The 116,749-nt window shown below is 47.2% G+C and overlaps 2 protein-coding genes across 5 annotated transcripts; one reads left to right on the top strand and one right to left on the bottom strand.

Moving 5' to 3' along the window:
* Window positions 1-26,257: 26,257 nt before the first annotated feature.
* On the bottom strand, window positions 26,258-65,882 carry RBPJL (recombination signal binding protein for immunoglobulin kappa J region like). 4 transcript variants are annotated; one of them, XM_075118797.1, is made up of 12 exons: window positions 65,396-65,882; window positions 55,272-55,386; window positions 44,500-44,625; window positions 41,852-41,922; window positions 39,003-39,118; window positions 34,907-35,081; window positions 33,739-33,876; window positions 32,138-32,247; window positions 30,723-30,863; window positions 29,891-30,046; window positions 29,335-29,438; window positions 26,258-28,616 (listed from the first exon to the last, which is right to left on the bottom strand). In XM_075118797.1, the coding sequence occupies exons 1-12, from the start codon at window positions 65,415-65,417 to the stop codon at window positions 28,343-28,345; spliced, it is 1,548 nt and encodes a 515-aa protein (XP_074974898.1). In that variant the 5' UTR covers window positions 65,418-65,882; the 3' UTR covers window positions 26,258-28,342. The 4 variants fall into 4 exon arrangements, with proteins under 4 accessions (XP_074974898.1, XP_074974896.1, XP_074974895.1 ...); XM_075118795.1 differs by lacking the exon at window positions 55,272-55,386; XM_075118794.1 differs by lacking the exons at window positions 55,272-55,386; window positions 65,396-65,882 and adding an exon at window positions 45,177-45,720.
* Window positions 55,011-83,830, top strand: MATN4 (matrilin 4). Its single transcript, XM_048820418.2, has 11 exons — window positions 55,011-55,354; window positions 70,404-70,521; window positions 72,359-72,928; window positions 74,924-75,046; window positions 75,453-75,575; window positions 76,265-76,387; window positions 77,017-77,139; window positions 78,173-78,586; window positions 79,084-79,236; window positions 81,373-81,477; window positions 82,216-83,830. Exons 2-11 carry the CDS (start codon window positions 70,446-70,448, stop codon window positions 82,272-82,274), a joined length of 1,869 nt encoding a protein of 622 aa, XP_048676375.1. The 5' UTR covers window positions 55,011-55,354; window positions 70,404-70,445; the 3' UTR covers window positions 82,275-83,830.
* Window positions 83,831-116,749: the final 32,919 nt, after the last annotated feature.

Raw genomic sequence — 116,749 nt, 5'->3', positions numbered from 1 at the left:
AAAAATTGCAAATACCACTTGGCTTCATGAAATCTAATAAAGGGCTGGCTGTCTGCCCCTTATCCAGACTCCAGAGTGGGAAAATGGGCTAAGTACTGGATGTTTATGGTCATCTGTATTTTAATAGCACCAAATTAGATTCCATTTCTCTCTAAGGGTTTAGTAACAATGTCATCACCCTCGTATCTGGGCACTTGCCGCAATCAATACTCAGTCCCATTTATCAGCCACAGATCCCAAAACACGTAACAAAGATGCGTCACTGTCATTATCCTCATTTTACAGATGGGGACACGGAAGCACGAAGAGCGGAAGTGACTCTCACAAGCTCACACAGCAAGTTGAGGTGGAGGTGGGAAAAGAGCAGATTTGGAAAGGCAGTCCCCTCAAAAGGGAACCACCATAAAGTCTTTGCTAGGTGTCAGCTTGGACACCAACAGGGTTAGTAATCATACTGCCTTTCTGGATGTTGTGCATTTGGAGCTTGATGCAGGGAAAGCTGCGGTTGATTTTAATAGTGCAGGATGAGGGCTATGATCGCTGACTGTTTTTGGAGCAAGTGTGTTAAGTCCAAGCCCAGTTAGGAAAATGGAGACTTTTATTGAGAGAGCGACACATTCCACCACAAGTGGGGAAGACGGAGCATTCCTTCTAGTCCAGAACTCCAACCACACAACAGACTAGCATGAACGACCAGGTCTGCAGTGGCCGTGAGGCAGAGCACCTCCTAGCAGAACCCCTGCTACACAATCCTCACCTTAGCACGTGGAGGATAGTGCCTGGCTGGTATTACCAGACTCAGAGACTTCCTAGATTATGATCAGGACTGGGTGGACACATGGCGCCCAGCCAGTGCATGGAGCTGCACACCCTGCACGTCCCCAGGCAGGTGCTTCAGGAGATGAGGGCAGCCTTGCCTCCTGCTTCTCTTAATTGCCTCAAGCAGGTCCTGCAGGAGGGTACTCCCTGCCCACTATGCACCCGGCTGTCCCTCTGGAACTTATTATTGGGCCCCTGTCCTGTGAGCCTCCCCAGCTGCCCCCAACATGCTACAATACCCAGCTGGTCTGCCTCTGAACCGCACACAGAGAACATCTGTACAGGCTCACGCTTCATGCCATACACTTTCTTACATCTGCCCCAACACCAAGTGGTGAGACCTGTTGCCGTCTAAGCAGAGTGAGGAACCCTGGGGGGGCCAGCCTGTACTCCACTTTGGTTCTATGGCCCATGGGGAAAATTAGTTGGCTGCTCTTCTATGGGGCCGTGAGCATAGCCACATACCTGGAGCAGCTCACAAACTCCCCTGACAGCGGTTCCTTTTGTGGTGAGAGGGAGACCCTGGCCCACCTCTATGTAAGTGTGTCAGACTGCAGCCCCTCTTCTAGCTCCTCCTATGGAGGTTCTGGATCTACTTCTTCCTTCACCTCCTCCTTTATGCACACCCCATCCATGGCCCCACAAAGTCACAAGACCACCTTGTCAAGGAGGAGGAAGTGGGGTGGTGGTGAGGATGGTGTTCTGTGAGCGTGGAGCCTATTTCTGGTCCCTTATCCCCTCACATCTCCAGGCAGAGTTCCACTGGGCAGTGTCCATTGACTCCCCAGATGCCTTTGAGGAGCATTGGGCACTGTCGGGGGTTCTCTGATTACTGTCCCCCCTCTGGATCCCTCATTTTCAACCCTTAACCTCATTCTCTTTCCTGTTTTTTCATTTGTTGTCCCACTAATCAATTGTAGCCTGGGCTTAGTGGTTCCTCCCCCTACATTTAGTTTTGGAGAGGCCTAGACCTACTTGCCTCAGTGCTGCAAATAGAACAAAGGGCTAGCGTGACAACACACTCCACCAATGAAACGCAAGCTAGAAGCGTTACATCATCACAGGAGACTCTCACTGGCCAATCATACCTTTAGGGCACAGTTATGTAGCAATGTAAATGGACCAGCCACCTCCTGAGTGCCTATTTATGGCTTGAGGTGGCTCTGCAGGCTCCCTGCCTCAATTTCCCTCTTCTTTAGCTCAGTGCCCCAAAAATCAAATTGCCCAAACAAACTCTTTTGTGGCTCAGCCACACCCGTCTTTGGTGCTGTATTTATTAAAATAACACAATCAATCACAAAATAAAGTTCTCAAAATCCCCATACACCCAGTCTGTCTTGCTAGGAGTCTGCCTGAAGCCCTCTCCCCAAAGACTCAGGGTCCCTGCTGGAGCTGCCTCACTCCCAGCAGTCCCTATAGTCTTCCCCCTTCACTCTGACTGTCTCTCTCCCCAACTATCACCAGGTCTGTAGCTTCCTGCTGATCTTTATAGGGGAACCAGCTCATCCATGGGCAGCTTGTTCTACTAATGGTATGGCTGGGAGCTAATTGGATGGGGTTGGTTGGCTCTAGGCCTCCAGCCCTTAAAGGAGCAGGGCCTACCATTACAAGCAAGTCCTGATTCACTTCTCTGTGGTTGTTTCATCCCACATGCTGTCTGCTTGTTCAGGAAATCTCCTACAATCTCACTTGACCTAAGCTGAGGGTATAATTGAGGTGGCTAAGGCAGGGTATGTGACATGACAGAGAGAGAACTTCAGCCAATTTCAGTGGCATTGAACAGTCCGGTAAACGGAGGAATTTGGCAGCAAACAGTAGCCAATTGACACCGAGTGGACTCACTAGCCTGTTCCGGCTGCCCCATGGGGTTTCTTCAGCTCAGCAGCCATCAGAGGGCAGTAGGGATGGATACAAAGTGAGAGGTGATTTTCTCTGTCCAGGAACACAGGCATGCTTTGGGGTTAATGGGATAGTTGGAGTATGCTCATGGCTGTTAGTGAGGGCTCCTAGTCCAGGCAGCCCATTGCTGCCAGGCAGACAGAAATGAGGCACCCCCAGGTCCTAGGAAAGTACCAGTGTGAATGAAAGCAAGTAGGCTGAGGCTGGCTGGGCTGGGATCCTCTGTGCACAGAGCCCCAGCCGGCCTGCTACCACCAATGTTTGCTCACTGCTGCTCTGTGTGGTTATTGAGCAAAGAGCAGCTAGAGAGACTGATGGTCCTGACAGCTATGGCTCCCTGAGTCCAGGGCAAGAGACGTACAACTCAGGAGGGCTTTAAATGCACCCAGACATCTCCTGGAGGCTGGTCAGAGGCTGCCTTATGCAACATGGGGCCCCAGAGCAGCCTTGCAGGTGCAGTGAGGTATCTCAATTGTCCAAGAATCTGAGATGTGGGCAGACTTGGTGCCAACGAGGTAAATCCAGCATTCCTAGGGCAGAGTTAGTTCTTTTCCCTCTGCACTGGGTCACTTTGGGGCAATAGCAGCTGAAAAAAGTGACTGCTGAATGGCTTCATGATCTCCTGCACATCTGGCAAGATAACCACATTGAGCAACACAGGGAGGGGATCAGGCTAGGCTAACCTGCGGGGTTGGGGTGGGGCACTGGGTAGTGCCAACAGCATGAACTCTATATGCCCTCCCATTACAGCCACATGCAGGTGGTTAGAGAAGGAGGGTGCCTGGGTATACCCAGGCTGCTCCAATGCCCCAGGAGATAACATTCACCAGGAAGGAGGCTCTGGATTCAACAGAACCTTTCCCAAAGCACTTGGGGTTTGACCCATCATTTCTGGAGCCTGCTGAGGGTCTTTCCAACCACCAGGGCTCCTCCTTCCTTGCATACGTGTGTCCCACCCTGTAGGGGGGATTGGATTGGATGGGGGAAGTGACCACACTGGGTTGATGGAGGGACAGTTGGGACCCAGTCATTGCTTTCTAAATCCTGAACCAGTTTGTTAAACACATGAGAGATGAAATTGCTTGCCTAATTTACAGATATAAATAATTACAGTGACTGTGCATGGAAATTAGGCCTACATTTGCCATACCCAATTGTTTATCTAAGCTGTTTAAAAATTTGCCTCCCTGGTATAGTGAACTCTGAGAAAAAACATCAGTGTTTCTCTTCTTGCTGATACAGACTAACATGGCTACCTCTCTGAAACTTGAATTCTGAAACAAAGTTAAACAATATTGCCAACAAACTGCACATGCTGCTCCCCAGCACTGTTCCCCCTATCCTGGGTCCCCTTCCAGGACCCCCCTTTCCTCCACCTCCCATTAGCACACCATTGACTCTGCAGCCTGCAAACTGTTTAGGAAGAGTCCTTGTTTGGTTTGTGATCCTGTTTTTATGTATGAATGAATAGTACCTAGGGCTGGAGCTCCAGATACTTGTGCCTGGCCAGTTTTTCACTAGTCTGCCTCAATGGACATAGAGGACCATAACTAGCCAATTCAGACCAGACCAATGACCCAGTCTAGCCTCCTTCGCTGCCTTCAGCAGGGATGTCATGCTTTGGAAACAGCTGTAAAAGCCCAGGGCCAATGAGGGGGAAGGGGAAGGGGAATTCCTACCTGGCACTAGCCAGCCATCAACTTAAGACCTCCAGCATGAGGACTGAGAGCCCTTGTTGGAGCAGAGCCTGTGCAATAGTCTGCCATGTACCCTTTACAGACATTGGACAGGAGTCTGGAGCAAGGTGTTGCTGTTCTCTTGTGATCTCACCCTGGCTATTCCGGTCACAGCGTCCATGAGACCTCGTGTCATTTATCCCCTGCCCCTTGGATGGTAGACTCTGTTCTGCTGGATCTTGGGGAAATGGGGATGTTTGGCGCTTCCAAGGGAATGTTAAAAAAGGATTTCTGTAAAAGCTTTCTGGGTATCCAGGAAGGACCTGCTGGATCTCGTGGCTCAAGAGCTGGGGAGGGAGCAGCAGGAATATGCCCTACAGTCAGAGCAGTGTGGATTTCTGGCTTTGGGACAATAGCCAATAATACCAGAGCCTGGTGGCGTGAGCCATCTGGTGTAATTTTAGTCCTGGCTGGTGTCTGACCTACTCTATGTTTAATGCTCGTTATGTTTGATTCTGGTCAGCACGCACATATGCATAGGCTGTTCTGGGAGTCCTTTGAGCAAGTAATTGAAATTCCTAAGCAACCAAATTCAGCTTGGGTTTGGCCAATGGACTCTTTTGCATCCCTGCTGGCCCAGGCAGCATATATATAGTCCTGACAGAAAAACAGTAAAGTTAGCAGATATTTTATGGGCTCTGCTGTTACCCAATGCTACTGCAGTGCAAACAGGGTCAGGGGAGAGTAGCTGAGATGAGGAGACCTTGAACAAATGCCCAGCCAAGCTGAGCAGGACATTCCATTTAAGGTGAGTTAGGGCCTGCTGTGAGTCAGGGGAGGCTTTTCAGGAAAGTGGTGCATTTTTTCTCCTAATTCGCCCCACACCTGGCTTGCAGAGTAGAGTCATCTCACACCCTCATGTCTCCAACACATAATCCCCGGGGCTCCAGCATAGAACTGTCTAATACATTAGCATGGAGGATCATTCCCAGAAGAGGACCGCTTGGACACACGCCTTGGTAGATCTGCCAGACTGGAGCCCAGGGTTCAGAGTCAGTGATTACTAGGGCTATTAGCTATTAGCACTAGAAAGTGGTCAAACACCCTGAAACTGCCTGCCTCCTTTAAATCAATCAAAGTTCCCTTTTCCAAGACCTAGTTTACGGTGGCTTGCATGACTGTTAGGCTGAACCTGAGGACGCATGGTAAGCATCTCCAGGTCCATTATGGGGGTTCATCTATCCCTGTCACTGTGTGTGAGTTCCTGTTCCGACTCCTGCCTGCTGCCGTGTCTTACTTGGGCTGTGGTTGGACATGGAGATTTCCATCCCAGTGTTTGGGAGAAGCCTGAAGGCTTGACTGCCCTTGTCAAGTGCCCTTTTCAGTCCCCAGCAGTGAGCTGTGCCCGTGTGATCCCTGCCACCCAAGCAACTGCTTTGATTTGATAGTAGGTCTTTGGGAGGGCTCTCAGCCAAAGCACAACTTCAGGCAGCTGCCCCAGGCTCCTCTTGCCAATGCATAAGCAATTAGAGTAAAGCTGGGAAACCAGATCAAGGACAGGAGACCAGCCCCATGGCTGGGCCTGTCTGTGCCAAGCTGCAGATGAGGAGAGGCCCTTGCCACCGTACAGTTAAGCTTCTGTTGCACTTCCCTCATCAACCTCCCATAATACTTCTTCCCCATCACTATGCAAACACTCCCCTCTCTTCAGGGCCAGCTCCAGCTTTTTTGCCACCCCAAGTGGCAAAGAAAAAAAAAAAAGCAGGACCTGCTGCCGAATTGCCGCCGAAGAGGGAGAAAGGGAGTGAAGGACTCGCTGCTGAATTGCCACCGAAGACGTGGTCATGCTGCCCCAATCACGGACAGATTGCCGCCCCTTTCTATTGGCCACCCCAGGCACCTGCTTCCTTCGCTGGTGCCTAGAGCTAGCCTTGCCTCTCTCCCAGCCCCACTCCTTCATCCTTTTCACGGCTTGGAGCTCAGTTGCAAAAGTTGCCTCCAGTTTGAAGTTTCTCAGAAGTTTCTGTATGTTGGGATTAAAAATACTCTGTCCATTTCTGGTGTCCACAATTCAAGAAGGATGTTGAAAAACAGAGGAGAGCCATGAGAACAATTAAACAATTGGAAAACTTGCCTTATAGCGACAGACTCAAGGTGCTAAATCCATGTAGCTTAACGAAGAAACGGTTAAGGGGTTACTTGATCACAATCTATAAATGCCTACACGGGGAAGAGAAATGTGATAATAGAGGCCTCTTCAATTGAGCATGCAAAGATATAACAAGATCTAGTGGTTGGAAGTTGAATCTAGACAAATTCAGACTCTAAATAAGGTACCAGTTTTTAACAGTGAGGGTAATTAACCACTGGAACAATATACCAAGGGTCATGGTGGATTCTCCATCACTGGCAATTTTAAAATCGAGATTGGAGGTTTTCCTAAAAGATCTGCACTAGTTTAAAGAGGAATTAACTCAGGTAAGTTCTATGGCCTGTATTATACAGGTGGTCAGACTAAACGATCACAGTGGTCTGTTCTGGCCTTAAAATCTATGAAAAAACCCCAGCCTCATTTAAACAAACTAACCCCATTTGGACTGGAGAACAAGCTCCCCAGGTTGGATTTTTAAGGGTTCTTCTTGCACTTGGATAACACTGAGAGTTTCCCCACTGATGTGCAGAAATCACTTTGCCTAAAGAACAAGGAATGAAGGGGCAGCACGGTCCTTGTGTGGGCACAGCACAGGGAGTCTGGAATGTGACCAGCATGTGCGCTTGGACTGCACAGTGATAACCTGGACTGTGCCGGGGTGTTTCTGGACTCAGGGAGGTCCCAGGCTGTGTTTGGGGATTTCTGGCCTGCAGCAAAGTTTGGGATCCGTCCAGGGGGTTCTGGAATGCACTGGGGCATGAGGACTGTTTCTGGTTTCTGTTCAGGCTTCTGGACAGAATGTCAGTTCATGCAATAAATTCTCCTCTGCCACTACCTGGTCCCCAAACTACATGCCGCTCTCTCCAGATGCACTTTAATCACTGCATTCTAATTTAAGGTTTCACGTGCCAGTAATACATTTTAACGTTTTTAGAAGGTCTCTTTCTATAAGTCTATAATATATAACTAAACTGTTGTATGTCAAGTAAATAAAGTTTTTAAAATGTTTCAGAAGCTTCATTTAAAATTAAATTAAAATGCAGAATTTATCAGTTTAGTGTGATCCTTGCCCTTGCTTTTGCTTGCTGAGTTTTCCAATGTCTGGCACGTATTTGGATACTTTAAGCTGCACACAGGCTTCTGAGTGATCAGTTATTAACCGGCTCCGAGAGGGCCAGAGGACAGATTTCATGTGTGAAAATACCTGTTCACACAGGTATGTGGATCCAAATGCTGAACGCATTGCAAACGCAATTTTCTTCAAACAGTTAAATTTCATTGGCAGTGACGTCCAGCAGGTCAGAATAGAGGCCCCAGGATCTCTCTCGGTAGCTTCAAGTGCACCCCGCAGATCTCCAAACTTTGATGCTCAAAATTCTGAGCTTTTTAAGTGAATGAGAGGCATTTAGAAATCTTCAACACCCATCCACTGAAAGAAAGTTGCTTTTGTTGAACTTTTGAGGTTTAATTAGAAAAGAAAGCATTGGGCCAAATTGCTGGAAATCTTGACATCTGTCAGAAAATTCTGATTCCAGTTCTTGCATGTACATTCTAATCTCAATGTCAAATGCAATGTGCTGTTCCACATGACACGATAGTGATGTAAGCAGCAAATCAGGACTTAAAATATCCCAGCACAGTGGCGCTGGAACCATTTTTAAGATGGGGGTGCTGAGCTGTGCCTCCTCTTGCCCCCGTCTGCACCCCTTGCTGCCTCAGGATGGGGTCAGTGGGCCACAGCTGGAGGCAGCTGCAGAGCCCCGGGCCGGTGGCTGGGACCCCAGGCCAGCAGCAGAGTCCCCTGGACTGGTGGCCAGGACCCGGGGCTGGCAGCAGGCTAAGCGGGGCCGGCGGATGGAACCCCGACTGGCAGGGGGCGGTGGCTGGGACCCCAGGCCAGCAGCGGAGCCCCCAGGACCAGTGACCAGGACCTGGGCAGTGTGAGTGCCACTGAAAATCAGCTCACCTGCTGCCTTTGGCATGCGTGCCATAGGTTGCCTACCCCTGGTCTACAGAATCAAATCAGTACACAGATTATCTAAAAAACGGTAAATGACCTCACTCAAAACCCTGCTAAAGGGAAGGTCAGAGTAACAATGGCTGCCGAGCTCTCAGCAAGACAGACATGATGAACTGTGTTGTGACACACCAACACATGATGGCATAAGGACAAAAAACCGCCCTTGGGCTGGGAAGAGCTGGCTCAGGGTCACATTTGGGAAGGCTGATTCTCAGACTAGCGGGGTGGCAGTTTGCTCATCACAAGCTCCAGGACGCACCCCAAGCCCCACCCCAACTTCCACCTGATCCTGTCATCTGGCCACAGGAACAAACCCAACAGCATACGTGTGCAATGCACGGGCTGTGATAACTCTGGTTATGAGGAGACACTGCTGTACATGTTCTTGTGCGCTAGATGGCAGCAGCTGTTTACACAAATAAACTGGAGGCTGAGCATTGCCGGAACTCAGCCACTAAAAGGAATCTTTTGACAGGTTTTGGAGTAGCAGCCGTGTTAGTCTGTATCCGCAAAAAGAACAGGAAGACTTGTGGCACTTTACAGACTAACACCTTTATTTGAGCAATACATTTGTTAGTCTCTAAGGTGCCACAAGTCCTCCCGTTCTTTTTAAAAGGAATCTGTGACCCAGGCACATGGGCTGGTACAACAGTAGTGCTGGGCTGAGGGGATTTCTCACTGACCATGTGTACTGGAGACAAAAGAAAGTAGTGTGGTGCAGCTGCGTTGTCCTCCATGATGGAATGGGGGGTGCTGCCCAGTAGCAGGATTCCCCCCCCACAATTCAACTAAATGGGGGCATTTTAGTATTTGTGGTAAAGGGGTGCTGGATCTTCAGAAGTAGGGGTGAGCTGGGGATGGATGGTACCTGCAGCTCACTTGGTAGGTTGGCTACAAACAAACACTATGCATTTTAATATGGCTCAATGTAAATGTATACATGTAGGAGCAAAGAATGTCGTCCATACTGACAGTGTGGGGAATTCTATTCGGGGAAGCCATGACTCTGAAAAGGACTGGGGTAGGGTTGGGGGTCATGTGGATAATCAGCTGAATATGAGCTCCTGGTGCGATGCTGTGGCCAAAAGGGCCAGAGAAATCGTTAGATGCATAAACAGGGGAGTCTCAGGTAGGAGTAGAGAGGTTATTTTACTTTTGTATTTGGCACTGGTGTGACCACTGCTGGAATCCTGGGTCCAGTTCTGGTGTCCACCATACAAAGATGTTGATAAATTGGAGAGGGTTCAGAGAAGAGCCACGAGACTGATTAAAAGATTAGAAAACCTGCCCAGTAATGATAGACTCAAGGAACTCAATCTATTTAGCTTAACAAAGAGAAGGTTAAGGGGTGATTTGATTACAGTCTATAAGTACCTACATGGGGAACAAATATTTAATAATGGGCTCTTCATTCTGGCAGAGAAAGGTCTAACATGATCCAATGGCTGGAAGTTGAAGCTAGACAAATTCAGGCTGGAAATAAGACATACATTTTTAACAGTGAGAGTAATTAAACATTGGAACAATTTACCAGGGTCGTGGTGGATTCTCCATCCCTGACAATTTTTAAATCAAGATCAGATATTTTTCTAAAAGCTCTGCTCTGGGAATTATTTTGTGGGAAGTTCTATGGCCTGTGTTATAGAGGGGGTCAGACTAGATGATCCCAATGGCCCCTTCTGGCCTTGAAATCTCTAAACCCTGGAAGTTTAGAGGTTGCCAACTAAGGAGGTTGCAGCTGGCTACTCAGAGCTCAGCCTTCTTGCAGTACATTGTTACCTGCAGCCTGAAAATCCATGAAGGCCAAAGTCACAGCCCAAGCCCACAGGCAGTGGGCTCTACAGTTTTTGCCGCCCCAAGCAGTGAAAAAACTGCCGCCACGGATGGCAAAGGGGAGAAGCTGCTGCTGATTTGCTGCTGTGGCTGGCGAAACAGAGAAGCTGCTGCTGAACTGCTGCCACGGAAACACTGCCGCCCCTTGCTAACTGCCGCCCCAAGCACCTGCTTGGAACGCTGGTGCCTGGAGCCAGCCCTGCCCACAGGCCAATGGCTGAGCCCATGATACAGGATTTGGGAATTTCAGAGGCCAGAACCTCCTCCCACATGTACTGTTTGAAATCAAATTAACTTTAAAAACCATCTAGTTCCTTATAATGTTCTTACTAAATCTAAGGACTTGTCTCAGGAGCCAGCATTTTCACTCTAAAAGAAAAGGAGTACTTGTGGCACCTTAGAGACTAACCAATTTACTTGAGCATAAGCTTTCTTGAGCTACAGCTCACTTCATCGGATGCATACTGTGGAAAGTGTAGAAGATCTTTTTATATACACAAAGCATAAAAAATACCTCCCCCCACCCCACTCTCCTGCTGGTAATAGCTTATCTAAAGTGATCACTCTCCTTACAATGTGTATAATAATCAAGGTGTGACATTTCCAGCACAAATCCAGGGTTTAACAAGAACGTCGGGGGGGGGGGGGTAGGAAAAAACAAGGGGAAATAGGTTACCTTGCATAATGACTTAGCCACTCCCAGTCTCTATTCAAGTGTAAGATAATTGTATCCAATTTGCAAATGAATTCCAATTCAACAGTCTCTTGCTGGAGTCTGGTTTTGAAGTTTTTTTGTTGTAATATCGCAACTTTCATGTCTGTAATCGCGTGACCAGAGAGATCGAAGTGTTCTCCGACTGGTTTATGAATGTTATAATTCTTGACATCTGATTTGTGTCTATTTATTCTTTTATGTAGAGACTGTCCAGTTTGACCAATGTACATGGCAGAGGGGCACTGCTGGCACATGATGGCATATATCATATTGGTGGATGTGCAGGTGAACGAGCCTCTGATAATGTGGCTGAAAGCTTATGCTTATGCTCAAGTAAATTGGTTAGTCTCTAAGGTGCCACAAGTACTCCTTTTCTTTTTGCGAATACAGACTAACACGGCTGTTACTCTGAAACCTGTCATTATGCAAGACACTGCATTTAGCCGTATGGAGTGGAGATCTATCAACTGCATGAAAAAACTTGTACAGATACAGACAGACATCATCTTCCTTTCCAAATGCAAACAGATGGACATCGTACCAAAAGGACTGAAGGTAAAAAATCCATTACAATCTACATATCACACAGACTATGCTGACAGCTTGTGCCACACACTCTCAAAGAAACTGCGGAACCATCTGATCAACATTCTCTACAGCAAACAGGGAAAGATAAAGAATGAGCTCTCAAAAATGGATACTCTCATAAAAAAACAACCTTCCACACAAACTTCCTCGTGGCTGGAGTTTACTAAAACTAGACAAGCCATTTACAACACATACTTTGCTTCTCTACAAAAGAAAAAGGACACTAAACTTTCTAAACTACTACATGCCACAAGGGGCCACAGCAATGGTTCCCTCAACCCACCCAGCAATATTGTTAACCTATCCAACTATACTCTCAGCCCAGCAGAAGAATCTGTCCTATCTTGGGGCCTCTCCTTCTGCCCCTCCACCCCCACAAACATGATACAGTTCTGTGGTGACCTAGAATCCTATTTTCGACGTCTCCGACTCAAGGAATATTTCCAACACACCTCTGAACAACATACTAATCCACAGAGACCTTCCTACCAACACTACAAAAAGAAGAATTCTAGGTGGACTCCTCCTGAAGGTCGAGACAGCAGACTGGACTTCTACATAGAGTGCTTCCGCCGACGTGCATGGGCTGAAATTGTGCAAAAGCAGCATCACTTGCCCCACAGCCTCAGCCGTGCAGAACACAATGCCATCCACAGCCTCAGAAACAACTCTGACATCATAATCAAAAAGGCTGACAAAGGAGGTGCTGTTGTCATCATGAATAGGTCGGATATGAACAAGATGCTGCTCGGCAGCTCTCCAACACCACTTTCTACAAGCCATTACCCTTTGATCCCACTGAGAGTTACCAAAAGAAACTACAGCATTTGCTCAAGAAACTCCCTGAAAAAGAACAAGATCAAATCTGCACAGACACACCCCTGGAACCCCGACCTGGGATATTCTATCTAGTACCCAAGATCCATAAATCTGGAAATCCTGGGCGCCCCATCATCTCAGGCATTGGCACCCTGACAGCAGGATTGTCTGGCTATGTAGACTCCCTCCTCAGGCCCTACGCTACCAGCACTCCCAGCTACCTTCGAGACACCACTGACTTCCTGAGGAAACTACAATCCATCGGTGATCTTCCTGATAACACCATCCTGGCCACTATGGATGTAGAAGCCCTCTACACCAACATTCCACACAAAGATGGACTACAAGCCATCAAGAACACTATCCCCGATAATGTCACGGCTAACCTGATGGCTGAATTTTGTGACTTTGACCTTACCCATAACTATTTTACATTTGGGGACAACGTATACCTTCAAATCAGCGGCACTGCTATGGGTACCTGCATGGCCCCACAGTATGCCAACATTTTTATGGCTGACTTAGAACAATGCTTCCTCAGCTCTCGTCCCCTAATGCCCCTACTCTGCTTGCACTACATTGGTGACATCTTCATCATCTAGACCCATGGAAAAGAAGTCCTTTAGGAATTCCACCATGATTTCAACAATTTCCATCCCATCATCAACCTCAGCCTGGACCAGTCCACACAAGAGATCCACTTCCTGGACACTACAGTGCTAATAAGCAATGGTCACATAAACACCACCCTATACCAGAAACCTACTGATCACTATGCCTACCTACATGCCTCCAGCTTTCATCCAGACCACACCACACGATCCATTGTCTACAGCCAAGCTCTACGATACAACCGCATTTGCTCCAACCCCTCAGACAGAGACAAACACCTACAAGATCTCTATCAAGCGTTCTTACAACTATAGTACCCACCTGCTGAAGTGAAGAAACAGATTGACAGAGCCAGAAGTTACCTACTACAGGACAGGCCCAACAAAGAAAATAACAGAATGCCACTAGCCATCACCTTCAGCCCCCAACTAAAACCTCTCCAATGCGTCATCAAGGATCTACAACCTATCCTGAAGAATGACCCATCACTCTCACAGATCTTGGGAGACAGGCCAGTCCTTGCTTACAGACAGCCCCCCCAATCTGAAGCAAATACTCACCAGCAACCACACACCACACAACAGAACCACTAACCCAGGAACCTATCCTTGCAACAAAGCCCGTTGCCAACTGTGTCCACATATCTATTCAGGGGACACCATCATAGGGCCTAATCACATCAGCCACACTATCAAAGGCTCATTCACCTGCACATCTACCAATGTGATATATGCCATCATATGCCAGCAATGCCCCCTGCCATGTACATTGGCCAAACTGGACAGTCTCTACGTAAAAGAATAAATGGACACAAATCAGACGTCAAGAATTATAACATTCAAAAAACAGTCGGAGAACACTTCAATCTCTCTGGTCACTCGATTACAGACCTAAAAGTGGCAATTCTTCAACAAAAAAACTTCAAAAACAGACTCCAAGGAGAGACTGCTGAATTGGAATGAATTTGCAAACTGGATACAATTAACTTACGCTTGAATAGAGACTGGGAGTGGCTAAGTCATTATGCAAGGTAACCTATTTCCCCTTGTTTTTTCCTACCCCCCCCCCGATGTTCTTGTTAAACCCTGGATTTGTGCCCCCTGGATTATCATACACATTGTAAGGAGAGTGATCACTTTAGATAAGCTATTACCAGCAGGAGAGTGGGGTGGGGGGAGGTATTTTTTCATGCTTTGTGTGTATAAAAAGATCTTCTACACTTTCCACAGTATGCATCCGATGAAGTGAGCTGTAGCTCACGAAAGCTTATGCTTAAGTAAATTGGTTAGTCTCTAAGGTGCCACAAGTACTCCTTTTCTTTTTGCGAATACAGACTAACACAGCTGTTACTCTGAAACCTGTCATTTTCACTCTCTTACCCCAGTGTAAACTCTACTGGCTTCAATGGACTCGCTCCTGATTTACAGCCTGTGTAAGGCAGAGCAGAATCAGGCCCCAAATAAGAAAAGGAGATAAAAGGTGACCGAGAAGCATTGAGCTCCCTGGGCCGAGTTTGGTGCTAATGTCACAATGTGTCTGATATGTGAATCCCCCAGGGTCAGGAAGCCTCTCAGGTACCTGCACTGCTGGGAAGAGCAGCTGCCAGCATCCCACACCTCCTCCTGTTTATTCTTTTACCTCAAACCCTCAGGGCTTCCTTTTTAGAGGCAGGTGAGGCACATTAGCCGATTTGCTGAGGCTATGTCTACACTACAAGCACTGCAGTTACCTGCTGTGGACTCTTGCTACAGCCACCGAAGGATTTTTTTCCATTGCTTTTAGAAATCCACCCCCTTGAGAGGTGGTACCTAGCTCAACAGAAAAATTCTTCCATTGTCCTAGCCATGTCTATAGCAGGGCTGAGGTTGGCTTAACTACGTCTCTCATAGCTAGGTTGACCTAAGTTTTAGATGTAGACTAGGCCTGAGTTGGATGATTGTGGGCAGGATACCCCGTAGAATCCATGTGAAAACCCAATGCTCTCTTTGGTCTACGTTTGCCCAAGGGATGTTGAGGCTTGGGGATCCCAGCGAACTGACTGCCCAGACATACAATGAGATTTAACAAGACTTCACTAAAGACAATGGGGAAAAGTCTAGTGACTGTCAGCTGCTAGATTTGTAAGTTCAGGGTGGACAGGACTTGCACTACTCAAGCCAGGGTAGATGCTGCTGTCCCTCACCAAAGGCTCTTACGTAAATTAAGTGTCATGGGATAAGAGGGAAGAACCTTTCATGGATTGAGAACAGCTTAAAAGACAGGGAACAAAGGGTAGGAATAAATGGTAAATTTTCAGAATGGAGAGGGGTAACTAGTGGTGTTCCCCAAGGGTCAGTCCGAGGACTAATCCTGTTCAACTTATTCATAAATGATCTGGAGAAAGGGGTAAACAGTGAGGTGGCAAAGTTTGCAGATGATACTAAACTGCTCAAGATAGTTAAGACCAAAGCAGACTGTGAAGAACTTCAGAAAGATCTCACAAAACTAAGTGATTGGGCAATAAAATGGCAAATGAAATTTAATGTGGATAAATGTAAATTAATGCACATTGGAAAAAATAACCCCAATTATACATACAATATGATGGGGGCTAATTTAGCTACAACTAATCAGGAAAGAGACCTTGGACTCATCGTGGATAGTTCTCTAAAGACATCCACGCATTGTGTGGCGGCAGTCAAAAAAACAAACAGGATGTTTGGAATAATTAAAAAAGGGATAGAGAATAAGACAGAGAATATCTTATTGTCCTTATATAAATCCATGGTACGCCCACATCTTGAATACTGCGTACAGATATGGACTCCTCATCTCAAAAAAGATATACTGGCATTAGAAAAGGTTCAGAGAAGGGCAACTAAAATGATTAGGGGTTTGGAATGGGTCCCATATGAGGAGAGATTAAAGAGGCTAGGACTTTTCAGCTTGGAAAAGAGGAGACTAAGGGGGGATATGATAGCGGTATATAAAATCATGAGTGGTGTGGAGAAAGCGAATAAGGAATCATAGAATCATAGAATCATAGAATATCAGGGTTGGAAGGGACCCCAGAAGGTCATCTAGTCCAACCCCCTGCTCGAAGCAGGACCAATTCCCAGTTAAATCATCCCAGCCAGGGCTTTGTCAAGCCTGACCTTAAAAACCTCTAAGGAAGGAGATTCTACCACCTCCCTAGGTAACGCATTCCAGTGTTTCACCACCCTCTTAGTGAAAAAGTTTTTCCTAACATCCAATCTAAACCTCCCCCACTGCAACTTGAGACCATTACTCCTCGTTTTGTCATCTGATACCATTGAGAACAGTCTAGAGCCATCCTCTTTGGAACCCCCTTTCAGGTAGTTGAAAGCAGCTATCAAATCCCCCCTCATTCTTCTCTTCTGCAGACTAAACAATCCCAGCTCCCTCAGCCTCTCCTCATAAGTCATGTGTTCTAGACCGCTAATCATTTTTGTTGCCCTTCGCTGGACTCTCTCCAATTTATCCACATCCTTCTTGTAGTGTGGGGCCCAAAACTGGACACAGTACTCCAGATGAGGCCTCACCAATGTTGAATAGAGGGGAATGATCACGTCCCTCGATCTGCTCGCTATGCCCCTACTTATACATCCCAAAATGCCATTGGCCTTCTTGGCAACAAGGGCACACTGCTGACTCATATCCAGCTTCTCATCCACTGTCACCCCTAGGTCCTTTTCCGCAGAACTGCTGCCTAGCCATTCGGCCCCTAGTCTGTAGCGGTGCATTGGATTCTTCCGTCCTAAGTGCAGGACCCTGCACTTATCCTTATTGAACCTCATCAGATTTCTTTTGGCCCAATCCTCCAATTTGTCAAGGTCCTTCTGTATCCTATCCCTCCCCTCCAGCGTATCTACACTCCTCCCAGTTTAGTATCATCCACAAATTTGCTGAGAGTGCAATCTACACCATCTTCCAGATCATTTATGAAGATATTGAACAAAACCAGCCCCAGGACCGACCCCTGGGGCACTCCACTTGACACCGACTGCCAACTAGACATGGAGCCATTGATCACTACCCGTTGAGCCCGACAATCTAGCCAGCTTTCTACCCACCTTATAGTGCATTCATCCAGCCCATACTTCCTTAACTTGCTGACAAGAATACTGTGGGAGACCATGTCAAAAGCTTTGCTAAAGTCAAGAAACAATACATCCACTGCTTTCCCTTCATCCACAGAACCAGTAATCTCATCATAAAAGGCGATTAGATTAGTCAGGCATGACCTTCCCTTGGTGAATCCATGCTGGCTGTTCCTGATCACTTTCCTCTCATGCAAGTGCTTCAGGATTGATTCTTTGAGGACCTGCTCCATGATTTTTCCAGGGACTGAGGTGAGGCTGACTGGCCTGTAGTTCCCAGGATCCTCCTTCTTCCCTTTTTTAAAGATTGGCACTACATTAGCCTTTTTCCAGTCATCCGGGACTTCCCCCGTTCGCCACGAGTTTTCAAAGATAATGGCCAGGAAAAGTTATTTACTTGTTCCCATAACATAGGAACTAGGGGCCACCAAATGAAATGAATGGGCAGCAGGTTTAAAACAAATAAAAGGAAGTTCTTCACTCAGCACACAGTCAACCTGTGGAACTCCTTGCCTGAGGAGGTTGTGAAGGCTAGGACTATAACAGCGTTTAAAAGAGAACTGGATAAATTCATGGAGGTTAAGTCCATTAATGGCTATTGGCCAGGATGGGTAAGGAATGGTGTCCCTAGCCTCTGTTTGTCAGAGGGTGGAGATGGATGGCAGGAGAGAGATCACTAGATCATTACCTGTTAGGTTCACTCCCTCTGGAGCATCTGCCATTGGCCACTGTCAGCAGACAGGATACTGGGCTGGATGGACCTTTGGTCTGACCCAGTATGGCCATTCTTATGTTCTTATTTTCTTTTGCCCATCAACACCATTCCTGGCTCATCAGGAGGAAGCAAGGTGTGTGGGGAAGTCCTGGTGCTACCTGTCCAGGTTGTTAGGACAAACTCAGCTCCCCCAGATGGCCAGTGTTGCCTTAGTGATGGCCTAACAGCCTGGCCATTTTCCTTTGTGTAAAATCCTCATCACTGGGACAGCCAGGTGGCAGCATTTGCTGACTCTCATGATTTTATCACAAGTCTCGTGGTAGCTGATTATTTTGAAGCTCCAGCTCATGGAGTCACGTGATTAGGTGAGACTCTCAGCTTTTATTTTTAATAAAACTGAGTTTTTAGCCTTCGCTGTTGTGGACAAAAGCTTAAAAAATACATCCTGGGTGTGACACAGTGGCTCAGGCACACCAAGATGAATACCAGGAGCCCCAGCAGGTTTCTTAGTTTTAAAAAATTCCTCATGATTATTAAGCTGATCCCATGATTTTTGAAGAATGAGGTGTGATTCTTTATGAATGTGGGGGGCTGGCAATACTGGGGGCAGCATGTGCAAGACAGGCCATGGGCATCTGAAGTGCAGGCCTGAGAGGAGGAGTTTGCTTTGAGCTTTCAACGCCTGCCATGGGATTAGCCCTCCAGCGCTGCAGAACGTACAGTGCTGGCTTCAGCTTCAGAGGCAGGAGTCCTGAGAGCTGCAGAGAGGTGGGCTGAGAACTAGGGAAGCCAGATGGGCACACTCTGTGCTCATGCTGCCTAACACTTGCAGCTTTATGTTACATTCCAGCAGGAAACTGGGGGCTGCTGATTTACAGTTTGGGAGTGAGACTTTATGACTCGAGGGCAGGCATCCATCAGAACCCGTCTGTGTTCATCAGCGAGTATGCTAATAAACAGTGTACAGGGCCTTGCCAGCGCCTCCGCTGAGAGGCCGAACACACAGTCCCCCCAGTGGCAGGGAAGGAGCCGCCCCTTTAAGAGTGGTGGACTTCTGTTTACAAATGGCTTGCAGGGCTTGGTGGGAAAGGCAGAGGGCAAAAACGCACCCAGGCTGTTGGCTGGTTTAAGGGAGGATGAAATCGATCCTGCCTCGATGCAGAAGGACAGGCTAGGCAACCCACTCTAGGTTCCTTCCAACCCAAAGGAGCTGCTGAGTTTTCCATTTTGCCATGTGATTCAAATTACTGCAGCTGTTTGCTTAATCCATTGGGGTTTAAGAATGTGCCGCTTTTCTGACGGCTCCAGCGAAGTGCTTTGCAGTAAACAAAACTAAACAAAACTCTCTATTGTTCAAACCCCTTGATGTCTAGTAAAAAGTGTCACTTCTTCCCCACAGAACACAAAATACTGCTAAATATAGTGGCGGGCTCTTTCCATTCACAAAATCTGAATGGCACCCCATTCTGTAGGGAAGCTTCAAAGGGAAGGGGGAAGTGGCTCCAGCAGATTGTTTATTCCATCTCTCCCACTGATAGAACCAGAGAATTAAGACATCAACTTAAAAGAATCTCCCGTCCTTTCATGCAATTCCAGCTCTTCTCATAGCAGATCTGGGTAGGAAATAGTTTCAGGAGGGGATTACAGGAAGAATCCTTAAAGCAGGGACTTTGTCACATGGTCATCGATTTAAGGGGTTGTCTTGGGCCTGATGCCTGTTTACACTAAGGCCCCTTTTCACCACTCTGGTGCTCTGTAAAGCACCCTTCAAGTGGGTATAAATACAACTCTAATATCAGTAAAGCTCCGCTGGTTTACACCAGCTGAGAATCTGGTGCTGATATCCCCTGAAGAATAGGTCCAGTGCCCATATGGAAAAGCCCTACATAATTTATAGGGGATTACAGCAATAGGGTTCTGGAAATGTAACCGGGTTCTACCTCAGTTACATTAAACACCTAGAGAAATTAAGGGGAATCCCATTCTCTTTCTACAGACGTTTTCTCTCTACATCAGTGATACTCAGACCTCAGTGGTTCAGGAGCCAAATTAGCAATCAACATTACCCAAAAGAGCCACAGTCGTGTGAATTTATTGTTTCATTTACTCTAGTACTATTCATATTTAAACAGTATGGCAGGGGAAATACTTAGTATTTGAATAATAAGTATTATTATTTTATCAACCACAATTGTAGTGACAGAACTCTTAATGCTTATTCAGAATCATGTGTTATCCAAACTTCAAATGATGATCCTTACCTGTGTGGCTGTCACTGTGGCACTCTTATAAAACCAGCGCTGTGAAGTTGGGCTCTATGCTGGAGACAGCAGTTCAAAGGCACTCTTTCGTGTGTTGGAGACTGATTAATTGGTTAATAACACAGTAAAAGCATCCCAATTGGTTAATAACTTAGATTGGTTAATAATTAAATCACACAGTGTCTTAATATCATGTGCTGCAAAGAGCCGCAGGAGACACATTAAAGAGCCACTTGCAGCTCCCCAGCTTCAGTCTGAGTATCACTGGTCTAAATCATCCTGTACAATTCCTCAGCAAGGGTATTATTATCTCTTAAAGTCTATAGGATGGTTCCAAAAAATCTACAGAAAAGTATAGTTTTCTATGATACTGACCAAGGCTCTTCCACCAGGCTGTCCCACCATTGGAAGTGCAGGCTAAGGTGCCTGCTTGTCCCTGCCAATGGGCCTGAGCTCTGCCCTGGAAGGAACCTTTCTTTGGGTGAGAGGGGTGTTCTGGCTCCACGATGCTCTGCTGGTGGCTAGGCAAGTAGTTCTGGTGCGGTCTAGTAGCTGGAGCACTGGATTAGGATTCAGGAGACCTAAGGATTTATCCCTGGTTCTACTATTAAGTTGCTTTGTGACTGTGGGCAAGTCATTTCACTGCTTTGTGCCTCAGTTTCCCTATCTGTAAAATATAGGTAACGATCCTGCCATTCCTTTATACATAGTTTTGTCTTCTGATAAAACGTGCTGTATAAATGCTAGGTATTATTATTACTCTGGAATCTCCACAAGCTAGTTCCAATTATTTTGCAATGCCAGCGGAGCCTGGAAATCCTGGAGAACTAAGCTCCTTTGTGTTATCATTTTGTTTCCATCTGTTTTCTTCTTTAAAAAAGAAGAAGAAGAAAAGAAACTAGGAAACTGCACACGCAAACGATGTTAACAGAAAGTTAAAGTTACATAGTTAAACACTCGAAAGTTAGGAAATGCTAAACTCTCTGCCTCCTTCTGCATGGCTGTCATAATGTAGCCCTTAATGAGGAAAAGCACTTACTATTTCTAAAACAATGCAATGGAATATCACACCAATTTCCCCAATTACCTGAAAAGAAGATTTGTAGCATTTATTTTTGTCATTCTTTTCTATTTATGCTAATTTCAGTGACAGAGTAACCCAGTACATCTTCATCAAATTCTCTCTAGGTCTGTATTGGAATAATTTTGTCAGCATCCATGTACTACATATTTTATTTTCAACCAGAAACAAACCTGCAGTTAACGTATCTGTGCAGTTAGGAGGCCAAGAGTAGGGCTGCCAGGAAGGTTTCACTATTACTCTGTTGTCTACTTACTCTGGGGTATGTTGTGCAATACCTAGGTCTTTTCATCACTAGATCTCAAAGCACTTTACAAAGGAGTTTCATTACCCCCATTTTACAGATGGGGAAACTGAGGCAGGGAGCAATGACGTGACTTGCCCATGATCACCCACAAAGTTGGGGCAGAGCTGGGAATAGGATCTAGGTCCCCTGACTACCCAATCTAGTGCTCTATGCACTATGCCACACTGCTCCATAGCTAATAAGGTTTAAAGTATATTTTTCATAAGAATTCCAGAGAGTTACTTTGTCTGGCTTATCATGTACTGTTTGGTGCAGCACAAGCAAGGCTAACATAAGAATATACGAATGGCCCTACTGAGTCAAACCAATGGTCCATCTAGCCCAGTATCCTGTCTTCAGACAGCGACCAGTGCCAGATGCTTCAGAGAGAATGAACAGAACAGGGCAGTTAGCTAGAGTGATCCACTCACTTTTGCCCAGTCCCAGCATCTGGTAGTCAGCAACTTAGGGACACCCGGGTTAACGTGATAGAAAAAAACCCTATGCTACACTGTATTTGAGAGCTAATATGTGATCATGGAATTAAGGAGTGTTCTGTAACGCAAGTGGACAAGGTACAGTTAGATTGAACAGGAAACCTTAATGTTGGCATTTCCTGGCTTCTCTCTGCTGAATTGTGCAATCTTTAATGTTCCTGTAACATCGTTTATTATTGGAATATATATATATATATATTTTCAAATGTCGTAAATATTTCTTTAGCTCTCTTTGGCATTAGAGTTTATCTCTGAAACTTCTCTTTTAACTCGGTACTCCCTGAAATCCTGGGAAACTTTGCTGCTACTGCCTCTCTCTCCAAAAACCTTTCCCATATCGTTTGTGGATGCCCATGCCATGCCACCGGGTGCAGACACTGCGGAAAAGATTCTCAGCTGGTATAAATGGTTGTAGCACCATTAGAGGGTGCTAAGGAAGGGCAATTCACACCATTCACACATTGGTGCTATGCAAGCTACACCAGTTGAGGATCTGCCCCTGTATTATTGCATTAAAAACACAGGTTATATGTATTTCCTTCGGCAGCTAGCCCTGGGATGTATTTTTAGCCTCTGTGCATTGCTCTGCCCTGCCTGTAAAAATCAATTCCTGCAGCGTTGCCAGCGCAGACCTGGTCTCCATAAAGTAGAAATAGATTCGACCCCAAGTCCGTTCAGCACGGCTGTTGGCCTCACCTGCCTGCGACTGGAGCCAGCAGAGCCAATCAAATGTATTTTTCTTCTCACCACTCTTGCTGGAATGATCTAGGGCTACACATTGTGCCATTCATGCCTAATGCCCCGGGGACCGTGAAGCTGCCAGAGCTGCCTGGAGTTCCACTGTGCAATATATCTGCCCCTGAGTCAACAGAGAGCTCTGTTGAAGCGATGGCGAGTTGCCGTCTTGAAAACAGAATGGCTCTTTTTTTCTTTATGTGCTAAAATTAGAATTAACTGACGAGCTGAGCGGAATACAGGAAACTATACCATGGGGAGCAGGCTTTTGACTCATGCCCATGAGTCACGTGGCTGGGACCACAGACGCTGCTCTCTGCTGATCCCTCTGCTGGACACTAGAGGTGGGGGGCCAGCAGGGGTGGAAAGGCAGAACAATGTCGCTAAGTGGGGGGTTTAATAGCCTTCTGCCCTTCCTTAGCCACCTTCCCCCTTCTCCAGGTGCTTTGCAAACTGTAATGAATTCCACATGAGCCAGTAGGCAAGTCAGAATCACTGATTTCAGGATTCTAAGGAAAGGAAGGAATGAGAGCTGCAGAATAAGGACAATGAACTTCAAACAAGCAGAGAACTGGTGGTAAGGTCCCATCTTATTAAAGTCACAACTGCAAACTAGCCTGATGTGAAGAAGAATAAGAAGAGATCATTGGGATAGCTGACAGTTGTGCCTCTAACATTCTCTCCTTAAGAAACTGCCAGCTCTTCTGAACTCCTTTATCCATTAGATTTTCTTCCCAGTGGACCTTATCTACCAGTTCTCCGGAACAAAAGCAGAAAGGCTAAGGCACACAGTGAGTTACACCTAGCAGGGGACATAAAAGGCAGTAAGAAAAGGGTTTTTAAATACATTAGGAACCAGAGAAAGATGAAGAAAAGTTACATCTTCGGCTCAGTAGGGAAGGAGAGCTAATAACTGATGACATCAAGAAGGCAGAGGTGTTTAGTGCTTATTTTGCTTCAGTCTTCACTAAAAAGGCTAACGATGACCAGATACTCAAAACAATTAATATTAATAACAAGGAGGAAGGAAGGCAAGCCAAAACAGGGAAAGAACAGGTTTAAGAATATTGAGATAAGGTAAATGTATTCAAGCTGGCAGGGCCTGATGAAAATCATTGTTGGGTACTTAAGGAACAGGCTGATACAATCTCGGAACCGTTAGCAATTATCTTTGAGAACTCATGTGGGTCCCAGAGGACTGGAGAAAAGCTAATTTTAAAAATGGGAACAAAGAGGACCTGGGGAATTATAGATCAGTCAGCCTAGCTTCCAAACCTGGAAAGATACAGGAACAAATTATTCAGTGATCAGTTTGTAAGCACCTAGATGATAATAGGATTTTAAGGAATAGCTAGCATGGATTTCTCAAGAACAAATTATATCAAACCAATTTAACTTCCTTCTTTGACAGGGTCACTGGCCTAGTGTGTGTGTGTGTGTAGAGAGAATGGAAGCAGCAGATGTTGGTATAACTTGATTTTAGCAAGGCTTTTGACAAAGTCCCACATGACATTCTCACAAGCAAACTAGGGAAATATGGTCTAGATTAAATTATTATAGGGTGGGTACACAACAAGTTGAAAGACTGTATTCAAAGAGTAGTTTTCAATGATTCATCAGAGGAGATATTTAGTGGGGTCCTGCAGGGATCAATCCTGGGTCCAATGCTGTTCAATATTTTCATTAATGACTTGGATAATGGAGTGGAGAGTATGTTTGTTTATAAATGTTGCAGATGACACTAAGTAGCACTTTAGAGGACAGGATTGGAATTCATATCAACCTTGACAAATTAGAGAATTGGTCTGAAATCAACAAGATGAAATTCAATAACAACAAGTGCAAAGTACTACACGTAGGTAATAAAAATCAAATGCACAACTACAAAATGGGGAATAACCGGCCATACTGTACTACTGCTCCTGAAAAGCATCTGCGGGTTAGAGTGGATCACAAATTGAATATGAGTCAACTCTCTGATGCAGTTGTGAAAAAGGCAAATATCAATCTGGGATGTGTTAACAGGAGCGTCGTATGTCAGACACGGGAGGTAATTGTTAGGCTCTGATGAGGCCTCAGCTGGAGCACTGTGTCCAGTTCTGGGCACCACACTTCAGGTAAGATGTGGACAAACTGGAGAGAGGGTTCAGAGAAGAGCAATAAAAATGATAAAACATTTAGAAAACCCGACCTATGAGGAAAGTTTAAAAAAACTGGGCATGTTTAGTCTTGAGAAAAGAAGACTTGGCGGGGGGGGTGTGTGTGACAAAAGTCTTCAAATACGTTAAGGGTTGTTATAAAGAGGATGGTGATCAATTCTTCTCCACGTCCAGAGAATAAAGGACAAGAAGTAAGGGGCTGAATCTGTAGCTCAGGAGATTTAGGTGGGATATTCAGAAAAACTTTCTAACTCTAAGGGCAGTTAAGCTCTGGAACAGGCTTCCAAGGGAGGTTGTGGAATCCCCATCCCTGGAGGTTTTTAAGAACAGGATGAACCAACACCTATCAGGGATCGTCTAGGTTTACTTGGTCCTGCCTCCGTGCAGGGGGCTGGACTTGTCCCCTGAATGTCCCTCCCAGCCCTACATTTCTACAGTTCCATGACTAACCCCTTTTTACCAGTGGGGAAACTGAGGCCCAGAGAGGTTGCAACTTGCCCATGGTCATGCAATGAGCTGTGAATAGAACCCAGCTATCCTGCCTCTCAGCCCTTGCTCTGACCTCTAGGCAACACTAGTCCTGAAGCCCCTAAGGGACAGATTTTTGAAGGAATTTAGGCACCTAAAGATGCAGGTAGGCACCTAGTAGGATTTTCAAGAGCACTGAAGCATCGAACTCCCATTGATTTCAATGGGACTCCCATTAGGTGCCTACCTCCCTCTTTAGACACCTAAATGCATTTAAAAAGCTGGCCCTAAATGATTCTTGCTGCTGATCCAACCTCTCCCATGCTTGTTGTCTCATCAGAGCCATTTCTAGGCACAGGAGGAGGTGGGAGAATGAGATGTTGTCAAGGTTCCTCCCCCACTCTGAACGCTAGGGTACAGATGTGGGGACCTGCATGAAAAACCTCCTAAGCTTCTCTTTACCAGCTTAGGTCAAAACTTCCCCAAGGTACAAAATATTCCACCCTTTGTCCTTGGATTGGCCGCTACCACCACCAAACAAATACTAGTTACTGGGGAAGAGCTGTTTGGACACGTCTTTCCCCCCAAAATACTTCCCTAAAACCTTGCACCCCACTTTCTGGACAAGGTTTGGTAAAAAGCCTCACCAATTTGCCTAGGTGACTACAGACCCAGACCCTTGGATCTTAAGAACAATGAACAATCCTCCCAACACTTGCACCCCCCCTTTCCTGGGAAATGTTGGATAAAAAGCCTCACCAATTTGCATAGGTGACCACAGACCCAAACCCTTGGATCTGAGAACAATGAAAAAGCATTCAGTTTTCTTACAAGAAGACTTTTAATAGAAATAGAAGTAAATAGAAATAAAGAAATCCCCCCTGTAAAATCAGGATGGTAGATACCTTACAGGGTAATTAGATTCAAAACACAGAGAACCCCTCTAGGCAAAACCTTAAGTTACAAAAAAGATACACAGACAGAAATAGTTATTCTATTCAGCACAATTCTTTTCTCAGCCATTTAAAGAAATCATAATCTAACACATACTTAGCTAGATTACTTACTAAAAGTTCTAAGACTCCATTCCTGGTCTATCCCCGGCAGAAACCAGCATATAGACAGACACACAGACCCTTTGTTTCTCTCCCTCCTCCCAGCTTTTGAAAGCATCTTGTCTCCTCATGGGTCATTTTGGTCAGGTGCCAGCAAGGTTACCTTTAGCTTCTTAACCCTTTACAGGTGAGAGGAGCTTTCCCCTGGCCAGGAGGGATTTCAAAGGGGTTTACCCTTCCCTTTATATTTATGACAGATGTACTGGGGATAGTGATGGGGATGGGACAAAGAGCTTGCCTCATCCCTCTGCCCCAGCAGGTTAGTTTGAGCCAGTTCCAGCAGAGGGGTGCAGAGCAGCTGGATTTGGGGTTCTCTCACCCCATGGCACACTGCATGGATGCCATGATCACAGACCTGCCCAGAGGTGGGGCAAAAACTGTGCCAGGCCAAGCAAGTCTTTCAGTGAATATGACTATAGCGTATATAAAAAGGGCAAAGGCTCCTGTGTGTTTGCTGCATGGTGCCTGGATGAGCTCTGTTTGCGGTACGTTTGCTGCGTGAGGCAAGGATGAGCTACAGAGGACCGAACCAAAGCCTGGAGCGGGGCTGGGGCTCCCATGGAGTTAGCAGGGGTTATGCAGGTCTGGACAAGAGCAGGATTTGGTCCAGTGTCTTGAAAACAATGAGCTGCCCCTTAGACAGGCATGGAACATGGACCTTGAGAAACATGAAAATCCATCTCCCAAACCACTGGAAATAAAGTAACCTGAGCAGCATAATCCTAAACACACCAGCCACAAGCCTGCACATGCCCACAAGACACAGGCGTAAACAGACGGATCCTCCAGGAGCAGCGACGCAATTAGAAAGAAAGAGCCGTCTGTTGCAAAGCCCGCCCAGGATTCTGAAGTTCGCTTGGCAGCAGCCTGTTTCTTCCAGGCCTCCTGGTATACCTTCAAGGGTTCAGGTGTAGGTTAAAAGCCAGTGTGGCTTTGGCAATTAAGTCATTTCTAAATCAGCCTGAACTGCCAAAACAGCATGTTTCAAAATATACTATCGGCCTTTTGATGGCGTGGTGATCTGAAGACTCTAAATAGAACTTTAAAGCCCACTTGTGTGTAGCACTCAGAGCTCCAGTTCCATGAAACATGGATTCTTCTTAAGGCAACTTTAACTCAGCAACTTGCTACCGAGCCATAGACTGCAGTGTGCGTGAGATGACAGGGCTAGTAATGGCCCAGAAAGCTCAGACTGTGCTACTTTTGACTGAAGTTTCTCTTTGTTTAAAGCCAAAATTTTCTTTTAAAGAAACAACCCCATTAGGGGCCGCAAATAAAAGCACATTTGGGCTCAGATTCTCAGCTGCCATAAATCAATATCGCTCCACTGAAATCAGTGGCCCCAATGCAGGAATTACTGGGTGAAAAGCTCTTTGAGGTCAGACTAGGTGATCACAATGGAACTTGCTGGCCTTAAGGTCTATGACTCCATGAAATCAATGGCACCACTTGACACCAGCTAAAGAGCCAAACCATGACATCTGCAAAACGTCTAGTAAAAAGATCATTTGAACCAGTTAAATGCTCCTTGATGCATGGATTTATTGTTCATTTGTTAATAAATTTCACAAAGGGGTGATGCTTCCTTTTGAAACAATTCTCAACAAATCTAAAAAGAATAGACTGGGTATTTTATGCACAGATAGAGCACTTGGGAGGGGGCTAACCCCACGTCTTACAGACCACAGGGATGTTTGTACCAATCTCTCAGTGTTAATGTCAGTTTCAGGGATGCTGGCAGACCTTGTTCCAAGCCCTGTTTCTATGAAGATCCTCCACCATTCCAGGCTTGCTAGCTCTGCATGAAGAGGTGAAAATTGGTCCGAGTGAATTCCTGATGGATGCTGTTGAGTAAGGAATCAGAGTCCTGTGTCAGCTCTGGAAGGACCTGTAGGGCAGGGAGGAAGCTCTGCTCTGGGGTGTAAGTAAATGTGAACGAGCTGGAGTAGATCAGCCCATCGTTCCTTATGAGCGAGAGTGGGACGGTGATGGGGTATCTCAGCCATCGCCAGTCGCTGCCAAATGCCGAGACATCAGGGACCACACACACTAAGGACTTGGGGGTCCTGGGAACAGAGCGCAAAAAAAAGAAACCACATATATTACTGTAGCCTTTCCAGAGAGGAGCCTCTGACCTGTCCTACTCACAACCCTAATGCAGCCTTTCTCCCATAGTGCCTTTGAATAGAGCAAATTCTATTTTGCCACCTCGTGGCAGGCATTTAGTGTTAGGATTAATGGCAGCTCCTCATTTGTCCAGTCTCCTTCCTTCTCTCTTTTGTCACTTTCTCCCTTTCCCCTCTGTTCTGGTGGGGTTCCTGTTCCAGGGTTTGGCCCTTTGGGCCCAGACTCTCACGCTCTTTTATTTTTGCCTCATGCCCATGCTGCAGATGGAGCAGACACATACCTCCTGAAGTGGCCTCATGGAGGACCCATTCTCCCAGCCAGAGATCCCTTGCTGTAAATGCTGGCGTACTAGTCAATGTCCATCAAGCGCAATCCCGAGCTGGCGCAGGCATGGATCAGATGCCCTAGGAAGCCTTTTCCATCTCTAATTACGATGCTTGTGTACGTGTGTGTTATTTCCAGACACGTCTTACTTTGTCTTGTGGGAAACCCAGCACAAAACTCCTACGTAGAGCAAAGCTCTTTGGGACCATAATAATGACAAAAAAAGCCTGCCAGATGTAGCCTTTAGGGATGGTGCCATTTATGCCACACACCACCACCATCACCTCCGCCTGTGTCTAAACATCAGCTCACCAGACTGGTTCACTGCTTTACCTGTACATAGTCTCAGCTTCCACATCTCCAAACCAGACCTTCAGATTTGCATGGAAATACTCGCCCTGCACCTCCAGCATCGCTACGTCCCCGCCGCCAGTCAGCTGTCACAACCAGAGCACAGGAGAGGGGGTTATATACCTTGCACCATGATGTACTGCTGCCCCAATAAGTTTCTGCAGGCGGCGACGTTCCAAGCTGGAGAGCTTGCTGTCCTCCCTGCAGAAGAGTGGGCAGTGCACACTGCCCTACCCCAGGGGAGGAGAGCTGGGCCCTGAGCTGTGGGTGGGCACAAGCAGAGGGAGTTGAGGAGACAATAGAACCAGTTATTGAGCAGAAGGGAAAAGATCAAAACTTATCGATTCCTCAAATCATCTGTGAAAAGTCTGCCCCTTCATTTGCACAGAGGGCAGAGTGTGGCAAGAGGCCTGGGGGTGCGGGGGAGGTGATTCAGAGGCACATGCAGAGCTAGGAGACAGGATTTGCAGCCTTAGCTTCGCTAAGCTAGGTTAATAAAAGCTGCGCACAGGATGACAAGATGGAAAGCCCTCCATACCTCCAGCATGGTTATAAGTGGGACTGGGCTCACGGGATCCTGAATGCAGGCCAGGCGGTCACTGAACGTGTACTCCACAGTCTCCGTTCCAATTATTGTCCAGCAGGAGCCATCGTTCAGCAGCTCACGGTTCGCTTCCTTTGGGCACGGAGATGCCTGTGTGGAATTTTACTGTCATGGAGGCCATGCGCCACGGTGGTGAGAGCCAGGGACTGAGACCCAGGACTCCTGGGTTCTATTCCTGACTCTGCCATGGTCTGCTCCACCTTTCTGTGCTGCTGTCTCAGCATCAAAGGGGATTAATAATATCTCTCGATCTTTGTAAAGGGGTCTGAGAGCCCTGAATGGAAGGTGCTGGACCACCACATTGCTATTGTTATTATTAGCCAGCCGCCGTGGCTCTGTGTTCAGGGATAGGGAGATGAACTCTGTGCTGACCCGAAGAAGAGGTCAAGATCAGTGACTTCACCCTGAAATGCTTCTGGCATAACAAAATCACATGGAAGCTTGGCTATGTGATGCTGTGGGAGGTGGCCAAAGAGGCAGGGCCAAGTGGATAGGAAGAGAGGTCTGTGTTGCTGTGGGGTGACAGGTAAAATTAGAGCAAGGCCCAGCATAGGCAGATCAGATTGGAGGGGTCTCCATGCATGGGTTCTCTCCCTGTTCTCACATCGCATAAAGGACTGAATTTTATTTGGGGATTGCACGGAGGTGGGCTTTAAGGTAAGGACCCCCCAAGTGATGGACTCAACAGCAAGTAACAGGAGGGAGGAGCTGGAGGGAGTTTGCTCTCGCTAGCAGCTGGACAGTTTCCCAGTTCGTGCTGCATTACCTGGAACTGGATCACTTTCTCAGTTGAGAGACACAGGTACATCCGGTTGCTGCCCTGGAACTGGAAAGCGCACTTGTGGAGCTGGGAGATGGGCTCATCCACATCCAGCATGGCGTACTGCTTGGTGACTTTCCGAATGATCTGTGGGGAGGGACACACAGGCGGGCTGACCGGCTGCGAAGGGGAGCAGCTCAGTGGCTGCTCAGTGAACCGTCACCTCCAGAAAGTTCAGCATTTTTATCCTTCAAAGATTTTCTCAGCCCCAAACCTCCTCTGGGGCTGGTTGTGGGAATTCCCTGCTCCCTCCCCTATTGTCTGACATGGAACAAAATCAGCCCCCATCATTCTAGCCTGTCTCCTGCCACTGCCCTCCCATTTGCTACACCCGCACGGCTTGCAGAGCTGGATCATTTCCCAGCAGGCAGTGCTCCATCCTCATGACCTGAGGCACCAGGCCATATTGCATGCTGGGATCTGTTGTCTCCACAGGCCACACTTTGTTAATAAAGGTCAGGATGGCTGCAACCTGCTCCGTGTTATGCCACTGCTGCCAGCTGCTGGCTGAGCAAAGTTGAGGCATGGAGCCAGGGTTGCCAATTTGCTAATTGCAGGAAACTGAACACCCTTGCCCCGCCCCTTCTCCAAGGCCCCGCCCCCTGTTCACTTCATCCCCCCTCCCTCTGTTGCTTGCTCTCCCCCACCCTCACTCACTCGCTCATCTTCACCAGGTTGGGGCACGGGGTTGGGTGCGGGAGGGTGTGAGGACTCCAGCTGGGGGTGCGGGCTCTGGGGTGGGGGCAGGGATGAGGGGTTTGGGGTGCAGGAGCTGGCTCCAGGCTGGGGCCAAGGGGTGCAGAGTACAGGAGGGGGCTCAGGACTGGGGTAGGGGTGCGGGAGGGGCTGTGGGGTACGGACTCTGGGAGGAAGTTTGGGTGTGGGAGGGGGTTCCAAGCTGGAGCAGGGGCTTGGGGCACAGGAGGGGGTTTGGAGTACAGGCTCCAGGTGGCGCTGACCTCTGGTGGCTCCCAGGAAGCAATGACATGCCCCTCCAGCTCCAGGGCGGCAGCGGGGGGGTGGGTGGTCAGGGGGCTCCGTGTGCTGCCCCCACCTGTAGGTACCACCCCCGCAGCTCCCATTAGCTCCAATGGGAGCTGCGGAGCCAGCCTAGGAGCCGGAGGGACATGCTGGCTGCTTCCCGGGAGCTGCGCAGAGGCAGCCATGGAGCCTGCCCACCCTGCTGGCACTGTGGTCAACTGGACTTTTAGTGGCCAGGTCAGCTGTGCTGACCGGAGCTGCCAGGGTCCCTGTTCGACCAGCGTTCTGGTCAAAAACCGGACGCCTGGCAACCCTACATGGAGCTGAAGCCGGAAGCATTCCCCATCCTATCCAGTGTCTGAGTTTCCTGGGAGCCTTACCAGGGGAGGCAGGGTAATGCCGGTGGCTGTGCAGATGAGCTGGACTACAGAGCCGTAGCGAATGTACCCTTCCCGCAGTGGGAACTCACCCCGGATGCAGTGCTCATCAGCTTCCCATGGAAAGGAAAAGAGATGGAGAGTTACCAACCTGGAGCGAGAAGGAGGGAGCAGCTCCCTCTCTGGCTGTAGCTGCAGGACCAGGGAGAGGAAAACTCTCTCTCATCACGAAGCCTGGCAGCAGGATGGATAAGGGGCTCCCTGGAGACTCTCCAGGCAACTGGTACCTTTCTTAGTATGAAGCTCACTCCAATTTGTGCATCTTGAAGACGCAGGGTAAATGCAGCCTGCAGAGGGCAGTGCTCCCCGCAGGCAGTTCTCCACTGTGACTGGAGTAGGCAGGCCGGCACAATGGGAGCTGTAATCTCTGCAGGTGACACCTCCAGATTCACAACGGGGAGGGAGGCAGCCGAGATCCCTCACATTTCATACAAAGCGGGCCTGGCCATCAAGCTCCAGGCACATGCCAACGTGGACCTTGGACAGGCACAGCCTGAGCTGCCCTTGCTCAAGACCAGTAGGCTTTTAGGGCCTGATCCAAAACCTACTGCAGTTAATGGAAGTCTTTCCACTGACTTCAAAGGTCACTGGATCAGGCCCTTAGTGAGGAAAGGGCGTTGGGAGTCAGGGATGAGTTTAAACTGCTCCCAGCCCTTTCCCCTGCTGTCTCCTTCCTGGAGAATGACATACCAGCGCAGGAGAAGGGAATCGGATTGTTACTGAGTCTGGGCAACACACTGGGACTCCAGGAGGCAGACATGGTGGCAAAGGGAAGTTAAGGCAGCTTGGAGACCCCAGGAACTGAGGGTTGGGGGGAATGGGGGACAGGAGGGGCATTCACAGGGAGGATAATTTCACACTGCCTGGGAGTACTGATAGCAGGTATCAAAGAAAACAATGTGGTCAAAAGAGGTTCCATCTTCTATCTATTCTTGGGACCTATATAGCCCCATCCTTGTAGTATCGGAACGGGTGCTGCTTTTTAATGTAGCTATTCTCACAACACCCCTGGGAGGCAGGGCAGGGCTAGTACCGATGGGGGCTGAGGTCCAGACCCTCAACATACGTAGGCTTCTAACTTCCATTGACATCTGAGCATCTGGGCCTAAATGACTTACTGAAGATCATGTAGGAAGCCAGAACTGGAGTAGAGAATTGAATCCAGGTGTCTGAAATCCTGGACTAGCCATCTAATCAATGGACCATCCTTCTAGCCCCCTCAGAGCTCTGTCTGCAGGCAGGGAGGAGCAATGTGCTGCAAAGAGACACAGGCCTCCTGCTGGAAGCTGGCCTCAGGGGTTCCTGACATTTTTGAGAAAGATACTTCTGGTGACCTGTGATTATGACTCGTTAGAATCAATAAGCACCATCGGTCAGATTGGATTTGACTGCCCTGTTTGTCTTTCACTATTGCTATGCTTGGGTGGCCAAATCTACCCCTGCTGTTAATGGACGCTGCTCATGTGACTTCACCAGGGGTGTACCAGCAGTGAATTTGGCCCCGTGTGGACTGCTGGAGTTGGCGGAACATGTAAGGTCCTCACCCAGGTGCAGTGTGAATGCTGCCCATTGCCTTGCGCTAGCGATGAAGGTGCCACCCTCTACGGATAGATAACGGGTGCTGACTGTCTGGGAGCGGAGGCGGTTAAAGAGGGAAACCTTGGACCCAGATGAGATGCACACTGCAAAAGACAGACAGATGCCAGCATTAGCACTGATGGAAACTCACTGTAATCAGTATCAGCTTGCCCGAATACCGGAGCATGGCTGAGCATTTGATAGCTGCCCAGGCCAGTTATTGCTTTGCGTAGAGTCAGGATAAAGAATGCAGTGAACCATCATGTTACAAAATCTTGTTCTTCTAATAGTCTTTGTCCACGTGGATCCCACGGGTGGTGTGCATACACCTGCAGGTGCGTGAGTGGGATCCAGGCAGACAAAACACCTCGAAGAACCTGTGACTGTGAGGTAAGTAACTGTTCTTCTGCGCTGCCAACACTTCATAATATCTTCAAAATCAGTGACTGAAAAGACCTATTAAGTCCTATCTTGTGCAGTCTGGGGTTGCTTTCCCCTGCTCTACAGGTCATTAGCTAATGCTCCCATGTGTTCTCATTGCCATATCAGCATGTTGGCTGAAAGCACTTCTCTGCCTCTCTGACTCCCCAGTGCTGTCACACTGGGGCTGGGGCTAGGCTGGTGTACACAGCATAATGAACACTAGCCCTTTCTGGCTGGCTTTCCCTTTATCTGAGTACCAGCTGAGATTGCCTTTTATAAAGGGTGGGTGATGCCTTTGTCTGTATATGGAGATCTTTGAACAGAAACCCTGACAAAGGTTCTGCATTAGATCTTTACACAGCATGGTAGGATATATTTTTGAGAAAGTGGACATAAATATGCCCTGGTCCATTCTTCCTTCTGTTGACTTCGTCGGGCTTTGGATCAGGCAGCCTATAGCACATAAGCCTGTCACGCGTAAGGACTTGGCTTGTATTCAATCCGCCATCTGTGATAGTTTCTTGTTTGCTTTATATCAGTGCCCCATTCTGATAAAACATCTGAAAAACCTGTTCAGGTATTAGCTACTCAGACAGCTGAAATGGGGCATGCTACTGAAGCAACGGAGAACAGAGAGTATCCCAGAGATTGCTGTTAAAAACCCTTCAGCGCTCAGCTCCCATTGATGAGGCTGGCTCCCCTGCTACTTACAGTCTGTGTTCTTCAGGGACTGCTTCTTCTGCGAGGGTTTGGAAATCACTTTGATCAGCTTGCTATGGAAAGTGCCAATCTCCTGCCCATTGCTGAAGAAGAGCTTCAGAACCAGCCGGAAATGCTTCCTCTTCTCCGTGTCTGAGATGTAGAGCGCTTTGGCACAGCTGAACTCCTGTAAGTAACAAGGGGCTATTGTCATAGGCTGGAGATCGTGTCTGGAGTCTTTGGGTGCATCTTCACTGAAGAACTCCAGTGAGGGGACATACCGATATCTGCCTACCTAGATACCTAGAGAGATACCTGCTCACTTGTTCATTTCCTTTGCAGCTGGGGGGCTTTATCTGCTGTGAAAGTGAGAGAGGCTGGCCAACAGCACTGGCTAATGGTCGCTTAGTTCAGGCAAAATCCCCTGATAAACTCACCTCTGCTCATATACCGTTGTCCCCTGGCAGGAGACTTGACTGAGCAGAAAGTGATAAGCATTGCAGGGTACGGTTAAAGGGACAAATGGCCATGGAGACTGGGGAACTCCTAACTATCACAATGATGGCAGTGTTTATTATTTGTATTGCAGGAGGAACTAGGAGCCTCAATCAGGGACCAGGACCCCATTGTGCACCAACTCTGTACAAAGACAGACCAAAAACACAATCCCTGCCCCTAGATGCTTTCAGTCTGTGTAAAGATGCTTATGGTGCTTTCCAGACAACAAACAAAAGACACAGGTCAAAGGAACTTGCCTTTTAGTTTAGATTGTATAGAAGAGTAAATAAAAAGAAGCCAGGAGCCCCAAGAGGCTGGGACCATGGCCCCATCAGCCCTTCTACCATATCAAGTTTTGCCTAATTAGTTGGTCAGGTATTTTAGGCAAAAGAACTTTAAAACTAGTGCATGTGTGAAAAAGGAAAAAAAAATCACTGCCAAATTTTGCATGAAAATTTTCGCTCTTTTGTTACAAACTAATTTTGTTTCCTGGAACTTTTTGCTTTTACTTGAAATGTTGATGGTGAGACATTTTGGGTCCACAAAATGTCATAGGAAAATCCAGAAATCAACTTCCTCATGAAACGTCCCACTGAAGCAGAAGTGCTGGAAAGTGGAAGTGGCTATTTTTGAAACTATTCCTGCATGGGAGAAGAGACTGAGAGCTGACAGAAACTTTTCCATGTGTGTTTGTTTCTATCTACCCACCTATCGGAGATGGTTAGCATAGGCCCTGATCCTGAAAACTCTTACTCACATGCTGAACTTTACACACAATTGGTCCCGCTTGGCTCAATGTAAATGAGCATGGCCAGGTTAGTAGGGTGGGACCTTAGACTGTAAGCTCTTTGGGGCAAGAACTATATCTTCATATGTGTTTACAATGCACCCAGTCCAAGGAGGCCCTGATCCTGGCTGGGGCCTCTGGGTACTATAATAAGGAGTACTGCGGAAAGGGAGCTGGGGGTCATAGTGAACGACAAGCTAAATATGAGTCAACAGTGTAATGCTGTTCCAAAAAAAGTGAACATCATTCTGGGATGTATAAACAGAAGTGTTGTAAGCAAGACACGAGAAGTAATTCTTCCACTCTATTCTACGCTGTGTGACAAAATTCCTGCTCTACCTTGGTGAGTCTTGCGCTTATTGGCGGATTTGCTCGCCTTGGAGCTTCACGGCAGCCCTCAGCTTGGCCGTTTTTCTGAACCCACAGTCCAAGTCGACGACTCCTGTGTCTGACCAGGAGCTGGGAGGTTTGGGGGGAATCCGGTCCCGCCCTCTACTCCGGGTTCCAGCCCAGGGCCCTGTGGAATGCAGCTGTCTAGAGTGCCTCCTGGAACAGCTCTGCGACAGCTACAACTCCCTCGGCTACTTCCCCATGGCCTCCTCCCAACACCTTCTTTATCCTCACCATCGGACCTTCCTCTTGGTGTCTGATAATGCTTGTACACCTCAGTCCTCCCACAGTCCGCATTCTCACTCTCAGCTCCTAGTGCCTCTTGCTCCCAGCTCCTCACACACACACCACAAACTGAAGTGAGCTCCTTTTTAAAACCCAGGTGCCCTGATTAGCCTGCCTTAATTGATTCTAGCAGCTTCTTGATTGGCTGCAGGTGTTCTAATCAGCCTGTCTTAATGGTCTCCAGAAGGTTCCTGATTGTTCTGGAACTTTCCCTTTTACCTTACTCAGAGAAAGGGGACCTACTTAGCCTGGGGCTAATATATCTGCCTTCTATTACTCTCCTGTAGACATCTGGCCTGACCCTGTCACAGCTGATTAGGCCTCAACTGGAGTATTGTGTCCAGTTCTGGGTGCCACATGTCAGGAAAGATGTGGGCAAATTGGAAAAAGTCCAGAGAAGAGCAACAAAAAGGATTAAAGGTCTAGAAAACATGACCTATGAGGGAAGATTGAAAAAATTGGGTTTGTTTAGTCTGGAAAAGAGAATACTGAGAGGGGATATGAGAACAGTTTTCAAGTATATAAAAGGTTGTTACAAGGAAGAGGGAGAAAAATTGTTCTCCTTAACCTCTGAGGATAGGACAAGAAGCAATGGGCTTAAATTGCAGCAAGGGTGGTTTAGGTTGGACATTAGGAAAAACTTCCTAACTGTCAGGGTGGTTAAGCACTGGAATAAATTGCTTAGGGAGGTTGTGGAATCTCCACCATTGAAGATTTTTAAGAGCAGGTTAGACAAACACCTGTCAGGGATGGTCTAGATAATACTTAGTCCTGCCAAGAGTGCAGGGGACTGGACTAGATGATCTCTCGAGGTCCCTTCCAGTCCTACAGTTCTATGATAAACAGCAATACAGAGAGGGAGAGAGCAACAACAAGGCTCCCTTTCACTTGCAACACTAGGCAAAGGTGTAAGACAGTCATTTAATCCAGCAACTCAACCTGCACCGGATTCCTGCCCAACCTGAGCATGATGACATGTGCAGAACAGAATCCCGGCACCATCAGTGCACAGCATGGTGCTACCAACTGGCTCCTATTAGTCACGTGGCTGAACATACAGCTCTCCAAACTACGATGCCTGGGCCTCGTAGAAGGGGTATCTTCAGTAATGCTCTCCCTCTAACTAGTTTCAGTGTCCACCTTATAACAACAAAGACTTCAGTTGAAAGGATGCCCTTCATGCTGGTGTGGGGATGGGAGAGCCGCAGGGGGCTGCAGGAGCCAGATGGCTGTTCGTCTCTGTCCTTCCTTAAGTGCTTTGGGTTTTCAGAAAGGAAACTGCCCACCTTGCACTGTGCTGTGTGTATTAACGATGATTCTTAAGCACCACCACATGAAGGGCCCAGAAGACAAGACCCCCTTCACCAGAGCCACCATCACCTTGCTCTCTACACCCAAGAAAATGCACTGCAGGATAAAGCAGCTCCCACTAGGACATAATGGGGTCCATTCAGAGGAGCTATAGGTTCATTTAAAGGGGGAAATGATTAGAGATGTTATTTCAGGTGGAGCGAAGAGCTGAGGAATGGCAGAGGCTTTATTTACACTGGGGCTAGAGAATTCCAAATGGAAATTAATGTTCACATGTGATTTACCCAACATAACACAAGAAATCTCCCTAGGTTTACAGTTTCCCAGTCACCTTGGCGCTTCAGCTGCACTGATATGCCTAGCTGTAGATGTGAGGGAAGCACTGCAAACACAAAGGTCCTTTTTGTTATATTTCTGGCCAACCCCAGACCCCACATTCTTCAGAGCCCCAAGATAATACTTGATAGATTTCTTTCCCTATAGGAAGATGCCAAGTTATAGCTCCAGCCCATGACGTTTGTGACAGGTTGGTGTTTTCGTTAGCAGTTTATCTGTAAAAGAAAGACCACGCTCTCATTTTGTGATGAGTGGCATTGCCATTTGTCAGGAGAATACTATGGGCTGGGGAAACTGCGTAATCCCTGGCCATCCTCCAGCCACAAGGGCCAGGAAGTTGAAAAGATGGTGACAAAGAAAGATCGGTTTCCTGGCAAGCCGTGAGTGAAGAGCACTCAGAATGCTGCAGGGAGATGCCAGGTCACATGTGACTAGGGGGCGGGGGAGCCTAGAGAGGTGTTGTGTGAGTGCGTGTCGGGGGAGTCACTTTACTCAGCTTACCTTGGAGTCTGGCTGCTCCTCAAAGTTGAGTTTCTGGGTCTCCATGTGGCTGCTGCCCATGCTGTCCAGGCCCATGTACCCGCACACCCTGAAACCAGCCTCTCCCAAATCCCTCGCTGGAAAAGAGAAGGAGAAACATTTCCCAGACACAGAAACCTGGACACTGGGTGAAACCAATGGAGCTGGGACCGTGGAGCTGGAGCGAGAGGGTTGGGGCTGCTGCTGCTGCTCAGACTGCTGGTGGCAATGGAGAAAGTGGGAGGGCTGAGCTGTTGTTGTCCCCCATGCCCTCGCTAAAGAGAGAAAGAGGGGTACTGACCCCCCTGAGAGGGCATAAGCAGGGGAACCTCCCCAGAAGCATCTTTGGGACACTTGGACACTTCTGGTCTCCAGCCGCCCTGATATAAGATGCTGCTTTCCTGCATCTCACCCTCCCTACCCTGCACCCCTAGACACCTTCGACAACAGGCTCGGCAACTTATCCCGACTGCCCTGCTTCACCATCTCCCCCCGCCCCCAATCCTGGTCTCCATCCCCCTTCTGTTCCTCCTGGCTCTGATCTTCCTGCTTCCCTTCTCCCACATCCCTGTCTCTCCACCCCTCCAACATCTTACCTTCCCGTATCCTCCCCCACCTGGGCTGCACATTCCCCTCCCCAGAGCACATTCCAGAAGCCCCTTGTTCTGCTAAGTATGTAGGATGTCTTCACCTGTGCACAAACACAACACCCAGCGGGGACGGAGGGGGGCACGTGTCAAGAGATGGAGAGCTATATCAAGCTGCGATTGTAACGACCTTAAATACCCAGGACAGGACATTTGTCACCCTTGTCCTCTCCACTGCTATCCCCAATCCAGCGTTTGCTGCTTCCACTTGTAGGTCTTTGTCTGTCATTTAGGTTGTAAGCTCTTTGGGACAAGGACCTGGGGTGAAAGCCTTACTCCACTGAAATCAATGGCAAAACTCCCCTTGACTTCAGTGGGGCCAGGATTTCACTGTGTCTTTATTTATTCACCTGCACGGTACCTTGCATGCTTTGGGGCACTCAGTGAGTGAATAATGAAAATAACGGGGCAGAGCTGCATGGGGGCAACGGGAAACATTTTCCTTTTCTGGGGACCCACGGAAGTGAAATTTTCTGCATGTTTTACCAGCACTGAGAACCTTTTCACCCCATTCCGCTGGCCACCAAGTGCAGCATTTCCTACCCTTACGGGCACCCACGCCACTCAGATGCTAATTATGTCGGTACTGTTTTTGCAGTCATTGTTTCACAGTGATCATAACTAACGACTGAAGCAATGAAGCCCCCTGCACTATCTGAAATGAGTGTGCCCACTGCCATCCCGACATGACCCTGCACACAGCACCCCTTTCAGCAGAGCCAGGTTTTGCCAGGCCACCACTCTGAGCCCCTGCTGTGTCAATGAATCTGGAGGCTGTCAAACCCTCTCTGTGGTCAGGACACATTTCCTGCAGCTGGCAGCCTGACCTAGAGCACTGCTGCAGGCATTGTGGTGTTTTCTCAGGCTCTCGGCTGCCTGGCGGGCCCCTTGAATCCCTCACAATGATTAATTCCCTGGTCTGTGGCTCTTAGGGTGTGTCTACCCTGCCGTCGGAGGTGTGATGGCAGCTCATGTAGCATATCCCTGGTGTGGACTGTACAAGCCCCCCTGGAACCCTGGCTACGTACTCGCGTTGCTAGCACGTGCTGGGTTCTGTGTTACCCTCACTTCACTGCTATTTTAGCCTTGCTAGCTAGATTAAAGTTAGCCCAGGTATGCCTATGAGCTGCAGTCACTCCTCCCCCTGCAGTATAGATATACCCTTCATTTTGGTTGGATACCTTAGGCCAAACTCAGTCCTGACAAATGGGGGAACCTCGCTTCTAGATTTCTGTGGGAGCGACACGGGCTCAGAACCTCTCAGGTTCTGGTCCAGAGCTAGGAACTGGCTGTGGTGTTTAAGGGGATGGTTGACTAGAAGGTTTTGTGTAGGGCTCAAGTCAAGGGCTCAATAACTCCATCCACACAGAGAGCTAGGAAACTACTCCCTGGCAAAGGCCTTGATTCACCAGCATTTACGAAGGGTAAAGTCCTTGGCCCAAATACAGAAGTTCTTACTCAGTTGACACTCCCATTGCCTTTTTAAAAAAAACAAAAAAACAAAAAACAACCTTTTGTTATTTTGGCTGAAAACCTGAATATTTTTGATGAAAAATTCCATTTTATAGAAAAGCCATTTTTCACGGATAAAAGATTTTCATGAAAAATTTTAGACAATCTCCTGGTCCCAACCTCCTTTGCCTCCCTGCATAATCCCCTTCCCCTCAGGTCCTGATCCTCACGTCTTGTCCCCATTCTCCTCAGCAGATCACATGTGGTGCCTTCAGACGCTCCTTAGAGGAAGTGCCTCTGATCTTTGGCATTTTTAATGGACTCTTTTCAGATTCTCTCCAGTGGATCAGTCCTGCGGATGGAACATGCACTGCTTCTTCCCATCAGCTCAAGCCTAGTTCCATCTCTTCCTTTGCTGCTTTTCATCACCCCCACTCCACCCTTTCCTGTGAACTTGAGCTAATAGAGCTGAACAAATACATAATTTGATGAATTTAACCTTGTGATCTGTTTGAGTACATGAACTACGTATTCATTTGTCATGGGTAGTCGCTCTGTTAAAGCTCAAGAACTCAAACACTAACAGGTCAAATATACACACAAACTGAAAACCACTTGCATGTCTGAATGAATATTTGCAGACAGCTTTTCCCACTGTGCTCAGTTCTGCTTATCGGAAGTGGATGAGTGGCAGGACTTCTTCAGGCATATGTGGCTTTCTTCTGCTCTTACCTTTCATCTGTTCCTGCTTCAGTTTCCATCCTGGTCCAGTCAGATAAACACAAGGTGGGGGGCAGAAAAACCTGACAAAACAAAATAGCATCTTTGTTAAGTGAACAGTACCGTAAGGAACTTCACCAAGAAGGGTTGTTTCTTTGTACGATTGTGAATCCAGAGTCTTCTTCATTGCTTAACCAAGTGAGAGATGCTTAGACATGACCTGCTTCGGGGTCACTAATGCCAGCATATACCTGGAGCAGGTCTAGGGTACAGATCAAGTACTCTGAATTGCTATCTCTGTAGTGACCGTTGGATGGAGCCCAGTACTGCAGGGTATTAGTCTGGCAAGCAGCTTAGATTGAAAACACTGGTAAGACAGTTATAAAAATTGGAAGAGCTACATCAGCTAGGGCAAAAATCTTAACAGTTAGCTCATCTGTTGTTTTGCCACCCAGGGCGTGTTTTCACAGGAGATGCACCCACAAAAATGTGGATGCCTGCGTCACAACTGTATTTGCACGTATAGATATGTGCAAAGTGCGCAGTCATGCCATCTGCATGACCAATGGTGGGTCTTTGCAGGCACCGAATCATAGAATCGTAGGGCTGGAAGGTGCCTCAAGAGGTGACGTATCCATTTCCCGGCGCCGAGGCAGGATGACGTATACCTAGACCATCCTGGACAGGTATTGGGGCCACGATGGGAGGGAGCTCAGTGCACTCGTTATTCCTGTCTCTCTTTGGCCTAAATAGTCTGCCATGTTGCGAACATCTTCCCATCTGTTCTCGTGCGAGCCCCGCCCCGGGTTCCTCAGGCAGAGGATGGATGCGGTTGCACAATTAAACCTGTTTCTGGCTATAAGACTCTGGTGACCTGCAGACCTATCAGGCTGTAACGGTTTTACCTGTCTCGGTGTGTGAAGACCCAGAGCATGCCCCTAACTTGAAGCACCTGAGGAGGATGTGAAGGCAGCAGCTGTTCAACCATGTAGAGTGCCATTAGCAAGGGGTCAGCGTGAGTTAGGTCATGCTGAGACAGTTCTTTTAGCTTCTCCTTGCATGACAAACCAACCACATCCAGTACCCTGCGCAGCACCGGAGAGACGAGACTGCCTCTCGCCACAATGTCCATCCCCCTGCCCCAGATGCCCGCATGTGCAGCCACATCTATCAGGTGCTCTCTTATTGGAACATGCCAGCCCTACCCAAGGGCAGATGGCTGAGAGGGCGCATAGGGAAAGCTGGTTTCAGATCTTCGCTCCTTGAGTCAAGAGAGAATTTGTCATAGAGAATTTTTCAGCTTGGAATGTGGAAGTTTGAGCAGGTTGAGAACACAGTTTGTATTCACAGCCAGCTCCGGAGACCAGTGCAAACAAATCTATAGCCAAAGTTTTGGAAACACATTTTCCTGTGTTTTATTTGGGTTTCCACTGTCTTTGCATTCATGTGAATGGTGCAGATTCATCCCATATTGATACTGTGTAAAACGTTAGCAATGAAAACACAAGTCTGGGCTGGTTCCATATTTCTGGGTCCTAATCTTCTTGGATAGGTGTTTATTTAAACAAGTTAGCTACAGTATAGGACCCTGAATTCCCATATCCAGGAAAAATAGCACTAGCTTATTTAAACTTTAACCTAGAAGCTTCGTGCCAGCTCGTAATCACTTTTTAGATTTCGCTTCTGTTTTCCTTGCCAAACCCACAAAAATCTGCTTCCCAGCATCCTTTGCACCACGCCTCAACCAGGGTGCGCCAGGGCTATGTCTTTGGTTAGCCCCAGTGACGCAGCAGCTCCACTCGCTGGCTCAGCGCCCCAAGAGGATAACAATCTCAGGGCTGTTTGAAATGGGCCTGAACCAAAATCCCAGATCCAAACACACGTAAACTCTGGCAAAGGCTGGATCCGGATCTGCATTTTGCAGCTAGCTGCAATCTCTACAGCGGATCAAACTCGGAGCTCACAGCCGCCCTCTGGGGAAGGTTGGCTCTCAACTCTACAGCCAGGGCCCACCTCTGTGAAAAGTATCTTCCGTTGATCCAGTGACCGGAGAGGGAGGGGAAAAAAGCAAAACCCCACCCTCAGTACAATTGGGTCTCTCTCAACCTCCTACAGAGAGATGACATGACTAGAGGGGAGAGAAAAGCATGAGAGTGAAGTGCAGAGGGAAGGAGAGAATGGCAAAGCGGAAAGGAAGGAAGGAATCTAACGGACCTAGACAATGACTGTTAAACAGAGTGAGGATGGGCTGCAGCAAAGATTAATTGCTGAGGGCACTCCAGCGAGCTGCGTGAGGGAGGTGAAATGGCCAGTGGTGTCCCACAGGGGTCAGTGTTCAGCCCTTCCCACCATTTCATTAATCCAGGACAGAGTGTTTCGGGGCAGGGACTGCCTTTTTGTTATCTGTCTGGGCACTGCCTAGTGCAGGGGGCCCTGAGTGGGACGCTTCGGTGCTACCATCATAATCATCATGAATGACTGTATTGTTCTGAGGCTGTGTGAAGGTTGAAAGGTGAATATAATTGGTTATGTTAGCTCACCTGCTTCATCAGACTAGATAATGAAACCCTAGGAAGTTTTAAAGGGAGTTGTAAGAGTCTGGTTTTTGGAAGGTGATATCTAAAGGCAGGGCTGTATAAGAAGCCAGGCAAATCTCCTACCTTTTTTCACTGCCGTATGATTTCTGTGCGACTTTTGCATGCAGTATAAGCACAGTCTGGTCAGCTGGGAGCTGCAGATATCTACGCACTCCGTCCCGGAGAAGGTCAAGTTGATCTGGATTGGATCTAAAAGAGAGTCCCGAGTAGTACCCTAGCAAAGGGGACACAACGCTTGGCTTCCTACCATCCCCCTACTGCTTGATACCGTCCCGGACCCAGAGCCACCCTGAGGAGTATTTAACATGGAGACAGCCAGCACAGGCACCTTACCTGGAGGTGATAGCCTTCTGTCCCCCATTCCCCTGCACCGGACCTTGACAATAGAACTACTTATAGCCAGGTGCTGCAAACCCCACTCTGCTTACTGCGCCGGTATGATATTGCATAAAACACCACCAGGAACAGTCACAGGTTTGAGACACCCCCCTCCCCTGCATCACTATCTGCAATCAAGGCGTCTGGTGCCTCTCTCTGTAAGAGCTGCTGTTTTAATAATACTTCCCAGCAGGAGCCCAGTTTAATGATGCGAACTAGGACAAGAGGAATCCCGTTAGAACGCACTGGGAATGGGAAAGTTTCAAAGCTGCTGTAAGACAAGTGCTATCATTAAAATTGTTTGGTTAGTTTACCCGCTACTTTCTCCAGCCTTCAGTAAAAGACAGACAGGGAAAGCTTACCTTAACAGCTTGGAAACATTCCCATTGCTTCCTAATGGGAAAGCGCATCCTTTCACTCCTCCTCTCAGTCCCATGTTATAAAGATAGTGACATTCTGATTGTTCATGATGTTCTTGTCTCATACACATGGCCCTTAACGGCACCGGGGCCAGCTTCTCAGATGCTCTGCATCTTGGGCAGTTGCATGCTACTGAACTGGAGCGGTGGCATTTTACACCCAGTCTCCATTCTCTGTGCACTGGTGTAAATGAATGCACATGGTGCTGGGCAATGGGAAATCAGGTAATGTTATCTATAGTGATCCCCTCCTCCTTGTAACTGACAATAGTTACAGTCTCATTTATACCGCACTGGAGTTTTCCACCATCTAACGTGCTATCTTTACATGCGTTCTGTTTAACGTGTATTTATTTTTATATCGCCCCTCAGTACATTATGAATGTTTATGGAAGGTAATAATGAACATGGCTGGGGAGCTACTATTCTTGGGATCGGGAGCTGTTATTTGGTTACTGCCAGTGATTGTTCCGTGGAAATGTCCCCATTTTGCTTCACTGCAAACTAAAAACCAAGGGCCAGATTCTCAGCTGGTGGAAATTGGCATAGCTCCATTGACTTCAGTGGAATTACCCATGCTGAGGATCTGGCCCTTAGACTTTGTTAACATGGTAGGTTATGTTTCCACTGACTGTAGGCAGATAAGCCCAGTCTAAATCACACAGGGCTTTCGCTGTGTTGTGCTGGAACCTGACCACAGGATGCTTGTTTTAAAGGGACGTCAGGCATAGAGAAGCTGGAAAGTTAAGTAGTTCACGGGCACGGTGGAGATGCACTGTACTGCTGCCTCACCTTTGCAGGAAGTGAAATTCACTCCATGCAGAGCACTAGTACAGCACCTGCAAAACGTTCCACAAAACTAGGAAAGTGTGGGTTAGGTGGGGGCATGGGCCTTGCGCTTCAGTTGGGCCTAGGAGCTACTTCCTTAATGGAAGGAAACCTGCGAGGGAGGAAGTAGAAGCTGTTTGGACAGGCCTCTTCTCATTCCCACACTTAGGGAAGACACTTCTTTGGTGCAGGGCAGTCAGTGAAGCCAGTGAAAATGTACCCATCATCTTAGGGCCACACTAGCCAAATATGGCAAGGACATCACTTAAACTGAGCTCACTTGTTTCTTGGCTCCATGTCCAGTGACACACACACACACACTCACAGGGTGTTCATACACACAGGACCAGGCACCACCTGGACATCTTTGGCTTGCTCATGATTGATAAACCTACATGAAAACTGGATGGAAATTGGTCTCCAGCCTCTGGCATGGGGCCCCCCTTCACTGCTGGGGTCATGCATGATGTTAGTTCCCTCAGAGGAATGGTGGCCTCATGATGGAGGCTCAGAACTATCAGCTGTGATTAAAAACACACATCTCCCCAGTGGCTTCCTAGTGCAAAGAGCTTCTTCTCACTGCTCAAACTTTCAAGCTGCATGGCTGTGAAAAATGGGGATGTTTGCCTTTAAAAACACAAAAGAACCTTAGATGTAAAAAGGATTAGTGGAAGCTAGAAGCTCCAAATCGCAGCCATATACACAGTGCTGTACCACTGGTGAGACAATGCCAGGTCACGGGCAGCCCTTGGTGACTTGCTCAAAGGACAAGCTGGCTATTGGAGACTTCAGGGCTGCGTCCACTATGGCACAGGGAAAATCCTGCAATATAGACTCAACTGAGTTTTCACTGAAAAAATAATCATCCCAGCTCTCAAATACACGTCACACTAGCCAGAAACTGCAAGGAGCAAAGAACATAAAATACGAACGATTTGGGAGCAACTACAAATCTGATCCTGTCCCAGGATTTCAGGCCAGCTTAAACTGATCTCCTGATGGACTCAGAATAATGTGGCACCTGGACTTCTTATAAAAAATGAAAGAGAAACAGCAGCAAACAATCTTCACCTCAGTGACAACCTGAGAAACCCTTTAAGACATTTTACCTGCCAACGCTGCACTTTTCAGTAAAGTGCAAACCTGCTGGAAAAGGGCAGCGCCCTTAACAGCTTCTAGTAACAATCCTATGCGACGGCTCCTCAAGCTTGGGCCCCCTTGTACAAAGATTCATTGTCTGGTACTATGTTGCTGATGGCTCTGTCTTCAGAGTATCCTGGAGACTAGAACAGGCAACGGCGTTGACATGGCAGACGTGTCCAGCAAAAGAACGTAACAACCTAGAGTCTTCTTTATCTGCAGCTGTCCTCCCATAATCATTGGCTGCATTTTCACTGCACAATCTTTTCCACCACTGTTTTCCCTGGTTTTTAGATGGATGCTCTTGATCCCCTGCTCTCCTTGTTTCCAGTGTCTTCTGCACAGACACTGAGCTCTCCAATGTGTGACTCAGATCCTCAGCTGGTGTAAATTGGCAGAGCTCCATTTAAGTCAATATGGGGATGCTGATTTATAGAGCTGATGATCTGGCCTTGGGTCACCTGATAACATTAGCTGCTGCTTTGTATCTGAGAAGTGAGGGGTTTATGGCTGCTGAGTCTATTCATAACTGCTGAGTATGAACTGTAACTGATTTTCACTGGCAACCAGAGGTGTTGTTTTTACTGATGAGACCGATACATGGGCTGCAATTGTTAGCGCAAAGGCAGTGGGTGCTTTATTTTGTGGTCAGTGACAGTTCTCTGCAGACAACTTCACTTCATTATTTACTGCCGGTCGCCAATTAGCTTCTTTGCCAGAGCCCCGTGCCAGTACTAATCATCAGATGTTCTTCAAAACATTTAAAGATGTTTGCTTCTGATCCAGTTGTAGAATTTTGTCCACAACTTTGCCCCTGGCTACCAATCAACACACTCCATTACATTAATATTAGTTATTTAATCCTGGCACGTAACTTAATTCAATCCTTTATATCTATTTAATGGTTTATACCCAGGCCTGGCCAAAGCTAACTGATATGGAAGCGAGCTAGCAAATTGACATAACATTGGCATCCAGTCCATGTCATCATATGCCTCATATGTAATGCTGAAAAACCATACTGCAATGTGCAGTTTGAGCTTCAATTTGCCTTTGCAAGTATTTTCCTCATTTAACCCTGCAAAAGAAAGGCCTGCCCCTGGTGAAGAACATTCTTTGCCCCTTGGGATAGAACTGCACCCAGTTTTGGCTAGGAAACATCTTGAAATGTACTGCACGCTGAGGGTCTGTGTCATTGGGCAGTGGGTCTCAATCTTTCCAGACTACTGTACCCCTTTCAGGAGTCTGATTTGTCTTGCATACCCACAAGTTTCACCTCACTTAAAAACTACTTGCTTACAAAATCAGACATAAAAATACAAAAGTGTCACAGCACACGGTTACTGACAAATTGCTGACTTTCTCCTATATAATTATAAAATAACTCATAAATGATAAAATAAATCAATTGGAATACAAATATTTTACTTACATTTCAGTGTCTAATATCTAGAGCAGTACAAACAAGTCATTGTCTGTAGGAAATTTTAGTTTGCACTAACTGCCCTAGTGCTTTTTATGTAAAACTAGGCAAATATCGAGATGAGTTGATGTACCCCCAGAAGACTTCTGCGTACCCCCAGGGATACGTGTACCTCTGGTTGAGAACCACTGTCATAGGGCATGACCACCCTGTAGTGCCTCCTGCTGGCCAAACATGGTGCTGACAGCACTTCCTGACTCCGTTTCTTTCCTCAAGGTGGGTCTCCTCAGCTTTCCATACACTGTACTGGAGACACATCTTACCTCTCTGGCTAAGTCGCAAACAAAACTTATACCATCCTAGGGTGGCACAAACATGAAATAAAAAGGTTCTTCTACCCTTCATGGGCTTCTCTTCGGCCCACCCTCTGCGCCCTGTTCCCGCCCCTTTCTTGGCTACCTTTCTGGCTCTGGGATAAAGCACTTAGACCCCAGGCTGGTTCCCCTGGAGTCCCCAGCCTCCTAAATACCCTGGCTCAGGGCCTTCCAGAGGAGTCTGACCATTCCCTGCAATTCCACTCTCAGACTGATCTCTCACTGACCTTCTGTAAGGTCCAGGCGTCCACTAAGCTATCACCTGATCCTTCTTAGTTCCACCACCTCAGGCTAGGAAGCAGTTAACTAATTATGGTTACAAGCATGACTGGTTCTCCGTTGCCCTGCACCTTGTATATTCATTTATGCCAGTGCAAATGAGTGAATAGTGGATGAAATCGTTGCTATTTCCATTTGATAGCATTGTATACTCACTTTGCACTGGTGCAAATGAAAACAAGGAGAATTAGGCCCAAAGGCTCTGATTTTTTATTTATTTATTTTTTTTCAGAGTCTCAGCCTGACCTTCAGTACTGTGGGTGCACTTGTGGGTCCCAGTTCAACTCTCAGCTGTGACAATGTGCATGGTTCATTCACAGAGAGTCTAGCCCCAGATGAAGGACTCTGCTGAGGGGTTCAGCTGGCTCTAGTGTTGGACCACCAGCACTGAAGCTCTTTAAGTTTTCTATCTATGTGGTTCTGTGTCTGCCTAATAAGCTTTGATCAGAGACCAACTTCAGAGGTACACATTCCTCCTTGATTAAGGTCAAAAAGGATTGTCTGGACATGGAGGCAAATGCTGAAGAAACAACAACAAAGGGGAGTATTATTCTCTGGAGCTATCTTGATTTAAGAGGAAGGAGCTGCTTCAGAGACAAAGGCTAGATTTGTGCAGCATAAATCAGTGGGGAAAAACATGCTGCTCTGATTTCTGTTTAGCCCTTTTTACTCTTCTGTCTCAAAACACTTAAGCAGCAGAAGAGGCAAAGCTCCCATCAGTCATCCCCTCCTCTCCAGAGCTGTAGGATTCTGTTTGCACACAATTCCCATTCACCAGCATAGGGATCAGATAGCTCCAGATTTGCACTGTGAAACAGGATCATTGCCAGAGCTTGTTGGGAGGAAGGGAATTGGGGTGAGGTCTGTAAACCCTTTGTAGAGGTGGATTCCACTTTGGGAGAGTCCCTGAAATGCCAATGGCAGGTGGAGGCAGAAAGGAAGGCTGTGACCAAGGCCAACTGCTAACTATAAAAATAACCAAGGCAATTACAGAATAGGGAACAGCTACAAAATGAGTAGGAGGCAGCAGCAGGGAGTACTGTTTAGGTGGAATTAACCACAAGGTTTTCAGTCAGACACATTGAGCTGATAGTCACTGTATGACTCCTGCTTCACAGGTTTTCATGTGAGGATATTTTTGCATAGGGATATTAATATGCATTCAGAGGGCTATTGAATGTGATGTTATTTAACATTTGCAAACAGAACCATGGGTATGTGGGTGATTGCACAGGGCTTACTGAAGTGCATAGTGGGATAATTGTCCATGTGTGGTTATTTACTGCATAGGACTGGCAAAGCAGTTACATGCCAGATAGAGACAAGCAGACTTTCTCCAACTGTGCGGATCTGATATCTAACAACAGAGTCTGAGAATCAGCGACAATGATCACTTGGGAAACTGAGGTGCTATCCCTCTGTCTTTTCTCTGCAGCCATTGCTGTCTAAACATTGGAACTAAATTGTTTCAGTGATGCACTTTTAAACAGTGTTCACCATTCTGAATGCCGTGGCGACCACCCAGAGTTCATCATCTGGTTTAAATTTACCTCATGAAAGTCAAAGGGCCTTTGCCAGAGGAGCTTAACAGACCTGCTCTGCAGTTTTCTGGCACCTACTAACTGTTATGGGTTATAGGGAATTATTCACGCTGTATGACATTTATTATATGGACTTCTTAAAATGCTTTGATTACAGTATTGTGTTATTACAGCATCACATTTACAGTGCTGCAAGGGATGGGTTCTTGGAGCTCTTTCTAAAACCCCCTTTTCTAGCTGGAAATCAAATGTCTTTGCACAGAGTGAAGTATTGTTTGGAAGCAAAATAACGTGGAGGATTTCTCCCCCAAAGACCTTTTTCTGGTTGGCTGATATTTGTAACCCCCGTGCTCCCAAATATAGGATGTACAGCACTAGGGCTAGCATGGCTTGCCCCTTGAAATAGATACCATCTCTTTCAAAATGACTCTGGAGAGGGCTAAATTGTAGTTTATTATCAGATGTGGTTTGAGCTGTGACAAGGAACTAGAGTTGTCAACATTGTATTTCAAAAATAAGGGTCTGTTTTCTTAGTATCCCTTTCTTACCCCTCCTGATATTTATTAATTATTAATAATGAACAGTACTCACCTACATTCATTTCTTGTTGCTTTTTGCAGCGCTCAGCAACTCCTGATCTTCTTGTACAGAGATGAAAAAATAAGGGACTGTTGGCAACCCTACTAGGAACTGAAGTTTATAGGTAGCAATAAACTATTGGGTAACTAACAATCTGCTCCATGAGATCATATCAATCAATACTCTGTATTGGTTCCACAATTCAAATGGGCCCTTCTTCCTTTCCTTCTCCCACCTCTCCCCACTAGATAAGGTGATACCATACATTTGCCATGCACATGCTGCCTTGAAGCTCACCTTCCATTTTATTCTTACATGCAAACGGGTTCTTGTGCTAGCTGCTATCACAGACATGACTCCTAGGTTTATATTATGCAAATAAAGATTGTTGTGTTTTAATTAAACAAAACAAAGGGACACATTCAGCTCAGACATCACTCCTGATGCCTAACCTTCCCTGCCATTAAATCACATGCCCCCTAGAGATTCAGCAAGAATTGCAATTTATTGTTTAATAAGCATTCCCTCAGGAATGCGTTTCAGCTGTGCCCCAGCCTAGCCTTCCACTTGTGGGGGCAAATCAGGTATCTGTCCTACAACTCCTATTCGTACCCACAATTGATGGTAGGTGCAGAAAAATATGGGTGCAGTTTTACAGGCACAAATTGTACTTTCTGGGTCTTAGAAATTGTTATTCTTTGTCTGTAACCATAGCAGTAATGTTTATATGTGCTGTCTGTGTACATTAACAGATTTAACACTCACTCATTTCTGCTAAGGTAATGATCCAGCTATTCTGGTCTCTCTGTAACTAAAGTAGAAGTCTATGAAGATCAAAGTATGTTCCACACATTTTAGGGCCTGATCCTTCAATCTTTAGTCATGGACATCTACTCGTGAGAAAGATTTGCAGGGCTGGGTCCTTAGATTATATTTTCACCTTCTCCCAGTTGAAGGAATTGATGGTTTTGCTTCTCTGCCTTCTGAATCCAGCTGCATTGCAGCTTGCCTGGGCGTAACTGTTACAATGAGTTATTATAGTTTCATACAGTTACGGAAACTGAACGACTCAGTAAAAAGAAACCCATTTTACATGTCCGTGTTACGCCTTTTACTGAGTGTTTGCGATAGCTGCCAACTGCATTGCTCCTTTGTATGGCATCAATGCTATATTTTGTGTGAACGGAAAAGTCATTAGAAATCACGTTGATGGGAAACCTGCAGTAACTGGGAGCCCTAACTTTTCAATACCTCTTTTAATCCAGAAGAAGCAGACCTTGATGAGTTGTGTGAGCATGTGTATTTATAAATTATATATTTTGGTTGCTTCACCCACAAATGAAATTACAGCCTTTTTTGGGGTTGAGGAATGTACTGCCCAGGTACAGCAGCACCAACATTACACAACAGTTGAGAAGAGGGAGTGAAAAAAATGTGGCCACTTGAAATTCACCAGGGAACTTAGGTCAGCCAGGGGGTTAATTACCCAAGGCAGAATGTAGCCAGTTACTTAAGTCATATACCACCTGCCCAGTGCTGAGGGGCTCATGAAAATCTACTGTAATACAATATTAACCTGTTTCCTTGAGCAGTGGAGGGAGGAACTGATCTAGTGAATTAGGCCAGATTCTCCACTGCCCTGCATCTCTGGCAGTTATTTATAGCAGTTCAAAATGTGTATAAAAGGCAGCTAAATCAGAATGGTAATGGTTTACTTCCTCCTTTGCACTGCTGTAAATGATTGCATAAGGTGCAGGGCAATGGAGAATTTGGCCCAATCTGTCTAACTGGTCAATGCCTAATTTCTCCATAGCCAGAGGTCCCAATATTGTATGTGAATTAACCTGTGCTGTGTTATGCAGAAGGTCAGGCCAGATGATTGTAATGGTCAATTCTGTCCTTAAAATCTATGAATCTATGACCTCCAAAACACTCTCAAATCCGCAAACATTGCCTACTGGGATCCCCAAGCCGCCAAGTCAATGCAATTTGTATATCTGGTCAGGCACACTCACTCATTCTCCTCTGGGACCTTCACAGTTAAAGGGTTTTGCAAACACATGCCAATGCTGGAATAGGGAAGAAAAACAAAACCACTCCCAGGCTGTTTAAGCTGAGTGCTGATAAAGACAGAAGAGGTATGAATAATTTTTCAATTATATAAAGTTTGAATACGATGGACATTTTTTATGATTGAAATTTCCACTAGCACACACCTTTGCTTGACACCCTATTCTGTACATGCACGGACATGAAAAACTCAAGACAAATTAAATGGATATATGATTATTACCTGTCAAGGAAATTCCATACAATTAACCACATCACTACATAAAGTAGTGAAACTCTATAGCTATGAAAGTCCAGTTCATGTACTGGGCAACACAGTACTCTCAGAACCTTACACTTTAACTTGTGCCAAGTTTATTCCTGTTTAGATTTGTAGGAATCATGTGTACTTCAACATGCTCTGGGCTTGAGTCCCCTCTTGTTTATACTCATGTAACTTCATTAACTTCAGTCGAGTCACTCCTGATTTACCTCAGCATGAGTAAGAAGGAAGTTAGACTCAAATCTGGGCCAGATTCTGTGATAATCTAAATTCATTCAATATAGCTATGCTGCTGTAAATCAGGAGTAACTCTTTACACCAATGGAGTTATAGCCATTTACAGTAGGTGGACCAGATTTGGACCTGACTCTCCTCTCATCCATGCTAGTGTAGATGAGGAGTAATGCCATTCAAGTCAATGAAGTAACACAACTGTATAATTGGTGTAAATGAGAGTGGGGGTCAGGCTCAATGCCTGTTGATATGGACCTGAATGCTGCGAATTTAAACAGGCACAAAAAAACTCAGCACATTAGGGTTGTGGTATTTCTACCAGCTGAGGCTTGGTGTCTATTTACAAATACAGAGAATATAAATGTGTGTCACACTACTGGATGGTTAATTGTATGCAGTATATTTTATCTTTGAAATTACCACTACAATTAAAATCCAAAGAAATCTTTTGTACATTTCCCACAGAAATAAACCAATGCTCTGAAACCAAGAAATAATTCTAAATCTGAACTACCAATGGGCTAATAATACATAACAGTAGGTGCACCACATGTGTGGGTATGTGCAGATGTGTACTGGTGTCTCTGTGTTTAGATCTGCACCTGCTCCCTCTGTGTGTGTGTGTGTGTGTGTGTGTATTCAGTGAGTGTTAGCTCCAAATCCCAGCGTGTGGCACAGTTAGACGCTGCACTCTGTAGCGTTTTGTACGAGACAAGGGGAAACAAACCCCAGCTTCTTTAGGCAGCAGCGGTGAGCGTTTTCAAGGAGCGCCCGATGGGCACCCAGTGCAGTTCCCTCTTCTCTCCAGCCTCTGTCCGTCTTTCAGGTGCCGCCGGACTCCTTGTTGTTTTTGTGGCTACAGACTAACAGGGCTACCCCCTGGTACTTGTCTCCAGCCTCTGACGCTCACTCTCCCGCTCCCAGCCTTTTCGCTGTCACGTCCATGTGGACTCTGGCTTCACCCCCAGCTCTGCGAGCGGGCAGGTGCGCGGCTGGGTCCGGGCAGCTATTTCTAGCCACGCTCTGTCTCCGACGGCGCCCGGCCACGCTGGAAAGCCGCTGATGAGCCCCGGCTCCAGCAGCCCGATGCCCGGGTGGGTGTGACCTGGCCGGCTGGCCCCCCGCCCTGTGCCAGCCCCTCTCTCCGCAGCAGCCCCGCTTGCTGCAGTGTCGAAGGGGGAGGGGTCGGCTCCTTCCCCCGGGCCCCGCGCCCGCGATGCCGGATTAAATGCGGCTGACGCTGCCCCAGCCCCTCTCAGTCCAGCACAGGCCAGCGGCTGGAGCGGGGTCCCCGGGCGCAGCACCCACCTGTACCAGCAGCACGGGGGTGTCCTCCGCCCGCCTTCCGCTCGGCTCCGCAGCCGCCCCTCCGCGCTCTCCAGCCGGCCGAGGTGAGTGAGGGGCTCCGGGGGCAGCAGGGCACCTGCAGGGCAATGCGCAGCGGTGGGCGCAGGGGTGACAGCTCCGCAACCAACCGGCTGGGCGGCGGGTCACCCCGTGGCTTTCGCTCTGTGCCCCAGCGGAGGGGGGGGGGCTCCCCACCCAGTGCCCCCCCCCCCGCCAGCCAGAGGGAAATGATCCTAAAACCCCTGCGGCTCTCCAACCCAGGGCCCCTTGAATGATCCTGAATCCCCTAGGAGCTCCCCACCCCAATGCCCCTTGCCAGCCAGAGGGGAATGATCTTGACTTCCCTAGGGACTCCCTCCCGCAGTGGCCTTTGCCAGCCAGAGGGGATCAATCCTGCTACCGGCTCCCTGTGCCCAAAGTTCCCCACACCTTTGGCCCCTTCCAGTGTGGAACCCTCCTTGCCCCCTAGGAGCTGCCCACTCCAAGTGGCCCTGCCTCCTGCTCCAGCCAGAAGGGAACAACTAGACTGTAAGTTCTTTGGGGCAGCAACTGTCTTTTCGTTCTGTGTTTGTACAGCACCTAGCACAAAGGGGGTCCTGGTCCATGTCTGGGACTCGCAGGTGCTACCACAAGGGTTCTCAATCCAGCATGTTCCCTACTACCCCACTTCCCACCTCCCTGCTTGTCAGGGTACACGAGCTGTCCATGTCTTTGCCCTGTTGGTAGGTGTTGGATGTAATGGACTGGTCTAAGAACCAGGCCGGACACAGAGAGGATGGTGTGATGATGAGTTGTTTGTATGGCACCAGCCGCATAGTGGGCACTTGTACATGGTGTTCATGGTGTCAGGGGAATGGTATGGGGGAGGGAATAGAGGTGTATGTCTTAGGAAGAAAAGTTGCTTTTAGCTCCGTCCTCTCCACTCCCCCACGTGTGCCTGCAAAATGTAGGAGCTGCTGTCTGCCTGATCAGAGACCCTAGCCGTTGCAACCTTTCTGCTCAGTCTGACACCCAGGAAAGCTGGGGAGTTTATAAAGAGTTAGTCCAAGTTAATTCTCAGGGGAGCTGAGCCCCAAAATGATGCTTGGAGGAGCAGAAGCCCTCGGGAGCCAAGACATGGCATGGTACTCAGAGGGAGTGGGAGCTCACAGGGGCTGAGACTTGGCATGCCACTGGGAGGGTGCAGGAGCCCACGGGAGCCAAGCTCAAGCAGAGGCTTATAGGAAGTTGGAGCTCCCAGGAGCAAAGACCTGACATGGTGTTCAGAGGTAGCAGGAGCTCATGGGATCTGAGATCTAACACCATGGTCAAAAGGAGCAGGAGCTCCCAAGGGACAGGTCTGGAGGCATCACCGAGAAGGGGTGAGAGGTGAGTTCCCAGGAACCAAGTCCTGGCCCCAGAGCTCAGGAGCAGAGTCCCAGCATCTCTCCTGCATTAAAAACTGCTTGAGTGAGAAGAAAGAAATGATGCAAAGATCCAAAGAATGAAGTACCCAGTCAGTGGGAATACAGTGTGAAGGAAAACCAGAGAGAAGGAAGGAAGGGTCCAATGGGACATGACCTGCACAGATTTTTCCTGTTTCCCCTGAGACCTGGGCATGCCCAGAATCAACTTTCTCCTCTGCCTCCCCACCCTATGCTCTGCACCCAGATTCAGATCTAAACTGCAGCAGTCCAGGGCCCCCTCTTTCCTTCCTGTGTGGAGTGCTCTGCGCTGGGGATGTGGTGCTGGAAATAACGGAGCATGCTCAAAAATCTGTATGTTGCAATTTAAGAATAATGTGGGGGCCCACTCTGTCTCTGAAAAACTTTTCAGCTCTTTTTATATTCATATTGGAGATTATGCTCCAGTAAGCTGTTCCCAGTTGTATGGGTGACTGATCTTACACTGTACATGTTCACCATCAGCCTGTATTAGGAAGTTTCCTGCAGATACTATCCAGAATCTGATTTGACAATGAGGTATACAAACTGATATACATGCCTTGATGTAGCATACCAAGCATTAGAATGTCTGGATTGTCTAACAAGATATGCACATAATTGTGCTCTTAATTTGTTTGCACTGTTACTGCAGTCATAATGCAAACTGGATAATTGCATAGGCAGATGATAATTATTTATATTTGCATAAGCATGCAATCATGATAATTATGCAGGAAAATTAGGCATTCAGTTGTGTGCACATTTCACACAGGCAATTATGCAGCTAACTCGTTTGGAAAATTAGACTGTTATACCTTTGTAATATCTGTACTAACATGCAATAATCTGAACTAAGCCAAATTAAGCAGATGTGGAAGATGAAGTTATTTGCTTTTTCCCATTGTGCAGGATGGAGCAAGGGCAGCATTTGTGATGGTGCAGAGAATCATTGGGGATTCATCAGGAGGCTAGCGTGCAAAGGAACACTGTAAATAAAGCGACATGGGGGAAGAGCTCCTGGGACTAAGACAGGTTTACTTGGGCCACAGCTGCCAGGAAATGTATCAGTTTAATATTGAGAATGTAGGGCCTATTTGCACTAAGGAAGCCAGTGGGACTTCTGCCTCATTTGAGCCCCAGCTGCACGTGGGCTAAAGTTGTTACACTAAAATTCCCTGCAAAAGCTTCTCCTCACCTTACAGAGGAGCCTTTGATATATTTTGTAATAATAAGAAGAATTAATAATAGGCACTGAACATGTAGTTCAGAACTACCGTTACAAATTGAGTTTCAGAAACAGGTCCGAGTGGTTTATTCTGGGATGCCATTAGATTTGCCTTTGACTTGTGCAAAAACCCAGAGCAAAATCCTGCTCGCAGATCTACGTGGTAACTCTCAACTCTGATATTCTTCTCTCAGAGCATGGCTCAGTGAAGTGAATGGATCTTCTGCATCTGGAAGGCATGCAGAAGATCTTGGTATTCTTGGTAAAATGACACTTTGTGTCTAAGCAGCCAGGCCCTTACTGCATTCAGCTGGAAATGTTATTCAAACACTTTCATAAATTCCATGAAAAGGAAGAATTAAAAAACATTTAATCAGATTAGACAGGCTGGATCTTGGGAGTTGCCTTTAAAGATGCTTTTGGAGCTAACTAGGCTGCACTTGCAGGCAGTTTGTGGTCCTAGATGGGGCTAGTGCTGTGATTGCTCCTATCGCGCTATTTCCCTGGAGGTTTGCAGCAGGGGTTGAAGGTTTTCAAGGGAAGTCTTTGCTTAAATCCTTTAAAAGTTTCCAATAGGGGCCCCTTTGTTAGATTTGTGAACAATGAGTCTCCCTTGTTAAAACCTGGAAAAAAATCATAAAATGAAATTTACAAATGTTTGAATGAACAGGGCTGAAACATATGAAGGACGAGGTGCAATGTAGTGCGTGTGTGAGTGAATGACGGCCAGATGCTAGTCTGCGTAATTAAGAGGGAAAAAATGTTTACGAAAATAATTCGGTTGTGTTTTTAGGGAAACTTGTTGGACATCTGCTGTTTCCAGAGAAACTGACTAACCCCTTTATATCAAAAGTCAAACACAAGCATCACCTGGGAATGGTACAGGGCTGAGCTGCCCATTTGACTTGTTGACAGTAATAATTAACTAATGTAATAACTTTATCTCCACCTCTGGCCCATATGGTAGCAGCTGGAACATCTGGGTTCAATCCACTTAATGTGAACTTGCCCAGATTTTAATCATAGCTGGTATAAGGATTTCATTCAGACGTCAGTTACTGAAACCCAGCGTTCACACTTCTTTGTTACCTGCTGCTGGGGCTGGAAGAATTGGCCCTCTGTAGATATTTGCAACACAAACATAGCTTTCAGTGTTATGTAACATTTTTAGCGGTTAGAAGCGTTCTTTTCCCTTTCCAGTCTTGGCAAGATAAGGTTCTAAATATAGCCCGGTTAAAACAGGGAATGGTATAGAAATGTGCATAGAATACACTACACAGGCTACATGGGTTTTTTTGTTTGTTTTTTTTGCGGGGGGGGGCAGGATAAAATTGTAGAGCATCTTGTTTCAGTTTTAACTTTAATAAGTTCACAATAAAATGACAAAATATTGTATTCCATCTCTAAATGCAGTATTGTAGGAGCAGGCAAAAATCATGCTTCTGTTCTTGGGTTTCTATTTCCCTGGGGTCTGGTGAGCCTCTTCTGTCAAGCAGAGGTGTGTGTGATGGGAGAAAATTGCTAAAATGCCCCTATAAGTAGATACATATATGGACCACTCTTTCCACAAGAAATTCAAGCACCTTATAATCTTGAATCCTTTTATCCTCATAATACCTCTCGCAAGATGGAGAAGTGCGATTACTCCAATATACAGATGGTAAACTGAGGCACAGAGATGCTAAGTGACTTGGCCAAGCTCACATGGGAAGTCTGTGGCAGAGCAGGGAATTGAATGCTGCTCTTCCTAGACTCAGGCTACTACTGGGCTGTCACTGGACTACCACAGGACTCTTTCCCCTCTTCAGTGGTGGGATTTTGGTGTGCTTGATGTGCTGTCTAAATCCATTAGTGGAGTACATTGGTCTTTCTTCACCACCCCGAATAAATGTGTAGAATCTATCTATCATATTGTAAGGCACCTCATATCTTAATATCTAAACTCCTTTCTCTTCTTTTGACTTCAGTGACCTATCTTTCAAGGGTATATTCTCTTAAACACTGTACATGATCAGTCTAAAATATCCAAGTCTGTATGTACTTCAGATTCACTATTTAAAAGCATGAGGCCATTTTTCATGTTTTTGCATTTAGAAATAAGGACTTGGAGGAGAAGACTAATTTGCACCTTCAGGAGACTGAAGGCAGGGTGAGGTGTAAGTGCTTGACTGGTGACACAGGAGCTACAGTTCATGGAAGAGTTGCTGTTCCTAACTAAGGATTTTATTTTAAAGTGGGACGTGGTGGAGCTGCAAGATTGTCCCATTGGGTTGCAGAGAAGCTGGTATCACGGGTGGGAGATAACTGGATCTTTCAGACCCAAACTTTACATACTTCCCTAGATGTTCATGTGAACTGTTTTGTTCAGGTCTGCAGGGTCTCACACCTGGGCATGTGAGGAACCTTGGTCATTTTCCAATGAGCTCCTTAGCAGAAGTCAAGATGCCATTCTGTATGGCAGAAGCATTTCACATAGATTTGCAGGTCCTGATATTTGGAAAGTCTTGGGCTCAAGAGAACCCTTTTCCCAATTGTAAACTAAGAGGAGAGGTTCAAGTTTACCATGGGTTTGCACAAACCAGATAGAGGACTTGTGGTTATATTGGAATAATTATATGAGTTTTCCTGGAGAACCCAGTTTGGTGTCAAAACTCTCTGGAGAACATGAGGAGCAGACTCAGAATATTCCTGGATCTCCAGATGCAGCAGAAAACTTTGCATGCAGCTCTGAGGAGAACTTCGTGAACACAAGCCGAGTTAGCACAAATTACAGCTGGTTCACACATGCAGATCAGACTCAAACCAGGGCTGATTTCAAATGCATCTGAGGTTCAAGTCAAATGCTTCTCAGCAGGGATCTAAATCCTGCTTTGTGGAATTGTAGAGACATCTGCTGAATGTTTCCATTATGTACCTCTGTGGCACATCTACTCTTCAGCTGGGAGTATGCTTCACAGCTTGAGTAGACAAACATGTTCTAGTTAGATGGAGCAGTAATGCAGGCTACAGGAGCCTAGTTTCTAAAGTGCACTAAGCTGTTGCACATAAATTGGTCCATATAGGTCCTGCTGGTGTGCACTCAAGGTTCCCGAGCTCGTTGTTTGAAACAGCACTACATTAAAGTGCTCTGAGTCTAAGGAGCGCTGCAAAGAGATTATTCATTACGTTATATACTACCATACTGAGCTATATACATTATTCATTACAGCAGAGGTGGGCAAACTACGGCCCGCGGGCCCGTCCTGCCCGGCCCTTGAGCTTCCCGGCAGGGGAGGCTAGTCCCCGGCCCCTCCCCTGCTGTCCCCCTGCCCCGCAGCCTGAGCGCGCCCTGCCGCCAGCGTGGGAGGGGGCTGCACGGCGGGGGCAGGGGAGAGCGGGAAGGGAGGCTCATCTGCAGCCACAGGGGAGCAGGCGGGCGGGTGGCGGGAGCACGGCAAACGCGGGCGGAGGACTCAGGAGGAGCAGCGGGCGGCCGCGCAGCCGGCCGGAGAGAAGCGGCGCTTTGAAGGGGAAACTGCCGCTTCTCTCCGGCAGCGCAGCTGCCCCTGCTTCCTCTGAGTCCTCTGCCCATATTCGCAGGGCCGCATTCTGAAAGGGGCTTTAGAGGGGGGCCTGTTGGGGGGCGGGGGTGTGGGTAGGGGGCGGGGCAGTCAGGGAGCAGGGGGCATTGGATAGGGGGTGGGGTCCCCGGGGACGGTTAGGGGCAGGGGGTCCCAGGATGGAGTGGTTAGGGGACAAGGAGTAGGGGGGGTTGGAAGGGTCGGGAGTTCTGAGGGGGGCAGTGAGGGGCAGATAGGGTTAGGGTTTGGGGGGGCACAGACTTCCCTACCTGGCCCTCCATACAGTTTTGGAACCCCGATGTGGCCCTCAGGCCAAAAAGTTTGCCCACCCCTGCATTACAGTATATACAAAGAGAAAGCCTTGAAACTCCCGATTTTTGGATATCTACATAAAGTGCAAAAATTGCTAAAAATAAACCCGAAAAATGAAATTAATAACCCTGCAAAACAGAAGCAGATTATATGAATGTTAATGTGCTATATTACATTTAACATTATATTTAGTATTATATTTCACTATATTGACATCGTCAGAATGAAGTTATTTAACATGATTGAAATGAAACATTTTGATGTTTCCAGATGGATATGTCTCAGAATTTCAGTTCTGTGCTAAGTTCAGAATTTTGTCATTTTGTTCCTAATTTGGAATGAAAACAGCTTTTGAAATGTTGGAATTTCCTGCAGGACAGAAATTCCCTTTTCCAGCCAGCTCTAGTGTTCAGTTTCTTCCTTGTCATCCTCCATGTCTGAAAGTACCAGGGGATAAAGCTGCGGATATTGCACTGCAGGGCAGGCACTTTTGTATGTACAAACAGGAAACGTCCAACCCTTTGGGTGCTGCTCATCCTCTTTACATTCCACTATAATGTCAGGAAGTACCTGGAATGTCTGGCAACAGGGCAGGTGCAGTCTCTATAGATATACCTGAAATGCCTGGCAGCACTTCTTACTATAAAAAGTCCTTTGCAGAGACTTGCCTGGTTTGGGATGGGGTGTCCAGCCAGAGGATATGGAAGAATAATCACGGACCTAGTGAGAACCATTTGCCGATCTCATCTTTGCTCCTCTCTGTTGTGCTGTGAGCGTCTGAGAGCAGACACCTGCTGTCACTACTATTCTGGCTTTCTCTTTCTGTTGGTTTACATAACATCTCCAGCTGTGTGAACTAAGCACAGCTGGTGGGGAAGGCAACATTAAACCCCCGCCTCTTTTACCATGCTACTGGAAAGGGGTCCTGCAAAGCTGTGTGTCACTGTTACACATAAGATGCGTGTGTGTGACAATTTGGGTCTTGGAGGATAAAAATGACTCCCAAAACATTAGAAAGAACTGGGATTTGCTTCCCCACTAGTGAAAAGGACTGGAATTTAATGCAACATAGAAAAGTGTCACCCCTCCATTAAACCAGGACTGGTCCATTATTATTGTATTGTGGTAGCATCTAGGGACCCCAGTCACAGACTAGGGTCCCATTACGCTAGGTGCTGTACAAACACAGAACAACAAGAAGTCACTGCCCCGAGGAGTCTACAATTCCAGCGCCTTTGTGGGAAGTTAGCATTACCAAAGGCACAGTACAATAGTGCTGTGCTAATCCTGCCTAGCAGCTCTATGCAATGCGTAACTGATCTCTCGTCATGAGAATGTTCACCCCTCAGCCAGCTGCTTAAATTGCCTCTCCCCTGCCTCCTCCCAGGATCCTCAGGAACAGAGGAGCTGCCCCTTTTCAGTTTCGCACATGGCACGTATTTGTATGTAGGGTTATTAGGCCAAAGCGGGAAGGAAATAGCTGAATAATAATGTGTGTTTCAGGAGGCAGAGCCCTAATTTCCACTAAGAAAGGGGTTAACCCCTTGCTCACACTCATGCAGGGGCTCAGGGGAAGTGATGAAGCAGGGCTGGGGAGAAATGGCTCCATCAGACTTGGGGGCTTGAAGGGAAGAGGCAGGGAACTCTATTAGAACAGCTTCTTGCAAAGCAGAAGGAGAAACTGCTTGAGAAAGGCCAGGTGTCTGCACCCAGGAAATATAGGGTTTTCCACGGGGGAAGGGTGTTGTGTGACTGTTTTGGTTTTCCCTTTCCTTTGTGCAATGAGCAAACCTGAAAGCCACTGAAGAACGAAGATGCGTGTGACTTGTTTTGGTTGGTACCTACACCAGCTTCCATGCTCAGTGTGCTGTTAGTATTGCTAAGTGTGGGCATAATGTAGCCAACCAGGGAGGAGTTTGGATACAAAGCCCACCTTGGCATAGGGTGACCAGACAGCAAATGTGAAAAATCAGGACAGGGGGTGGAGGGTAATAGGAGCCTGTCTAAGAAAAAGACCCCAAACTTGGGACTGTCCCTATAAAATGTGGACATCTGGTCACCCTACCCTGGCATGAGTCAAAAATCAGCTGAGTAGTCTGCCTGCCCCGGCTCTGCAGCCTGACTGATCTAAATACTGATCAGCTAGAGGTTGCTCTGTGGGAACCAGGAGACCTGGCTTTCAGGCTTTGCCACGGACCTGCTCTGTGACCTTGGCAAATCACCTCTGTGGCATAGTTTCCCTCTCTGTGTAATGGGGAGAATGGTACCGAGCCACCCTGCTTTCAGATCTGTGGATACAATGCTTTGTAAAAGACCCCGGTATTATTATTTCTACTAGAGCTGGGCGCAGACAGGCAGTTTTCTCGCACGGAGGATTTAGATAGGCCACAAGTTGGTTTTGTTCTGATTAGGAACGAAAACCAAATATTTCAAAATTCTTCACGAAGGGAATGGAATCCTGGCTCTGGGGCAGTCCACTTGGTGGTTTGCTACAGACTCTAGGAGGCCCTCCCCACCCCTGTGACAGTCCAAAGAGCTGGCTGCCCCAGAGCTGCGGACCCTAGACGCTTGGGCTCTCCAGCAAAACCTGCCTAGCAGCCAGGCCTCCATCAGAACCCTGCCTGGGTTCCATCAGAACGTCGGCAAAATCAGACGGTGTCTGCGGCACATTTCAGTTTCTCCAAATGGGCAAATTCTGACAAAACGCTGTTTAGTTGGAATTTTTCCAACCAGCTGTAATTATTATTCTTGTCCTGTGTCCACACCAGGTACTACTGGAGCAGCTCATGAAACTTTCTGGCAATTGTCCTTCCTTGTCCTCCACCAACTCTCCAAAAAGTCTCTTTCTCATGGATACTTTAAGAGTGACTGGCACCCAACCAAAGACCCTGGGGGATATGCCCCACTCTCCTCTGGCCCTTGATCTCAGTCTGGCCATCTTTGCTATTGCCATTTTAGCAGGCGGAACACGCCGTTCTGAGTCTGAGACTTGTTTGCTCCTGAGGTGTTGAGTAAAGCAGCAGAAATCCCAGAAATGCAGACAAGCTGTGTGAGTCACAGGAACACCATCGCAAGTCCAAGTGAAATGGCTGTGATTCCTGGGGTCTAATCCAGAATCCATTTCTCTGCCTAAGACACAGGGGTCAGAGATTTTTCTGTCTGCAAAAATGCTTCAGCCCCCTGCGACTTCCATCCCCTCTCTCATCCACCCACTCACTCTCTCATAGAGTCCAATAGGCAAAACCCTCCCAGCCTATGATAGCAACTGGAATACAGAGCTGATCTGCATCCCCAGGGCTTTCAGATCCCTGACCTATGATTATGGGTCAGAAGTGGAATATTCCAAACATTTATATTAACCTGTAGCTAGGAAACAAATCGCCAAGGAGGCCACACTGAAATCTGAAGCTGCTGTTTTCCCTGAGAGTCAGGATTTGGCAGATAATCCAGACAGACAGACAGAGGCAACCTGAGCAGAGAGCAATGCAGGAGAGTTGGCACTGTGCTCGGATGTGCCCGCGTGTGTGGAAGCAGCGACACACACATGGTGTTGAGCTGACATACCTGTTTGCCCCGGGGGATCCATCGTGAAGTGGGGGAGGCCTCCTAGCCTGTGATCGCTCTGTGAGTTGAGAGGAGTCTGTAGCCACCATCTACCCTTCTGTTGCGTACTGTCCCTGTGCTGCCCTCTTTTGCTCACGTATCAACAACCAGGTGAGGCATCCTTCTGCCCAGTGCAAAGCAGCTGATTATTTATGTCCTTGTTCCACTCTGAAAGTCAAAGAACTTCTATCTTGGCATCCTTCTTGTTTTGGAAACCTTTTTGTCTCCTTAGCCTGAGCCGAGGTCCCTATCGCCCAGTGGTGCTGGAACAGCTCCCAGCAGCCTTTACCTTGAGCAATCACACCCTGATGGTATCTCTTTTGCTTTATAGCTGAGTTGTTATCTCCAAGGTCTCCTGGTTATTTCCTAATTTTTCAGTCCTGCCCCGTATTTGCTCTTCCTTTCAGCACCTGTTTTCCAGCTGTGTGCTTCCCACACGTCTCCCGTCTCTGCCAGACAAAGAGGAGCGGCGGCAGAGGGAGACAGGGCAAAGCAGAGAAGGGGGAGAGCGTCAAACAGGCATAGCCCAGTGGGCAAATCCCAGCTCTCCCATGGGAGGGAGGAATGAAGAAATGACCGGGGTCACCCCGTGGGCTGTCATGGGGACATGGCATGTCAACAGCTAGGACAGATGCACCGTCTCTGAACAGGCACTGCTATCCTAATCACAGCATCGGGCATTATAGCCTGTGCTGGACGGCCAGTATGCTGTCATGCCTGATGTCATGACTGGGATGTGGCATGCATTATTATTACACAGACCTACCCCAGGCAGACATTAACCTCTTCCAGCCCAATGGAACTTTAAGAATTATCAAAGAATTAAGAGGATATAAAATAATCCCCAACTGTTGTTTCTTGTTAGTTTCTCTCCCTTACAGTTCATTCTACTGTCTGTGCTGGCTTTGAAGATACCCGGATACAGACAAATCCAGGCTCCAGGCCAGCCTGCCACTGGAGTAAGGCTTGGTCTCTAGAAACCTACATGGCACAGCTGCCTAGAAATATTTTGTGGTTAGCAACTGCTTTTTCCCAGAAAAATATAGTTTGGAAAAAAAATCTGTTAAAAAAGGGGTGAAACAAAACAGATTTTGTTGGGGAGCAAGTGTTTCCTGCAAACTATTTCACTTGCAGATATTTAGCTGTGTCAGAGCAAATGCCACTAAACTGGGTCAGACTGTGTCAAAGCAGGCGGGTGACTAGTGTGATATGATCATTTAATACCTTCATACTGCACATTTCAGGAATATGCTTTCCAAGCTGCAAGAAAACTTGCATTGTTCAGAAAGATTCATCACGTCATAGATTTTAAGGGCAGGAAGAATCATTATGAACTTCTAATCTCATGTCTTGCATAACACAAGACAGAGAACCTCACCAAGTAATTCCTCCATCAAGCCCATAACTACTGATTGATCTATAGCGTCTCTTTTAGATAGGTATCTAATCTTGATTTAGAGACTTCAAGTGGTGGAGAATCCACTACATCCCTAGGTACATTGTTCGAGTTGTTAAGTATGCTCACTGCTGAAAACTTGTGCCTTGTTTCTAGTCTGAATTTGTCGAGCTTCAGCTTCCAGCCATTGGATCTCATTGTGCCCTTTTCGATAGATTAAAGAGCCTGCTACTATCAGAACTTTCTTCCCTGTGTAGGTGCTTACAGACCGTGATCAAGTCAACTCGACTGTTTCTTGGTTAAACTAAACAGATTGAGACTCTTAAGTGTCTCTCTACACAGTATATTTTCCAGATCTCAAATCATTCTTGTAGTTCTTTTCTGACTTTGTCCTTTCCAGTTTTTCAACACTCTGAAGTGTAGACACCAGAGTTGGAGACAGTATTAAGGATACAGCTTTAAATCTGCTAATTGGGCCTGCTTCCTTAAAAGAGATTGATTCAGGGCTTGTATGTTACCAGTTGGTGGTTAAATGAACACTCAAGTGGTTAGTTATGACTGCAACCTTAGAGCGCTAAATAAATATTTACCGATAATTATACTTAAAATGACTTTCTAAAAAAGCAATTTTTTCAGTATCTCGACTCAGTAAATATTGCTGCCTCTCTCACAGGGAGATAGCTTGTTAACAATATTTTCCAGCCTCGGGCCATAAATCTAGCTTGGCCCTCAACAATTTGAAGAGACTGATTTCCAAGGTGTAGGAGAATAGGAACTGCCCTACAGAATGAAACCAATGGTCCACCTATTCTGATACCCTGTCTCCAACAGAGGCCAGAGCCAAATGATTTAGAGGAAGGTATAAAACAGTAAAAAGGTGTCCTCATAAACAAGAATTATGACGTAACATAAGTAGGAAGAATCTTCATAGCTGCAGGAAGTTTGTGGTTGGTTTTTGTCCTGGAGGTGTGGACTGGTCTAGGAACCATGAGGGCTCTAAAGGGAAAGACAGCTCTCTCAGTCCTACTCTTCACTGGCTGACTCTAAGAATATTTGCATGGCCAGTTATTGCAACTGGAATTATGATCCAGGTAAATCTCTGCAGAAATTAGGCATGCAAATACACACTTATTTTGCATACTTGAAAGTATTCCGGCATTCCTGAATATCTAGGCCCTAAATATTTTTGTAGTGATTTTGTTTTCTTGGTAGTTAGATGAAGAAAATAGAGTCTCACCCTTACCGTAATGAAGTTTTCTTTTAATCATAAAGCAGGGAGATCATCTCCCAGATAACAGCTTCATCGCCCGACTTACAGATTGACCGAGACCAACAACACCTTTGGCATGGTCCATGTCTTTGGAAGCCTGTCATTTCTGAAGTGCCCTAGTTCAATACCATGTTGTAGTTCGACATTCTGTGACTCCAGATGACACCAGTCTTGGAGTGTGGTCCTCTAGTGCCATGGCTGTAGCTCCAGGCAATGCCATATTTGCCTCCGCTGGCAACAAATTACAGGTCTAAATGATCTTTAAAACTTATTCTGACTGACCTTCCTCTCTCTAAAGCAATTGCATAATAGGGGTTTATCCCAATTCTGAGCAAAAGACAGAGAGACTCCTGGTTCAGCTTCAGGGACTGATGTGACTTACACAATCAATTTGTTTGTATTCCAAAGAGGTGGTTCCTTAAAACTTCTATTTTATCTCCTTAAAGTGATATTTCCTGAGACGTGCCTGTTATTTCCTTTCCCTGGCTCCGAATTGGATAACACGCAAACAAACCACGCCAGACCTGGCACCGTCCAGACCCTTTGCTGTGGTACCTTTCTCCCTCCCATTGCTTTGCTCTGGCTGCATTCCTTGCTTTGAGTTGTGCTTCAATTTGCATTTTAATGGCCATTTGCAGCACTCCTGTGGACATGTCTGGGATATGAGCTGCTCTCCCATATTGGCCTGTTTGTTTGGGAATGTGGGGTGTCCTCGCTTCCTCTTGGATGGAATGTCCTGCCCGCAGAGACCTCAGCACAAAGAGCTCCATTGTGCATTTAAAGATTCAGGGCTAGAGCAGAGTTTGAGTTTCACTGTGCAAATCCATAAAGGGCGAGTGGGAGAATCAAGTTATTCTGAGGGTATCTAGATAATTGCTCCCTATTTAGCTTTCACCCAGCATAAAGCTCTATTGTTTGGCCATTAGTATTATTCATTTATTTTACTCACACTGCACCATGATTGGTGCCTAGTCATTGATTGGTGCATTAATAAAAGCAAACAAATAAATAAAAAGAAAGGGAGTACTTGTGGCACCTTAGAGACTAACCAATTTATTTGAGCATGAGCTTTCGTGAGCTACAGCTCATGCTCAAATAAATTGGTTAGTCTCTAAGGTGCCACAAGTACTCCTTTTCTTTTTGCGAATACAGACTAACACGGCTGTTACTCTGAAACAAATAAATAAGTATCCCCAAAAGGAGACAGGCAAATGCAGTGAAGAACTCATAACTGGGAAGGGGAGAAGTGGGGGTGGATGTGACATCCTGAGGTTATGAAAAAACAAACCAAATGTCTTTCCCCATAAGAGCCCAAACACGCAGCTGCATCAGACAAATAAAATAAATATTGGAGGGTGCAACCAAGGAATTATCTCAGGAAGAAACAGCTGCAAAACACTAGAAGTTCAATAAGGTAACATCTCCCTGCAGACAGGTCTGCTGGATTCTGTGGGGAAGGATTGCAGGCACAAACTGGTGGCCATTGCTCTTCAAGGCAGGGAGTGTGATTTACTCTATGTTTCTACAGCACCTAGCACATGGGGCCCTGTCCTGGCTGGGCTGACATTTCATTCATGAGTGCTCAGTACACAGCCAGTATCCCTGAGTCCTGTCTGATGATCTATGGCAAGAGAAGGTGACTAGATAACTGCGGTCTCATTTTCCCTGCTACAGACATCCTGCTCCTCTGTTGGCTAAAGAGGGCTGTGGTGCAGCCAGTTATGAGAATGTTCGGCAATAAATCAGATCTGCCCAGTTTGTACAATAAGGCTTGTCTGAGAGCCAGCTCAGCCCACTGTTTGCAAATCAAACCGAGCTCTTTCTGTTCGGTGCGTCATCACCAACTGTAATGAAATTTAACTGCAATGATGTTGCTAAACCACAAAAGGGAAAACTCACCATTAGGGTGCTGGTTTGCCACTACTGGTGCTCTAGGCTGAGGTTTTCAAAGCTGACCAAGGGATTTGGACACCCAGTTCCCATTAAAATGAACTGGAATTGGGTGTCTGAATCACCTAGTCTTTGGAAATCTCATCCTTAAGTTTTGTCGTTGGTCTTTGGCTGGCTCTCCCTTCCCCATCTCTGTCACTGGCTTGAATTCCCACCTTCTCCCATAATTACCATTCAGAGATCTTTATGAAATGCTGATGCATCCATTTAGACTCCCCTGGGTTGGTATTTTGGATCATTCACCCTGGACCGGGACAGTGACTATTGCTGACTTTCTGGTTCCTAGGATATGTTCATATTGGCCTTATAAACATCCCAGAGTAGCATTGTAATTTCCTGTCTTCTCCTTGCAGTGAACCTTCTAACCTCCAGAGGCTGCGTGTTCTTAGAGCTGAATGATGAAGCTGCTACTTGCTGTTCCTCTCCTGCTGCTCATCTTAACGACCTTAGAAGCCAGACCAAAGCCTGCAGGTGAGCAGCTGGCCAAAGATGTGCAAATTATAAGCAAGCAGGCAAAGCCCTGGCTGATGTGCAAGGGTGTAAGCCAGAGTAATAGATAACCCCTACAGTTAGCTAGAGTCTATGGTTACCATAAATCGTTAGCTCTTGCTTCCAAATGTAGCTGATTAAACTGTCAGGTAGGGAATCCCCAATGGTGAGGGAATCCCTGGGAGGCATAAAGCCAGGGTAGCCTGCCCTGTGACACCTCCCTCTCCTCACAGCCACAGGCACTGGGAGCTGAGGGCAGGAAAGGGTGTGTCTGGACCCTGCTGTGCTCCTGCAAAGCCCAGCTGGCGGAAGGCCTCTGGAGGCTGTACCTGCCAGGCGTAGTTTCGAGCAGCCCGGGTGCAGGGGAGGGTTGAGCTTAAAGTGTGTGAGCGGCAGAATGGGGCTCGGAGGAGCTGGGGTGGAATTCAGCTGCCAGGACCAAGAAGGCCACTTCCACATAGTCAGAATCGCCATCACCAAAGCGGCTGAGCAGCCCTGCCTGCCTGAGGCTCTCCTGGCGCAGCTGCCTGCAAGATCTGTCAGGTGTGTTGTCAGAGCTGATTTGCTGCGGCGCATTAACAGGGCTTGAATCAGCCAAACATTCCCCCATTGGTGTTTGCCCAGGGCTAATCAAAAAATCAGAGACAGTTAATCCTCACTACTTTACAGGGGAAAGCAGCAGGCCCAGAGGACTCAGCTGGGGGGAGCTGAAATTTGAAGGGGGGGGGGGCGCGTGAGTTCTGTGCGACCTACAGGGACCCTAGTAGCTGCAGGTTGGTCTCCCTGTTTCTGGCTGTCTCTAGAATAGGCAGGGCTTGGGTGTTAGGAGAGGGCCTGTGAGCATCTTCTGTGTGTGTGAGTCGCCTCGTCGGTGCCAGTCCATCTGGGCTGCCCAAGCCTGCGCCCTTGTGTCGGCTCTGCCGAGCCTGTCTCATTTACATTCCTCTGCTAGCCCAAATCACAGGCCTCAGGCTGTTGGCTGCAAATGCTGGGAGGAGAGTTTGGGGCCTTGGATGGAGGGACGGAAACTTCCCTGCGAGCTCAGCCAGGAAAGCTTAGAGCTTCCTTCAGAAATGAGGGTCTGTCCCGGAGGGCTGCACTGGGGAGACCCCCAGCCATCAGGAGAGAGTGAAACACTGAGCAGAAGGATTTCAGGTGTCTCTGCCAACCATGAGCCAATATTGTGGCCCCCGCCCACCTGCCATGAGCAGTGGGTGTTGTTATTAACACCTGAATGTCCATCCTGTTCAGGATGCAGCAAGAGAGCCACTGCTGGGAATCCGTCATTCCCTGAGCTCATTCAGGGCCCCCCATGGCATTGGGGCAGTCGAGGACGCTGTGTCATCCCTGGGGTGGGGGTGGGGGGCTCAGTGAGCCAAAGGCAAGTTTTAACCTTCCTAGGGCCACAGATAATGGGACAGACGGCATGTCTTGCCCTCTTTTTAATCCCAGTCTGGCACATCCATCTCCAGCCTCTGCCGAGGTTCCCTCTCACCCAGCTCTGTGGTAATGGAGCTCAGAGGAGTTCCAGACTCGGTCTGTATTTTGATCCAGTTCTTCTGTGACTCCTGCTGTCTCCATGGAACCGTTACCCCCTCCCAGAGATAAGAGGAGCTGCACCAGGCCTCATCTTTCATCCCCTCCCCTTGTCACACCTGCTGAGGCTCTCGCTATGCAGCCTGGCCCAGTTGCGGTGACTGTAAAGTTGCCTGAAGGAGAAGGAAAAAATCGTGTTCCCTCCACCTCTGTCTCCCACTCACTTCCCCAAACACAGAAAGGCAGGGAGATCCAACCAGCTCTTTGCTTTCTCCTCCTCCAGCGGTGAAATGTAAGACCGGACCCCTGGACATTGTGTTTGTGATCGACAGCTCACGCAGCGTGCGCCCCTTCGAGTTCGAGACCATGCGGCGGTTCCTGATCGACATCATCCAGAATCTGGAGGTGGGGCCCAATGCCACACGGGTGGGGCTGATCCAGTACTCCAGCCAGGTGCAGAACATCTTCTCCCTCAAGACCTTCTTCAAGCGGGCTGACATGGAGAAGGCCATCAACAGCATTGTACCACTGGCCCAGGGCACCATGACAGGGCTAGCCATCCAGTATGCCATGAACTTGGCCTTCACCATCCAGGAAGGAGCGCGCCCGCTGCACAAGAAGATCCCCCGTGTGGCCGTCATCGTGACAGACGGGCGGCCCCAGGACCGCGTGACGGAGGTGGCAGCCCAGGCACGGGATGCTGGCATTGAGATCTACGCCGTGGGCGTCCAGCGGGCAGACATGAACTCTTTGCGGGCCATGGCCTCCCACCCACTGGAGGAGCATGTCTTCCTGGTGGAGTCTTTCGATCTCATCCAGCAGTTTGGCAAACAGTTCCAGGACAAGCTGTGTGGTGAGTGAAGGGGGCAGAACCCGAGGCACAGCCTGCTGTGGGACCAGACAGGCCCTGGGTTTAACCACCCAGATGTGGAGGGACGGATGAAACATGAGCTGGGTGGTAGTGGGGAGTGGCAGCTGCTCCTGCCTTTCGCCTCTGGAGCCTTGCTGAGATCATGGGTGCAGTGAGCCTGGGGTGTCTCCCCCACTCACAAAACCATGGCACAATTCAGAGCAGCTCTTATTCTGTGCTCAGGAGAAACCCAGTTCTGGAGGAGCAGAGAGAACTCTAAGGGTAGGGTTAAAGAACTGAGAGTTGGTGCCCAGGACTGGGGTAGCTGGAGGCACTGCAGTGTCAGGACTAAGGTGCATTGGCCATGCAGTTGAGGGGAACACGACAGGAAGAGCAGGCACTGATGCCAGGTCAGCATTGGCGGATCTGTGTGCAGGAAGCTCACAGAGCATCTGTCTGCACGACACCTGTTCGTACAAAGGCTTGAGTGAAGACCTGTGTCTTTCAGGTGTGAATATATGCACAGACCTGGACTCTGGCTGCTAGCACACCTGTGTCAGCATCCCGGACTCCTTCTGCTGACTTCAGTGGCCTTCAAACCATGTCCTAAGAGAACAAAACCAGCCATTGCTAAGTCAGCTTCAGCTGTATAAGAACTGAGCTGTTGGGGAGCAACATTTGCCAAGGGTAGCGCGCAGAAGGGGAAATGTTGCAATGCTCCTGAGAAGCTGCTACAGACAATGAGGAGATAATGCTCATGCCAGACTGCTTGACAATGACCCTTTCAGGAGCGTCTCCCTTTTTCTCACCCTTTCCCCTTATTGTTTCCAAACAGTTTATAAGTCAGCACATTTGCTTACCTAGATCTGCCCTGTGTAGTATGTCTGAGCTGCATTTGCTGAGGCTGGGGGAAAGCGGCACAAATCGAGTGATAATATGGACGTGAGATCACTGAAACACAGAGCAGGCTTCCCCCAAATTGAAGGGATGGGAGGGGTCAGAGAGCTCAGAAATGTGAGAGGCCTTTGGCAAGGTTTGGAATCTTGCTTGCCTCATGTTGTTCTGGATGGGCAGATTTCCTGCCCAGCTACCTGGTGTGTACACGCAGTGCAGTAACTCTGAACATTTGCCATATGCCACTGTCTGTGCATCTGTATTTAATAAAGCCTGGCCTGGTATCACTTCCTTGCAATCACCTTATTGGCCTTGGCCTGAAGAGGGGAGACCTGTTTCCACTGCAAGCTGCTTTGCACTGTGGCAGCTCAGAATTGTAAAGGCTGGTGCCTGCTTGCCCGTCCTGTGCCGACAGACGATACTGAGCCTTGGGGACTTTTCCCAGGAGCTTGTGTTGCAGCCAGTTGCTGTGACCTTGATTGCAACTTCTGAGGTGTCTGTTCAGTGAAAGGACAAAAGGACACAGTCAGCTTTTCTTTGGGGGAAACTTGAAGCCTCTGTGAACTAGTGTCCGGCCCCCATAGCTTGCTGTCCCATCCATGGCCAAATCTGAAGCCTTGTCCATGCACAAACATGCACTGGTTAAATTAAACTGGTGCAAATGCTCATGTCGACGCTCATTTTGAATGAAGAGTAGCATATTGCAGTTTAGTTGAAGCCGTTATCTACTCAGCTTAAACTGCTACTGCTAATAATACCCAGCTCTTACACAGCCCTACCATCAGTACATCTCAAAGCACTTCACAAAGAAGCTGACTTGCCCATGTTCATCTAGTAGGCCAGTGGCAGAATCAGGAATAGAAGCCAGACTTCTGTGTCACTGGTGCTTTATCTGCTAGGCCACACTGCCTCCCTAAACCAAAGTAAGCCTGGTTTAAGGAAGTACTTCTTCACACAAGGCACAGTCAACCTGTGGAACTCATTGCCAGGGGATGTTCTGAAGGCCAAAACTGCAGTGATAGAGGCAATATAAGAACTTAGATAGATCACCTGACGCGTGTTCTGAGTCAGTGAATCCCCAACATGGCCTACTGTCTCTTTCAGGTGTGGATATGTGCACAGAGATGGACCATGGCTGCCAGCACACCTGTGTCAGTGTCCCAGGCTCCTTCTATTGTGACTGTAACCCTGGATATAAGCTCAGCACAGATGGAAAGACATGTTCCCGTAAGAGCATATTTTATTTGATCTACATTTATAAAGGAGACTGGTATCATTATCCTTGCTTTACAAATGGGGAATCTGAGGCACGGGGTTAGAGAGACTTGCCGAAGGTCACCATGGAGACCAGGGGCAGAGCAGGGAATAGAATGCAGGTCTCCTGAGTCCCAGTCTAGTGTTCTACCCACCAGGCCACACTGCCTCCCATTTTGACTAACTTTCTGGTGTTGTGCTGGACATAGATACTAGTGCTAATTAGTTATTAGTACTTTTTGACCATAGGCCTAGGTCTGCGTTAAGAGTTAAGACAACAATAGGAACAGCCAGCACATTGGCCTTCATTCTGTTGCGAAGTGATAATTGTGTTGCTGAGATGGGAATGGGTAAGAAGGTGGTTCCTTTTTCTCTGCAGCCATTGATGCCTGCGCTGATGGGAAGCATGGCTGTGAGCACCAGTGTGTCAGCTCCCATGGGTCCTACGCCTGCCGCTGCCGGACAGGTTACGATCTCAACCAGGACAAAAAGACCTGTACCAGTATGTGACTGTCTCCTCTGTGCCTCCTCCTCTTGTTTCTCATTCTCTGTCCTTTGCCCTTCATTGCCCCAGACATTCCCCTCCTTCTCACCATGTCCTCTGTCTATGTCCCGCTGCCCTCAGACCTTGTGGAGAGCCCAGCCATCGCTCTCTCCAGCATCTGTGATCTCTTACTTCTCCCAGACCCACAGAGCTCTGTTCCCTTAGGCTCCTTCATGACAGGAGATGGGCAAAAGAGAGTCTGGAACCTGGAACAGGCCTCTAGTCCCAACAGTGCCCACCTGCTCCTAGCACCCACTGTCCACAAGGAGAGATTTAACTCAGAGTGGTGGCCCACACATGCTTTATCCAGATTGAAAGGCCAGCAGATGCCCCATTAGTGATGAGAAGGGAGCTCCATGGCTTCTGTGTGCTATCAGTAGACCCCTCTCCTGTCCCAACTGTGCTCTGAGCTAATTCACCATCCTGAGGCAGGGCCTTGGCATCGAGCCATCTGTGGGAGCCCTGTATTTCCAGAGCCTTGTAGGGCCTAAGGACAAGTGGCAGCAAGGAGCTGATAAAAGACCAGTGCAGCCTACCTCGGGGACAGGGCCAGCTGGCCAGTTAGCCCTCGAGCTCTTTGCAAGGGTCACGGGTGAGCTGTGAATGGCTGATGTCCCTCACTCCTGTGTGTCGTCTCCTCTTTCCAGTGATTAATTACTGCAACTTTGGAAACCACAGCTGCCAGCACATGTGCGTGAGCATCCCGAACGGATATTACTGCCGCTGTAACGATGGCTTCACTCTGCAGGCCGACGGCAAGGCGTGCCAGGGTGAGTGCTGCGTCAGCATCTCTGCTCCAGAGGGCACCATCACTCCAGAGAGCACAGGCAGGCCACAGTGTACTATACAGCTCCGGGTTTGGCTGCTAGCCTTAGAATCCAAGCACGTCTCACCATAATGATGTCCTTTCGGTTGATGTGCTCATTTGCATGTCAGGACCCAGAATGCCCTTCCAGCACATTAGAGGGCACACCGGGAGAATTGGGGAGGTTTTACCAGGGCGTTCCCTGAGGTCACACCAGGAGGTATAGATGTGTTGCTGGTGGCACTTCTGATTCCTTTACAGCCCTAAGAGGAATGAATTCCTGCAAACTTCGGTCCCACTTCTGAATGCCCCAAGGTGTGGGGTGCACAAACCCAAGTGCCACTGGGTTGAACAAGTGCAGACCATGCAGCTGAACAGCCCAGGATCTGCAAAGAGGGACAGACCTCACGGCAAGTTAGTGATTGCTCGTGCATCTCCCATTGGTCCATGTGGGTGTATCAGCCTCATCTCTACAGCTCCACTGAGTTCCCATCTGAGAAAGGGATGTTCTGTTCATGGCACTTCCTTGGTAATCACAAAGAAAATGACATGCCCTGTAACATGGTGTGTTTGTCCCTTTGGTTTGTGTTTTAGCCAGTGACATTTGCAATGGGATAGATCATGGCTGTGAGTTTAAATGTGTCAGCACCCCTGGCTCTTACCACTGCATTTGCCCAGAGGGACAGCAGCTCCATGCTGATGGAAAGACATGCAATAGTGAGTATCTGGGACACGGCCTGCAGGCAGTGCCCTTAATGTATGGACTTCAGTCTGTAGCAACTGGCACCTAGATCCTAGGTGCTCCCAATGAGAGCTGGGCAGCTCGAGATGTGAAATTGAATCTGGATCCAGGTGGGAATTTCAAACCACCCTAAGGTTCAGGAGTGCTTGATCTTGGGATTTTGTTCCAGATCTCTCTTGGCTACTGGCACATCCAAAACCCAAATAGAGACAGGAGTTCCAGGGGGTCCTCTGGTTAGAAAATACAGTAGGCGGCTCACCACTAAGTAAACTGCTGTGTAACAATATAGCCCTGTGACTGGCAGGGTTGGTCATGGACCAGGAGAGGACTGGGGGATGTGAGGCACAAGGGGGTGAATGTGCTAGAGAACCTAAGGCGGACCCCTGGGAGGAGAGAAGGCAGGTCCTGCTGCACTCAGTAGAGTGGCCTCTGGCTGATTAAGGAGAAGTGATGACCAGCTGTGAATGGAAGCATTAGGGTACCATCTGGTCCTCCTTGGCCAGAGGAACAGAAGAAACAGTGCAAGGTGTACGTGTGAGAGATTGGCAAGGGATGTGAAAGGGAAGCACAGGGCCCTCAGAGGGAGTTCTTGGGGGTGGGAATTTGGGGGGCTTTGAGAAGGGTGCCCAAGAATGTCTGGGGTCAGGGCGGAGGGTCGGAGTGGAATTCTCAGCCCTGTGTGCAGTGTTGTAGCTGTCTCAGGATATTAGAGAGACAAGGGGGGGCGAGGTGATATCTTTTACTGGGCCAACTTCTGTTGGTTAGAGAGACAAGCTTTCCAGCTTACCCAGACCTGAAGAAGAGCTCTGTGTCCTGCTTTCTTGCATCAGCTACAGCCAGCACATATAGCTCAGCAGTGAATGCAGGGGGAAGAATCCCTATTGAGTCCCAGAGCCCATTGACTCTGCTCCCCCGGCCCCTGGCATCTGCTCGCTGCAAGCTCCCCCTTGGTGTCCTCGGGAGGCAGGGCTGGTGCGGTCTAACCTTTCACCTCTTCCTTTGGCGCAGAGTGCAAGAGCGGCCATGTCGACCTGGTGTTGGTGATTGATGGCTCCAAGAGCGTCCGGCCTCAGAACTTTGAGCTGGTGAAGCAGTTTGTGAACCAGATTGTGGATTTCCTGGATGTGTCACCCCACGGCACGCGGGTGGGGCTGGTCCAGTATTCCAGCCGTGTGCGCACCGAGTTCCCACTCAACCAGTACAAGACGGCAGAAGACATCAAGAAGGCGGTGTTGAAGGTGGAGTATATGGAGAAGGGCACCATGACCGGCCTGGCCCTCAAGCACATGCTAGAGCACAGCTTCTCAGAGGCCGAAGGTGCCAGGCCCCTCTCCCAGAACATTCCCAGAATTGGGCTGGTCTTCACCGATGGACGCTCTCAGGATGATATCTCCGAATGGGCCAGGAAAGCAAAGGAATCAGGTGAGCGTGCAATGGGAAAGAGGTGATTCAGGGGATGCTCTTCATGCACCCAGCATTCCAGGCCAGTTTTTCACATTTGCCCCTCACTGCGCACAGCTGGTGGTCCCTGGGTGCCTGCAGCATGCAGAAGCTCATGGCCTCTCGCCGTCTGGCACATTGACTCTTCCGGTCCCTGATAAGTATAGCCTGCTGACTCTCAACAGGATAATACACTTATTAGCTTATAACTGAGGCAGAGAAAGTGAGGGGCTGGACGCCCTGACCAAGCCCTTGCATTTAGCCCCAGTTACCTGGCCCATCCATGTGGCTGCAACATTCAAAGGATGCTTCTAGAAGCACTCAGGGCCCTACGGTTACTAGCATCGTGGCAGCACTGGCCCACCTGATGTCGTTCTAGGATGGCCCTGCCTTGTGGGCATGTTCTGGGGCGATCGAGTCCAGGATGCCCGTTGAGCATGTTCAGCTTGTGCAGAACCACCCTTCACTCCGTTGCGCAGGGATCACCATGTTCGCGGTTGGGGTTGGAAAAGCCGTTGAAGAGGAGCTGAGAGAAATTGCCTCTGAGGCGGTGGAACAACATTTCTCGTACTCTGCGGATTTTAGCGCCATGGCTCATATAGTCGACAACCTCAAAGTTAACATCTGCCCAGGTAGGTGCTGGCAGGGCCTGTGGAGTGGCTTCACCCAGGCTGGGCCTAGGGTTGCCACCTTCCTAATGGCTGGTAACGGGAACCCCAAGGCCCCACCCCTTCTCCACTTCTTCCCTCGAGACTCCGCCCCTTCTTTGCCTCTTCCCCCAAGGCCCGGCCACTGTTCGCCCCCAGATCAAAAAAACTGGACATCAGGACTTGTCAAATGGCACCTGGACACACCAGCTAAAACCCCGACTGTCTGGGTAAAAACCAGACTGGTGGCAACTCTAGCTGGGCCAGGCCCTTCAGCCTCGTTTTCCTGTCTGATCTTGCAAAAAGAAAAGGAGTACTTGTGGCACCTTAGAGACTAACCAATTTATTTGAGCATGAGCTTTCGTGAGCCACAGCTCACTTCATCAGATGAAGTGAGCTGTGGCTCACGAAAGCTCATGCTCAAATAAATTGGTTAGTCTCTAAGGTGCCACAAGTACTCCTTTTCTTTTTGCGAATACAGACTAACACGGCTGTTCCTCTGAAACCTGTCTGATCTTGATTATTACTTAATATTTATATTGCAGAAAAGCTCAGACACTCCTCCTCTTCTGCCTCTAGTTGGGATAAAAAGAAACAACTCAGTTTATTCTGTACAGACCTGTCTGTAGCCAAGCAACAAAATATGTGACTGATTGACTTAGGGAGGCTTCATGGAAGTGCCTGTAGCATAGGGTGTCTCTCCTTAATGCAAAGCACTTGCAGGCAGGAATTCAGAGGCAGAATGGTGGCGTCTGTGACATTCAGGATCCAAGTCTTCCCTAGTTAGCAACAGAGCAATGTGCCCCGACCGGTGCGTTTTTATGTTTATCTGCTGCGGATGCTCTGCCCGGAAGCTTGCAGAATCTGGAGAATCTGAAAATAGGAGCCGTGTTGTCCAGGACTGTTTGACGTTACATGTTCCCTGTGATAAGCCTGTCGGGTTTTTATTAGATAAGCGGAGATACAGTGTTAGGAGAATTATCTGGGACTTAGAAATGCCTGGCTCGAGAGCTTACTGCAGAGAGTGATGTGATAAAATCACAGGGCAGAAGGGCAGTGAGGGGCTCTGCTGGGCATTTTAAAAGAAGAGTGAACTGTGATGTCAAAACCAAAGAGATCTATTCCCTCATCACTGCACATGGGTAGCCCTTGTTAACATGCTCTGTTCCCTTCATTAGCCAATGTAGCCCCCATTGATGTGCATGGGAGGTGTACGTGGGGATCAGCAAGAATAACACCCCCACGGGTTGGTGTTTTCTCCCAATATGGAATATTCCATCCAAACTGATTGGTCTGAGGAAAGCGGAAGGCTGGCTTAGTGGGTAAAGCAGAGGGCTGAGAGTCAGGACTCCTGGGTTCTGCTACATTTTCTCTCCTATTCATAGAATCCTAGAATATCAGGACTGGAAGGGACCTCAGGAGGTCATCTAGTCCAAACCCCTGCTCAAATCAGGACCTAATCCCCAACTAAATCATCCCAGCCAGGGCTTTGTTAAGCCTGACCTTAAAAACCTCTAAGGAAGGATATTCCACCACCTCCCGAGGTAACCCATTCCAGTGCTTTACCACCTTCCTAGTGGAAAAGTTTTTCCTAATATCCAACCTAAACCTCCCCCACTGCAACTTGAGACCATTACTCCTTGTTCTATCATCTGGTACCACTGAGAACAACAGTCTAGATCCATCCTCTTTGGAACCCCCTTTCAGGTAGTTGAAAGCAGCGATCAAATCCCCCCTCATTCTTCTCTTCTGCAGACTAAATAATCCCAGTTCCCTCAGCCTCTCCTCATAAGTCATGTGCTCCAGCCCCCTAATCATTTTTGTTGCCCTTCGCTGGACTCTTTCCAATTTTTCCTTCTTGTCCACCGTAACCCCCTAGGTCCTTTTCTGCAGAACTGCTGCCTAGCCACTTGGTCCCTAGTCTGAAGCAGTGCATGGTCCTGTTGCTGAGCGCCTGAATATCTTTGGGCACGTCACTTCCAAACTCCCCCATCTATAACACGGGGAAAGTAGCTGCCTATCTCCTGGAAGAGCTGTGGGTAATGCTCATCAAGGACTTTCAGAAGGTGCCATAGAAGGACAGCGGGTTCCTGATGCTGTTTAAACTCTTTTGTTTTTCAGAGGAGGGCAAAGGGGAGACTGAGATCCGGAGCCCGTGTGAGTGTGAGGCCCTTGTGCAGTTCCAGTCAAACACTGTGGCCATCCTGGAAAACCTGACAGAGAAACATATCCTTTTGGGTCACCAGAGGGGCCTGTATTGAGCGGCAGTCAGTGCAGGATCCAAATGGAGCTTGGTTTGTTCCAGCTCCTCTAAGGATTGTGTCTGCCTTGATTTTTCCTCTGTGTAATTCAGCCAGTGGAGTTTTGTGGGCTGCACTGCCTGCCGTAGCAGAGTTGGCCGATGGCGTTTATGATGTTGACCAGGCAGTGACGGCTAGCAGAGCTGAGTTCCACTTCACTTGTGCTCCCTGTTGTCCTTTAGGAAGAGCAAGGGGCTCCCAAGTGCCTTAGCAATTGAATAGTAACGAGTGCCAAATGCTTGCCCTAAATGGCAGTTGTGTCTGTGTCAATGGGATTACCAGAGCTGTATCCAGCTTCCTCCTGCTGGAGGGACAGGTTATTGCAACGCGGGGTGAGCGGAAGAGTAAAGGGGATCTTTGGGTCTGTTTGGTGCCTATAGGAAGGGGGAAAAGAGTGCAAAGCCAGGGCAGGCTCATGTTTGTGGCTGTCCAAAAGCTGTTTTGGGGAAGATTATCCCAGCTCTCTGTCCCAGGAAAGTGGTGTCTCCAGCAGACACACAGGGGACTCTCTTCATTTAGTGTGGGTGAAATATTCACGCAGTTAGTTATTAGCCCTATGTTGTTGGGCTGAAACCCTCTTCACCTGATGTTAAGCCCCCCAGCCCTCTTCTCACCAGCAGGCCACGCGGTCTCGTTTCTGCGTCAGCTTCCTTAACACAACCACTCGCTCAGATGACGGCCCGACTTGAAGACTTGGAAAACCAGATCGCCAACAAGAAATGATCCCTGCAGATGGCCAGGCACCACTTGGACTCGGGAGGCGGAACCGTACCGTAGTTACATGTCATTGTTATTCCTAGAGTATTGTAAAGGGTCGTTGTTTGTTCTTATATCGCAAAACCCTGATGGGGACTCAGAGGGTAAAAAAAACCCCTGTTCTGAAAATGAGTGCATGCAGCCTTCGAGGCTGTTCCATTCCTCTGGCCTAACGGGGTCGGGCTGAGGTGTGACGAATGGGGTCAGTTTGGAGCTTCAGAAAGGAGATGGGCATCGGGACAATCAGCATTTTCTAACACACTTGCCATTAATCGACAGTAGCTGGCCACTGGTTTCTCCAATGAGGCCCATGTGCACAGCTGAGAGCTTCCATCAGGCAGCGAGATGCTTTGCAAAGCAGGTGATTCCATCCTGAATGCTTCACGCAGCTCAGCTCTGGCTCAGCTGTAACTAGACTCTGTGTAGGTGGGGGAAGGCACTATGGCAATCTTCCAATATACTTCCAATATACAGTACTTTCTACCCCCATCCCATGTGAGATACTTCCTCAGCTGCCCTGCTAATCCTGACTGTGAAATGAGAGCACCTGCAGCAACCTCTTTGTCTCTGAAATTTTTTGCTTTAATTGCACAGGAATTTAAATGTAATATTTGATTTCAATTAGAGGGGGAGGGGGAAAAAGGCCAGGATAAATCATCAGACAGAAAAGAGGATCAAACACAACTGGGATATTCCTCATCAAACCCCCTTTCACCCTGATGTTGGCAGAATTGTTGCAGAATTTGTCGTTATCTTTTTTTATCAAATAGCAAAAAAAAAATCTATGAATATATATGTGTATATATCTTTAATTATGAAAGCAGGATAGTACTATTTTTAAACACCTTTATACATACATATATATATATAAATCCCTATCCTGACAATAAACACGCTGAAGATTTTTATGACATTTCTCTCTCCTCTTCACTGGGAACCTTGGAAAATAAAGTCTGCACAGGCATCTCTGCATCAGGTCACATTCAGTTCATGCGACTCCAGCTTTCACAAAGCCAGGACAACCTGCTCTCAGCCAACCAGTCATTGGGCCATTATTACTCCTCTACCAGGAGAAAGAACTGGCTGGTGTAAAATCTCTGCTTTAAAGGTTACACGTGATACGTTGCAGAAAGTGCCTCAAGTGATGGCAGCTCCATTTGATGGAAAATCACCATGGGATTGCGACAGTGCGATTATCCCTGACTCCTTTCTTTTTGATGCCTGTCCCCTCCTTGAAATGGACTCCTCCGTCCGTTAATATTGCATAATGGATCCAGGCCCTCAAGGACAGCTTATCACCGATGTTATATGTCACCGGAGTCAGCTGGTATAAATCAGCTACGTCAATGGAACTATGCCAGTTAACCCCCAGCGGAATATGTGGTCCACGGGCTCTTAACTCTGGGCCCAATAAATAATAATTGGGGTGCAGCCTTGCAAGCTGACCCTGTGGAAAAGTCTTGCTCCGAAGTCTGTGCAGGAATGCACCACAGATGTAACAGCATTAAAGGTTGTCTTCCTTACTAGATTGTCCTGTAGTAGTTCCTTGCGATGAGACTGGTGATCTAGTAAGTCTTTTCCATCTCCAACGGCTGTGACAGCCAGGGATTGTTGTGCTTGAAGTGTGTCATAATGAAGGCTGAATTTTATATGGGGGTCAGAGAGGAGATTGGAGAATCTGCCCCCCATTAGTCCCTATCCATTGTGATGCAATGAAAGCCGTACTTATATGTGACAAGGGGTGATCTCCCAAACCCTAGCCCCATCCCACACTTTCAGCACAGCAGCACTGTCTCCCTGTAATCTGGGGAGTGTGCTCTGCCAGTCGAACAGTGGGGTGTGGTCAGTGGAGTGCTGGGCATGAAAATGGGCCTGGACCCTCCCATTCCCGACTGAGCCTTATTTAAATGGCCACCACATACCAAGGCACTCACGGCCCCAGAGCACCTATGCTGCCGTCTGTTCTGCAGCGTGAGTGCATCAAAGCCTCCTCTTTCTTGGGGGATCTGAATCTGTTATGGAGGCTACTGTTACCTGGCACTGACTCCCATCAATAAAGAGACATTTTCCAGATCCCATCAGGCTTTGAATGTTGTCTTAGTCTCATGATCGTTTTGTTACAAGCGTCGGCCCCGTGAGCTGACACTAAATGCACAGGCGGAGCAACACAGGGTGCAAATCCCAGCACAAAGCATGACACCAACCTTCCGCCGCTTTCTCCCCAGATGTCAGATTTGGCCCTGATGTGTACGCAGCTCCAGATACTGTGCGTGTGAGCGAGGGGTCCGCTGTGCTGCCAGCATCCCTCTGTGCTGCTGACTCACTAGGGCTTGGGAAGGGGGTGTTCCTGATACAGCCGTACGTGCACTTCCAGGGGAAGGACTGAGTGGGACTGGAGTTCATGTGCCGAAGCGGCAGGGAGTTTCCATACAGCACTGGCAGTGATGGGGTGAGCTGCCCACATGCAGCCAGTCCTGCAGGGCCCCCCAGCTGGAACGAGTGGATATAAGAATCAAAGCTGGGTCACTAGTGCAGACGATAGCCAGTGCTCAGAAGGAAGGCTGTATCAGTGCAAAGTCTCCTTACTTATTAAAATAATAACCAGTGCTCTGCACTCATGGTGAGTGTTTCAGCAGCACCCAGCACTGTGCTAGTGACGTCATGGAACAAGCTGAAGGGGGGACACAGACCCTGCCCTAAAGATCTTACCCAGGCCAGGCCAGGCCAGGCGGAGTAACAAACAACAGGGAGGGCGAACTCGACACAGCAATGCCAGTGACGCCCGTTAAGCACACGTGCACGTTGCAGGGCTCCTCTCCCCCTAGCAATAATAACACTGCTGATGGACTCACCCCTGTGGGCACAGGGGAAGATGGAGTTTTCCTTGGCCATAAATGCTACTTGCAGCAGTTTGAGCTCCTCGGGAGAAATAAATGCTTACTGGTGAGTGTCACTGCTGCCCTGACTCAGAGCTAGTGCCTCTTTACTGCGGAGACATCAAAGGAACAACTTGTGGAGTAAGTCTGAGTGAGCAGGACTGGCAGCATCTAGCCCCCTCTCATCAGCAGTGGTGGATTGTAAGTAGTAAAGGGCCTGATTCGGATATGCTTACAGCGAGCGGTACCTTACTCCAGAAGCAGTGACGCACTCTGCCATCAGAGGGGTGATTGCAGCAGGAGCAGGCACACCCCCGCTAGCTTCTGTCGAGTGAGTGTGGTTAAAAGGAGCAGCGAAGACACAGCGACATGGGCTTCAGCACTGGCTGCACAAACCCGCTTAGGACCCTGAGTGTGGCCTCCTATTGCCAGCCTATGCTGAAGTCTATGCCACTGTGTCTTCCCTGCTCTTTTTAGCCATGCTAGCTAGATTAAAGCAGTAGTAGAGAGACAGCCTGGAGCATGGGGCCTTGTGCAAGGCCTGGAGCCTGAACCAAAGTCAGCAAGAGCCATGCTATGAACCAAAGTCAGGCCCTGTCATAATGCAGATGCTTGCCTACACGTTCACTGACCGGTACAGGAACTTGGCAAAAAACACAGCTAGCATTGGTAAACCACAGGCACACTTAAGTCCTAGGAACTGGCTGTTCATGTAAACACATTCCTGGGAGATGGTACAGGAACACATCAACCCCGAATCAGGACAAGGATGGAAGCAGGGCCGTCTTTAGGTATAGGTAGGATACAAGGCTGCGTAGGGCACCTGTAAATTTGGGGCAACCCTGGGTCTGAGTGTCCACCCTTCGGCCCCTTCCTATCCCTGTTCTAACCCTTCCTGCAGGCTCCCAAAGCTGGCTGCTGCAGTCTGGTGACTTTTACTCCGGAGGGGATCCGATGAAGTGAGCTGTAGCTCACGAAAGCTTATGCTCAAATAAATTGCAAAAAGAAAAGGAGTACTTGTGGCACCTTAGAGACTAACCAATTTATTTGAGCATGAGCTTTCGTGAGCCACAGCTCACTTCATCAGATGTATACCGTGGAAACTGCAGCAGACTTTATATACACACAGAGAATATGAAACAATACCTCCTCCCACCCCACTGTCCTGCTGGTAATAGCTTATCTAAAGTGATCAACAGGTGGGCCATTTCCAGCACAAATCCAGGTTTTCTCACCCTCCACCCCCCCACACAAATTCACTCTCCTGCTGGTGCTAGCCCATCCAAAGTGACAACTCTTTACATAATCAAGTTGGGCTATTTCCTGCATAGATCCAGGTTTTCTCACATCCCCCCCACCCCCATACACACACAAACTCACTCTCCTGCTGGTAATAGCTCATCTAAACTGACCACTCTCCAAGTTTAAATCCAAGTTAAACCAGAACATCTGGGGGGGGGGGGGTAGGAAAAAACAAGAGGAAACAGGCTACCTTGCATAATGACTTAGCCACTCCCAGTCTCTATTTAAGCCTAAATTAATAGTATCCAATTTGCAAATGAATTCCAATTCAGCAGTTTCTCGCTGGAGTCTGGATTTGAAGTTTTTTTGTTTTAAGATAGCGACCTTCATGTCTATGATTGCGTGACCAGAGAGATTGAAGTGTTCTCCGACTGGTTTATGAATGTTATAATTCTTGACATCTGATTTGTGTCCATTTATTCTTTTACGTAGAGACTGTCCAGTTTGACCAATGTACATGGCAGAGGGGCATTGCTGGCACATGATGGCATATATCACATTGGTGGATGTGCAGGTGAACGAGCCTCTGATAGTGTGGCTGATGTTATTAGGCCCTGTGATGGTGTCCCCTGAATAGATATGTGGGCACAATTGGCAACGGGCTTTGTTGCAAGGATAAGTTCCTGGGTTAGTGGTTCTGTTGTGTGGTATGTGGTTGTTGGTGAGTATTTGCTTCAGGTTGCGGGGCTGTCTGTAGGCAAGGACTGGCCTGTCTCCCAAGACTTGTGAGAGTGTTGGGTCATCCTTTAGGATAGGTTGTAGATCCTTAATAATGCGTTGGAGGGGTTTTAGTTGGGGGCTGAAGGTGACCGCTAGTGGCGTTCTGTTATTTTCTTTGTTAGGCCTGTCCTGTAGTAGGTAACTTCTGGGAACTCTTCTGGCTCTATCAATCTGTTTCTTTACTTCTGCAGGTGGGTATTGTAGTTGTAAGAAAGCTTGACAGAGATCTTGTAGGTGTTTGTGAGTGGGGTGGGAGGAGGTATTGTTTCATATTCTCTGTGTGTATATAAAGTCTGCTGCAGTTTCCACGGTATACATCTGATGAAGTGAGCTGTGGCTCACGAAAGCTCATGCTCAAATAAATTGGTTAGTCTCTAAGGTGCCACAAGTACTCCTTTTCTTTTTGCGAATACAGACTAACACGGCTGTTCCTCTGAAACCTCTCAAATAAATTGGTTAGTCTCTAAGGTGCCACAAGTACTCCTTTTCTTTTTGCGAATACAGACTAACACGGCTGCTACTCTTAAAAGTGAAAGAGGCTTGCAGCCTGCCAGACTGGCACAACACTGAAACTGTTAAACAGCCATTCAAGTGGTAATGAAGCCATTTAACAGGCATTTGCCAACCCCCAGGTATATACTGTCAGTTTCTGAATTTACTGACAAAAGGCAGTTGTGCATTACTGTAATATTTACACAGAACGTGTCAGTCTACAGGACCTTAACTTAAAATTTGCTTTAAAAATATTTCATTAGTGTGTTGCTGCAGATGATACAAATCACATCTCTAAAAAATCCTTGGAGAGCCCTTAAAGGGACAACACCCCTTTCCTGCCAGATAGCTGGACAGAAGAGTTTCCCTTTCTTTACTTCTGACTATTTGATGAACGAGTTTTAAGAGAAACCTCTAACAAAATCAGTACTGTAGTAAGATATAACATCCTTTGTTATGCCTAAAATCTTTGGAAACATATTTTTTGAAGTTGGTGAAGTTTCATGACCATGTCTATTGTTATGGAATTCACACAAAGTAATCTTACTGTTCCCTTTTTCTAAAAGCAGTGAACATTGTTATGAACACACTAAACCTCCGTGACTGATTAATTTAAAATAATGTCTTTGTTTCAGTGAGTTAAATATGTAGTAATCTGGAATGATTACTTTATGAAGGCTTAAGAGTACATTTAAAATATAAAATCAGCTCAGGTTTCAGAGTAACAGCCGTGTTAGTCTGTATTCGCAGAAAGAAAAGGAGTACTTGTGGCACCTTAGAGACTAACCAATTTATTTGAGCATAAGCTTTCGTGAGCTACAGCTCACTTCATCAGATGCTCAGGAATTCTGATTAAGGAAATGTAAAACAGAGAAGAGCTGCATCATGTATTCCATAACATTTAATGTTGTAGTCAGCAGGGCAGCTGACTTGCCCTTACTACAAAGTTTTTGCAAATAAATCTCTAACAAACTTCAGGGCATATCAAAAAACCCATGCCTGACATTTTTTATTCCCAAGTTTAGTGCTTTTAATTAGGTACCTTCTGCATGTCCAGTCTTCACCTTCTGGCATGCAGTGGAAAACATGCTCCATTTTCTTTAGAAAGAAATTGCAGAAGAGTGTTTTTTTCAAATGTCATTTGCTTCATTTGGGTTCAGGGATTTGGCTGGTAGGGGGTGATGGGGGGGGGAGGGAAGAGAGGAGGGAGAGAGGAGGGAGAGGGCGGGGCCTGGGCAGAGTGGGGGTGGGGCCTGGGGCAGAGCAGGGGTGGAGTATGGGCGGGGCCACAGGCAGAAGAGGTGGGCTGGGGAGCTAGCCTCCCCAAGCGGCAGCTTCACCCGCTGCCCATGACAGCAGGTAAGAGCGGGTCGGTTCCCGCACACCCAGTGAGCACTGCAGTGTCCTTAGGCAGGGGCCGTATTCACAGAGCTGAATGCACCAGTGCCACGCATTCTGCGTGAGGGAGAGTGTATGGGGGTCTCTGCAGGGAACTGTGACTCTCTGCCACCGTGAGGCAGGCCGAGCGGCTCGGTATCCTTTGCTGCCTCGTCCCTTCCCCCTGGGCTGTGAGTCCAGGCTGCTGTCGGGCACAGGGGCACCAGGGAATGGCCACAATGACCTCAGCTGGCCATGAACATGGGGCCTCACTCTGGGACCCTGCAGCCTAGGATCTCAAAGCACTTTGCAGCCATTATTGAATCTGTTCTCACAAGCCCGCTGTCTAGGCGGTCAATATCATTACCCCATTTTACAGATGAGGAAACTGAGGTGCTGACAGTGGAAATGACTTCTCAATGCCATGCAGTGGGCACTGGAGGTGTCAGGAATAGAACAAGAATCTGCTTTACCCACTAGGCTGTGCTCCAACTCATAATCCAGCCAAATGCATATTGCACTGTTCCCTTGCCCCTTCCCTAGCTCCTGTGTCATCTGCTATGTAACTGGGAAGTGTGAACTCCTGCAGCTGGCTCTTGTCACCATAACTAAGAGTTTCTGAGTTTAGGAGACACATCCATTCTGTTCCCTGCTTTAACCCCCACCGGGCTTTTGTTTTCAGAAGAAAACCACAGATATTCTATCAGCCAAACCAAAGACGCCTTGCAGGCAACAAAGCAAAATATGCATACTCAGAAGCAAATACCACCAAAGCCTATAATAAATTGGAGGGTCTTATACTATGGAAATAAGGAGTACACAGATTGTTCCTCCATTTCCTGAAGGCAAAGATGGGGCAATCTATAATCTGGAAAAGTACATAGACCAACAGTTAAGAAAGGCAATACAAGCTCTCCTATGCTCAGAAAAAAGACCCACCTTGGCGTGTAAAAATGAGGCTGGTGTTGATTTTGGGCGAATTAAAAGTCTCTTCAAAAAAATTACTTTGAGTGATCGCTAAAGCTGAAATTTGGCCTCTCAACCAAACTTCGGCCCTGTAGACTGTGATATGACTTCAGCATTACAAATTCTTAGTGCTGAGGGAACTCTCTTCCTCCCCTATGAGTGGGTAAAACAGAGTACCACCTTGAGCAAAGCTAAGGACCTTTTGTTTAAGTCTTTATGATAAGTGAACCAACAGCCCAATAGTTAAACTTTATTCCTAAATAACTAAAAGCAGAGACTTGTTCTACAAGGTGGCCTTCTAACTTCCAATCAATTTTTCGAGGGTTCTTTCCCAAAATCATGACCTCGGCCTTATTGAGACCCAGGTCTTGAGAATTACAAGAAGAAGAAAAATGTAATAGTAATTGGCAGAGGCCTCTTGGAATTTGCGATAAAACAACTATATCATTAGCGTACAATAACATTGGCATAGAGCTACCCTTAATTTGCAGTGGAGAGAAATTATCTTCCTTTAATAGCACAATCACATCATTAATATATACATTAAAAAGAAGAGGCATATGCCCCTAGAAGTAGGGGAAACGTTCATACATTCTCCTTTGACTTTAGTTTTTACCCTAACCATATTGCCCGGCTGTAGAGCACCCGAAATATACAAAAGTTTTATATTGATACCCATCCTTTTTAATTTTGCCCAAAGTTTGTCTCAATTACTAGAATCAAATGTCATCTTTAGAGCTATGAAAGCAGCATACAATCTAGTACCCTCAAACATAGTATATTTATAAATCATATAGGATAAAATAAAACAATTACGAATTGTAGATCTACCAGCCCTCAGGCCAGACTGCTCTTCATGTAATAAATTAACCTCTAAAGCCCTTATTTCAAGTTTATATAGTAAAAATCTGGAATAAATTTTCCCTGCCACTTCTAACAAAATAATAGGTCTATATGAAACAGGATATTTTTTGTCCCTGCCCGCCGCCCCTTTTTTTTTTAATAATGGGAACTATGATACTTGACTTCCAGCCAGATGGAATCCATCCAGTATGATTAATGACAGTGAATAATTTAACAAAGATTGGACACCACCGATCAAGACTCTCCTGAAAAACTTCAGCTGGGAGAAAACCTTTCCCTGGAGCTATTTTCCATTGTTGGGCTAAAATAAATGACTGCACTTCGCTGTCCCTTGCTGAAGCCCAAAGTGGTAGATCAAAGAGACGCTTTTTCATTGCATCAGCTATGGTAGAATTAGATTAAAAAACTGGTTGGGGAGAATCATTAAAGATCTGGCCAAAATGTGCTATCCAGGCTTCATCTTTAGTATGGAGTTCCTCAATTGGAATATTTCTACCAAAACCCAATCCACCGTCTTCCAAAACATGGAATAATTTCTCGTTTCAGCTGCTGCTTCGAAATCCTTCCACAAGTATTCTTGGTTTTTATGATATAATAAACCTTTGTATCTTCTTCTGGCAGCTACTAAATTCTGAAGTAAATTGGGAGAGGAATTGCATCTTACCCTCTTAACTATACATGCCAGAGGGGGCTTGCATCAAGCCAGATGCATTTATCTTTGAAAGCATTTTTTGGATAATTAAAACCAAAATCAATTTGTTTGGAGACAAGTGGTTGAAAGGACTTTACCAACAACTCATATGATTCACAAATTTGAGAGGAATTCTCTGTCTTAATAATTACATAGCTGAGAAATCTAACATCTGAGTCCTCCAATCTCCTAGATAATTTGTCACAAATGGCCGGGGTCCATTTTGGTCTTTTATAGGGTTGCCAGTTTTGGCTGGACATATTCCTGGAGATTTCATCACATGACATAATCTTTAATTAAAGACTACTCTTTAATTCCTGGAGACTCCAGGACAATCCTGAAGGGTTGGCAACCCAAGTCTTTTACAGCCACATTGTTCCAAAGAGATAATTAAGGCATCTTCACCCATTGGAAATAAAATCCTCTCTAAAAAGGGAACATCATTCATAATAATAGCGAGTTGGTGGTCACCATCTGGGAGAGAAAAGTATAGAGAAATCCATATAGAAGGGCCAATTAATTTTAGGGATAATTGTATAATCAGTAATACTACACCAGTTGATGAAATACAGGAAAGATGTCCTTCTCTATCCCCCACACTTCTTCCATTTACAGGTATCAGGTTAAGTTTATTTAATAAAGCCTTTAATTTTTGTCCAGAGATGTTAACCACTTGGTTTCTAGAGTTTCGAAGAGAAAGTTAATAAATCTCCTCAATTATTTCTTCCCCTGCTACTGACTATGTTGGAGGACTTAGTCGAGCATTAAAATCTCCCAAAATAATTAGATGAGCCATTGGGAGTTGAAGACCTACCATAACAAATTGCTTGTCCAGGAGCTCCCACAATGACTCAGAATAAAATGGGGAGGATATGGGGGGAAAATAAACATTTAATACTAAAAAGTGGAGCTCAGGGGAAAAAATTACAATATAGCCTGAAGGCCCTGCCACTTTGATTCCAAAGGATTTCAGGCATAAAGAAACCACAGTGGCAAATCCTCCTGCTATATGGCCCCTTTTGACAATTGACTGCCTCCTTGGAGAAAAGATTGAAAACCAGGAAAGATTATAAATTCAGACTCAGCTAACCATGTTTCTTGTCAAAAAATCAAAACAAAAGTTTCCAAAAATTAAAAAAAAAACTCTGTATTATTCATCTTATTTTTCTTCCCAGATAAATTCCAGGATAAAATACAAAAATTGTTCTGGCAAAAACTCTCCCTGCCTGGGGGAAAAGAAATCGGAAAATCTAGTTAAATATAAGAAATGGTCCCAATAGCTTCATTGTAAGAATTTGATTAGTCTCCAAATACTACGTTATTTTTATGAGTCGTCTGCATGGGAGATTGTGAGCATAAAGTAAGTGTGTGTGTGTGTGTCGGGGGGATCCTCTTTGAATTCTATCTCAAGGCCCCCATAAAAAATAGCACCATTTTGGGATGGGGAATGATAAAGCTGGTGGGTCTAATAGAAGAGACCAGAGGGTCAAATTCAGGAGACCCAATTAAATTAATAGCATGAAAAGTTTTAGGTATACCTGAGGAAGAGTTGATTAAACTTCTGAGATATATTCAGATACGACCAGTAATAAGAACCTGCCTCTTCTTATAGACCCAAAGATTTATATCTTATATTATTTGAGAATGTCGCATAGAATAAGGATCTCATGAGAGTGTTTTTGACTGTAGAGAAGAAGACATCTTGGAGCCTTAGCTGTTTCCTCATATTCCAAGTTCTAGGAACTGTGTGCCAATAAGATTCCATCTCCCACTTCTCATGCACATTTCGAGAATAAAGGTGCCTTTTAATCTTAACAGAGTAAGACGGTAAGTAAAAATGAACCTTATCAACCAATAACTCATTTACATCAATATCTGTAAGGGGCTGTCAGTCTGAACATATTCCCCTTGAAAAACTAAAACTCAATGCAGGGGCCAGAGGGCCAAACTTTTGGCATTTCCTGAGACTCAGCTATTTCGAAGATGTGTAAGGAAAGGGGAATTATGCTTGGAAGTATTTAAATCAAGAGACAGGGTTTCTGAAACCTCAGAAATCCTGTCTACGGTAAGCCAAGAAGAAGAGTCAATTTCTCTTCAGTTAGTCTTTGGAGCATTAATGAAGCTCTGTATATTCCTATCCTGAGTCTGAGTCAAATTATCTATAACTTTAGGTGTTTCTTTTCCAGATCAGACTTACCTGGATGGGGGAGAGGGGACATCCAGCTTGCCAGTGAAACCACTCCTCCCATAATCCACCCCACCGAATTTTAAATTCAAAGAAACGATTCTTAATACTCACTAAATCCTCCATAAGAAGTTTTAACAAAGGGAAACAATGGGAACTGAGAATCATTAAAAGAAGGAATGTCATAATCCACTAAGGCTGATGATATAGACTAGTAGATTTTGCTCCTACTATTCACAAGTTCTAAATCTGGTTTCCTTTCCTCAGACTTCAAAGAAGCAGGTAAAAAAGAACTAGTGTGTGCCAAATTCCTTGTGGTGACTAGGGGAGTGTGCTTCTTGGAGAAGAAATCAGTTCAGATTGCAGTGGATGGGGATACATAGAATGGACTCAGAGGAGCAAACAATCACCAAGTCAAAGACTTGGACCTCCCATAACTGAGGGGAGGGTGGAATAAAGTTCTCAACCTTCAAATCAGGGCCATCCCACTGTTCCCAGAAAAGTGGGAGAAAGGGCTCCTTCCCAGATCACTCCAGCTTGTTCACTCCTAAGCAATAATTGCTGTGATAGTGCAACTCCCTATAAAGGGGAGAGGGTGAGTTCCTCTCCAAATCAATCAATGCCAACCAACTCTCAACGTAAAAGTTTTATTTAAGCTTCACAAACTGCTGCCACGGAGAAGAGACTCCACACCAATCAGGCCTCAGGCCAGTGTAGATACTACCGCCCTCAGAGCTCTCCGGGAAGGAGACTCCCTACTAAAACTCTCACCTCCACAATCTTCACCTCCTCCAGTAGACCCGGGCTCCGAGGTTCACTGCATCTGAGGTTCACTACATTCTCCAAGGTCACAGAGTAGTATTGCTACACAGAGGAAGATGCCGCTTGTTCACGCAGCAGCACATCAACCACTCCCTGGCCAGGTGCGCTGGGCCCCTCAGGTGCTGCTCTCCCTGCACCCCTCCCCCCAGGCAGCTCCTCCGTCCTGGTGCTGAGCTCTCCAGTAAGGGGTGGGTTAGCTTCTGCTGTCCTGGAGCAGCTAACTCTTCAGGCATTCAGACTACCACAAGGCAACCATGTGACCAATTATCAGGCCATATGCACCCATCTATGTACACCCCTATGTATCGTACTGCCCCCCATCTCAATCAGAGTTCAGCAGAATCCCATTGTCATAGTAAGTGATCACTTCACAAATGTAGTGATCCACGCAACAACCCTGAGAGACAGGAAAGTACTACTATCACCAGGAGGAACTGAGGCACAGAGAGGCTAAAGGGCAGGGCTGGATTAACCCATAGGCTAATAAGGCTATAGCCTTAGGCCCTCCAATTTTTTAGGCCCTACTGGTCAGCCAGGGGCCGTGGCTGGGGCTGGGTGAAGGGGAGCGAGCTTACTCACACAGTCCTGCTGGAGCGCTCCTGCCAGCAGGAAAGGCAAAGCAGTCCCCCGTGGCTTGGAAGGAGCTCAGCCGGTAGCCTGCTGCGTCACCCCGTGCTACAGGAACACACTGCCAGGGATCCAGTTAACACTGGTGACCGGACACTACAAATCCAGTTACCACTGGAACCCGTGCCAGCTGTGGGTGTAGTTAGAGCAGGCATTGTCCCCCCCCAGCCATAGGCGCCAACTTTTCCTGGCCCCCTGCCCCGACTCCACCCCTGCTCTCCCTTCTCGCTACATCAGCCTTAAACAAACACCTGATCTGATGTAACAAGTATGTCACTACAGCAGCCTTGGTTGGACTGTTCTTTTGAAAGATCCTTAATGGTTCTTTTAAGATGCTGATTTTCAATGAAGTCTTTTTATTAGGGGGGGCAGAGAACACAACAGGGAATAACTCTGTTTTGTCAACTCCTATTCATTCAAAAGCTGAAAAGCTTTAGATTAAGTTTGTTTAATGTTTGTACAGTGATTTTGAAAAGCTAACATAGTACAGATGGGCTAAATCTCATGACTGGGCAACCATCTAAAGATCTGTGTCATTTCTAGCTGTTACCTTTTTCTTACAGAAAGCTTAAAACAAACAAATGCAAACCGTAGGAGGCTGGTGCACGCAGAACTCTGCTTAAGAAACCTCAGGTCAGAGCTGCTGATCACACATTCTAGAATAGATAATACTTAGTCCTGCCATGAGTGCAGGGGACCAGACTAGATGACCTCTCGAGGTCCCTTCCAGTCCTATGATTCTAGTCTATGATTCTAATTGTGGAAGAGCTTGGTGAGAGAATGGCCTGATGTGGTGAATCACTGGAGATTAACTACACGAACTGGGTATCATCCCACAAATAATATTTGGGTTCAATGTGAAAACAGTAATTCATTGTCCTCAGCCAGTACAACACTGGGAGGCAGCTTTCAGAGCAAGACAGCCTAAAATACAATGCCACCCCATGTAATTTTCCCACTACTACTTCAGTGGATTTTACACCTGAGTGGTTTTCTTTTCCATAATAAAAGCTGGCTGCTTCCCAGACTGCAGCCAGAGTGAGATAGGGAGTGTGGTGTAGAGTCTATAGCTTGTGGGAAACACCTGCAGGGCTTGGCTTTGCCCTGCGCCAAATGGAGAGCTGAGGGTAGAAGCACAAGGTTGAAAGAGGTGAGCAGGATGGGGGATGTTGCAGAGTTCATCCTCCTACAGATGAGCCCCCCAGTACCTGGGAGGAAGGAGGCCTAAGAGAAGGACAGCATAGCATCCCTCATACTACCTCTTCCTCAGAAGTATCTGAAGAATGGAGTGTAGTGAGAGTAGAATAAACTTGTTAATTTTACATAAATAAATAATATGTAAATAGGTATGTAGAGAAATGTTTGATGACTTCATAATTGTTTTTGCAACATGTAATTCATACTTAGGCCCTTCCCTCCCACTAGCCTTAGGCGACTCATAACCTTAATCCGGCCCCGCTAAAGGGCCAGGTTTTTAGAGTCTATAGGAAATAGGCACCTAAATACATTTAAAAATCTGGTCCAAAGTGATGTGTCTAAGGTCACACAGGAACTGTGAGGCAGACTAGGTCTCAAAGGCAGGTGTATATTCTAACTACTGGACCATCCTTTGTCTGCTTAGAATCATAAGCCTATAGTCAGGTACCTAAATAAGTGACCTGGTTTTTAAAAATGCTGAGCACCCCGCAGCTCCCGTTGTCTGCCACTTTTGAAAACCAGTCCACTGACTAAGGTGTGTAACTCTGGATGTACAGGAAGCCTACCTATAGGCACCCATTTTTCAAAATCCTGCCCAATACCCTGAAGACTTGATCACTAAAATAGGATAATTAAAAGACATAAATCCAAAGATGGAACTTATTTGTGTGGTGATACAGTGAAGGGCTTTTTCATTTGGAGCCTTGTTTGGGTTTCCCTGCTATGCTGACAAGGGCAACGGATGACTTTCTGATTGCTCAGGATTTGTCACTGCAGAGTGTTGCACAGATTTGAGCAACTCTGGCAGGTTGTTCGGAGACCAATTTTATGTACTGGAAAGTTTTTCCTTCCTTCTTGGTCCTGCCCAGGAAGGTGTTAACGACAGGAATGGATTGTGGTCTTGCCTGATGTGGAACTCTTGGGATCATTTGTTGCGGGAGTAACCTCAATTTAAGGTTACAGCTTTTCACATAAGACTAGAGATGGAGAAAACTAAAACAATAAAGATCCTGATGATGGAAGAAGGAACCCTGCCCATTCTTCCATGCCAGCTGGGAAATCTGACACACACACAGCTCCTTGTAACTTACTCTTGAAGTGTTTAAATGTGATTTTCCAATGCTATGATCTACTTAGTTTCTTGAAGCATAGAAACTAGAAAGGGAGAGAAATTGGGCCCCTTGGCACCTACGGAGTGCCACAAAGGAGCTGGAAAGCTGCCCTAAATGGACAGCTGAGAAATGCCCCCTGTGTAGAGGACCCACTGGCTGTCATAACAGATCTTTGGGGGTTGCTGCAGCCAGCATTCATTAGGGCATCTTTGAGGCTGCTCTAACTTGTGTCAGGGGCTGAACCTGTCCCCAGCATCCCTGGGAATCATGGGAAAGCAAGGATGGCATATAGGCACTTTTGCTTCCATGCTGAACAGAGCTCAGCTGTACCCAAGAATCAGGGCCAGTGCGTCTGCCCAGCTCAAATGCTTAAAACGATTAATGCCAACAACAGCCAAGACCTCAGCTGAAATCAGGGAGCCAGCAGAAGCTAAACAGATTAAACGAACAGCACCGTCCAAACAGGTCTGCAAGCGTGTGTTGTGCATGCAAGCACACAGAGCTAACTCTGTGAGCAAAGCCACTCAGAAGAAACCAGACACAAAATTTATCCTGCTATTTTCTCCAGGGAATTTCTAAGGGGAAAGAAAACCAGTTTTTCTTCCTTGAGTCCACAGAAGAACTAAACAATTGGGCTGTTTGACTGTGCGGATGAATGTGGGGCCTGTGAAAGGCAACAGCCCTCTGCAAGGAAGTTCAGGAACGACCTTTTACCCACTCCTAAGAACAATCCTTGTTTTCACAGGCGAAACACTGAACGGGGCATTAAACTTGAACTCCCATTCATGCAGACGGTGCCTGTTAATCCATTAAGGGTTTGACTCCCACCACACACTGAGCTGCCTGCCCTGCTCAGGGCAGGGGAACAGTGCTCAGCACAGCAGGAATCCACAGGCAAAGCTGTGCAGATTAGTAGCTCTGTGTATCTCTGAGCTGACACCAAATTCAAATATTAATTTCTCCTCTTTGGCGGTGCATAGAAGAGTCCAACTCCCACAGGTATTTCAATCCCAAATAGGCCATTCATTCCCCAGGATATGACAACTGCTCCCCTGATTGGTCAGGATTAAGGCAAGGACTCCAGACATCCCTGATTTCATCCATATGCCCTCCACCCAGGCCTGTTCCCTCACCCAGGCCTGTCCCCTCTATGGGCAGAATCAAAAGGTGCCCTGTTGAATACAAACAAACAAACAAACAAGACAGTCTGTGTTCATGTTGCTCTGAGCTGGTTAGAGAATGCTGCATCTCTGAAGTGCCAGGCAAGCGGCCTGTCCCAGAGAGAGCGGCTTTGAGAGAGGGTACAGATGGCTCGTTGAGCTAACGGGAGGTTATTCAGAGATGGTGCTAGCCACAAAGGGAATGTGGGCTTGGCTTGCTGGGCGGCAGGCTCTGCCAGAGACGTGTTTGTGGTAGGGAGGATGGCAGGGGGGTGAACTGAGGTACATCATTTACCTCAGCCAGGTCTGCCTAGGAATTTCCCTTTATGTAGCTGTTCAGGGGGAATTCAGAGCCATCCATGACCCGCTGGGCTGGTACCCCGATAGTAGGGTGATGGCCACATTAGAAACACCTATGTAGAAAGAGAAATTAGGTAAATTAAAGCCAATTCGGACCATAGCCCGGCAAAATATCAGATGAGAACATACAGCCTGACTCTGAGCTGCCTTAAAGAGTAACATGAGGCCAGTGAGCAGGGGCGGATGTGCCATCACAGTGCTGGACAGCACAGTCCTCTCTCAGAGGCACGGGCAGTGGCCTGGCAGGCTTCTCCACACTTCTCTGCCAACATGCCTTACCCCGACCTGGAGGAGCCACCTCCAGATGCAAGAAGGGCTTAATCTCCCCAGCCCATGTAGCCCCTGGCCTCCTAGCCAGACAAGCGGAGTGGAGCATAGGCCAGAGGGAAGGATCCGGCCAAAGCAAGTTTCAGGGATTGGCCTCCCCAAGATGTTTTGAAACCTTTAGGACGCTGGGTAAGTGAAATGAGCCCTGAGGCAGCATTGCACAGCAGGGCTGGTACTTCAGCCTGGTCAGCCCCGCTGACGAGGGGGCTGAGCAACAGGTGACAAGGATGCTGATGGATTTGGAGCCCTAATGATTAATCAGTGTGGCTGGCAGAAAGGTGACCTCATTCACCCCCCATCCCCTCCATGTGGGGAAAGGTGGGAGTTCGCGGGGGGTGTCTAGAAGTGCTATAACGCTAACAAGTCAGGGGCTTGATATAGAAATTACTGGGTGAGGTTCTCTGGTCTGGGTTATGAAGGAAGTCTGACTCAGATGATCAGAACGGTCCTGTCTGGTCTTAAAATCTGTGGCTCTAGGAATCTCATTATCGGACTTGTTCTTCCTCTCCCCTCGCCCATCTGGGCCTGTTTTTGACTCTCCCTTGTTATAACATGTCAATCTTACAGTCTGTGGAGGAGGACTGGATTTGTGTTTGTTTCGGGAGGTGCCTGTAATGACGCTAATTTGCGCTAATTTGGTTCAGACAAATGGGCCAACCTTGAGGCCTCTGGTCTCTTGTATTCACACCAGGCACAAGTTGCCATGGAGTCACCCCGTCTTTGATTAACAGTCTGTAGCACACACCACACAGATTCACTCCAGCTCAGAGGGTCCCCAACCTTCCACTTTGAAAGGGCTGTTGTGAAGAATTGTCCTCCCTGTTCCCCGGTGAGCGCACACTTCAGCCTGGCCTGTGGTTAAGTAAATACACAAATCAGGCAGGCTCCTGAGAACTGCGGGGTTCATGTTTCTCTGGGCTCCTGTGAATTACTCTCTCCGTGTTTGGATAAAGAGACCCCCGCACAGACCCGGCCCCTGATCATTTTAAAGACAACAAATAGTTTCCTTGCTAGCCACACAGGCTGCCCCGCAGAGCAGGCTGCCTGTCAGAGGTGTGTCGACAGCAGTCCCACAGGGCTGTTATTAATGGAGTCCAGGAAGGAGGGGGACCAGCATGAGTGTGCAGCTCGGTCTCCTGGAATCCTGTCTGCTTACCACGAATGTGGCCGTGACAAGCAGCCCAGAGCACTGCAGACAAAGGGACTGATCAGTCCATGGCATTCTCTTTCTTGTTTTCTGCAACAAGACACAGTTGTGCTCCCACAGGCTCCAGTGCAAGGGAAATGACAACTGGAGTTCTCTGAGGGGCAGCACCCTCCCTTGTACCTGCATCACCTGCATTGCTTGAGGACTTGCCCATCCCCAGTGCAACTCTGCAGGCATCAATGGATGTGATTTATAGAGCTAGACATCAGTGGGGTTACACTAAGGACAAATCTGGTCCAATATGTAAACAGCCTAATGAAATCCAGAGCAATAGCACATTCTCTTATGCCATCCTCTGCTCAGCCATGCTGGAGCCAGTCCTGGCCAGCCTACCGTATGCCTTAGGGTGGGGCTAGTACTGAACTAACTCCCAAACCCCAGCCTGTGAGACTGGCTTGTTGAATTAGCCCCTCCACAGTCTGTCAGGTAGAAAGCTGATCTCAGGCATATGACCATCTTTGCCTTGATGGATCCTGAGACAGGGACACTGGTGAAAGTTACCATTTGTACAAACAAGCGAAGCATTTGGGGCATGACAGCGGAACTAAAAATGTACTAAATGGACTGATGTGGTGTGATTTAACTGCAAATGCAAAGGGAGTTGGGCAATTAAAAGGGACTGCACTGTTTGGGGATCCTCTTACAGGGCAGCCTGCAAAAAACAACTTGTGTCAGACTCCAGTTTGGACCCCCAAGTAGAACTAAATGAGTCCTGACTCTGCTCAGGGGACCCTGCTTCCCCTTTGCTATTCAGGCACTGATGGTGGGAGCCCCCAAATGTGACATATGACCCCCCCAGCACAGAAACCCTACTCAGAATGGGTCAACCCAACTTCACAACAGATCCTCACAGTCTCTTGCCTTGCTGGGCTGCCCTCCCTACCCGCAGTGGCTACTGGGACAAGAACAGACATGCATTATGGATACTGCACATAGGAATGAGCTAGAGGCCAGGGCTGTTTATGGGGGGGGGGGTGAGGACACATCCCGCCATCTCTTGACCCAGCCGCGCACTTGTGAGCATAGCCTTTGATTCATTGAGGGTGTTGGGGACACTGGGGCATGGCCACTAGGTAACTCGAGGGGATGGAAGACCATGAGTGGCGATGAAGCCCCCTCGCACTAGGCCCAGGTGTCCTTGGCCCCCCCTCCCGCCTGGAGGCACTCGCAGCAGCTCTGCGTACTAGGCCCAAGTGTCCTTGGCCCCCCAGCCTGAAGGCACACACAGCAGTTATGCTGAGGATCTGCAACAATATGCTGCAGAGTCAGATTGCCTGAAACTAAGCAAGGCCAAACAGGGCAGATATGGAATAACAATGCTGAATAAAGCAGCTTTATGTATAGTTTAACAAATGATACAGAGAACCAGGGAACTAGCTGGGAACTGGATTGGCTGGCTATATGGATACTTGGGGCAGCTTGCTATTGGATAAGTATGCTGGGAAAAAGGGTGTATAAAAGCCTGTGTAACTTCCTGTTCTGGGTGCAGGATTTGAGATTTTATTCTCCCTGTACCTTTGTGCAGCTGCAAATAAACTTTTCTGCTTCTCCACCCCGTTGTGATTATTGGGTGTAGCACACCGGGTAACGAACCACTCAAGCTGTTGTTCAGCGTCTTGGCACTGGGTGCCGGCAACAAGGGTGCAAAAGGCACAAGTCACTATTAACAGGTTCTTTGCCCAGGTAGCTACTGGTGAGTTACGTACAGAGAGGCATAAGGACTTTATTCAGTGCCCAAATAAAAACAAATAGTTGAAAAATAAGAAATATAAGAACAAAAAAATAAGTGGAGCAAAGCAACCTCCTACACTGCACATACTCACAACCTGGGAGGCCATAGAAATGCAGATGGAAAGAACAGAAAGTGGAGCAGGCCCACAATGGGATTGACAATAATGTTTCCACCATTCTGTCATTCTAATGTCCCAACTGGGGGTTGGTTTGACAATATTTTATAACCATGTTTCTTTATATCCAGATCCATATTTGATTAGGTCTCACCTCTTGCCCACGTTTCTTATTCTGGGTTGGCCATAATTAGGGTTCCAACAGTTTACGTAAACTACTACGTCAATACATTTCCCCGTGGTCTGGATACGTGAATGTGGTTTCATTCCATGGTTGCATGAACCAAAAAGCCCCTAAAGATCTGTTATTTTAAGATCAATCTGTTATTTTGCAGTTTATGTGTTTATTACAAGATACTTGTTGCTAAATCTTCTAACCTTATGTCAAGCACTTAAACTAACTATTTAGCCTTACACTAACTATTAGGCCCAGTTAGGCCTCAAGCTTGTTACAAAGCCTATTTCAAATGCTTTTAAATCTTGTTTTTCCCAAGTTGCATTACAGTATAGCTTTAATTGTTTTTATTATCACTTCCATCCTACCCTATCCACTGGGGGGTGGGCAGGTCTAGTACCAAGGTAACTCCCAGACCCCAGGCTGTGAGATTATGAAATTAGCCCTCCTTAGTATGTTTCCTAGAGAGCTGATCTCAGGCATATGATCATCTTTATCCCATTGGTTCCAGACACAGGGACCCCAGCTCCAACCTCAGAGGCTCCCGTCAGTTTGCCAGGCTGGGTTTCCTGGACTTCCAGGGCCGTTAGCGCCAGATTGGGGCTCCCAGGCTCCAGCTGAATGAGCAGGAGGTGTCTCAGACATTAGGGCTCTCTCCAGCAGAAGTAGAAAGCATTTTTTTTCTGCTGTAAATGTCATCCCAGGGTAAGAAAATCCCTCCCTCCCTCTGTCTGATGTATTTTTCACCATTCTCTCCTTCCAGTTCTCAGCTCCTCATCCACCAGACAGGACTTCCCTAGATCCTAGTTTGCCCAGAGGGCAGGGAGAGGTCCTCAGACCCTCCCAAAAGGGCAACCCCTCCCTGAAATCAAAATAAAATTGCCACCCATGACTTACAAATTATAGTAATCTCCAGCCACTCAATGCAAAACTCGCTTTGCCTTATGTGGGGGTTTTGTAATGTTAGTTGAAGGTTGAGTTCACAGCCATGAATCTCAATGAGGTTTGTGATTCGTCCAGTCATTAGTACCTCCCTGTTTAACAGTATGACATAGCAAAAGGAAACCGTATTTGGGAAGCCTGTGTCTCAAGAACCACGAAGTCAAATGACCCCAAGTTTGAGTCACTAAAGCGGTCCTGCACCTCCATGAGACATGAAAATTTTCAGAGCAATCTGAGTAACCATTTGGATAATAGAGCACTTACAAGTATCCCACTTTAAAGCATATAAAATGGCAGGCATGGAAAACCTCTAGCTGTTTTTCTGTACTGGGCGCATGTGCACTGTAAAAATACTGTTCTTCAATACTGTTCTCAATTTGGGTTCACCAAAGATGCAGTGGGTGCCATGCATGCATTCCCTTGGGTAAAACTCCACAGACTGAGACCATTTTGACCTGCCTCTCAACAACATTTTGATCTCCAGGGCTGCAAAAAAACACCACCACATAGCAACTTTTTGGAAACTGGCTGTTTTTTTCAGTGCTTATATTACCACAATTCCTATCTTAAATGGGTCACTAACCCTACTCTGGGGCACCCCGAATTGCAAAGGAATCTGACTAAGCATGGCGATATTAGAAGACTAAGAAAGGTCGGCCTTTAAGCAGCAGTTGAGATGCAACCATAACTATACTGGTCATGCTGTGCCACAATAATCTGAGCACCTTACAGAATTTAATGTATTTATTCTTTAGTTTCCAGCCTGGCTTCTCATGGCTCTAATGGGCCATTCTGACAGCCAGTGGTATGTCCATGTCACAGAGGACTTCGATATTTCAAAATCTGGTTTCATTTCAATTTGGATTGAAAAGCAAAAATTTCCAAATTCTCTGTGATAGGGACTGGCGCCCAGTGCCAGGGCAATCAGCCTGGTGGGCTGCTCCTTTTAGATACCAAAGCATATACCAGGGTCTTGTGGTATTTTATAGATGACCAGTCATTATCTACTATTCCTTGTCAGTAGCCAGTGCTGTACTCTGCTCTGCACAAGACAAAGGCAGTGCCTGTCCTGGACAGCTTGTTGTACAAAACCACTGTGAATCAGGCCAGTTGGGGGCTCTAGTGGAGGCAGTGGCTACATGGGGTATGCGCAGAGTAGCATTTTCCTCTGTGTGTCTGACCATTTTTCCCTTTCCCAGGCTAAGTTCCTGCTTCACCGACAGGTCAAAGGGGTCCCCAGGAGAAGAACTGACACCTCCTGCCTGTGGCCAGGACCCCCAGGCCACGGTCATTGCTTTCTGCAGAAAATCATTTCCACAACTGCGGCTCGGGAACGACAGGAAGATCTGGGTTTCTGGGCCTTTCTGGTCTTAGCCTGGGGAAGGGGAAGCTTGTGGATGGCTGGGGATAAAGATAGAAAAGAGTCTAGAAAGGGGTGGAAAGTTGGAAACTGCCCAGTGGAGGGACCATCTGAACCACAGGATGTCCCAGGCTGCTGTTGAATAATGTAAAATCTCCCCTTGCAGCACGGCAGGGCTTTTTTTTTTTTTTTTCTTTCTTGCCGAAGAATGGTTGGGACAGACATGTGAACCTGATTGTGAAATGAACAGGGAAAGGGCAGAATGCTGGCAGGCCCCCAAGCACCTCCATCCCCCACCCAGCCCCACCCCAGGAGCATTTAAATCCCAGCTGGCTCAGCTCGGGGCATTCAGACCCAGCTCTCCGACAGCACCATGAAGTCAGTGGGCATCCTCCTCCTTTTGGGGCTTGTCATAAATATAAAGGGAAGGGTAAACCCCTTTAAAATCCCTCCTGGCCAGAGGAAAAATCCTCTCACCTGTAAAGGGTTAAGAAGCTAAAGGTAACCTTGCTGGCACCTGACCAAAATGACCAATGACGAGACAAGATACTTTCAAAAGCTGGGAGGAGGGAGAGAAACAAAGGGTCTGTGGCTGTCTGTATGCTGCTTTTGCTGGGGATAGAACAGGAATGGAGTCTTAGAACTTTTAGTAAGTAATCTAGCTAGGTATGTATTACATTATGATTTCTTTAAATGGCTGAGAAAAGAACTGCTGAATAGAATGACTATTCCTGTCTGTGTGTCTTTTTTGAAACTTAAGGTTTTGCCTAGAGGGATTCTCTATGTTTTGAATCTAATTACCCTGTAAGGTATCTACCATCCTGATTTTACAGAGGTGATTCCTTTACTTCTATTAAAAGTCTTCTTGTAAGAAAACTGAATGCTTTTTCATTGTTCTAAGATCAAAGGGTTTGGGTCTGTGGTCACCTATGCAAATTGGTGAGGATTTTTACCAAATCTTCCCCAGGAAGTGGGGTGCAAGGGTTGGGAGGATTTTGGGGGGAAAAGACGTGTCCAAAGTACATTTCCCAGTAAACCCAGTTAAAGTTGGGTGGTGGCAGTGGAAATTCCAAGGGCAAAGGGTAAAATTAATTTGTACCTTGTTGAAGTTTCAACCTAAGCTGGTGAAAGTAAGCTTAGGAGGTTTTCATGCAGGTCCCCACATCTGTACCCTAGAGTTCAGAGTGGGGAAGGAACCTTGACACAGACACTGAATGAGAGGAGCTGTCTAGGTTGGGTGGGGTTATGAACAGCAGTTGGAAGCTCCTCCCAGTGCAGCAGAGGGTGCAGTTGGACAGACCCAACCCCTGTGATGATAGTTTCAACCTCATAAGGATGTAGCTGTGTCTCTGTCACTGCAATGGGAGTTCATGAGTGGTGTAGAATTAAATAACTCATTGGAGGCTGGAGTTAAATGTGTGTTCAGGGGGCTGACTCCAGTCCTGCCTGGCCTCTTCTTTCTCCATTCCCATCATCTCCAGGTGGCAGGTCCATTGTCACTGAACTGCTCAGCACTGAGGGCCCCTGTTCTGGGCTCCATTTGAGCTCAGCACAGCTCATCAGATGAGGAGGATGGAGTGGGGGTGGGTCTCTGGCACCTTAGTCCCTCCTGGATTCTCAAGGCAGAGGAGTGGACCCAGCATATGCTAGACATGCCTGTAACGAGCCATCTGTGTGTGGCTGTCCCTCTCCCTGTCCCTTCTCCAGCCGCACTTAGGCCAGCAGCTGCAAAGAAGGCTGCATAAAGCCATTCCACTGGCCCTGTATCAGAGGAGAAATTGCCCAGTGGGGAGAGCACTGGGCTTGTGGCCCCTATACACCCACAGACTTGGCACAGACAGACTTCAGTGGAGTCCAGAACAAAGGCCAGGCTGTTTTATCAGAGTCTGTTGGAGTTATGAGGAGCGTTACCGATCACAGGGGAGCGCCTGCCCATGGAAAGGGAACTACAGCTCTGGGCTGCAGACACAGAGCACTGCACTGACCAGAGAGCATGCCCAGGCTCAGAACATGCTGCTTTAGCTGTGAGGGACTTGGGTCCTGGCTTCCCCTGCACTCGTCACGCTGGGGACAAGCTGATGCTAAACCTGAATCTGATTAGATTTCAAATCCAATGGCCTCTCAGTCCTCTTAGACACACTCTCTTTGTGCACCTACCCCATATAGCAGCCAGCTAGGAGGAGGCAGCAGAGCTGGTAATGGAGAAACAAGGAGGAGGGGACAAGCATGAGAGTGGGGGCTGAGGGGCCCTGCCAGGAGGGGAAGGGAGAAGATCCTCTCTCACTGTGAATTCTGTAATAGCAGGATCCTGAGGACGCATGCAGCAGACTTGGCTTGTGAGCAGGGCTCATTAGTTATAAGCTCAGCTCTCCAGCACATACATAATCAGGTCATAGAACATGAGGGTTGGAAGGGACCTCAGGAGGTATCTAGTCCAACCCCCTGCTCAAAGCAGAACCAATCCACAATTTTTGCCCAGATCCCTAAATGGCTTCCTCAAGGATTGAACTCACACCCATGGGTTTTAGCAGGCCAATGCTCAAACCACTGAGCTATCCCTCCCACTAGGTCCAGCGCCTAGGCTGTCACCTGCCATGGACATTACAGAGGCTGTCAGGGTATGGCTGCCCCAATGGGTTGCACTGAGAACGTGCTCATCCTTATACAAGACACAGTCCTGTGCAGCACAGAGCCGAGGAGAGCCTTGTAACCCAAGCCAGGCCAGTAGCTGGGGCCTCCTGGTTTTCTGCAAAGCCTGGCCAAGGGCAGCTCAGTTTGTACAGCGCAAGATTTTCTCATGGTGCATCTGATCACTTTTTATTTTTCCAGCATAACTCTCTGCTTCTTGGATAGGCCGAGGGCATCCCGAGGACAGCACTGACCCAGATCCCTGTGTCCTGGACTCTCCAGATCCCTGCACACCTTATACTGGGGCCCGAATGGAGCCTCTGGCATGATTACAAATAAACTTGTTTGTGCCTCAGCTTTGCCATTGGGTATTCCTGAGTCTCATTGTCTGTCCTTCAGTTCTCTGTTGAACAGTCTATTAATAATGAGTTAAGGAATGGCAGGAGCCAGGCGTAGGAGGCCAGGAGATACATCAGGAACTGAATGTGGTGGATTATTTCAGCTCCAGAACCAGTTATTGTAGACATGGGGCCAAATAATCTTGTTACTGCCAAAGAAAAATTTTCTGACAGTATCTCTAGGCAGATCTCGTAAGGCGTGTGAGGTTCACGGTTTGCCTAAAATCTAAACGGTCCTGCTTGAAATGTCTTCTAGTACCAGAGATATAAAGGTCCCATTCAAAATCTAGAATCCACCAAACACAAAACCCATTAAACTGAGAGCAATGTCACTTGTGACATATCTCCAAAAATGAATGCAAAGTTTCTCAGCTGGCAGCTAGAAAGCAGCTTAAGGAGGCATCCAGCCATCTCTCTATCTCCTCCGGGGAACTTCACAGAAGAAGCAGGTTTTCTTTCTGGAGTACACAGAAGAGTTGTCTGTTCTGTGAAAGGCAAGTGCCCTCTGGAAGGGAGCTCTACGTGCTGACTTTCCCCCCATTTTTGAAACATTCCTGGCTTCCACAAGTTAAATACTGAACTGAGCATAGTCTGTAAAAGTCCAACTCCTGTTGTGCCCAGAGGCCTCCCACATCTTCGTGGGGAGAACTGCAGAGCTCAGCAAAGCTCAGGGGAGCTGGAGCCCTGTAGAATTCACAATCACATATTGGCATTTCCTTATATTTCCTTTGCTCAGCAGAATCCCCCTTGAACCAGCCCACAATAACAAAGGGTTGAAAATTCTCCTGAGATTGACCCCTCAGCCAGTCCCAGATAGACACACTGCACAGACCCATACGCTACCCACACAAGTCAGTCCCTGCTGGGCCCTAGAAAGAACCCAACTGGCCTCCCCAGGGATTTAATGAAATGTGTGGCACAGCTTCAAGGCTCATGTGACAGAAATAACCCAGAAGTCACACACACAGCCAGGAGCAGAACCAACATCTGCTACCAGCCATAGAAAGGTGTTTTCACCCAGGATACCACAACTGCTCCCCTGAAAGGCTGGGATTAGGTGGGAACAACCCAGACTTCAATTCACAGGCCCTCCATCTGCACCTGCCCCTCTTGGAGCAAAATAAAAGGTGCCCTGTTTAAAAACACAGAGAGAGAGAGGGCGACTGTGTCTGTGTTACCCTGACTGTGTGTGTGTTACCCTGAGCCAGTTAGAAAATGCTGCATCTCTGACCTGCCAGACAAATGGCCAGTCCCAGAGAGAGCAGCTTTGAGGGAGGGTACAGACAGCTTGTGGAGCTATGTGGGAATTATTCAGAGATGGCGCTAGCCACAAAGGGAGCGTGGGCTTCGTCTGCTGAGCAGGAGGCTCTGCCAGACCAGCTCCCCTTTCCGCTGAGGTGTGGTGGAGGCAGGAGGTGAGCTGTGATGCTTCACATACCTCAGCCAGGTGTCCCTGGGAATTTTCCTCCCTGGCGCTCTTCAGGGGAAGGATCAGGGGCACCTACAAACTGAATCACACTGGCGCAGGCAGAAATTGTAGCATCTGCTGTCAACATCTGCAGCAATGCATAGTACAGGCTATTTGGACTTGGGAAAAGTCTGATTTGCTAGTAGGGAAGGCAACAGATAATGCTGAGAAGGCAAGAGGATCAGTTTCAAGTGGTGGCTCTCAGCTCTTCAGTTCAGCTGGTAAATCCAATCCTGCTTCACCTTAAGACAAACACACACAGAGCAGGAGTGAGAAATGAGAAGCAAAAGGAGAGGAAAATGCAGCTTCTGTCTGATGGCTGTGGGTCAGTTGCTGGAAGATTATGGGCACAAGCACATGGCGCATGAGCCAGTTAAGCACTCCCGTGCACTGACCCCACTTGGAAAATATGTGGCTAAAGCTTATTGTTTTCCTCTGGCCAGTCTGTGCTGGTAAAGTTTTTATTAAGACCCGGCCGCTCGGTATGGCGGGTAGCCAGCTAAACTGGTCGCAGCAGAGTGTTGCAAGGCTAGATTTGTCCTAGTGACTCAGCCAGGCATGTATTAGGCAGAAGGCTAAAAGGGAGAGACAGAGAGGAGTCAAGAGGAACAAGGTGAACTTGTAGCTGTCATGCCAGGGAGGGAGTAATAGGAAACACCTTTGTTCACACTTCACGAGCTGCTCAGGATACAGCCAGGGAGATGGTGAGGTCATTTGGCTCCTCCTCCTCAGCTGGTCTGCTGAGGGCACCTTTTAGACTCAGGAGAAAGGAGGCAGTTCAGGCCCTGGGTCTCAGCCTGATGGTGACACTGGTTGATGTGGAGAGGTTGATGCTGCCCACTGGGCCCCCTACGGCTGAATAAATTTTCCTACAATTTTCCAATTAATGTTCGTCCATGGTTCGTTTTGTCATGGTTTCATATTGTCACAATAGCAATTATTCAGATGCTCAGCCAAATCAGAGAAAACTGTCACAGCCCTGGACACAAATCTCTGATGCCGTCCAAATCTGCTCTCACCCATTGTGTGAGGTGCATGCTAGGGAAAAAACCCGGATCATTTTCACCTGCATGAATCACCACCATGTCCAGTAGATCACAACCTTGTAAGTCACTCTTTGGATGCTGTAGAGTGGAGAAAACATGATGCAATGGAGGCCACCTCTCTCTGTCCTCAGCAATCCTCATGTTGGCATGTACTCCTTGCTCTCAGCCGAACTTGTCCATGTTTGTGATCCAGGACTTTCCTAGAATCCACATGCTGCCTGCCCTGGCCGTGCAGTGCACGTATTTCTTTTTCCTCAGCAGACAAAGGTGCATGTGCTGTCAATGCCAAATCTCCACACTCTGAGCACCTTCCATTCTTTCATGTATTTGTTCTACAGATTCCAGCCTGGCTTCTCATGGCTCTAACAGGCCATTCCAACACCCACTGGTACGTCCATTTCACAGAGGAATCTGAGATTTCAAAATCTGGTTTCATTCTGATTTGGATAGAAAAGCAAAAATTTCCCAATTCTGTGCGACAGGGAATGGAGCCCAGGGCCAGGGCAATCGGCCAGGTGGGTCCCCCAGAGCCACAAACCCTGGAAGTTCTGCTTTTGAAAACTTCCACTGCAACTGCATTGAAATCAAACTCTCACCACAAAGCGTTTCAATTTCAATGAATTGGCACCTTCCAACCATAGATGTTTTGCTGGTATTTTTCCGACCAGTTCCCCAGTGTAAGCTTGGAACATTCACACCTTCAGCTGGACTCTGTTTAGTGGAGAGAGCATGTAGCGAGCCAAGCACACAAACTCCTGTACACACATTAGCTAATTAAGTCTCACTAGGTGGCACCACACACCAGGACATGCAATACTAGCTTGTAATTAAGCTTTTAAGGATTATATTTTAATTGGTAAATACTGGTAAATGGCAATTTCACTGTACACACACAACCGATGAGGAAAAAATCTATCAAAATATATAAATGGGCAAATAAGATAAATAGTACTTGAAAACTTAGAGTTTGATTTAATGCTATTTACCGTGTATATTTTGATCTGTGATGATGACGATTTGTGTTTTAATGGTTATAAAGCTTAACATTTGGAATCTAGTTTCCTGTCATTACATAATTATCTCATAACCCCCTCATTGTCTGAGTCCCCCATCATTTCCCACACCTGTGAAAAAGGAAATTGATAAAAATAGCAAAAATGCTTAAAAATAAAATTGATATTATCAGTCTAAATATAAAAAAATAAAAATTGAATTCCACAAACCCTGCTTTTAAATAGCGAAGGCAACAGGCAGAGATCACTGCACTGACCACAGCTGATGGCTAGGGAACCAAAGTGTCTCTTTACCCAGGCAGAACCTGGATATCTCGTGTGATGGGTTCCTCCCTGGGGTGCCACGTGGAACTGGGGTACCACTGAGCTCCCTGATCCACCAGCCTGGACTCCTTTTTACACTGCACTGCTGTGACAAGCTACAAAGTCTTCCAGCCTGCACTTTCACCAGCATACATACTGGTAGGGACACACCCAGCTGCAGTTAGAAGCAGGATCTCTGACCAGCCTGGGAAAGCTACTCCCAGTTCCTGAGGCATATACACCCTCTGGAGTATAAACCCAAAATTATACTGTCTTGCGCTGCACAGGGAACTGTACAGTATAAGCTCATAAAATCCCCCCCCCCCCCAAATGTGGAGAGGAATATGCAACAGCCTTTTGCCCCTGAGTTATTATGATTCCCACACACTGATTTAGATAAAGCAAAAATAAGTTTAACAATTAAAGATAGATTTTAAGAGATTATAAGCGATAGCAAACTGATCAAAGCAGATTATCTAGCAAATAAACAAAACCACAGACTAAACTTCATAACTAAATAGATTGGATATGAATAGCAGATTCTCACTCCTAAGAGATGATACCAGGAGGCTGTAGATTCCTAAGGGGCAAGCTGCACTTGCGTACACTTGGAATCCCCAGGTGTTCCAGTCACAGGCTAAAATTCCCTTTAGCCTGGGTCCAGCACTTTCCCCTGTTCGGTCTTTGTTCCTCAGGTGTTTCCAGGAGTCTTCTTGTGTGGGGAATGAAGAACACCAGATGTTGTCACTCCCTGCCTTAAAGAGCTTTTGCATATTGCGGGAAACCTTTGTTTCAAAGCTTAGTTCCCAGACCAGTCTGTTGAAAAACACTGACATCCCAAGATGGAGTCGAGAGCCATATGGTCTCATCACATGTCCTTGTAGAGTCATAGCAGCCATCACTCACAGGCTGTTTGGAGTGCTCACAGGAAGGCTCACCAGGTGGGAGATAAGCTTCTCCTAAGGCCTATTGTTTTTCCCTAATGACCATTCCCCATCCACTATCTAGAATGAAAACATCTTGGCTACTGGGCATTACCCAGGTGTAACTACATTTGAAGTACAGATACATAGCCAATATTCATAACTTCATGTTCCATGCATATAAATAGGATAATCATATTCAGCAAATTATAACCTTTTCAAGGACATCTCACATGACTTATCTTGCATAAAACACATCACAACTATGTCATAATCATATCATAATAATATCACTATGAAGACTATGGGTTGCAGTGTCACACCTGGCATATTCCTTTCCTAGTTCCCCACACCATTGTTACACTGGGATACCACGGACAGGCTGGTGCTGAGCCAGAAATGGCCCATTCACATGGTTCTGAGCACAGAGATCAGCTCATGGCTGACATGGTCCTGGAGTGTTTGGGAAACTTAGTGTACAGTGGAGGCTGTTAGCAGGATTTGTTGTGTCGAAACCATCCAAGACAGGTGCTATCTGGCCTCCTTTTGAAAACGTCCAGTGAAATAATTTCCACAGCCCTCCTCGGCAGTCTGTTCCATTGTCCTACTGTTCTATCAGCTAGGAAATTTTTCCCAAGATTTAATCTAAATCTGCTATGCTGCAGTTTCTCACTCACCTCTGGATCCTTTCCAGTTTTTCTACATCCTTTCTATTAGGGCTGTCAAGCGATTAAAAAAATTAATCGTGATTAATCACTCTGTTAAGAATAAAAAGAAAAGGAGTACTTGTGGCACCTTAGAGACTAACCAATTTATTTGAGCATGAGCTTTCGTGAGCTACAGCTCACTTCATCGGATGCATACTGTGGAAAGTGTAGAAGATCTTTTTATACACACAAAGCATGAAAAAATACCTCCCCCTACCCCACTCTCCTGCTGGTAATAGCTTATCTAAAGTGATCACTCACCTTACAATGTGTATGATAATCAAGTTGGGCCATTTCCAGCACAAAACCTGAATTTGGGGTGAGTGGAGAGTGGGGTGGGGGGAGGTTTTTTTTTCCATGCTTTGTGTGTATAAAAAGATCTTCTACACTTTCCACAGTATGCATCCGATGAAGTGAGCTGTAGCTCACGAAAGCTCATGCTCAAATAAATTGGTTAGTCTCTAAGGTGCCACAAGTACTCCTTTTCTTTTTGCGAATACAGACTAACACGGCTGTTACTCTGATCTGTTAATAATAGAATACCATTTATTTAAATATTTTTGGATGTTTTCTACATTTTCAAATATATTGATTTCAATTAGAACACAGAATACGAAGTGTACAGTGCTCACTTTATATTTAATACAAATATTTGCACTGTAAAAAAACAAAATAAATAGTGTTTTTCAATTCACCTAATACAAGTACTGTAGTGCAATCTCTTTATCATGACAGTTGAACTTACAAATGTAGAGTTCACTACACGTTCACTCAGTCCTACTTCTTGTTCAGCCAATTGCTCAGACAAACAAGTTTATTTACATTTGCAGGGGATAATGCTGCCCGCTTCTTGTTTACAATGTCACCTGAAAGTGAGAATAGGTATTTGCATGGCACTGCTGTAGCTGGCATCGTAAGATATTTACGTGCCAGATGCACTAAAGATTCATATGTCCCTTCATGCTTCACCCACTATTACAGAGGACATGCTTCCATGCTGATGACCGGTTCTGCTCGATAACAATCCAAAGCAGTGTAGATCTACACATGTTCATTTTCATCATCTGAGTCAGATGCCACCAACAAGGTTGATTTTCTTTCTTGGTGGTTCGGGTTCTCTAGTTTCCACACCAGACTGTTGCTCTTTTAAGATTTCTGAAAACATGCTCTACACCTTGCCCCTCTCCACTTTTGGAAGGCACTTAAGATACTTAAACCTTGGGTCGAGTGCTGTAGCTACTTTTAGAAATCTCATATCGGTACTGTAGCAAGGCCAAGACTCACCGGTGCAGCGCCTCCCGCTGGTCGTCCTGGGAATTAGCTCTCCAGCCTCCGGAGCGCCCTCTGCAGGCTGGTGTCCCACTTGCCTCAGGCCCCTATGTCCCTCCCAGACCCTGGTGCCCCTTCCCTTGGGGTCCTGCCCTCTGCAGTGCCCCCACAGTCTCTGGGTCTCCCCACCCCAGGGAACCCCCAATCCTCTATCCCCCCCTTGCCTCAGTGGCTACTGCCAGTCATCATCTAGCCCCCATTCCCTGGGGCAGACTGCAGTGTAATGGCCACTCATCGGCAAGTGGGGTTTAGACCTGCTGCCTTTGCCTACCCCTGGGCTGCCTCTCTGCAACCCCAGTACCTTTCCAGGCCTTTAGTAAGCCTGCAGCCTGGGGTTTTTCCAGCCTGGAGCTCCCGAGCTCCTCTGGCCTTTCCCCAGCCCTGCTCCACTCTAGGTACCCTGCTCAGCTCCCAGGCAGCCAGGCCCGTCTCTCTCCACAGCTAGAGAGAGACTGCCTGAGCTCCTGGCTCATAGCCTTTTATAAGGCCAGCTGTGGCCTGATTGGGGCATGGCCCCAGCTGTGGCTGCCTTCCCCATCAACCTAGCCTTTGGCTCCCCTGGGGCAATCCTTTCCCTGGGCTGTTTTAACCCCATCAGGGCCGGAATAGATGACCACCCTGCTACAGGTACCTTCTTTGTGTTTTGTCAAATCTGCAGTGAAAGTGTTCTTTAAACGAACAACGTGCTGGGTCGTCATCCAAGATTGCCATGACATGAAATATATGGCAGAATGCGGGTAAAACTGAGTAGGAGACATGCAATTCTCCCACAAGGAGTTCAGTCACAAATTCAGTTAATGCCTTATTTTTTTTAACGAGCATCATCGGCATGGAAGCATGGCCTCTGGAATCATGGCCAAAGCATGAAGGGGCAAACGAATGTTTAGCATACCTGGCATGTAAATACCTAGCAATGCTGTGGTGCCATGCAAACCCCTGTTCTCATTTTCAGGTGACATTGTAAATAAGAAATGGGCAGCCTTATCTCCTGTTAATGTAAACAAACTTGCTTGTCTTAGTGATTGTCTGAAGAAGAAGTAGGACTGAGTGGACTTGTAAGCTCTGAAGTTTTATATTTTGTTTTTGAGTGCAGTTATGTAACAAAAAAGATCTACATTTGTAAGTTGCGTTTTCATGATAGACATTGCACTACAGTACTTGTATGAGGTGAATTGAAAAATATTATTTCTTTTATCATTTTTACAATGCAAATATTTGTAATAAAAATATAAAGTGAGCACTATACATTTTGTATTCTGTGTTGTAAACTGAAATCAAATATTTGAAAATGTAGAAAAACATCCAAAATATTTAATAAATTTCAATTAATCGTGGTTAATTTTTTAAATGATTAATTTTTTAGAGTTAATTGCATGAGTTAACTGCAATTAATTGACTGTCCTACTTGCTATACATTGGTGACCAAAACTGGACACAGTACTCCAGCTCAGGCCTAACCATCACCGAGTAGAGCAATACTGTCGCCTCCTGTGACTTATGTGCTCTGCCTCTATTACTGCAACCCAAAACTGCATTTGCTTTTGTGTAGCAGCATCACTTGTTGACTCATGTTGAGGTTGTGATCCACCACAACTCCCAGATCCTTTTCAGCAGTGCTGCTGCCAAGCCAGTTGTTCCTCATTCTGTATTTGTGCGTTTTGCTTTTCTTCCCTATGTGTAGCACCTTACATTTGTCTTTGTTGAATCTCATTTGTTGTCCATTGCCCAGTTTTCTAATTTATAAAGAGCCCTTTGAGCCTTAGCTTTATCCTCCAAAGTGTTTGCAATCCCTTCTAGCTTTGTCTCATCTGCAAATGTGATCAGCATGTCTCTATTCTTACATCCAGGTCATTAATAAAGATGTTAAATAATATCAGACCCAGAACAGAACTCTGTGGAATCCCACTTGAGACCTCCCTCCATTCTGACATCATCCCATTAATAGTTACTCTGTTTGCAGTTGTTTAACCCATTATGTATCCATTTAATGGTTGTTCTGCCAAGCCCGCATTTCCCCA

Source organism: Caretta caretta, chromosome 13, assembly GCF_965140235.1.
Source record: "Caretta caretta isolate rCarCar2 chromosome 13, rCarCar1.hap1, whole genome shotgun sequence".
Classification (NCBI taxonomy): Eukaryota; Metazoa; Chordata; order Testudines; family Cheloniidae; genus Caretta; species Caretta caretta.
Note: the sequence above shows the minus strand (reverse complement) of the source record. Positions and strands in the feature narration are given on the sequence as shown.

Bases quoted from the DNA above. Each gene is read 5' to 3' on its own strand.
- MATN4 (XM_048820418.2), top strand. From the start codon at position 70,446: ATGATGAAGCTGCTACTTGCTGTTCCTCTCCTGCTGCTCATCTTAACG. The intron at 70,522-72,358 runs GTGAGCAGCTGG...CTCCTCCTCCAG, and splicing joins AGCCAGACCAAAGCCTGCAG to CGGTGAAATGTAAGACCGGA. The intron at 76,388-77,016 runs GTGAGTGCTGCG...TTTGTGTTTTAG, and splicing joins CGACGGCAAGGCGTGCCAGG to CCAGTGACATTTGCAATGGG.
- RBPJL (XM_075118797.1), bottom strand. From the start codon at position 65,417: ATGGATCCCCCGGGGCAAACAG. The intron at 39,119-41,851 runs GTAAGAGCAGAA...TCTCTTTTCCAG, and splicing joins GAAGCAGGAACAGATGAAAG to CGAGGGATTTGGGAGAGGCT. The intron at 35,082-39,002 runs GTAAGCTGAGTA...TGTTACTTACAG, and splicing joins AGGAGCAGCCAGACTCCAAG to GAGTTCAGCTGTGCCAAAGC.